Source organism: Phoca vitulina, unplaced genomic scaffold, assembly GCF_004348235.1.
Source record: "Phoca vitulina isolate PV1807 unplaced genomic scaffold, GSC_HSeal_1.0 scaffold7, whole genome shotgun sequence".
In the NCBI taxonomy this organism is placed as follows: Eukaryota; Metazoa; Chordata; class Mammalia; order Carnivora; family Phocidae; genus Phoca; species Phoca vitulina.
In genome coordinates, this window is record NW_022589710.1 from 61,582,752 (window position 1) to 61,722,975 (window position 140,224).

A 140,224-nucleotide genomic window follows, 5' to 3' on the forward strand; every position below is an offset into this window, starting at 1 on the left:
GCCGGATCAGGAGAGCCTTGTGAGTCATGCCAAGGGCTTGGACTTCATGGGGGACAGGGGAGAGACAAGGGCAAGTGGTGGTTTGGGATTTGGGTTTGGGGGGTTTTTTTGGCCTACAGAAGACGGACCTTCTCGCAGGCTCATATATCAGCCCAAGGTCAGCATGCCAGGGTGGCGGGTAGCTGCGCCTCTCAGTCAGTGACCGGGTTCCCAGGTTGCTAGCCGTTCCTTAACGCCTGTCACCGTCCGTCCATCCGTCCGTCCGCATGTCTGAGGTGGGGTTGCCGCAGGCTACAGAGTTCTGCAGGCTGGGAAGACCAAGATCCCGGGGCCGGCCGCCCCACGTCTATGCGGACCCCACTCCTAGCTTGTAGACGGCTGCCGCCTCGGTTTATCCTCCCTCGACAAGAGCAGCACGGGGAGGTTTTTAAGCAGTTCAGAATTAGTGTCTTTTCTTTCATTTCTACAGCCTAGTGCAAGGCGCAGGGGCTGGGCTGGGGCCCAAGGAGGGAGGGAGAGAGGGAGAGAGAGAGAGAGAGATGGGAGAGGGGGGAAAGGGGGAGGGAGCCAGCTGTCTTTGTTGAGAAATCCTTGGATAAAAGCGTGTGGTAGACATGACTCCCACCTCATCTGGGGGCCTTCAGAGGAGGTGGAGGACCTCTGCAGGACAGAGTGAAGAATTTGGGCCCAGGGAGGAGGGCAGCGGGAGCAGGCAGTGCGGAGGGCCAGCCCTGTGCAGGTGACCGCCCGCCCGCCTGCACTTCTCAGGGCGGCCAGCCGGGCTCCTGGACGGTGGCTGCTGTAGGGGTGGGGATAGCAGGGGGCTTGGACGGCGGGAGAGCACAGGCATCTTAGCGGAGGGTTTGGATGCAAGGGTCCCGAGAACCTGAGGAGCTTGCAGCCAATCACGGTGATGCCATGCCGGTGAGAAGCCCCCGTGGACATCTGGCCACCAGTGCTTGGCCTTCACTCTGCGCCTCTTGCTGGACTCTTAACAGAGCCTCTTAACGGAGGATTGGGGCCTGTGTGCAGTATCTGCGACTCTGTCCCTGTCCCCGCCCATCTTGGCAAGGAGTGTCCTCTGTACGCATCATCAAGGGGACAGAGCTCAAGGGAGATGAAGAAACCCCGGTTTCCTTTTCTAGACTGAGCTGGCTCCCTCCTTCGCTGTCAGGTCCTGCCTGGCAGGCTGACGGAGTTTTGCCCAAGTGTCCTCGCCCTCTGGCTTTTGACTGAGTCCAGCCAATGGGAGGCCAGGCGGGCAGGACCCAGAGAAAGGGGGCAGGGTATTTATTTCTCCAGTCCCTCCTCTGCTTGGCACCATGGTTCCGACGGGGACTCCATCTGCCATGGCCGTGGCACCTGTCGGGCCAGACTCCAGATGCCTCACTCTGTCTTGGCGCCCTTGACCCCGCCCCCACCTCTACCAGTTCATTACTTCTCTTTATTTACCTTACACGTGTGCCTGTGGTGTTTTGCAGCTGGGGTCGTCAGATAAAATATAGGATGCCCGGTTCCCTTTGAATTTCAGATAAGTAACACATACTTTTAGTATAAGTATATCCTAAATATGGCATGGGACGTGCTCAACATTAAACAATTCCTTGCTGTTTATCTGAAATTCATATCCAATTGTACAGCCTATCTTTTTCTTTCCAAATCTGACCAGTCCTACCTGCAGGGCCCTTGACTGATACACTAACGTGTCCCTCGGGTCATGGAGCATTTCCAGCTACCCAAGTAGAGGAATAGGTGGGTTTGAAACCCTAACACCCTGCCATGCAGAGACAGGATTAGGGGCTGCTTCTTTCTCAAGTTGGGACAGTGGGAGCCTGCCCTGGGGACCAGAAGGTCACCTAAAGATGAGACTGACCCAGATATCTCCCCACTTGTTGGCATCACCGCCTAAAATGTCCCCAGGAGGACAGGCGGAAGCATCCAGGTCCTTGGATGCTTTGAGACCACAGCAGAGCTCCTCCCCGGCTGGCAACCAGGACAAGGACATTTGGAGAGAGAGAGGGCATTAGAAAGATCTGGAGTCCTCCTGTGAACTTTAACTGGGTGTGGAGTCAGATTGAATGCCCTTTCTCTCACTCCTTAGCCATGTGATTCTGGGCCTCAGCTTCCTCATCCATAACATGGGACGGTGATTCCTAGAGGGCAATCTGCAGTGAGATTAAATTAAGGACTGCTCAGGGCACTCACACAGTAAGAAACAGGGTCAGGACTAAATCGAGGTCTGCCCCCTTTCCAACGCCCAGCCTCTCGTCCTCTGAATTAGGAAATAGTTTTTGCTGTAACAAATCCCAAAACATACCATGGCTCAAACACAATAGTGTGTTTCTCGCTCCTGAAAATCTACACACAGCTGCTATTCTTCATCAGCACAGGGCTCTCCACCCGGAGGTGACTCAGGGACCCAGGCTACGTCTGTGGGTGGCTCCACCATCATGTGTGGGCTCGGAGGTGCAAGCAGAGAGAGAGCGAGAAAGATGACACACAGAACATTCTGTCAGCCCGGCCTGGAAGTGCTAGACACTCCTCACGTTATATTGGCTAGCTCGTGGTCCCCTGGCCACTTGTAATTTCCGACAGGCTGGGAAATTCAGGGAAGGGCATGTTCTGGGGCCGATCAGCACTGTGGGCAGCGGAAGCTGAAGCCTGCAGGGGACTCCGGGAGCCAGTGTGGGACCAGAGCCTCAGAGTCGTCCCGTAACAGGAGGCTGAGTGGGGTGTGTATAGTCCTCGCATCGGTTGGTGGGTGAGGGCTGGTGATTCCCTGGCACTTCTGGCCTCTAACGTGGCAAAGGATGCTTGAGTGAGACATGCAGGTGCTCGCAGGTGCCATGCTGAAGGTGGGCACTGAGTAGTCAGGGTGGGGGACCCAAGAGGGGCACCCACCGTGTCTGCTACATGCAGCGAGGTTGCAAGGGATGCTCAATTTCCTCTCAAATGGCCCCTTGAAGGGACAGGCAGGGGTCAGCTCCCAACCTGCAGCGGTGTCCATCCCCTGCGCCCTGGTCCCATGGCTCCCAGAAGTGGGGCCAGATAGCCTGGAGGCAGCTGTATGACCAAAGGGTGAGCACTTGACTCGGAGTCCACTGACCCACTTTGGAACCCAGCTCTGCTGCTTACTGGCTCGAGACCTTGGGCAAGGATGTCCTCTCTTCTAATTCCAGTCCATTCTCTGGTCACTTAATGACACTGGGAGCCCACCGAGTATGTGACCTTGAGTGTGCTGGGCCCTGAGGACACAGGCAGCCCGGCCCTCCGGGGCTCACAGGCACTTACAGCTCTGTGCCGCAGCTGCTTTTCAGGAAAACAGGTGGGGGGCGGGGGGAGTCAGAAAAGCAGAGAGTACTCCCAGTCCCTCCTTGGAGAGCAAGTTCTGTTCCTCGGCAACAGAGCTTCTCCCCAGCCCCTTGCCTGCTCCTGGAAGGGCGTGCATTCCAGCGAGCTCCCTATGCCGGAGGCACCCACAGGTTCCCCCTGTAAAATGGGTGTGCTCACTGTTCCTTGGCTGAGACTCTGGCGAGGGGAGAGAGCGGGAGGCCTCCGTATTTTGCAGGGCCTGCTGCAAGATGAAAATGCAAGCCCCTTGTTCAGAGATCATCAAGACTTCCAAGGCGGCAACGGCAGAGCCCGAGACTCAGCTTTCCTGAGTATGGGACCCTGTGGGCCTGCACCTCCGTGAGATCTTGCTGCGAAAAAGATTTTGTAAACTGTGAAGGACAGAGCCCGTGGGAGAGGCGGTGATCAACTGAGGACAGAGGGAGTCTGAACGGGACAAATGGTACCCACCCTAAATCCAAGCCCGATCCTTTGGCCAGAGGCACTGAGTCAGACTGTCCGTCCTCAAAAAGGACCAGCTGGTCCTCTGACCTTGGCCAAGGCCCAGCCACCCTGTTCCCAGGTCAGAGGGGTTGGCAGCCTCAGGACCGGGAGGCACAGATTGTCCGAGAATTGCAGGCTGCGTTTGGTGATGCCCAAGGACGCCCAGTACTGGGAAGGCCTCTCAGGGCCTGAGGACCAGCTGCCCAGCCCCGCACCACGCCCCACCCAGGGAACATGCTGCTCACAGTGTGGTGCTCCCGCACATCCAGAAGCCACCGGTGCCCCCAGCCCCCAGCATGCTCAGCGGGGTTCATAGATGGCCCTCCTAGGAAGCCCGTGGGATTTCATCTGGAAACACTCTCCTGGCTTTGGGATGCTTAGAATCAGAAGGTCGAGTGATGGCCTTGAAATCCACATTGACCTTGCTCCTCACGCCTGGGAAGTCCCGAAAGCCTCTACAGTCCAGCCTCAAATTCTTAGCCTGTCTCTTACAGTGTTTCCTGTCCCTGTCCAGATGTCGGGGTTCTTGGGGTCCCCTAAGGCTGAACTCAAGGCCCAGGCTCTTCTCTGCAGCTGCTGGGGAAGAATCTGCTTCCAGGCTTGTTCAGATTGCTGGTGGAGTCAGTTCCTGGCAGACGCAGGACTGAGGTCCCCGTCTGCTCGTCGCCAGTCAGCTGGGGACTGTTTTGGGCTCCCCCGTCTTTGCTCCATGACCCCTCCATCTCAGCCAGTGAGAACCTCCCTCACCTTGAATCTCTCTCCCATGGGAAATCTCTCAGGATCGCTCTTCCCCTACCAGCGAGAGAAGATTTCCAGGGCTCCTGCCATTAGATCAGACCCCCCGAGGGGCCTCCCCTGTCTCAGGCCCACTGATCAAAGCCTTAGTTACATCTGCAAAATCATGGGTGGGCCTGCCCATCATAGTCCCCGGCACTGGGCTGGGGGGTCAGAGCAGGATCTGGTCTCCCCTCCCACTCCCCCTCACCCTGTCCCCCTTCTTCCTTGTTTTCAGGATGCAGCACTGTTCTGGTCCTCCTCCCCTCTCGCTGCTGCCCCTGCTTGGTCTCTTTCACCGTGTTCACCCAACACCATGAAGACTCCCTTAAAAAAGGATAATAAAAAAAGTGCTGGGTCCAGGCCACCCAGGGAGCTGGCAGAAGCCACCCCAGCCAGGGACACTCAGCCCCCCCACTCCAAGGCTGCTCGTGTCCCAGAGGCTTGGGGCCCCAACCTCCTCTGAGCTCGGCATATGGTCAGGTCACCCGCGGGGGGACTATGGAAAGTGCTGGGTCTTGTCCACGGGGAGGGTCAGCTCTCACAGCTAGGGGTGAAGATGGGGTGGGTGACCCAAACAGACTGGCCCTTTTGCCAGCTTGGCTGAGAGCATTCAAGAGAGGGCCTGGCCTTCACTAGAAATGTCTTCGGACCCGAAGGCTGTGGGCCGGGCACTGGGCAGAGTAATAGGAATAGGATCGGCTGATTTTTGAGCACTGTCCATGTGCCAGCTGTTAAGTCCACGTGTTTACCAGCTAACTTAGTTCCCACAGGTACTTATGAGGGAGGTACTATCATTAACCCCATTTTACAGAGGAAGAAACTGAGGCTCAACGAAGTTAAGGGACTCGCCCAAGGCCAGACAACTCATGTATAGAGCAGAGCTGCCAAGGGACATCACGTCTGCCTTCAGTGTCCCTGCCACACCAAAACAGGCTCAATCAATCTGTGCTCCTATGTTAATCACGTGGTGGTGAGAGCCAGAGACCGTGTGGGGGGCGGTTGAACCAGGACTAAAGGAAGGACATTGTGGGAGATACATCCGTACTCTGCGTAAGGAATGGCAGATGTTCTAGCGGTCAGAGTGACCCAGAGGTGGACGAGACTACTTTGGGAGGGGATGAGCCGCCTGTCATTGGATATATGCAAGCGAAGAGGCCACTCATTTTCTGAGACTCTGCTAATAACAGACCCTATATTGAGCACCTTACGCTCAGCCGTCTTTAGACCCTAATAGCTGCGTCACATAGGCATTGCTGTCCCCGTTTGCAGATGAGGAAAGCAAGGCTCGAGGACATTACGTGACTCCTTGAGGGCTCTGCAGAGGGTTAGTGGGGAGGGGTGACTCACACGCAGAGCCGTGTATCTCCAGAGCTCTGCCTGCCCCCACACGTCTCCTGAGTGCCCGCTGGGTGTCCAGTACTATTCTCCTAGACACTGAGACTCCAATGGGGGACACTTTCATACCAGGCCTGGCCGTCATGGAGATCACACTCCAGGAAGACGATCCAGAGTAATGAGAACTAAAATCAAACTCAACGAGAGTGAGGGGAGACCAGGGTTGTTCGACATGGTCAGGGAAGTTCACTCTCAGATGGTGGCATCTGAGCTAGCCTGAAAGGCAGGGAGGAGAAAGCACCATGAAGGGCTAGGAGAACAGTGCTCTGGGCAGAGGGAATCACAGGTGCAAAGGCCCTGGGGTGGGTCAGGGGAAAACTAAGACTAATGTGGGAGTAATGGCCACTGTGGACCATTTAGGATCTGGTCAGCCAGGGTTTGAACTTCATTTGTAGTTACTGGGGGATTTTTTTTTTTAAAGATGTATTTATTTATTTTAGAGAGAGTGGAGGGAGAGGGGCAGAGGGAGAGGGAAACCTTAGGCAGACTCCATGCTGAGCGTGGGGTCAAACTCGGGGCTTGATCCCACAACCCTGAGATCATGACCCGAGTCGAACCCAAGCAAGAGCCAGATGCTTAACCACCTGCGCCACCCAGGCACCCCTGGCGGATTTTATAAACAGTGGGGTGCTACAGCCAGCTCATGGCAGCTCATGAGAGTCACCTGTTAAATCTTCAGGACTCCTGCAAGCAGGACCATAAACTATTAGTAGCTTGAAATCAGCCATGGTGGAGTGGTTATGCCATGGAAATCCTGGCTTTGCCCCCTGGGCAGCTGATGGTCAAACTTTTACCTGCATAGCACTGGTTTGGGGCAGAGAAATGGGGAGGTTAGGTTTGCTTTCGAAGGAGAGCCCTCTGCGGGGTGGAGAATGGCCTGCTGGGGACAGAGCAGCAGGAGGGCCAGCAAGGAAGGCCGTTGTGTTGGCCCACGTTGGAGAGAGGAGGATTTGGACCAGGGTGGGCCAGTCAGTGGATTTGTGGGAGAGGTGTGATATGAGTCTAGGTCTGTGGGCCCCTAAGTCCATTCTGTCCCCTGCACCCCAGTGTTTCCCCATGTTGCCATGAAAACGCTTGCTGGGGACTGAGAGGAAAGGTTAATGCCGTCCCTGGCTGCCCCTCACTCAGCCCTAGGTGCCCCAGGTCAGGGCAGCCCCTTCCCACGCCTCTTCTCAGGAGGGCGGTTCCTCCCAGATGCAGCAGGTGGGAGTGAGGGGAGCCAAGCTGTTACCATCATAGACGTCGGAAGGTCCAGCCCCCACTGGATCCCCTGGGGCCACAGCCAATGTCTCTGCCCTCCCTCCCAGGAGGACCCAGTCTTCAGAGAGCTGCCCCAAAGGGTCTCAGAGAGTCTCAGGACCTGCTGGGGTAAATCCCCCGCTCTCGGACCTGAACCCTGTCCGGGTGCAGGGTAGGGAGGAGGGCAGAAGCTAGGCTGGGGGCCTCAGAAGAAGAGCCATCATCGAACTGCTTCCTGGGCCCTGGGCGACTCTGGTTCTCTGCCTTCTCAGTCCCTCGGGTGGGAGGCAGGGGATAGGAACAGAGCTCTGAGATCCTAGCTCAGTAAGGGGGTGGGACGCTAAGCAGTGCCGGGTCTTGGCAAAATTCAGGCAGAATTACTAGGCCCTGCTTGTCTTCCTTGCGCCCACCCCCACCCAGAGCCACACCCCCACCCCCCACCCCTGCTTACAGCCACACCCAGGCTTCACACACACTGCGCCCCTTCCCTTAAGTCACTTTGCCAGCCAACCCCCGCAGCGAGGCTCCTAACAAGGGTCCTGTGCTGGGGGGTCACCACCACTGTAACCCGAAGGGAGTGAGGACAGAGGGCCAGGAATCAAGACTAAGGCTGATTGAACACCTACGTGCCAGGTGCTTGCTGTTCTCAGAGTTACGGTGGTGGAAAAGTCTGCCCTCATCTCCTGCCCCTAAAATAAGGCCTACAAATTTCATTCATAGCCTTCTAGACTTTCTTCTATGCACGCACGCACACAGACACACACGCACACAGACACACAGACACACACACACAGATTTTTTTTTTTTACAAAAATGAGATGAAGCTAAGCGTTCTATGTAGATTATGTCATTTCATTCTAGGTACTGTAATTATCTCCACTTTACATTTATTTACTTTTTATTTATTTATTTATTTTTTTAAAAGATTTTATTTATTTATTTGAGAGAGAGAGAATGAGAGACAGAGAGCACGAGTGGGAAGAGGGTCAGAGGGAGAAGCAGACCCCCCGCTGAGCAGGGAGCCCGATGCGGGACTCGATCCCGGGACTCCAGGATCATGACCTGAGCCGAAGGCAGTCACTTAACCAACTGAGCCACCCAGGCACCCACATTTATTTACTTTTTAAAAAAGATTTTATTTATTTATTTTGAGAGAGAGAGTGAGTGCATGACACGGGCGGGGGGGGGGGGGGGATTGCGGGCGCGGGAGAAAGAGAATCTCAAGCAGGTTCCATGCTGAGTGCAGAGCCTGACATGAGGCTCAATCTCAGGACACTGAGATCACGACCTGAGCTGAAATCAAGAGTCAGATGCTCAACCGACTGAGCCGCCCAGGAGCCTGTTAGTTTCTGAGGCTCAGAGAGGTTATGTACTCTTCCGAAGGTCACACAGGCGGTGGCCCTGCTTAGCTGCACAGCCTCACTCTGCATCCTGAGCATCACTTCTGGCTGGCCAAGGGCTGGTCTTGTCCCTCTTGGGGACATTTGGGGCTGCAGGGCAGGCAGGGTTGGAATTCTGGGCCGAAGGCCTGATCTGGCCATCCCTTTGCTGCACTGGGAGACGCAAGCCCTGGGGTCAAATTCCAGCCCCAGGAGTCCTTGTTAAAGCTTAAAAAAATGGGGTTCTATTGCCATTTAATTGTGTCTCTGCCCTTGAAGCGTACCCCCAAGTCCCAAGGTTCCCAGCTCTCTGGAACAGACAGCCTTGTCTTGGATTTACCTCCCCCACAGCCCAGGGGAGAGAGGAGATCTGGGGGGTCTGAGCCCTGGCCCCTCACCAGGTGCATCCCTCTGCCTTTCTCCACCTGGATCTTCTTTTGTGGTCTAAAGTTCCTGGCAGCCTCCGATGCTTCCCCTAATCAGGAAAGGGTGGGGTCTACAGCCTGCTGGGTGAGGGTAGGGTTGGGAGGAGAAGAGGAAGAGTCAGAGCCCAACAGAGGCTCTGAGGCGGACTAGGGGGTGGAGTTTGGAAAGGAGCAGGGGTAGAGTTAACTAATAGGTTCTGGAATCTCTAGGCATGAGGTCAAATCCCTGCGGGGCAGCTATGCACCCGGCCCATGCTCAGAAGAGCCCATAACTGGTTTTGTGTCCCCCCACTGCTGTCTTGAAATTCTTAATTTTTTAAATCAGGAGCCCATCACTTTCAGGTCTCACTAGGCTCCACGAATTATGGAGCCCATCCTGCCACCAGTTATTAGCCAGGTGCCTTGGCAAGTTGCTTTGCCCCATAGACCCTCATTGTCCTCCTCTGCAAAATGGAGCCATGCTTCCACGACCTTGGAGGAGCTTTTTGAGAAGTAAATGAGAGACTCCAGGCAAAGCGCCAGGCAGCAGTAGATCCAAAATAGCTGTCAATCCCGGGTAATCATGGCAGAATCGCTCTTTAGGGCCTGGTAGGGAGAAATATTCCCAGAGCCGCCGCAGTCTGTCTCCCAGCCTTGTGTGGGTGTGGGACACTTGAGGCCAAAAATAAAATCCTTACTGGGAAGTAAATTGTTCCATCTTCCCCACACCCCCCTGCTGCCTGTGGCCACACTGGGTCCGGTCGTTTAGGGCCCTAAATGAGAGGGAGATGCGGTCCTAGGGTTTTTGAGCCCCGGGGAGAGAGGAGGTCTGGCCAGGCTGTTCCTGCATCTTTTTAGGGCCGGGGGGAGGGAGAGGCATCTGCCCTTGACAGGTGAAGATGCAACGCCCAGAGGCACTAATGGGGTCTCTCCGGGAGCAGTCCCCCTCACCCATTTAGAGTTGTAACTGTAAAGAATATCTGGGTGACATTTAAAATATGTCCTATGTCCTGGCTTGTGGGATCCCCACTGGATCAGTATCCAAGTCCCAGCAACCCAAACTCCCGGACTTTCTAGATTAACAGCTCAGCTCAGCAATTTCCCAACAGCGAGGACTTGGGCAAGTTTCTCTCTGGGCCTCAGTTTCCCCACTGTGAAAGAACAGCTCTGACCTCGTGGCATGCCACATGACATTAGAAGTGTCCTGACAAATGTTTGGCTCACCTCCACTCTGAGCCCGAGGGCACGCTCCAAAATGCCAGTCTGACCAGGCCACTCCTTCAGCTGGGACCCTCCAGCGGCTTGTTGTCTTCAGGATAAAGCCCAAGCTCCCCGGGCTTCCCTGAGCCTCCGTGTGCTGAGCCCTTGCTCAGCCTCCATTGCCCAGCCTCCAGCCAAAGGGCCTGGGATTTGCTCTGGGAAACTTCCAGCCCCCAAAGCAGCGCCTATGATGTGACTGTCAGTCTAAGCCAAGGGGCGGGCACGTGACCAGGCTCAGCCAATTGGGTGCCTTCTCTAAGGACCTTGATTCTTGGGGATGGAGGGGCTGATGGCAAGGTGTAGGGGAGGGCTCATTTGGGGAGGTATCCCCCTGAGTTCCTGCTGCCTGGATCTCCAGGGCTGCCCTGAGCCTTGGGTTCCCCAGGCCTGGGTCTTTAGCTCTTCTGATTCTGTGGCCTCCCTCCTACCTTCCGCAGATGCTGTTGTTGCCCAGAGCAGCCTGTTAGTTTCTGTTGCAGGCAGCTGGAGAGCCCGGCCCATACACCTGGTGCCTGCTGACGGCTTCTCCAGCCGCAGCCACACCACCCCTCCCCGGCCTTCACCTCTAAGCATCTGCCTATAGCTCCCACAGGCCACGGATGCTATTTTGTGGCTCTGAACCTTGGTCCCACCTGTTTCTTCCGCCGGGAATACGCTTCCCACCTTACTTCCTGGCCCCTTCTTATCCTCAGGAACCACCTCAGACATTGTTAACTCTGCGGGGGACTTCTTCCAGCCCTCCTCCCACCCTCCCAGCAACCCCCCAGGCCGGTTCTGACTCTCTGGGCAACCCTGAACCCCAGACATCTGTGTGTACCAGCATTCCCCATGCATGAACCCAAGGCCAGAACCTTCGTGTCTCAGTTGGTGCTCATCAGATGTTTGAGAGGCTCTAGAACCATGGAGGGCAGACAGAGACAGCTCCCTTGAGACCTGCTCAGGGACTCCTGGGCAGGCAGGGACTGACTCCATGGCCGTGCTGATGTGTGTGTCCCGGCATAGGCCCCAATCCCTGCCCCTGCCCAGGGGCTCTGACTGAATGGGGGCCTTTGTTGGGGAAGGCCTGGACAGCTAGTTGGGGTATCAGGGATGGGCACCGGGCCCAGCTCCCCCAAATGCCATAGGCCCAGCAGCTCCAACAGCAGGTACCAGGGCCAAGCCAGAAGGCAGGGGCAGGTCCCAGGTTGAGGACCTGAAGCCTCCTTCACCTTGCCCCCTCCCCTGCCCTGGGCCAGGTGTGGTTCTGAGCCACAAGCAGAGCTGAGCCTTATTGGGTTGTTGAGGGCCCTCGCTGGGGAAGGGCTCGAGCTACAGCCACCCACAATCAGGTAGAAGGAGGTAAAAGGGAGAGTCCTGGGACACGCCAGTGGGATCTCGGGAGCGCACAAAGTGGGGGCCTTAAGAATGACCTCTACCTTGCCTATAGTTGACCAGCCTGAGAGAAGGGACAAAAAATTGAGACCCCCCCCTTGGGGTCACCGATGCCTCTCCCCCTTGTCCTTGGGAACTGAACCAGGGAGGCAGGGGTAGGCCACGGAGAAGGTGGCCCTCCATTCACAGGTGGGTCCTGCAATGGACACATCATAGGACAGAGGCCAGCATTATGATGTCACGGCCCGGAGCCAGTGGTTTTGAGCTCCTGGAGCTGTGAATGAGTCACCTGGGTCCCCTCCTCCTTCCCTATGCTCATGTCCAGTGTCTGATGTTCAGGGCTGGAGAGACTGACCACGCAACCTCTCCCCTTCTCTCCCTGCTCCGCCCCTATGCTGTGGCTGGCCCAGCAGATGGCCAATGAATGGCAGGCTTAGGGAGACTTTCTTCTCCTTTGGGCCATAACCGGGAACCAGACTTAGGCAAATGGTCCAGAGCTCTTTGCCAGGCCGTGTGGAAACTACCTGTTAACTAGGCCACCTTCCCAGCCTGACCATGAGCTCATTCAAAGTGTCTGCCTCAGCCTCCATGCTCCTTTGATGAGCTCTCTACACGCTCAGAGTATGTGATGTCACTGAATGCAGAAATGGGTGGAGGGCTGGTGGGTAGGATAGGCCACCAAGGTGTCCCCACTGCTTTCTGAGCCAGCCCCTCGCCCTGACCCTGGGGCTCTCTCCTGAATGCTGTGAGAAACCAGCACCTCTTGGAAGACCCCAGACATTGGCTTCAGTGAGCCTCAAGTCCAGATCCAGTCCTGCTGTGTGTCCCTGAGCTGGTCACAGGCCCCCTCTGAGCCTCTGTTTCCTTTTCCACGAACTGGGAACGTGACCTGGCTTCCGGGGACTGTTGGGAAAGTCAGGAGAGAAAGTGCTGACCAGTTTTCCCGCCTGGCCCAAGTGGCCCTCGTCCTCCCGCTGGGGTGGTGAGGGGCGATGCTGGTGGCCGTGGACGCCAGCCAGGGGGCAGGCCGGAGCGTTAGCAGCGACAAGGACAGGGACCTGCAGGTGCTGTTACAGGAACTCTGCGAACTCCAGGCAAAGTACGAGAGGTCCCAGGCCCAGCTGTGGCCCTGCCCCAGGCCCAGTGGCGTCCTCACTGGACTAGGTGGCTGGGACTGAGCAAACATCCCTGAGGGCCAGGCAGGGAAGGGACAAGGAGGGAAGCAATCCCTGGAAGTAAACAGGAGGGGCAGCCGTGGGGAGGGGGTGGAGGGCTTGGCTCCTGCTCCCCGAGCTCAGACCTTGGGTCCTCCCAGGCCCTCTGTGGGCTTAGTCTCCTGTCCTGGAGGCAGGGCTGTGGGTGGCCATCCCCTGCACCTGTCAGCTCAGCCCCTCTAAAGTCAACCCACGAGGCTGTCCCCCCTCTCCCCGCCTCGGAGTGGAGACCTGGGTCCTCACCCTCCGGGCAGCCCGTCAGTTTCAGGCTGCCCATAAAAGCCTGAATCAGATGCAAAAGGATGTGTCTGTGAGCAACTTTGTGGAGAAAAGGTCCAACCCTTCCATCAGATTCTATTCGGGCTTCCCGACCCCACTAAGGTTGGATGCCATGGTGCGCAGGGTCCGCATGGTATTTGTGGGGAAAGGTGGTTTTTCCCTGCATTTTTCAGGACCTTATGAATGGAAGCGGGGCCTGAGAGGCAGAGAGACCTGCCCTGGGTCCCTGAGCAGTCACTCCCAGAGCCCACCACAGTCCCGCGGACCGGGGCGGGTCCCACTCTGCCTCTGCCCTTGACGGCTGACCTTGACTGGGCACAGAGCAGGCGACCGACTGGAGACTCTGCTTGCTCAGGGGCTCGCCTAAGAGTCAAGAATGGCTGGGCAGCAGCACGCAGTTGCCTCCCCTCCCGGGGGTGCTGGGGTCCCCAACCCCAGACTGAGTGCTCGCTATGTGCTGGGCGCCCCACGCATGATCCGGGCCAGCCTGTGAGGGAGGGGCTCTGGTTACTGTCGCTACACATGGGCTAGCAAGCACAGAGGTGAAGCACCTAGCCAGGTCACCAGCTGGTGGGCGGGGGTGGGGGGGGGCTCAGGCCAGCCTCTAAGGGGGCCTCCACAGACCCCCCACCCACCCCACACCAGAAGGACTGGACTCCCCTCTCCCTGGTGCTCCTTCCTCACGCCTGACCACGGCAGCTCTTTGAACTGTTTGTGGCTCAGTCTGCTCAGCAGGAAATGGGGTGGAGAGGCTTAAGTCAGCGGCCCGCTGATGGGGGGGTGCGCCCGCCCAGTGCAGGTCTGAGCCGGAGATCCACGGAGAGTGGCCTTGCAAGAGCTCACGACCTGGGGTCCTCCAAACCACGTCTTGCTGTCACTGAAATGTCTCTGCAGGCGGAGGAAGCTGAAGAGAGAGGTCGAGAAGCACAAGCTTTTTGAAGACTATCTGATAAAGGTCCTTGAGATAATCCCTAAGGGTATGTATGCCGCTTCGTCTCCACGGCCACCTCTCAGCCTTGGGACTAGGGCGCGGTGTGAGCCTTGACCTCATCTGCAGAATGAGGACCCACAAAGGCCGATGCCACAGTGGAGAGACAGGGCACAGGGACCGCGCGAGCCTGCCCGGTGAGCCCGGGCCCTGCCAGTGCCGCGAGTGTGGCCGGAGGCAAGTTCTCGAGGTGCTGGTGTCCGATCTGTAAAACGGGGACAAGACCGGTTATGCAGATCGGATGAACTCATCCTTCATGAGCCTGTGGCGCGGTGCCCGGCATTCAGCTAACACCCAGTACGTGTTAGCTATGATTGCCATTATTTTGTGTGTCTTTGGTTTTGGTTTTTTGTTTTGCGATGATCAGCTAAACTTACACAGACACCAGAAATGGGCTTTGTGTTTGTTTTACCCTGATGAGAACTGGAGCCCGCTGTTGTCAGTGCCAGAAGCTTGTTAGGAAAGGGAAGGGGGGTCAAGCGTGAATTTTTATCATCATTATCTCAACGTCATCAATAATAAGAATAACTATTACCATTTATTAAGTTACCATTTATTAACGACTATTAACTAACTTTGTGCTAACCTCTTTAGAAAATCTTTTTTACCCCTCTCTATGAGCTTCTGAGAATTGTGTTACCCAGGCTCAGAGAGGTTAAGGAACTTGCCCAAAATGCCCAGCCAGGAAGTGGTAGGGCTGGGTCTCAGACTCTGGTCGGACTTCAGAGCCGCTGCACTAAATGCTGTGGAGCGATGAGAGCCCCCCAAACTGTCCTGGATGTCAGGGAAGGCTTCACGGAAGAGGTGGCCTCTCATGGGGCTCAAATGAGGTCAGCAAAGGGGAACGGTATTTCAGGCAGAGGGAACAGCACCAACGTAGGCTGGAGCCAGAGCCCTGCATGGTGAATTTGAGGATGTTGAGTTCCAGTGGGCTGGAGCACCAGGACATGGCAGGGGTTGCTGGGAGATGGTGACTGGAAGGTTGAGCAGCACCAAAAACTTTGAGCACCAAGCCAAGGAGGGGTGAAGGCTCCGGGTCCTTGGGGACTGTCTCCTGTCTCACTGGGCCTCCTGGCTCCAGAATCTGGGTTCTCGGCTGCTAGGGGACCTTTCAAATGTTAATTGAAGAGGCCGGTGGTGGGTGAGGGGGCTGGGCACCTGCTGTCCTGGGCTAAGCCCCGCATGGGTTGGCTGGCGTCTCTCAACTGTGGGCTGGCAGCTGGAATTGCAGAGCCGCGGCAGAAGTCCCATCCACATCGTTGGCATCACCCCTGCAGGGGCAGGTGAGGGCTGGGCTCTCTGTGCCCACCCACTCCGTCATGGCACTGTCTTCCTAGGCCACAATGAAGGGGAGAAAACAGAGGAGCCAGAGGTGGTCCTGGTGGAGACCATGGTGGAGCACTATGGGCAGCTCTTCACAATCAGCCAGGACATCCAGAAGCATCTGGAGGCCTTCTCCGAGATGAACCAGGTCTTCCACCAGAGGCTGGAGTCTCTAGAGGAGAGCCACAGGGCTCTTATCCCGGTAACAGCTATCTGCAGCCTGGTCTCTTGCCCTTAGCCCATAGGACTGGGGGCAGAGGGGCCCCCCTTCCCTCTGCACCTCGGGGGGGAAGGCTCCGAGCAGCGGTGGGCTGCAGAGAGGGTCTGGGTGGGCCTGTCACTCCAGAGCCTTGTTCTGTATCCCCTTCTCTCCCTGTCTGCTGGTTGACTTGGGGTTTCTCCTGAAACTTATGCTTATGCTCAAAAGGTGTTCTTGGTGGTAGAAAAGCCATGAGTTCTAGATTCAAACAGACCGGGTTCCAATTGCACTTCACTCTCTGACTAGCTGCATGACCCTGGGCAAGGGTGACCCCTCTCTGAGCCTCAGTTTCTCTGTCAAATGGCAATGCAACCTAGCTCATAGGGTGTCATGAGACACGGAACAGTGCCAAAGTGCGTGCCCCAAGAAGTCACCTCTCTTTCCTCTTTGGTTAATCTTATAATACATAGAACTTTTGCCAGGAGGGCCGGGCATTCCAGCCAGGAGAAAGTGCCCAGGCAAAGGCATGGCAGGATGAATTTGCATGCTGCAGCTGGGGCCTGGGACCAAGGAGGGGAAGGGGACAAGGAGAGGAAGGCTGAGGATGGCTTGATTCTTGCAAAGGATCAGGGCGTGATATTTGCAGCGAGTCTCTGCCCCCTAGTGGCCGCACTGAAAACCTACATGACTTTGCACCTTTTTACCTCTGGAGAGCCAGACCCTCTATGATTGGGCAGGACAGAGCGAGACACAGTTTACCTGCTTTATCTTATTTAAATCTCACCCCAGCACCTGGAGCTAAGTGCTTTAATTCCTAGGCCTGAGACAAGGGGAGGTGAGTGAGGTGAGCATTCAAGTGCTCGTTGGACCCCATCTTTATTTAAAATTTTAATATTTTGTCCATCATGGATGCTTTGTATTAACTTTGATTTTTTTAAAAACATTGGATTAAGATACTATTTATCTTAATTAATTTATCTTCATTTTAAGCATACGCTGAGTTTTTCCACCCCATCTTAAATTTTGCACCTTAGACCCAGCTGTGCTCTTCTTCCCATTTTCCAGGGGAGGAGACTAAGAGACAGAGAAGTGAGGACACCTGTGTATGTCCCGTGTCCAAACTCACGCCCCATGGGGCCTCGCGGTGGGGTGTGGCCCACACAGCCCTGTGTGGAGCAGGCTGGGCCACGGGAGGCCGTCCACAAGGGCACAGACTCTTGGCTCTGGTTACGGGAGGAAGAGGGGCTCTGGGGGCCGTGAGCCAACATTCAAACCCCAGTCAGTCTGGACATGCCCTTTCGGGCCTTTCCTGGTGCCTTGAACAGCTAGAAGACCCAGAGCTTTCCCCTGCGCTCACCCCCATCATGGCACAGACCCCGCCCCCGCCCCGGGGCAGTGAGCTCCTCGGGACCAGGCCCAGGGCAGATGCCCCAGCAGACTTCGCTGCACCCCGGTGACGCAGCCTCTCCCATCGCAGAGCCTCAAGATTCGGCTGTGTCAGCTGCAAAAGCGATGTCATCACGAGCAGAAGCGGTGGGGGCAGTTGGGACACCGTGTCACCTCCCAGGACATGGACAGCTATAATGTGAGTCCGATCTGTGGGATGGGGGTAGGGTGGGGGCAGGGCTGGGGGCTGCTGTCTCCTCAGTAAGCATCACCCCCCACACACTCACACACACACCCCACTTACCTCGCCCTGCTGACTGTCTGCTTCCAAAGGGCTTCCCGAAGATGGGGCAGAAACTACTTTACAGATGGGAAAACTGAGGCCACAGAGGGGCAAGAGACAAGCTCTGCCAAGAACCAGAGCCGGGATCCCCAGCCCCGTCCCAGGGCTTGGCATAGCTGGGTGCTTACCCAGTCCTTCTGTGATGCTTGTGGTTAATAACAGAACAGTGGCATTTAAGTGAGTTATGCACTAGCTGCAGTAATTCATACGTCTCTGTGATCATCCCAGGCAGTGCTTAGCCCCCTAACCCAGGACAGGCACTTCTAAATGTTGGTGGACTCTTAACCTGTATCTATTTCACAGATGAGAAAAATAATATTCAGAAAGAATAAGTCATGGCCAAAGTCCATGACCAGGGGCCAGGATTTCTGGGCTTAAGCTCTCCAGCTGTTCCTTCCTGGCCTTTGGAATGGGGACTGGTTACCCTCTGGCCCCTGGGTCCTCACTAAAACCAGAGCCCGTGCCCTCCCAGCTGTAGGGGCTGCTGGGAAGACACCAGGAGCAAGGCCTGGGGCACACTCCACCTGGTCAGAGTGTGGTCAGCAAAGGCAGGGGCTTCTCAGTCCCCATGCAATCTTAATTTGGAAGACATGAGGATAGGGATCTACATGTTGCTGACCTCCAGCCAAGGGGCTTAGAGAGGGAGTGGATTGGCCACTATTTATAGAGCCCCTTCTGGATCTTTCTCTTCAAGATGGGAAGCAAGGCTGCCACCGCTGGCCACAGCCCTGAAGACCTGAAGTCTAGGACTCCAGTGCTGCCCAGAGTGAGGAGCTCCAGGTTCCTCCATGACCCTTCCCAGGCCCTGCCCCAGGTGTGGACCACAGGTGTCTCCAGCTAGGAGGACCCTCTGGGAAGTTAGTTCAATGTCCCTCATGGCAGGGGAGGATGCTCAGCCCTGGGGTGGGAGGGACTCAAACAAGGCCCTCTGGGATTGCAGCACAGAGCAGGATGAGAAGGTGGCTTCTCTGGCCTGAGTGAGCTGGGGATAGGGGGCAGGGGGATGCTGGGAGAGGACCAGAACCTCTTCTTCCTCCTCCTCCTCCTCCTCCTCCTCTTCTTCCTCTTACAGAACCAGCTGCTCGACTACCTGCAAATGGCCATCAACAACATGGTCCGGCAGTGCTCCCCCTCTGCCCACAGCACGCCCAAGAGCATGGGCCTCTTCTCTAAACTCGACCTGATTCAGGTGAGGCCTCCCTGCCACCCCAGGCTGGTCTCCAGCCTCAGCCTCTCCTGAGCCTCAGCTCATGGTGCATTCACATTTAGCCCCCATGAGCCTGCCCCTCCATGGCTACACAGACTCCTGGGGCAGTAGGTCTTGGGTCTCTATTAGTCACTCGACAAACTTGTAATGAGCTCCCATTTGGGGCAGGATCAGAAGCCGGTATAAAGAAACTCCCGCCCTACCTGGTCTTTGTGGCCCCACCCTGGTACATCACACACACACACACACACACACACACACACGCGTGCGCAGTGTACACACTCACGCGGACATTCATGTGCTTTCTACACACCTAACAATACACGTGAAACATACACAGAAGCACCTGCAAACACACGGAGATGCACACAGTGAGTGCATTTACACTCACGTGTGCACTCTGAGAGGACACATTTCAGTGACTAAGGGAGCCTCGTCAGTTGAAACCTCAGACTCTCGGTTGAGCCCCCTGAGCTTCCCCTTCTCACTGCCCCCCGGGACCAGCCCCCCACCTGCCATATGCTGATGCCGAGGTGCAGAGAACGTGTTTCTGACTTCTGACCTGCCTCTGACTTCTATTGACCGCAGAGCACGTCTTTTTTTCTTTTCAATAATACCTTTACTAGGCTGTAATTCACATGCCATAACATCTCCCCCCTTAAAGCATACACTTCGTGTTTTCAGTTCAGTCAGAACTGGGCAACCATCACTACTACCCAGAACATTTCTTCACCCCAAAAAGATAACATCTTGCATCTGGTTTCTCTCACTCAGCATAATGTTTTCAAGGTCGATCCGCGTCATAGTATCAATCACTACTTCATTCCTTTTTAGGGCTGAATAATGTTCCACTGTGTGGACCAGTGGATCAGTTGATGAACATCTGGGTTGTTTCCGGGGTTTTTGGCTGTTGTGAATAATGCTGCCATGAACATGCACGTACGGGTTTTAGTGCGGACATAAATGTTCAGTTATCTTGGCTAGATACCGCTGAGAGGAATTGCTGAATCCTATGGTAACTGTATATTTAACATTCTGAGGAACTGCCGAACTGTTTTCCAGAGTGGCTGCATGATTTCACAATCCCATGATCAATGTGTGAGGGTTCCAATTTCTCCACATCCTGTCCACACTTGGTATTGTCTGTCTTTCATAATTCAGCCATCCCAGGGGGTGTGAAGTCATATCTCACTATGGTTTCGCTCTGCGTTTCCCTGGTGACTAATGACATGGAGCATCTTTCATGTGCTTATTGGCTATTTGTATCTCTTCTTTGAAGAAATGTCTATTCAGATCCTTTGTCCACTTTTAAATTGGATTATTTGGCGTTTTTTTAATTGTTGCATTCTAAGATATATTCTAGATAGAAGTCCTTTATCAGACATATGTGTTTGCAAATATTTTCTCCCCTTCTGTGGGTTGTCTTTTCATTTGATTGTGTCCTTTAAAGAACAAGAGCTTTTAGTTTTGATGAAATCCAGTTAAGCTATTTTTTTCCTTTGGTTACTTGTCTTTAGGCATCACATCACATTGCAAAAACTATAATCCCAAGTCATGAGGATTTACACCTAAGCTTTCTAATAAGAAATTTATAGTTTTGCTCTAATATTTAGGTTTATGATCCATTTTTAGTTAACTTGTGTATATAGTATGGGATAGGGGTCCGATTTCATTCTTTTGCATAAAGATATTCAGTTGTCCTCATACCATCTTTTGAAAAAAACCTATCCTTTCCCCCTTGAATTGTCTCCTCTCCCTTGTCAAAAATCAATTGCCTACAGGGCGCCTGGGTGGCTCAGTTGGTTAAGCGACTGCCTTCGGCTCAGGTCATGATCCTGGAGTCCCGGGATCGAGTCCCGCATCGGGCTCCCTGCTCGGCAGGGAGTCTGCTTCTCCCTCTGATCCTCCTCCCTCTCATGCTCTCTGTCTCTCATTCTCTCTCTCAAATAAATAAATAAAAAAAATCTTTAAAAAAAAAAAATCAATTGCCTACAAATGTGAGGGTAAATTTCTGGACCTCAATTCTATCACATTGGTCTCGATGTCTATCCTATGCCAATACCACACTGTCTCGGTTACTGGAGCTTTGTAGTAAATTTTGAAATGGGGAGATGGGAGTCCTCCAACTCTGTTCTTTTTTTGAGGTGGTTTGACTCTTCTCATGGGGCATGTTTGTGTCATGACCTGAATGAAGCTCAGTGGCCGGGTGGGTTTCAGGCATGGTGTGACCCGAGGCGCCCTGGATTGGCCAGGACTCGTCCTTTCCATGCTCTGCTGTCAGCCATCCTCAGTACTGGCTTCGTTCTAGGTCACAACTTGCTCTCCTGACTTGAGGCAGGCTCAGTGGCGACGTTCAAACACAGGATGCTCAGTTCCTCGGGGAACACCAAAGGGGCGAGTCCCTGCCCCAGGGTTGCCGTGGCAACAGCCCACAGTCAGCAAGCCTGCCTCTCTATTGAGAAGGACTTCTCACAAGCTCTCAGACAGCATCAGGGCTGCTCCGCGGCCCAGCTCCAGGGACACCATTCACGTTGTTGGCATCCCCTGGGGCACAACTCATGTTATTCATATTCACATTGTGATATGAATGATGTCGTTTTCAATAAGGGCACATTTGTCTAAATAGTCACAGCGCATTAATTTCATCTTCCTCCCGAGAAAAAGGAAGAAATTACACGGTGATGTCAAGGGGTGCCAGGGGTCTCCTGCAACAATCACTCAACCAAGACTTATTGAGTCACCCACATGTGCTCAGCATTGTGCTAGGTAAAGAGCTGGAGGTAGAAGGTCCTTGGGAAATGAATGCCTCTCAGAGAGGGAGGCTGGGGGCAGTCAGGGTGGGCTTCCTGGAGGAAGCAGCGAAAAGAGGCAAGCAAGCACATTCAGGAAGCCACGCCAGGACTTGGACTCTGTCATCCAGCTTTGCCACCCCTGGGCTGTGCAGCTCCAGGCAAGTCGCTTAACCTCTCTGAGCTGCAGTTGGCACATTGGCCAAGTGTCATTGATACCACCTCCTTTGCAGGGCACTTGTGAGAGTTAATGGAAGTGTAGGTAACCTCCGATGGTGCTTTGGTCCTTGGGACGGGATGTCAAAGCACCGGGCAGGTGAGAGAGATTTCTTTTTCCTCCCAGGAATTTATGTTGGACAAAATGGAGACAGTGAGATATATCTCACTGCTCACGGAACCTCGAGTATGCTGGTCAGGGGATAGTCTCAAGAACCCCAGAAGATACCCCAGATACTTCAGGAAACGCCCAAGGGATCAAGATCCGGTCCCCAGAACTCCCCTTCCAGGCACCCAGACTTCAGAGTACCCCAGCTCGAACTGAGCCAGCCAGCGGCCATGCAGACCTGCCAGCATCATGACCATCTTCCTACCTGTCCAGCCTCCTTTTCTCGCCACAGCACCCCCGAAGTGGGCAGGAGCTAGCCTGGAGGTGGGGGCGCTGTTCTCTGTCCTGGGGGATCAGCAGGCGTGGAGGCTGGGACTGGGGAAGAGAGAGGGGGTTCCTGGGTTGCAAGCAGCGGGCAGGCGGGAGGTCCCAGGTTGGAGGCCGCAGACTCACAGCCAGGGGCGGGTTTGTCTAAGAAGAGCTCTGGATAGATGCCTAGCTTTTAGGAACATCTGAACCACAGGAACTCTCGTACAGAGACACCCAGAGCTATAGGATGCATGGGAGCTCGCCTACCCACAGCCGACTGGGGAGCACAGCAGACTGGGGGTACTGAACTTGTCTATCGGGGGCATCTCATCACTGGTTCTCAGAAGCTGAATACCGACTCAGTGCCTGCTGCCTTCCCGAGGGTCCCAGAGCTGCCTGGAGTGAATGCTGCTCTCAGAGAGACCTCGGCCAGGCAAAGCCCCTCTCCAGGCCGGTTTTCCATCTGCAAGATTGGGCAAGAGGGTGTCTAAGGGAGTCCCCTCCGAGTCTGACCTTCTTAGGCCAGGGTCGGGAGAGCTTGGTTAACCTGGAAGACACTGGTTTGGTTTTATTGTGTTGCGGTGTAAAATCCTCCTAGCAACCCTTCAGCCCTGGAAAGAATTCACCTCTGGAGGTCTGCATCGGTTTCTCGTTTGGGTAACATTTGCCAGCTAAGAACAATTGACAAGCTGTGAACAGCGGTCAGCACATTGACTCTCAAAGAAGAGTTTCAGAAAAGATGCCGCTATGCAGTCAACAAACACCGAGGGTCGCTGTTTTCCAGGTGCTGTTGGGAGAGGGGACAGGAGGCTCTGAGGGAGGGAAGGCGGGAGCATGAGAAGGATTTGGCTGCTGAATCAATGAAGGAAGCTACATAGAATCAGGCTGAGTGTGGTCAGGTCTCTACGAGCAGCTTAAACAAAGGGGAACCGAGGAGGGAACAGACCATGGTTTCAAGATCTGATCTCACAGGACTTTGGAGAAAAGAGGACGTCTCAGGTGGGGCTTGAGTCAGATTTGAGAAGGCCAGGGTCGTGGGAGGGCTCAGAAAGGGAGCGGAACAGGAGGGGAGGGGCTTCCAGTTTGGCTGGAGCACGAAGAACCTGATGGGCGGTTGAGAAGGTGGACTGCAGGACCGTTGTGGGGTCCACGGGCCAGGCTACGAGATTTATCCTTGGACCCGGAGGCCACACATAGGGGTGTCTTAGTCCACTTGAGTTGCTATCACAGAAGCCCAGACTGGGGGCTTAAACAACAGACATTTATTTCTCACACTTATGGAAACTGGAAGGGTCTGGTGAAGGTCCATTTCCTGTTCATAGACGACCATCTTCTTGTGCCTTTGAGTGGTGAGCAAGGCAGCTCTGTGGGGTCTTTCTTATCAGGGCACAAATCCCACTCATGGGGGGCTCCACCCTCATGACCTAACCCTCCCAGAGGCCTCACCTCCTAACACACTGGGGGTTAGGATTTTACCATGTGAATTTGGAGTGGGAGGACCCATTCAGTCCCTTGCAGGGAGACTCCCATTTTCTTAACCTTTCTCGGATCTCCTCCTCCCCATGACATCCGCTTTCCAGGGAGATCTAAAGTATCCCATCACTCTCCCTGTAATGTGGGCATGTGCCGGGCCAATGATTCTTAGATTCGAACCATCATCGGGAAGACCTGTGAAAACACGGAGTGTGGCCCCACTCCCGGAGCTTCTGATGGCACAACCTGGGGTCTTAGAGGCCTTAGAATTTGCATCTCTAACATGTTCCCAAGAGATACGGATGCTGCAGGTTCCAGGACCACACTTTGGGAACCGCTGCTTTAGAGTTATGGCAAATCCTAAATGCCTAAGCTGGCTCTGCTCCTCCTTGAGCACCAGCACCCCCTGGCTGGACTTCAGTGTCCCATCTGCATGACGGGGCTGCAAGACGGTCCCCACGCTGTCTAACCTCCCGGGAGGGACTGGACATACACCCCTTTATATGCCCAGGGCCTGGTTCTCTGGTTTCCTGGCTTTGCCTGTAAGGGCCTGGGGGTTGGGGGGGGGGGGAGACTGTTGTCCTCCTGTCCCCTGCCATCTGCACGCTGTGCACCGGTCACGCGTTTGTAGGTCTGCTCCAGATGTTCTGTCACACTCCTCAGGGAGGAGGACCCATCGGAACAGATGGCTGGGGCAGCAGTGGCCCGGCCATCGATCTGCATTTGCAATGGGCAGCCCGGTCTTTTAGGAGCTCCCAGCCTCCCCCACAAGGGGCATGGGCCACAAAATAGACAGACGGGGCGCTGGGCTTGGCCATGCTGTTGCAGGCATGTCCCAGAATGCCGGGCTTTATCCTTTGGCCTTTTTGTCAAATAGAAAGCTGTCTCAGCCCCGACCCTGTACGTTTAAAGTGCTTTTTCTTGGGTTTCGTGTTAGCTGCAAAGAGGCGTTCAAGTGCATTTGGAGAAAAAAGCAGGGGTTCGAGTACCTTATGAAATGTCACTTCATCTGACTGCCTGTTCAGACCCTGAGACCCCAAGATCTCAGGTGGTCCAGGGCTTGGACACTTGTGAGACTGTGAGCTCATTACCGGCCAACAGATTCCAGCTTTCAGTAACTCCACGTGTGAGAAAATTCTTCCTACAGACTGTTCTGGGGAAGTTGGGTTATTGGCAAGTGGCTGGTGCTGAAGAAACTGTCCTTTCGTCAGGAAAATAAAATTATGTCCTCTTTTTAGACCATACACGGTAGAACATTCTAGTTCCTTTGAGTGGTTGCCTTCCAACTTCCGTGTCCATTAAAACCACCGCGACACTTGCTAACTAGGGCGATACCGAGAGCCTGTTCTCAGAGATGCTGGTTCTGAGGTGGGGCCCAGAAATCTACATTCTTAGCAAGCTCCAGAGCAGTTCCAATGAGATGGCTCTCCCACTATAGGGTAATACTGGGTGTATAAATGCCAAAAAAGAAGAAAATCTGGTCTGTGTTGACCCGCTCTTCAGTCGGAAAGCACTTGGGAGGCATGACAGCCCCAGAAGTGATACCTGAAAATAATCTGGCTACATAAAAATTAAAACTGCATTTACCTCAGAACACATCAGCGTATCTGAAGACAATAAACTGGGGGGAAATGGTGCTAAGTTTGGAAAAGGATCAATGGTTTTGGTATGTAAAGAGCTCTCACAAAGTGAAAAAAGGCAATTGTTCATATTCAGAAAATCACAAAATAAATAAAAATGGCCTATAAAGATGAAACATATTTCACTCACTAAAAATAAGATTAAACCACATAATTTCTGCCTGTAAGAAAATTTAAGCTAATATGCTAATGCTTGTAAAATAGGCTGTCTAAACCGTGATACTGTTTGCATAAACTCTCTAGAAAGCAATTTGACTGGAGGTCTCAAGGGGCTTAAAAAAATGTTTGTGTCCTTTGGCTCAACAATTCCAAGCCAAGAAATTTAAGCTAAAAAAGCCAGAGCTATTTGGTTCAAAAATGACAGAGAGCCCAACTCAACTTCGCTTAAGCCAAAAAAGGGAATGCATTGGCTTATAAAACTAAAGCCCAGGGACTCAAGCTTCAGGCACAGCTTGATCAGGAGCTCAATGTCAACAGAATCCTGTCTCTGTCTCTGGGCTCGATGCTCTTCTACCTTTTGGCTTCCTTCTCCGGTTCCAGGTAAACAACCTCGGCTCTGCATCCAAAGTTGAGTTCAGAGGAAGAAAGAGAGAATGTCCCTTAGCATTAAGTCCCAGGGCAAGTCCCAGGGTTCACTCTGATTGGCTCGCCTTGGGTCAGGTGCCTCTCTTTAAACAAATCCCTGACTGGCCAGGCTTAGGCGATGCATCCAATCCTCAACTAATCTCTGTAACTAGGGGGAAATCCATCCTCTGATTGGCCAGGCCTGGGTCAAATTTTTGAGTTTAAGTGAGGTGGAATATCTTTTATGGCTAGAGTCCTTCCTCTGGAGCCGCTGCTGAATTTGGCATAAACTACATGGGCTGAAAGAAGGGGACATGTGGTTCCCCCGAAGGGACACCAGGCTACTGTGATCACCGGGGGGTGGGGGTGGGGGGGTGGCACCTGACGCCGGGCGTGCAAAACCCAGAAATGCCCGTTAAAGATGCCAGCAGAGCGTTTAGACAAAGATGTCCACCACATTGTTATAGTAACCAAACTGGAAACAACCTAAGTATCTTAGAGGAAGAGCTCAATGAATAGTGCCCAAACTTAATGATTTTATAATTCTGCAGCCATTAAGTTACAAGTTTTCAAAAATAGTATGAGGAAAAATATAGGATGTAAAGTTATGTGAAAAAAAGCAGGGATTGAAGAAATAGAATCTAAGCCCATTTGGTAAAAAAAAAAAAAAAATTATATAGGGATTTAAAAAATAGAATCTAAGCCAAATTTGGTTAAAATTCTATATATAAACAGTGGAAGGATATGTACTAACTAGTGCTTCTAAGTGGGAGGATCATGATCCTCGGGAGGATGGGGGTGTTAATAACCATCTAGTGCAACAGATCGAATCAGGGATCCCACGTGTCCATTCCCCCGTGGTGGTGTCTACTTCCACGGCTTGCCACAGGCTCATGCTGGGCAGAGTACTCATCTCCATCTCTTGATCCGGGGTTGGCCATGTGACTTGTTTTGGCCAATAGGATATTAGTGGATTATGACATAATCAGAGACTTAAAACATGATTCGCCACACCCCATGGGACTTATCACCGGTGAACTCTGCCATGGAGAGAATGTGCCTCTGGGAACCCCTTGATTCCAGAGGGATGGGAGCCACATGGAGCAGATATGGATCCAACACGCAGTTTGGCTCCACACAAATCATTCAATCCTCAACCAACCCTGAGCGAGAAATAAATGCTTATCATTGCAAACGTCATTCGTTATCCAATATTAAGGCAATAGCTGCTGGGTACAGCCGCACACTCTTTCAAATTCCACGGTCTCTCCAACCCAAGGATCACCAGCGTGTGGGGAGCCAGGCCACCTGATGGGCATGAATTGTGTGCCTAAGGAGTTGGGAGCTGGGATGCTCAGAAGTGGCTGAGCTCTCTTCTGCCATGTTAACCATGGTTAGCTTGGGATCGCAGGACTCTAATCTTTCCATTTTCTTCTTTATGCTTTTGTATATTTTCCGGAGTTTCTGCAATGAGCATGATTAACTTTTTTTTAAAAAAATTTATTTATTTGACAGAGAGAGAGAGATCATGAGCAGAGAGAGGGAGAGGGAGAAGTAGGCTCCCCTCAGAGCAGGGAGCCCGATGTGGGGCTCCATCCCAGGACCCTGGGATCATGACCTGAGCCGAAGGCAGACGCATAACCGACTGAGCCACCCAGGCGCCCCCATGGTTCACTTTTATAACCAGAAAAAGAAAGCTTTACTGAAAAATTGGGAAGATCAATTGGAAACTAACTCTTCCTGGCATCTCACTGATCCTCCCTTTGGTGTCCCTAAGAAAAAGCCTAGCTGTCCATTCATTCACCTGCAGGACCATCTTCAAGACTGAAGACACGGTTCTTGGCTCCCTGAATATTGTCTTTCCTCCAAGTCCAGGGACTCTGGCTCGACTCTGAATTAGTCCCCATTGGTCTCTAGCCATAAAACGTGGTGTCTTACGCTGAGTTCCGTTCCCCAGGTAAGGAAGTTGGCCAGATGGGGATGACCGGAAACATCTGGAAGAAGCTATCTTGCCATGGGCCGCACTGCAAAGGCAAAGGGGCTTCCAGCCTTCACTCCCAGCCCCCCACCCCAGGAGCGATGCCCTGCCCAGCCCTGCTCTTGGCCTAGGAATAGCTGGGCTACTTCGAGGCTCGTGCTTCTGGCCCCAGCATGTGCCCCATTGCTGTTAGGAGGCGTCTCCATGTCCGTTAGCACCGAAGCCCCCTTGTCCCTGGCCACCAGCTGCTTGGGTTCTCTGCACGGTGCAGTGCTGTGTGAGGTGCTGCATTCAGAGTCCAGACAGGTGGGAGCCCTGGGTCCCCTGCTGTTCTCCAGCACCGTGGAAGGGGACCTGTGAGGACCGGAGCTGCAGCTAGTAGCTGGGACTAGCTGGGCTTGGTGCAGAGCAAGTGTTCCGTGTTGGACAGGAGGGTGTGCGGGAGTGGATCAGGAGAGTCAGGCTCATGTGGTCTCCCTGCGGTCAGCGCCTGCCGATGTGGAACTGGAACGCTGCTTACAGGCCCCTGTCCCTCCCCGGGTCATCCCTACAAGCCAGGGGCTGGAAAGCATCAGTTTCCTGGCTCCATATTACAGATGATGTGGCTGGCTCAAGGTCACGCGGCCGCTTAGTGCTTGAGCGGGGCATGAGCCCCAGTCTATTGGCTCCAAATGGAAGAACTGTCTTTGTTACTGGAAACGGTTTGGTAACAAAAATAACATGAAGAATAGGAGCTAACATGCGCTGGATGCTTGCCGTGGGCAGGCACCTCGCTAAGCTCTGCTCAGCTCACGCGGTCTGCCTACCAACCCTGAGAGCGACAGTCCCCATTTTCCAGATGAGGAGACAGGCTCAGAGAGGTGAAAGGCTCGCCTAAGGTTGCACAGCCCAGGGGACAAGGCCCGTGGCTGTCTCCCTTCAGAGCTGGTGCTCCAGGCTGAAGGGCGCATAAGCGGGAATCAGGAACCAGAGCAGGAGTCCATGGCTCGAGTTCAAGTCTCTAACAGTTCCAGGTGGAATGGAGAGAGCGTGTGCGGACCCCTGCCACCCCAAGTGTGGTCCGAGGACCTGCATCAGGGGCATCCGCTGGGACTTGTGAGAAAGGCAGAGTCTGTATTTTAGCAAGATCCCGGGGGATCCCCATGCACAGTGCTGGTCTCATTTGCTCTGAGGGGAGCCTGGCATCGCCCTCAGGTGGCAATGTGACTCCGAGGTGGCTCTAGGTCTCAGCATCCAGGGGTTGTGACCTGGGAGGAGCCGTGCCTCTGGCCCGAGCAGCCCCATGCTCAAGCTGCGGGGCCCCAGGGGCGATGAGCTGCAGTCTGATGTGTGCTCTGAGGGAAGTCCCTTCTGCCCTGACTGTCCTTATCCCGCCCCTGCCACTTCCAGCCTCACCTCCTCCAAGAAGCCTCCCCAGCTGTTCCTGCCCCAGGCAGAGAGCAGAGCCCACCTCTGGGCTCCCAGATGCTCGTACCCGGTTCTTGGGCACCGGCCTCCTTGTAGGTGTCACTTAGTCTTTTACACTTACAGCTCCCCCACTGGAAGGAGAAGTTCTCAAGAGAAAAGACTCATCTTTGTTTGTTTCTATGATTTTTTTTTTTTATAAAGGTAGATGTGACATATAACATGATAGTAGTTTCAGGTCTACCAGGCAGGGCTTGATCTTTTTTTTTTTTTTTTTTTAATTGTTATGTTAATCCCCATACATTACATCATTAGTTTTAGATATAGTGTTCCATGATTCATTGTTTGTGCATAACACCCAGTGCTCCATGCAGAACGTGCCCTCCTCAATACCCATCACCAGGCTAACCCATCCTCCCACCCCCCTCCCCTCTACAACCCTCAGTTTGTTTTTCAGAGTCCATCATCTCTCATGGTTCTTCTCAGGCAGGGCTTGATCTTAACCACCTACCCCAGCACCAGTATGGAGCCTGGCACAGCACAAGCCCTCAGCAAACGTGCTGGATGAATGCCTCCTTCTAGACTCAGGGTAACGATGAATGAATGCATGTCTTAGGCAAAGGAGTAAATCTCTAAGTGAAACTTTTAAGGAACAGGTAGGAGACAAAAGTGAGGGGTTCAGAGGGGGCAGAGGAATCTTGGCTACGACTTGGCCCTCGGGGTCATCCATGACTTCTGCTCAGGGCCCACCACCTCCCAGGGGGAGCCCTAGTAAACCAGGCAAGAACTTAGGAGTTCTCCAGGGGAACTCTTCGGGGAAGAGCTCCCTCTCCCCACTCTCCACAGCATCACAAGTCACAGGGATGCTGCGGCCAGTCACCCTGGGATGTTACCAAGGAATGAGGGGGAAGGGGACCTTGGGGCAGCCAGCACCCCACCCAGGCCAGGGATGGCGCCCATCTCTAGGGAGCCAGCAGAGCCTTGCTCTTGTTTGAGCTTCCCGGGCCTTATGGCTCTTAACACATGGAATTGGGATGGATGGGATGGAAGGGAATAGAAAAATGGGATGGGCCCCGTGTGTGTGTGTGTGTGTGTGTGTGTGTGTGTATTTAAATTTAATATTTACATTTCTGTCCATTAATGTATTCACAAATGGCTGGAGAGATTATCTAGAGGATGGGTTTGGGAAGATCTGACTAAAAATAAGATCTCACACTCTCTAGAAAATTGGCTGATGGAGGTCAGGGGCTCTCAAATCCTCTTTTTTCACCTTCACATAGAATAGCACATCATTTAAAAAGGTTTCACAGGGGCGCCTGGGTGGCTCAATCGTTAAGCGTTTGCCTTTGGCTCCGGTCATGATCCCAGGGTCCTGGGATCGAGCCCCGCATCGGGCTCCCTGCTCCGCGGGAAGCCTGCTTCTCCCTCTCCCACTCCCCCTGCTTGTGTTCCTGCTCTCTCTGTGTCTCTCTCTCTCTGTCAAATAAATACATAAAATCTTAAAAAGAAAAAAGGTTTCACAAAGTTGATCTAAGACCTTTCTACGATTTGAATCTTAATCAAGTCCTGCGCGGGATACGGTGGGGGAAGGGAGTGCCCATATTCCTGTCATGGTTGGGTTTCGCCTTTTTCCTGTGATCTCATATAAGCAATTATTCTGGGCAAAATGCTGCCACCTAGAAGATGAACAAATTTTAATTCTCCTTCAGCAAGTGGTGAGAAGGCGAGAATCATGAGTCGGAAAGCCAATCTGAGAGGAACATGTGCTCAAAGTCCTTCTGGGTGGGACAGGGTTTTTCTAAGACAACTGAAATGGATACTTCAACTCAGAGAGGCGCAGTGACTCGCTCCAGGTCACAGAGGTGACAGAACCCAAGTCTGGCTGACCTCAGAGCTAGGGCACTTTTCCTGATTAATGTTTCTAGAACTTTCCCCCCAGAATGCCTCTGACAGCAGAGGAGAGTGAACCCAGACTTTTCGGGAGCCTGGTGCTCAGGCCTGAGGGGAACTGAATATCTTTGCACATTTGTGTTTCATCAGAAAATTTTATACAAGCTAATTCGCATTATGTTTCATAATATGTTATTCTTATACCAAAAAATAAATAAATAAATCATGTTTTCTCCCTGCAAAATATCTTTGAGGACAACAGATGATCCAGGAAAGCTGCTCTGTGTTTCTGCTGCGCTTCAAGTGCTGCCTGGCGGAGCTTGGGGGGGGGGGGGCGGTGAGGAGCCAGCCCTTAACCCACACAACCTCCCTTATCTGTAAACACACGCTCTCCAGGGGCCTAGACAGTTTCCAGGGACCACAGAGCCCTGAACGTTTCCATTTTTCATGTCCTGGGAGATGCGATTCACGGGATTCGCTCAGGCGCTGAGCTCTGCTCGGTCTAACTGAGGCTGTGCTGTCCTAAGCGGGCTCTCCCACCCCTCCCCTGGGCGGGCAGACCTTGGCGTCACCCCAGACCCTCTCTCCTGCCCCTCTACACCCGGTCCCCCGCTGCCAGGTCCTGTCTACATGGCCTTGTCCTGGCACTGCACACTCCCCTGCTCCGCGTGCTCCATCCCTGTCCCTGCACGCCCGTCCCTGGCCCGGATGACCACAGGAGCACCTACTATGTGCCCCCTACTCAGTGTCCTGTGCCCTCTGGGACCTTACCCGAGGCAGGCACACAGCAGTAGTCATGCCCTGTGAGCACTAAGTGCTGAGAAAGAGACTAATGCTAGGGGCAGGGAAGAGAAGGACAAATGCCACCTCCTCCAACCCATCTTTAGACTTCAGCTCAAAACTCACTTCCTCCGAGAAGCCTTCCCTCTTCCTCCAGACAAGGCCAGGGCCCGCGGTTACCTGCTCCCATCACACCCTGTCCTCTTTCTTTCCAGCACTTGCCAGAATTTACAGTTAGACATTCTCTTGTGTGACTAAAGCAGTACTGACAAGGGTGGGGTGGAACCCCCACTGTGCCTCCAGGGGGAGCCTGAGGAAGTGACGGGGGGGTCACCCACACAGTTACCCAGAGATACAAGTATCATTAACTGCATTTCACAGAGGAGCAGACTGTGGCTGAGAGCAAGACCGGCTGTCTTAGTCATCTGAGGCTGCGTAACAAATCACTCCAAAACTTCGCTGGAAATCATGGACCTTTATTACCTCCTTATTATTCCTGGGGTCGGGCATCTGGACAGGGCTGGGCAGGCATCTGGCTCTGGGTCTATCCACGAGGCTTCAGTGCAGCTGTCGGCCAGGCCTGTGGTTTCGTCTGAAGGCTCCCCCCAGAGAAGAGTCAGCTTCCAAGCTCAGGCTCCCCCCAGAGGAGAGTTAGCTTCCAAGCTCACGTACTTGGCTGTTGGCCTGGGGCTGTGGGTCCTGTTTAACCTGAGAAGTGAGCAGAGACGTGGGGTAACCTAGCCTTATAAAATTATTTCTCTTCCAGATTGCCTTGTCTCACACTTGGAAAGCCTGAGCAGCCTGTCGTGGGCCAGGCATCCTGGAGCCCTCTCCGAGAGTTCGAGAAAGACCACAGTCCTTTCTTTTTTCCCCGCAGTAAAGTTAACTCACACTGTGTATCCCCTCGCCCTGAGCTGGTGGAAAATTAAATCTCAAACGTTTCGGGGGGCTCCCTCCCCATCCTCCGCCAACCCTTTTGGGGTTGTGTGGTCCTGGGCAACGGGTTTAGAGGAGATGTCCCCATGAGAATGGAGGCTGAGTGAGGGCAGCGGGTTTCGTCGGTTTTGTGCGCAGATGTGCGTAGTCTGAGCCGCTCACGCATCTGCCTGTCAGACGAGCAGTCAGTCTTTGCTGAGTGTTGAATGGATGGCCTTTGGTCCTGTTGCTGCACCCCCTGACCTAATAGACACAGTGCCTTGAAGGGAGGGACAGAAGCGATCTTCGCCAGCCAGGTCCAGATCCCATGTTCCCCTGGGCGGTACCAGCAGGGGATGCGAGAGTGAGGCACACCCCTGTTCTGGGACACCTGCTTCTGCCCTTTCCCCCATTCCAGCATGTTCTCCCTGTTCAGCCAGACCTGCCTCCCCATTCTCAAATTTCCCAACTTCCATTGTTTTTCCTGGAAATATCTTTTCTGAAAAATAAAAGGCTCTTCCTCCACCCTGCCCCCCGGGGGTTGCGGGGTGGGGGGGGTGGGAACCAGGGCAGCCCACTGCCTCCAGGGCTGGCCCGCAGCTCCCAGGGGGCCAGCGTGGGAGAGGGGAGGGGGGGCACCTCCAGCCCTGAATCTTCCTGATCTTCCCCAGCAGGGCAACAACACACAGGTTTGTATCTCAACCAGCTTTCCAGCTCAAAGTTGCAGGCTCTGCATGAGGGGGGCGGGTGGTGCAGCCGGGAGGATGGCATCCACAGCTGCAGAGAGGTGAAGCAGTTTATGGCCCAGGGTCCTGGTCCTCCTGCAGAGTGTTCTCACCTTGCCCCCTTCAGGCTTAGTCACACAAGGATAAACAAGACTCAGGCAAAGCCCACATATATTGGGCACTTACTAGATACCAAGCACAGGGTCAAGTGCTTTTCAGGGCCATCTCATTTGATCTTCGCAACTGACCTTTGAGATAGGTACAAACAGCCCCACTTTAAAGACAGGGAAACTGAGGCGCAGGGAGGTGTGGTTCGCCCAAGAGCTATTACACGGGAATCACAACACGAATATTCTTGATGCCACTGTCCACACCTGTAATTATCATGTCCTATTGCCCCCGCCACGTCACAGCCACGAGGGATCCACACCATCGAAGGACAGGGACAGTGTGGAGGAAATTCAGAGGAATTCATGCCCAGCCCAGCAGTCTGGAAGAGCTTCACACGGAGCCTGGGAAACAGGCATCCGGGAGGAGCAATGGCTGAGAGGTGGGGAAACCCTGGGGAAGGTTCTGGGGCACTTGAAGCCATCCTCTCAAGTTCATGTGTTGAGGAAGCGGGGAAGTAAGGGAGCAAGGGGATGAGAAAGGTGTGCTGGGGCCACACTGTATGTAACGACGTGGGGCCAGCCTGGGAGCACTCTCGGGGCCTGGCCAGCCTGCGAAAGGTCAAACTGTGAGTCATGTGGGCCACAGAGCCTAACCCCAAACGTCAGGGGCGTCCAGCACCCATGTGCCCAGCTCCTTTGCTGGAGGCTGAGACCCTATTCTCCAAACCTGTGGCCTGGTAGCAGCCATCTCCTGAGCCCTCCACCAGGACAGCCCAGCCGGCCACCAGGTCAAAGCAGTGCAGGAAGAGGAGAGCCCATTCTGGACAGATTATGTTTATTTACACCCAGCCATGGGGCAGGCCCTAACAGGACTGTTCACATTTTCAACTCAGACCCAGCCTGAAAACCAGCTGGACTCTTTTTCTCTTCCAAGCAGCCCCGAGAGAGCTCAGGAAGAGGCCCAATTCATTAGGACCAAAGAATTGACAGTTTTCCCTGCTCATTCCAACTGCAGTTAAGGAAAGTGTCCATTACACATATACTGAGATTCTGGGTAAGATTTTTTTGTTTCAAAGGCTCACTTACTAAACATATTTTTTAAGTATCTTTTTTTTTTTTTTTAATTGCTCAGATTGTCCAACTCTCTCCATAAGTGAGAAATCAGAGGCGCAGAGAGGGCCTGGAATTCACCTGAGGCCACACAGCAGTGAGTGGCCGAGTCTAGAGCCCCTCTGGGGCCCAGCATTCCTTGTGAACTCCAGCCCAGTCCTCCTTTCAAACGCGGATGCCAGCTTGGTTTGGAGCTGCATGGCCTGGGGAGAGGGGAGGAAAGTGGGCCAAGGGCTCAGGGCTTACTATGGCTCAGCACAAGGGCTCCTAGAAGCCTCAGCTCACTCAGAGTCCTCCTCCTTGAGGCCCTAAATGCCTCAGATGTGAGCTTGATCAAGGCTAAGCCTGAGACAGGGACCTAGACCCTGCCCCACAGGCCCTTCCCTCCCTTCCTCAGCAAAGACTCCTCACCTGCACCCCACGGCCGCACACTTGGCTCAAGCATTCCTCCACTGAGTGAAGCCTAGCGCAGCTTGGAGAGAGCACTGGACGAGGAGTCAAAAGTCTGGGAATCGAGCCTGGCTGGACCACTTTGTAGCTGAGCAGCACTGGGCTGCATCTCTTACCCCTCTCACTCCCTTGGTTATCAAAAACAAAGAGCAGAACTCTCCAAAAGCAAACAGGGGTGTGGTAGTATGTCCCCACGATCACATGCACGGTTCCTCAGCAGAATGAATGCAAAACCAGCTCCAGAGTCAGGCTGCCTGCGATTGAATCCCAGCGCGTGCTGGGCGAATTTGGGCAAGTACCTTAATGTCCCCGTGCCTCAGTTTCCCCATCTGTAAAACAGGGATAATAGGGATGATAATAATAGGACCTATCCCCATAAATTAGTTGTGAGAGCATTAAGTAGGATAATATAGGTTGAGAGTTGAGGACAGTGCTCAGTACACAGTGAATGCTCAATAAAAATTAGTCTTTGTTGTTCTTGCTCCTTGAGCCACGATTAAACCCCAAATTCCCCACCTAGTAAATGATACGCACTTGGAAGACACAGATGTTTGTCTGTCCAAGAGTCCAGCCTGGTGCCCGGGGCAGGACAGTGAGCGTGGGAATGGGCAATTGCTTAATACCCGTACCTGGAAGTATTAGCACCTGTAAAATGGGCACATGCAATGCCCTGGAGCCCCCTTCCCCAGAAACCCTCCCTCCCCCACCCAAAGCATCTCCTCCAGGGGTGGAGGGCTGGTGAATGAATCTTTGAATGATACCTATTCCTGTGTTTGATGTTCAGTAATAATGAGCTTGTATGCAGGCTGAGTCACCAAACCTGATTCACGTCTGTGCCAAACATATAGCCATACAATTCCAGAGGCACAGCGTCACCGGTCCTGGAAATTCATTCATTCAACAACCATTAATTGGGTGCCTGGTAACCTACTGATTCATGAGTCGGAAGTGGGTAAAACATTATTTAGAAGCTACACAAGGGCAGGCAGGTAACTTAATGTTATTGGGCACGTGTTCCCTAAGCACCTGTCCTCTGATCTTGAACAAACTATACTTACGTGGCCTTGTTTAGGAATTAATGAGAGCCAACTAATCTTTCAGAAGACCTCAATTTGCAGTTTTGGTCAAAAGCCCATCAGTCTTTACAAATGAAGACCTGTCTTTCTGGGTTGGGCTAACTCCTTTGCTAGTTAAAAGCTTTCTGTGTCTTTAAAAGGGGGCGGCACCCTGTCAAATGAACCCTAAAGCATAGGCTGAAGGCGCGTGAAGTCCCACCCACTTTCTGTGACGTCCTGTGGCCCGGCTCCTGATTGCCCGCCTCGGACGTCAATCGCGGGGCGTGTGTCTTGCTGGGACACAGTGGTGGTCTAGCCTGTGGTTTGCGGAGCGGTCGGGTGTATTCTCCGCTCGCCCCCACGCCTTCGAGGCCCCCGCCGCCCGACCCAACGGCGGACCCAGCCAGTGGCTTCCGCGGCGCCCTCCCGCACCGGATCGCTCCTCGCTGGGGCGAGACCTGGCCCGACGGCTCCGGTCACTATGGTCAGTGGTCGTGGGGGGAAGCGGGGGAGGAGGAGGTGGAAGGGGGGCGCGGTAGGCGGGCTCGCCGCCGGGGCGCATGTGCGCTCGCGGGACGGGGGACGAGCGTGCGGCTCAGTCCCCAGCCCGGGTCCCGCGGCGTTCGGACCCCTGGGAATAGTGAGTCGGGACGGATGCCGGGGGCCCCGTCCTTCCTGGGAAGGCCCTGCAAGGCCCCGCCGTCCCCCGTGGACGCCCAGCGAAGGGGACCCAGCTCGGCCTCTAGGATCCCGACCCCTGGCGCTCTCGTCCCCGGTGTCCCCGAGGGTGCCGCCGCGACGGCGCAAGGTAGGCGCCCTCGACGGGAACGGGAACCGGGAGGCTCCAGGGCTAAGGGTCGCCCTCTTTGTTAAGTAGCCCCCCGCCCCCCCCCAGTGGGCAGCTCACGGCGCCACCCACGCAGGGGCTCGGGCATCGGAGACCTTCCCCTCCAAGCCCCACAAGTGACCTAGGAGGTGCAGGAGCGGCCGGTCGGGGGACATCCTGTCCATCCCGCAGATGAACAGACGGCGTGTGCATTAGGACACACATGCAGAGGCTGCCTCAAGTTGTGAGGCACGTGAATTAGGGGTCCAGGCAAAGCGAAGACTAGAGGAACCCCTGATTCAGAGCGGAAATGGCCCCAGAGACACTCTGAGCCAGGCCAAACCTGGAACTTGGGTAGTTGGGGAAACTGAGGCCCAGGTAAGGAAGGGGCTGGGACTGATTGTGGTGGACCTGGGACTTGAACACAAGCCTCTGGACTCCCAGTCCGGTGCTCCTTGGGTTACATCAGTCCATTTTCCAGGTTGTGGGGGGAGGGGTCAGGCACTCTGCGAGGGACTGGGTGTGATGACTGCCTAAAACCCTTTAATCCTCAGCCCCCAGCTCCAGGGAGCCTGTAGAGTGTAAGGGCTGGTGGCCCCTATGGTGGCTTGGGGTCACACAGCTCTGAGTTCAGATGCCACCTCCACCCCTTGGAAAGCCAAGAGGCTTTGGTTGGTCTTCCCCCGCCCCCCCCCCCCCCCGGCACTATTTTGTGCATCTGCACAACGGGCACTGCGAGGACCGGGTGAGGTGATGCCCGTGGGGCGCTTGGCCCAGGTAACGAGCTGTGGTTGTTCCTGTGATAACAGAGTCCTGGAAGTGGGTGGACACAGGTGTCTGGTTCTTCTTGGCCTTCTCCCTCCCATGTCTGCTCGGGGAGATGGTCACCCCTCCAGGATGCTGCTGGGCTGGGGCATGGGTCAAAGCATGGTCATGGCCTGGCACATTCTGAGTGTGGTGTGGGCAGCAGGTCATCCAAGTTGGGGGACCATCCTGGACAAAGCAGCCTACTGCTGGGGCATCTAGAAGCATCAGCTTCCTGCTTCTACCCAGTGCCCAAGCGTTTCCCCGGCTCTGCTGCTCCTGGAAGGGGGCCCAGGCATTTCTGCATCTGTCACCCACCAGGGAGTGGCAGGGGCTGAGGTAATAATGGCTTTAGCCACCCCGGAGCTGGAGCCTGGCATGCCTTCTGGCCACCACTGGGAAGCTGAGAGGAGGGCAGGGACGGTGGGGGGGCGAGGACCTGAACTTTTGGTCTTTGTGCTACACAGCGAGGCCTCTGACTCCACCTTCCCCGCTGCCCTGGACTCTCAAGACCGGAAATTAGAGGGCAGATGGGGTCAGAAGCACCAAGCCCTCACCCTGTCAGGGAAGGCTTGGGGGCCTTGGAGAGGGGTGAAGTGGTTAATCCACCGAATAGGATGTCCGCCAGGGAATCACAGGGTGGGAGAGGGCTGTGCAGTGTCTGTGTTCCTTTTTGTTTACCTGGCATTTATTGAGCACCTACTGTTAGCCACGCACCGTGCTATGCGGGCTCTGGGGTGATTGCTGTGTTTCTGCGTGGTGTGAATGGTGCTGTCTGTGCGGGGGCTGCAGGGGAGAGGAATGTCCTTGGGAAATACAGCATCTTCTTTCCTCTCCCACTTCAAAGTCACTGGGCTAGGCTGGAGGAAGGGTCCCACGTAGGAGACACAGGGCCCCTTAGGAAGGCAGGGGCCGGGATGAGGTCCAGGCCTGGGGCGGCCACTGGCTGGGGCTGTTAAGTAATAAGTGCTCACTCAAAATGCATTTAACATCTGGTGATTCAATGAGTGTGCGAGGTGAACAGTAAAACCACAGGGCCCTTCAGTGCTTTACTCTTTTATTTGTCAAACAAGCCCCCAGGAGGCAGGCACCCTAGTCATGCCCCATGATGGGCAGTGATGAGAAAGACGAGGGGCGTGACCTCTCTTAGGAGCTCACTGCCTGTTGGTCAAGACAGAGCTGGACACAAGCAATTCCTGAGCTACTGATCATGGCCCCAGAGGCCTGACTGAGGGCTTTGGGAGCACAGCAGAAAGCTGGTACACTCTGAGGGTGCAGGAAATATCAGGGAAGGCTTCACAAGGGAGTCTTTTGAATGGGGTTTTGAAGCATATATAGGAGTATTCAGGAAGGCTTTGAGGAATAGTACATTCCAGGCAGGGTGCGACAGTGTGCTTAAAGGCCTGGAAACATGGTTAAGATTGGGATATTCTGGGAAAGGTCTGTGTGGATGCATGGGGCTCAGAGGAGGGAGGGGAGATGAGTCAGGAAAGTAGGAAGGGTCAGGATGTGCTGAGAAGGGCTTCATATGCTGTGCTGTGGGCTTTGAGTTTTATTCTGCTGATGGGGAGGGAGCAAGAACCGTAACATACTTCGGGCAAGTACGAGGTGGTTGACTTGGATGAGCTCTCTGGCAGTGCGGTGGACACAGGGTTGGGAGGTGGCCAGGCTGGGTGAGACCCGCTCATGCATTTGTTCACCTGGCCACTCAGTGCGCATTTTTGGAGCATGACTGCGTGCCAAGCACTGGGGGATCTGGTCTTGACAGGTGCGCAAAATCCCTGCCCTCGTGTTGTTGACATTCTAGTGGAGGGACAGACAGATTGCAAGGAAATGAGTGAACCTACGTGGCAGCCAATGCACTGAAGAAATAAAGCAAGTCAAGGCGGTGGGGGGCGGGGGAGGGGCGACTTTACACAGGGCGCTCAGGGAGGACCTGTCTGAGGAGGTGATGCCACCTGAGTCTGAAGAAGAGGAGCAACCTAGGCAGCAGGAATAGCATGTGCAAAGGCCCTGAGGTGGAAACGGGCATGTCTTATTGGAGGAACTCAAAGAGGGTCATTGAGGCTGGAGCTCTGGGAGCAGAAGGTAGGCAAGGCCAGATGTTGTAGGACCTGGCAGGGTTGTCATCGAAATTCTTTTCCTACGGTGAGGGGAGCCCCGGGAGGGAACTGAGGAAAGTTGTGCCCTCCTCTGGCTCACATGGGCAGCAGCCTTTGCTGGCTGCTGTGGAGGATTGTGGGGAAGGGGGGCAGGAGCGGAAGCCGGAGGTCAGTTGGGCCGATGCTGTTGCAGCCTCCTTGAGGTGGCGACTCTGGCCTGACCCAGGAGCAGAGCCGATGGGGAAGAGAGGTGTGCAAGCGGGGTCCTAGGTTTGGCCTGAGCTCCGGCTGGATGGAGGGGCCTTTCGGGGAGCCGAGACCCCTGGAGGGGAGGCAGGGGTGGAGCGAGAGAGCAGTTGGGGCACGGTAGCTGGGGGATGCTGGTCAGACATCCTGCTGGCTGCTGGCTGTTGGAGGCCAGAGCTTCAGGGAGAGGTCAGGGCCAGAAATGAAAATCGGAGGGTCCTTTAGGAGATGTGTGAGTCCAGGCATCAAATGAGAGAGTGGCTGGGGTCTGAGTTCACGGTCTCTGCAAGGCTAGCCAATAATTGTGACCCAAGAGGGGTGGGAGCCCACATGCAGGGTCTTCCCTGTTTCCTTAGCTGAACAGCACAGAAGGGGCCTGTGGGGGGCAGGCTGAGTAACAGCCCCCCGAGGATGTCCACACCTAATCCCCAGAACCTGTGAATAAGGTCCCTCACATGGCAACAAGGGCCTCACAGGTGTGGTGAAGTTAGGGGTATTGAGATGGGAGAGGGCCCTGGATCACCCGGGCGGGCCCAATGATGTAATCACAAAGGTCCTTATCACAGGGGCGGGGCAGAGGCGAGGCGGGGGGGCGGGGGTGTTTTCAAGTGAGGAGTTGGGACAGTGGAAGGAGGGGGATCATGAACCAAGGAACACAGGTAGCTTCTAGAAAGTGAAAAAGGTAAGGAAATGGGTTTTCCTCTGGAGCCCCCAGAAATGCAAGGTAACAAACGAGTGTTGTTTTTAAGTCGCGGAGTTTGTGCTAACTTGTTATAAGCAGCAACAGGAAAGCGGTTCAGGGCACTAGGTCTTCCCTAGATCTTTTGCCTCCAAACATCATGATCACTCATCAATTAAAAAATTGATCATTCTGTGCATTCATGTATTATACATCCCGTCCTAAAGTAGACAATTCAAAGGGCGTTTCCTTCCAGCTCCGGCAGCAGCCCACTGTGGAGACCCCAGCCCCAGGCAGGCAAGACCAGGGCTGGGGCCCCGGGGAGCCTTGGGAAGTGACAGGGACCTTCTGAGAGGAGAGGGGAGGCTGGCCAGGTTCGGAGCCCTGTCCAGGTGACCCCTGGAAGCTCTAGCCTCTACTGTGAAGGAGCTGGTAGCTTGAGGTCAGGCCACACGGTGAGTCGTGGCTTCTGGGGCACGGGGCTGGTTAACGAGGCTGACTCAGCCTGTGGTCAGCCGTGCCCGTGGAGCAGCCTCAGAGGGAGGTCGGGCTGGCCGCGGGCTGGCCTTGCCTGCTGGGGCCCAGGGTGGGCCTGTGAGAGGCCCACCAGCACCTCAGAGCCTGGGTTCAGGGATGTGCACAGACGCAGTAAAGGGTACATTGAGGGGGGCTCTGTAGGCAGAGGTGTGAGCCCGAGGCCTGACTGTTGAGGAGCTGGCAGGAAGTAACAAGAGGACACACGCGAGGGCCAGATGGGTTCTGTTCCTGGAGGATGAAAAGGTGCTGGAAGGCACCCAGGTCTGTTGAATACTTTTTTTTTTTTTAAGTACGCTCCAAGCCCAGCACGGAGCCCAATGTGGGGCTTGAACTCACGACCCTGAGATCAAGACCTGAGCTGAGATCAAGAGTCAGATGCTTAATCAGCTGAGCCCCCCAGGTGCCCCCTGTTGAATACTTTTGATGTGCTGGGTGAGCAGGGTCCAAGTCCCTACCAAAGATTGCCTCACTGTGTGACCTCAGGCAGATGGCTTGACCTCTCTGTGCCTCCGTGTCCATTTGTAAAACACATACTTCAAGGCTTAAATGAGATAATCCACAGCACCTGCCCAGCAATGGTGGTTTCATTCATTCAGCAAGTGATCACTGAGCACCTGCTGGGTACCACCTGCTGGAATGCCCCAAGGACTTGGGGTACACCGTGAACAGAAGGGACCAAGGACCCTTATCTTTTGGAGCTTTATTGTCCTACTGTCTTGCTTCTCATGAAAGCCCAGGGAGACTGAATTCAGGCTTTGAGCTGTACCTATTCCAAGAGGAGCCTACTGAGAACTCATGGGAGGGCAGGGGTCTTGCTTGGGATCACATGTCATCTCATGAGACAGGCCTTTAGGACCGGTTGGACTGAGCTGCCAGAGCCCACTCCTTTTGGCTCTGCCCCTCCCTGTCCTGCAGCCTGTGTCAGCCCAGCCCATCATCTCCCAGGGGTACCTGGAGATCCTCGAACAAACCCAGGCACATGGGGTTCCCTCAGGCAGGGATGCAGAGCTGTGGGATCGAACTCCCCCATCACCCTGGTGGGGGGCCACTCCCTTTCCCCTCTTGGAGGCATCTTCAGAAGCTTTCAGGGCTTTGAACCAAAGTGGTTGGATGCACGGACCGGGCTGTGGGTGGAGAGCTGGGTGAGCCTGGCTTTTTGTTGGTCTGAGGCTGGTGGAGCAATGCTCGGGGCTAGTGGCCAGGTTTTCAGTCTGTAGAGAGAGGCTTTGGAGGGAAGACCAGAGGAAAATGGGGAACCTGAGTCTCCCTGCATTTGGAGGGGGTATGGCCTCGGGCTGGGATCAGCCACAGTAGATGCTTGGATTTCTGCCCAGGCTCTGGAGGCTGCGGGAGGAAAAGGCCAGGGAGACCGAGGCCAGGCTCCCAGCGAGGACTCACACCTGCTCTGAATGCCGAGCCCACCTGCGAGTGCATGGGGCTGGGTCCCAGGATTGCTGGGGAAGAGCCAGTGATGGAAGAAGTGTCCTTTGCTCACTCTGAAATATAGGCCTCGACTTAACCTGCTAAATGCTGTTTCCAAGCAGAGTTGCCAGCTACCTAATTAGCATATGTATCTGCAAAACAGCAATTAAAGGCTGAGATCCTTTCAGGTGTCCTGATTAGTCTGACGGGACATTGTCAGGCCTGGGCTTTCAACATAACATCCTGGAAAATTTCAGCCACGATTAGAATATAATAAAATAACACCAATTAGAGTCAGCCAACGTCAAACCCAGAGAGCATTGTACCAGATATATGGGCCAGTATTTGAGGCTATGCCCAGGTTCTCCCTGGCATTTGAGACTCTAGTTTTTCCCCAGAGCTGTGACCAGGGCCATGCTGCTGGGGAGGGGAAGAGGGAGGGGGATGGGGACCTCCTGGACCTGATTTGGGCCATTCTGGAAAGCCCGGTGCCCCTGGCGCCCCGATAAATGCACCTGTGACCACTAGGGGGCGCTGGAGCTAACCCGAGGCTCCATCACCTGTGGTGGAGGAAGCCCACCAGGGAACCATTTGTCAGGAGGGGTAAATCTTAAAATAGTATTGAGTGAAGCAAAATAAAAAGGTCACAATATCTGCAGAATAATCTGTATGCACATTTAAAACACACGCATACATAAAACAACTCTATAGTTTTAAGAAGACCAATAGATTCCACTTAAATGAGGTCCCTGGGATAGGCAGATTCACAGAAAGTCAGATGGTGGCTGCAGGGGCTGGGGCGGGGGGAGGCGGGAATGGGGAGTTAATGTTTAATGGGTAGAGGGTCAGGTGGGGATGATGAAAAAGTTCTGGGGATGGAAGGTGGTGATAGTTGCACAATCATGTGTGTATTAAATGCCACGGAACTGTAAACTTAAAAGTGGTTGTGGGGGTATATTTTATATACTTTCCCTCAATAAAAAGACAAGTACTTATTGAAACACGTGCCACAGTGACTACCTGCTGGGCGGGGGGGGGGGGGGGGGGGGGGGGGGGGGGGAAGGGTGCATGGGAACAGGGACAAAGGAGAAGCCAGTGTTGACAGTGGGGCTCTCGAACCCCGAGTATGATGAGCTCTGCCCTCAGTGGCCAAGAGGCGCCCCGAACTGCTATTTAATATTTTTCCTTTAAATTCAATAGCCTAAGGAAATTTGCCCCCCAGGCCAAGTTTATATTATGGCAAGTGGAAAACCTAGATCGGCTTTCCTGGTCCAAGGGGCGTGTCCCTTTCCCTGCTCTACTGCTAATATTCTCATTTTGACCCTTGATGGCGCTTTGCTACCATCTTCAGTACTTATCCTTACATAGTTCAGATTAATTCCTTAAACTCCTTTCCATGCCTCCATTACTATCCTCTCAGAAACGACTGAATACAATTAAGTACAGGCTCCCCCGCCCCGCTGTCTGCCTGGGTTTTGTTTGGGGCGGGCCAGGCAGGAGCAGCGTTAGATACCAGTGGTACTGCTTTTTAATCCGCGTTTAGAAAGGCCCGAGGGGCGCCTGGGTGGCTCAGTCGTTAAGCGTCTGCCTTCGGCTCAGGTCATGATCTCAGGTTCCTGGGATCGAGCCCCGCATCGGGCTCCCTGTTCCGCGGGAAGCCTGCTTCTCCCTCTCGCACTCCCCCTGCTTGTGTTCCCTCTCTCGCTGTGTCTCTCTGTCAAATACATAAAATAACATCTTTAAAAAAAAAAAAGACCCGAGCCAACATTTTAAGTCAGCGGCCTGTAAAAACAAGCCTTTTGTTAGTGAGGTGGGTAATGGGACTTTGGAATGAAGTGAGAGTGAGTGAGAGGGTGCCATCGGGCGGGCATGCTGGCTGTGTTGAAACATACCTGAGGGTCACCTTGCTTTTCCCTCAAAACCACAGAAGTGGATTTTTTATTCTGAAACTTACAGGGTCCTTTATTAGCACATAGTAGTAGGAGTGCAAGATGAACCGTACAGCAACCGTTGTTATGCCAATAATGGAACTCTTCCATGATTTAGAATAGATCCAAACACGTTCACTTCTCATAAAAATGCCAACCAAGTTAATAAAACAGGCTTGTTTTTTTTTTTTTTTGGTTTTGTTTTTAAGCTCTGTACCCAATGGAGGCTTGAACTCATGACCCAGAGATTAAGGTCGCAGCTCTACCTACTGAGCCAGCCGGGTGCCCCCCAAAGCTGGCTTTACGTTTAAAAAGAATTGCAAATGAAAATGGAACCCTTTGGGGCACCTGGCTGCCTCAGTCGGTAGAGCTGTGACTCTTGATCTCTGGGTCGTGAGTTCAAGTCCCACGTTGGGTGTAAAGCTTACTTAAAGAAAATGGAACACTTTAGGCTCCCTGCTTACTGGCCAAAAGACACCAGCAGAGTGGGAAGGAGTTAAAAGTATGTTGGAAACCAACTTTCTCATTGGCATGATTAGAAATTTTGAAGGAAACTGACAAGAGAATAACTTTCCCTCCTGATGTCCTGATGTCTTTTAATGTCATGTCCGGACATCACCTGTAAATCATCTCTTGTTCCCTCTGTGATGAGTGTCCTCAGACTGGGGGACACTGCTGGAGGCACTGAGCTGGGTAGAGAGGTAGGCTGTCTGCCCGGCTGGGGCCACGGGGGCAGGAGGTTGGGACCTGGCCTGATGGTGCAGAGGCCCTAGCCTGCCCTGCACACAGTGTTCCTTTAAGGTCTAGCAGCCTTGCTCCCGCAAGAGCTAGACTCTGAGCTCTGTTTGCCTAGCAGTTTGGCTTGGTAGAATTTCCATGGGTTTCAGAGTCAGACAAATCTGCATTAAATCACCTCCTGGCCCAAGGGACCTGACCTTGTCAGTGGAGTGGATATAATAACTGTTAGTGGGGAATTAATGAGATAATGGGGATATGTAAGCCTCTGTCCCAGAGCTTGGCACATAGTAGGTGCACAATCATGGCATCTGTTATTCTCTACATCTTGGACTTAGGATAGCAGATCATCCAACCATTTTCCACATAATTGGCTTTCGGCCTCATGGTCACAGAATGGCTATTGTAATGTAGACATTGCATCTGCACTGAAGGCAGGAAGGAAGAGGAAGGAATAGGACATGCCATCTCTGTTCCTTTTATCCAAAACCAAAAGCCTTCCCCGAGCCCCGCAGAATACTTGTCATGGATCCAGTTGACCAGCCCTGATCACCTGGATGCCCATAGATAAAAGGAAGGCTAGAAAAATCATTGAAGAAGAGGTTAGGGTTGTCATGACTTAGCCCAGACATTTTCTACCACATTGCCTGGAGTAAAACAGGGGCCCTGTTAGTAAGGAAGAAATGGGTAGTGGCTGATGGAAAAGCAGCCCACAGTATCTGCCCCAGCATGGTTATTTCACAACTCCTGATGGTTCCCCTGCCCCTGTCTGAGCTGAAGTGAGGACTTAATTTTGCAAAGAATGTGGGTATGGAATGGAAGCTTCCAGAAATAAAACCCAGAATCTCTTCCCCCACCCACCAAGCATTTGCATGCCCTGTTCCCTCTTTTAGAAAGCCTTTTCCTCCTGTGCTTCTTGGGACAACACATTCATCCTTCTTCACTCAGGTTTTCCTCTGGGAAGTTGGTCTGACCACCACCACCCCAATCCAGGAGAGGGCATGTTTGAGACCACCAGAAAGGGAGAAAAGGAATAAAGTGTGAGTTCAAGGGAGATCCCAAGCCTGACTTGGATGAGGTGGGGCAAGCCGGAAGGCTTCCTGGAGGCAGTGGCTTTTATTCGTTTAACAAACCTCTCATCCCCTGCTCTGTTCCAGCCCTGTGATGGGCCCTAGGGCATCAGGTAAATGAAAGGTCTCGGGTAGTGTGACAAGCTGTCCTGTGCTAAGGGAGGCTGTGTAGCTTTGGAGACCTTGATGGCAGGGAGCATCCAGGCTGCCAGAAATGCCCCTTCCCAGTCAAAGCAGCTCATTGTCACAAGTTTGAGTCTGTCCAGTGTGGAGATGGGTAGCCCCAGAAGTCACTCACAGCTCGTTGTATGATCCTGTGGCCCAGCTCTCTGCTTCCAGTGCTGAGCTCTGGCAAAATCTAATCATCAAAAATCTAGACATTTTTTCCAGGTGGAAAGGGGCTTGTAACATCTAGGCTCTTCTGTAAGCCTTCAGCCCTATAGGATTGAGGTCATTGTCAAGTCCGTGAGGAGGCAGAGAGGCTGCCCAGGAAAGGCCCGTGTGGTCGGAGGCATAAAGTGAAAGTGGTGAGCTCTGACAACACCTCTGTCCAAAATGATGGCAATAAATGGATGGAAAACTGGATTTCCAGTCACAAAAATCCCAAATAACATCAACCGTACAGCCGTGCGGTATTGCGTAACTGTCCCCTTGGGTTATGTGCAGGCACCGGGGCCACTTCTCTTAAACTAAATGACATGTGACTTTAATACCAATTCTTCGTACATTATTTTCACGCTGGAATCAGAGCCGCTCTAGGGATGGGTTGGAGGCAGGGGTGCATCTGCCACTTCTCCGGGCAGAGTCTGGGCAGGAACAGCTTGAGGCAGAGAGGAGGCTGGCAGGGAGTTGGCTACTAGAACAGAGACGTCTCCTGCACTTTCCCTGACCTCAAAGCCGCCTCCTGCCATTACCTGCTCCCTGTGGATTTCTCCTCAGCCCTCCAGAGCCCTGCCTCTGGGCCAGGAAGCTGACCTCTAGGTTGGAATTGACCCGGACTCCAGCTAGGCTGCAGTATGGACTTCCGCCAGTAGGTGGTGTGTCTGCTGGATGTTCCAACCTCTATTTCCAGCTTGTCACACAGTGCTTGGTGCAGGCTGGATGTTTAGGAATTGGTGGCGAATAAAATGAATGAGTGAGACAGGAAGGACAGGAGACAAGGAGACACCTCATACTCCAGCATGAAGGCTCACTAGGTTCAAGGGGTTATACTCTAAATGAATCCATTCAGAAGGTACAGGATGACACCCCTACATGATGGGGCCGACCCTGGCTCCCTGTCCAGGGAACTGACATCCAAGATAACTGGGAATGTGCCCTTTGTGGGAAGGTACCATTCCCTGTGTCATGGATCTACTTGGTAGAAACCCGTCAGTTGCTTTGAAATTGTCACAGCTCTGCTTTTTCTTTCAGAGTGAAACATCTTTCAACCTAATATCAGAAAAATGTGACATTCTATCAATTCTTCGGGATCATCCTGAAAACAGGATTTACCAGAGGAAAATCCAGGTGAGACAGGTTTGTGGGGGGAGAGGATCTTACAGCTAATGTGCTGGAGCTGGGATTGGAGTCAAAGGTGCCATTTTGAAAGCAGAAAGGCTTAGCATTGGGGCCAGGCTCCCGGGCAAATTAAAGGGCTCCCAGAATATTGATGTTGGGCATCTGCCTCTCAGAAATCTTCTAGTTGCTATATATATATATATATATAAATATATAGAAATTAATATATATTTATATATAGCTAGGTACTATCCAAGTGCTTTATTTACTCACTGAGACCTCATTACAGTGTTGCAAAGTCAGTACTTTTATTACCCACATTTTACAGCTGAGGAAACCGAGGCATAGATACTAAATGGCAGGCCCAGTCCTACAGCTAGTGAGTGGACAAGCTGGGATTTGGACCAGGAAGCCTGATCTCATAAGCTGCATGCATAACCACAATGCTAGGACATCTCTCAGCGGGGAATGGCCACTCCAGCTGGGCTTTGTAAAAGGGGAGTTTGCCAGGTTGCAGGGACAGCTCACAGAACCAGGGCAGGAGGAGGAGCCTGGGCTCTTATCTCTGGGGCAGCATGCCTCTGCTTCTTTCTGCTCATTGGCAGGACTGTCTCCTGCAGCCCCAGGGAACACTTCCTGGGGCAGGTGCACGGGCTGGGCCGCAGGGACTCGTGTACCCTGCAGCCCTCTCAGGAGATGAGATGGGGTTCCCAAGGAGCATGACCTTAACTGCTGCCATGCCTGAGATGGGCCCTGTTAGTTCCAAGCTGTCTCATTGCTGTGATGGGAGCAGGGACCCCCTGACGCCTTGAAGACCATGCTTTGCTATCAAAACCCTGACTGTAGCCCCATGAGGCAGCCAAGGAGACTTGAGCGCATTTCAGGGGGAAATTGGCAGCTCAGAGCAGAGCTGGAGGTGAGTGGCCTGGGGAGGGCCACACCTTTTGAGAAATGTTTGAAGGACTGGCCAGACCGCTTAGTTATGTCTGAGGAGGTCTTTCCTACCGACTCTGCAGACTCCTGGCCCGCTGCTCAGCCACACCCCACCTCACCCCTCAAGGCCTCTGCTCACCCATGCCTCCCGTGCCACGCACACCACTTCTGCTCCTCTCAGTGCTATTCCTCCAGAAGCCTTCCTAGACTTCTGATGCCACTGCTCCGAGGCCCCCCGTGCTTCTCCTATCCTGTTATTAGTTCTGTAACGATCCATTTCCCCAGACTGTAGGCTGCCTGAGGGTGGACCATGACCCGTTCATCACTCGGTGCCTGCCACAAGGGCAGGCTCAGCACGGTTTTACGTTTGTGTGATGAAGGTAGCTGGGAGACTGTGAAGGCTCTGAGAGGAGGCAGCAGGTGCTACCTGGGGGAGGTGGGGGCCCTGGCTCCCACAGGACATGACACGAGGGGTGATGGTGGTGCAGATGACATTTCCTTCTCTGCCCCACAGGAACTCAGCAAAAGGTTCACCGCGATCCGCAAGACCAAGGGGGATGGGAACTGCTTCTACCGGGCCTTGGGCTATTCCTACCTGGAGTCCCTGCTGGGGAAGAGCAGGGAGGTCCTCAAGTGAGTGGGTGCCAGGGACCGCTGGGCGGGCCCGGGGGCCCGGGGTCTCCCTAACGGGGTTTCCTAGGCACGGGCTTGCCAAACCTGGAGAGTGAGCTGCCATGGCGGGGGTGGGGGCAGCCAGGCAGTCTGGGATGGAACCAGTGACCCCATGGGTGCCGGCACTCTGGCTTGAGCTCGCCTAGCTGGGTTGCATTGGTTGCCTTTTTGAATACTCACTCCAAGAAGAAAACGAAGCTTTGCCCATTTTGAATAATTTCGGCCGCCCCTATTCTTACATGTGTGTAACCAGGCATCTCCCTAGTCAGGCCTGGGTCTTGACCTGATGCTGAGGAGGGTCTCTGTCCAGCAGCTGCTCCCTAGAGCGACCCTTTAGGCCTTTGTGTCTAGGCTTAGGTCAGGGCTTCGCTTGTGTTACCATTTGCTCAAACTGCCTGGATCTTGTTGAGTGTGGTCTCGATTCAGAATGGTCTCGGTCAGGCTTCTGTTTCTCCCCAGCTCCCGGGAGACGCTCCAGCTGCTGGGTCTCAGAACACACTCCGAGCAGCAAGGAGCTAAGAGACCTGCTTCTCGATCTTGGAGCTCTCACTGCCCTGAGGGTATCTGATGACACGTCCGCCCCCCCCCCCCCATACATTACAGGGTAGTTAGTAGCATGCCTCACATCTACCTGCTAGATGCCCGGAGGACCTTCCTCCCCAAGTCATGACCATCAAAAATGTCTCCAGACTCCATCAGGTACCTCTTTCGTCAGGGAACAAGTCAACCCTGGCTGAGAATGGCTAGGTTAAGACCATCATCGCCTGTTCAAAATATAGATTCCCTCAAAAGGGATCGAAATTAGCCTAGCTGTTCCTTATTTGGAACGAGTCATTCCTGAACGACAAACTGATGGAGTCCCTTTTGATGGAGAGTCCCCTATCTCCTTCCCCATCTCCCCGCAGCTCTGCAGGGTCGAGACCGTGCAGTCCAGTGCAGGGCTTCCCCCCCCCACTACCCGTGTCCCCGAGTTGTACCATGCCAAGGTCCAGGGCTCTGAGGCCAGACCTCACTCTTGCTTACTTGCTGTGTGACTTTGGGCAAGTAACTCCACCTCTCTGAGCCTCGGTTTCCACATCAGTGGAAGGTGGGTAATTTTGCATACTCAGGGTGCTGTTGTGAGGACTCAGCAAGGTGATGCTCGCAAAGCCCAGCCCATGTGTATCTGTACCAGCCCTGCATGCTGTTTGCCTTCACCCCTGCACTCCTTCCAGGGCACCCTCCCTCCCCTGCGGTCATCACCTAGCAGGACACCCACACACAGACCCTGTTGTAGGCTGTGGGGATGCAGCAGAGAACGAGAGACACAACTCCCTGCCTGTGGAGCAGGCAGGCTAGAGGGCGAAGGCCATATGTGATATGTCCGATGGCAAGAAGTGTAGGAAAAAAACAGATGGGGAAGGTGGCCAAGTTGTCCAGGACGGGGGCAGGAGGCGGGGGATGGGGGGGTAGGGGGTGGTGCTACAGTTTTAAGTAGGGGTTGGAGCTAAGGGGGAGCGGGGTGCCTCATGGGCCTCTATAAAGACCCTGAATTTCCGCCTGAATGAGATGGAGCCCGAGGGTCTGAGCAGAGCACTGCCTGGCCTGCTGGCTGCTATCCACAGGACAGAGTGGGAGGGCACAGCAGGGGACATGCTCTGGGGGGGGGGGGGGGGAGGAGAGGATAACGGCAGCATGAGCAGGTGGAGGGGATGGGTTGGATTCCAGATTCCTGTAGAGTTGGCATCAACAGGACTCGCTCACGGCTGGGTATGGTGCGTGAGCCGAGGGGAGTCCGGGATGACTGCCCAGTGTGTTGCCGGAGTGTTCTCCGGATGGAAAAGCCACTTGTTGCAAGCGGGGGGCTGGGGAAGATTGGGAGCTCCATTTTGGTGATGCTGAGTCCAAAATATCTGTGAGCCTTCCAGTGGGATATACTGGGCAGTGGGATATACAAGGGTGGTGGTACTCCATCTTACAGTCGAGTGCACTGAGCCTCGGGAAGGTTACAAGCCTTGCCCAAAGCCACACTAAAGCTGGCGTGCAGCAGAGAGAGCGTCGCCCAAGTCCCAGTGCCGCCCCCCGTCCCCCCACTCACCTTGTCAGGTGGGAGTCCCAGCCTGGTCTTGGCTGGGCCTGCGGGGCGCTCATCAGTGCTTGGTACAGGGGGTCAGCAGTCATTGGTGAGATGCAGCTGGGGTTCAGGGGGGCCAGGGAGTTTCGGAAAGGGGGGCCCAAGCCCAAGAGCAGCTGAACAGCACAGCGTGTTCCCCACAGCTGTGGCCAGCGCGAACCTCCCCTTCCTGGTTTAAATGTTCGTGCTCCACACACACACACACACACCCCCACCGCCCCCTCCCCCTCAACGAGGCACCTGAGCCTCCCCCTCGAGCCTCTAGACACTTGTGAAAACCCCCTTCCTGTCCCACTGGGAGTCTAGCCTCCCTTCCTAGGGGATGGACTGCAGCTCAGCCAGTGCCAGCTGCCCCCCCCCCCCCACTTGGTCCTCCTTGCACGGGCTGCTACCCTCCCTCCACGGACCAGTCGCTGGTTCTGTAGCTCATCTCTGCTGCTGAACGTGTCCTGGGGCCAGGGGCTGCTGGGGCTCCTCGCCATGCCCCCTAGCCCCAGGTCTCGGGAGGGGCTATACTGTGAGGGGCCTGCAGTGGGAGCACAGAGGGAGGGGCTGGCACTGACAGAGCAAGCGCCGCCGCACCAGTTTAAAGGGTGGCCTGTGCTGACGAAGGCTTCCCGGCTGTGGGGCAGGGGGGCCTGATCGGTGGTGGTAACCCTTTCTGGGGCATAAATACTTTCAGCACTGGTTTTCAAGCTACTGTCATGGGGTCACTGAGCAGGGAGCAGGGAAGAGATAAACATCCCACAGCCCAGTCCTATCTCCACCACCACACAACAGACAGACACAGCCTCAAGGGCAGAGACAATTAAGAAACTGAGTTCTGAATATTTATCTTTGTGTTGGAGTATAGTTCAAGTGGTGCTGTGTGTAACACCTGGCTGGTCAAATCTTGAAAACTGAACAATTAGCTCCTGTGAGTAGGTACAGGCCGCTGGTTGACGGGACAGGTGTTAAGGAGTGAAATGCAAATGGGGAGTGGCCCTGGGGCGGGAGGGAGGCTGCAAAGGGAGAGGAGGTTGGGGAGCTTGGCTGGGGTCCTCCATTAGACATTCGTGCTGAGGAGCTGTGTCCTGAGGGAAAAGGCTGTGCTGCGTCACTCCGGAGGTCCCCGTGGAGAAGGGACTGGGAGCACGGGAAGGTTGGGCATGGCCCTGGCCAGAGATGGTGGTCATATGGCAAGAACCATGGGGACAGGAAGGAGGGACAGAGTTCAGAAACCTTTGAAAGGTAGAATCAACATGTCTGGGAGTAGGTGGTGACTACCTCAGTCTCCTAATCTGTGAAATGGGTGTAACACCCCCGTCCTGGGATTGTATACACTGGGGAGGACAGAAGTCAGTCACCTGTTAGTGACACACCCCTCCTCAGGTGTTGGGGGCAGTGGGTGAGAGCGGGAGGACACTCACTGTACAGCAGTGCTCCATCAGCATTTCCCCGTGAGCCATCAGTCTATCCCCTTTAGGTTCAAAGAACGTGTCCTGCAGACCCCAAATGACCTTCTGGCTGCTGGTTTTGAGGAGCACAAGTTCCGAAACTTCTTTAATGCTGTAAGTTAACCTGGGCAGGACAGCTGACGGTCCAGGTCCTTCCATGCTGGCAGAGCGGGCAGGAATGGGCACTGGCTGGAGCCCCCGCACAGCCCATGGCTCTGCAGTTATGTCCTTGCTCCTCCCAGCTGGGGAAGGACAGTTGCTTCTTGTGTGTGGGGACAAGGAGCCCAGGGCCCTGCCCTCCCACAGGGAAGAGGCACCTCCTTTGGGGCAGTAGCTCTCAGGCCGGAAACATCCCCCAGCCTCCTTCAGATGTCCCCTCTCCACCCTACAACCCTGATCCCCTTAGTGAAGGGGGCGTGGGGTTGGGGGATTCAGTTCTGAATCTATAAATAAGAATCCCAATAACCACAGTGATGGGAGGAGATCCAACTGCCGTTCCCTAGACAGGACTCTGGGCTAAGGTACACACTGCAGAGCATTTCTAACCCTCTACTTAGCTTGGTCCCAGATTGACGTATTTTGGTAACTCAATTTGAGGATTTCAAAATGGAAATACACATGGAGGGGGAGGGTCCTGTGGAAAGAGTCCCTTGGGGGAGGGTAGGTCTTGCCTGTGCCTCCCGACTGACAGCCCGGGGGGTGCAGTTTTACAGTGTGGTAGAGCTGGTAGAGAAGGACGGGTCAGTGTCCAGCCTGCTGAAGGTGTTCAACGACCAGAGCGCCTCGGACCAAATCGTGCAGTTTTTGCGCCTGCTCACCTCAGCCTTCATCAAGAACCGCGCGGAATTCTTCCGACACTTCATTGATGAGGAGATGGACATCAAGGACTTCTGTACTCATGTAGGTCCTCAGGGTCTCAAGCTTTGGGGACTTAGCCCCCAGCCCTGGGACCTGCTGTGTTAATACCCAGCTCCTGGGATTGTACACACTGGGGAGGACAGGGCAGTCAGCATGTGGGCCATGGGGAAGTGCCGTGAAAGCCCCTCTCCCCTCGGGAGACTTGAGTGCCATCATCCCTAGCCAGGGGACCTGATGTCACACCTGCATTTGTAATTTGAAGAACAAGATTAGCAAGCCAGAAACAGATCCTACTTGAGCTGCCTCCTGAACATGTGGCTCTGGGCAAGTACTTCCCCCATCCAGGCCTCTGATTTCCCATCTGAGAAATGAGGGCCTTGGACTAGACTGTTTCCAAAATTGCAGAGTAGCAGCCCCAAAGTCACAGTTGTCCTTAGATGTGTTTTGTTTTATGATGTATGCTATTTATCTGAAACGGAGCTGCCAACATTTAAACCCTGGGCAGCTTTCTTGACTCTCTGGATTTCTCTTGGAAGATCCAGTTCCCAGGACCTTATTCCTGCATGGCTACGGTCAGCAGGAGCAGAGTGGCGGCCACCCTGGTTATGTGGGACATACTTGCCAGCCTACCACCATCTCTGCCTCTCTCGGTTGCCTCTTCAGCATTCGGACTCACTCACTCGCCTAGCCCTATGGGAAATCCCTTCATGACGGTCCTCATCTGCTCTGAGGTTCTTTGGTTCTGTGCATTAACAAGCCCAAGCTCAAAAATTCTGCCCACCCCCGCCCTGATTCTTGAAAGTAGTGTTCTCACATACCACTAGAGTCTGGAATCAGAAAGATCTAGATTCAAGCGTTGCAGTTCTAGTGGGTTTCTGGCTGCTCTTCCTCACGGGGCTTCAGTTTCCTCCTCTAGAAACCGGGATGGCAGTACCTACCTGATGAGCTATCGTGAAGATTATTTCCCAGCATAGATGCTTTGACCCAGGGCCGTGAAAGCCAGGGCTGGACTTCATTTGTCTTCTGCCAGGCTTCCTTCCTAAACTGGGTTTGTTTTTTCATTCTGGCCTTTGCAGGAAGTGGAGCCCATGGCCATGGAGTGTGACCACATCCAGATCACAGCCCTGTCTCAGGCACTGAACATCGCCCTGCAGGTGGAGTATGTGGATGAGATGGACACGGCCCTGAACCACCACGTGTTCCCCGAGGCTGCCACCCCTTCCGTTTACCTGCTCTATAAAACATCCCACTACAACATCCTTTATGCAGCCGATAAACGTTGATTAATTTTAGGCTATGCAGTGGAGCCTGTCACCTAAAGGGACTGCGTTTTAAATGGAAAATTCCGGCTTTTCAATTTTTTAAGCAACTTAAACTATAATTAGAAAATGTACAGTCTTTTGGGCAAAGTCACTGGGAAGGAGGCCTACCCATTATGGACTGTGGTAACTTAGTGATATTGTTAGTATTTATTTTCATGGAGGATCAAATGCTTTCTAACTCAGGGCTACAAAGCCAGAACCCCTGGCTCTGCTCCCAGTTCCCTGAGACCCTGGGCAGGTCACCTCCCCTCTCTGGGCCCGTTTCTTCATCTAGAGAAGGTTCCTGCCAGTGCTGACATTCTGTTGTCATATAAAAAATAGGGCCCTCTGGTTTCCTTTCTGTGCCTCTCTGCTGGGGAGGAAAAGCTCAAGGTCAGAGGTCTTCAGTGACTTCCCAGTTCTACAAAAAAAGAATCCAGTCCAATCAGCTGTTAGACTGGACTTTGGTAGATGGCTGACGGAAGCATTGGCCAGTTGGCCAATGTGAGGGCTTCAGCGTGGTTCCAAACATTCACCATGGGAGTGTTTTCTTACCCTAACCTGAGGAGGAAAAAGAGACTTTTATGCCGAAGTCTAAAAAGGGGCCTTCAGGATGAAGCTCGGGTTGTTGTGGCCCTCTCTCCCTCTCTCAGGGCCAGACGTGCTTGCCTTTGGGCAGGCGCTCCAGGATTCTGCTGCTAGCCCCACCTGCACAGAGGCTCAAGGAAGGCTGGGGTCTGGGACCAGGAAGCTGTCTCACCACCCCCAACGCAGCCTGGAATGATAATCTAGGTAATCCTCCAGGTGGAGACAGCAGTACGTGCAGCCACAGACTCCAGCTGCGCAGGGCAGACAAGTTTTGCAAGGCGGTGTGTGGCTGCTTTCCCTTTTTCCCCTTCTGCTCAGTTTTGTGGGCTGGCAGGAAGTTAGGTGGGAAAGAACAGAGACAAGCCCAGGAAACTGGCAGTGAAGGAGATCTCTGTTGCGAAAACTGCCTAGAAGCCAAGAGCCCTGGCTGGCAGCCTCCTCATTCATCCACCTGGACGTGCCCCTTAATAACCTTGTCACCTTGCTGTCCCCAGGACCTTGAAGAGCCTTGGTTGATCTCGGGTACTGCTAGCAAGCTCTCTTCCTCTGTGGGAGGAAATGGAGACCGCAGAAGTGTGGAACTGCCCATGGGTGACTTCCCTAACCCAAGGCGTTTTCTCACAGGTTCCATTCTGCGGGGATTTATGCGTGTCAGCTGCCAGCCAGGCTGTGCACAGGGACTGGGCAGCAGATTGCTGAGGCCTTGTATACAAACAGCAGATTTGTATCATTCTTCTGCCTTTGTGAAGACAGATGTTAGGGTGCTTTAATGCCAGGCAGGGACCCAGGTTCCCCTACTGCCTCAGCTCGAGCTTAAACCCAAGGGCTCATGCAAAGTGATGTCACTTTTCCACAGGACTGTAAACCTGACCTTGATCTCTGAACTGGTGATGTCCCACCCTGCTCTGGGTAGGAGTGCTAGGATCTGTGACAAATATACTGGAAGAACAGGGGAAATGTTATGTGACTTGTGACTATCTCAAACCAAAGGGTATGAACACAGCACTGGGCTGAATGCCCGTGGCCGCTCCGAGGGGCTGCGGGATGGCCTGCGCCTCCGGCTGGCTCTCACGGACGGCATAAGCGGCAGCTGCCACTTCTTGGCATGTCCACAAAAGCAGAGGTTTCACTTTGGCAGCCTGGCTGGAGAAATTCCCTCTCAAGACTTCCTATGCTGTGCTTCCAGGTCTGAGAGCCCACCAGTGCTCGTATGGGACCCTCTTCCGAGGACAGATCCTATCAGTTTAGAATCAGAATGCCACAGACAGGCAAATTATTCTCATGTTCTTACAATGTGCTTCCCCTTTCCTCCACAAAACCACTGGTCCATTCCATGCTCTCTGCCTTCTCATCTGCCCCCAGATGGTCTGAAAGCAAGCACCAATGCCGAAAAGGGAGTGGCAGAATTCAGGAACTTGTTTAAATCCAGCCATCTGGGGAGGTTAACTTTGCTTGTCTACGGCAGCCAGTAATGCCGGCATTCACACTTCCTGGATAATTCTCCACCCACCTCACCAAGGCATCTCTGCCCAGACCAAAAGGGGGCAGGAGAGTTGCTTTGAGAATCTGTCTTTATAACTGCACATTTATTATTTTCCTTCCAAAGGGAACTTTATAAATGGGAATGTTTGGCAACAAAAAGAACTGTCCTTGCTTTTGACTGGGTTCTATTTTAAGCACAAAGGGGTTCTGGAGCCAGACCCACCTGGGTTTGAATCCTCCCTTTTCACTTACTAGCTCTTGGCCAAGAACTTCACCTCTGAGCCCTAATTCCCGTATCAGTGAAATGAAGACAACACCTACGCAGCACAGGGTCACTGGTTAGAGTGGAACAAGATTATGTAGGAGATCTGACACCCAGTGCTCTACAAGCGGGGAAGCAGCAGAACACTTGCTGCAATGTGGGCAAATACCTCTTTGGCAGGGACTCTGGCTTCCCAAACGGGGAAGTGTCAGGAGCCATTAGACAAGTCTAAGAACCATTTTCACACTGTGCAAAATGGGGGCAGGAGCTGTGGCTCAGTGAGCAGCTGCCCAGGGTTGGGGGAGGGAGGGCAGGCCCTACAGCTTCTCCCGGCAGTCGGTGGAAACATTTTCCTAGCATTAAAATGGTTTCCATGACAACTTTTATCCTGGTTTCTTAGTATTTGGTATCTGACATGCACTGAAGATCAGCACTCTCCCATAGGGCTTATGTGTGTGAGTGGATTAGCAGGAGAGAGCGGGTTCTCCTTTAGTGGAAGATCCATATACTCAGCAAGTTCTACCCTTGGGCTGGAGGTGCCAAAGAAACTACAGGATTCACCAAAGCTTTACTGTCATCAAGTCAAAGAACAGAACTGCCTGGGATGCTAACCTTATCTTTGAAAACCGACTCCCCTTAACACACTACCCCGCGCAAAAAAAAAAAAAAAGCATTTGCTGTTAAGGGACAAGGGCAGCATGTCAACAGCCATCGGTGGGTCTGTTTGACCTGTGACCAGTAGCCTCAGGCCTCTCATGACTCAGGGGCCGCTAAGTCTCCTTAGGGCTGCTCAAACCACCACTGTATCATCTGGATAATGGTGAGTCCCCTGCCATCCTCCACCAACTGTCACCCAAGAACTGATCTCGCAGACTAGGATTGTTTCCTACTGCATTCTCCTCTCTGGGTCACTGGTGACCCTGGGGAGACATTCCTTAACAACACTGCTGTCCTTTTAAGACTGAAGCAGTTTTCTGTACATGCCCGCAAGGAAATATCCACGGTTTTAATCCCAGGTCTGCCATTTGGCCGCTCTGTGATCTGAGCAAGTTTAAACCACTCAGTGTCACCTTCTCAACTACAAAAAGGTATTAGGACTTGTATCTCAGATGCTTGTTAGACACCAAATGATAGGGACGCCTGGGTGGCTCAGTTGGCTAAGTGTCTGCCTTTGGCTCAGGTCATGATCCCAGGGTCCTGGGATTGAGTCCCTCATCGGGCTCCCTCCTCGGCAGGGAGCCTGCTTCTCCCTCTGCCTGCCCCTCCCTCTACTTGTACTCTCTAAAAAATAAAATCTTAAAAAAAACCCCAAATGATAAAGTAGATGACAGTGCCTAACAGTGCTTGGTACTTGATCAGCACTCAAGGATACCTGACTCTGAGTTCAGTCCAGCTCTCCTACTGTAGTTACCCAGAGGGGCTGAGGGAACACTGCTGCCATCCTGCCAACCTGTCAACCATGAAGCCGAGGGGACATGTGTTTAGAAGTCCAGACTTAGCTGTGAAGAAATCTATGCTTCTCTGGCAATTGTGGCTCCTCACCTAGACTAACCTAGAGAAAGCTGGGGGGGGTGCCCACACACACACTAAGAAGTCACTGGTTCCCTCAGCACGTATTAACATCATGCCCTGACCTAAGCCCAAGGGCTGCAAGGCGTAATAAAGCAGCCTATGCTGTCAAGGAGCTTAACAGAGACAATACAGTGTGCCAAGTGCTACTGAGAGGATAAGCACGGCTGCTATGGACACTATGCCCTCCTGGGGGCTCAGGGACCTAGAGAACACGTAGCCGTGCTCAAGGATAGGGAAAAAGGCAAGCAGGCGGAGGGAAAAGCTTGTATAAAGGCTCAGGACAAGAGAAAGGGCGCGTGGGACTGTGGGCAACAACCACTTCCGGACAGAGGAGGGGAGGGGAGACAAGGCTGGAGTGCCTCACAATGCCAGACTCTGCGTACCTGTTCTGGCTTCCCCACAAATGGCTGTGATGTTAAGGAAGCCTGTGTTCTCTTGGAACCCAAGGACGGCAACCTCTTCCCTGCCCGTCTTGCAGTGTGGCTCAGACAAGAGAAGGTGAATGGTAGAGAGCTAAAGAGCTATTAGGGTTCTGCTGTGGAGAAAAGCAGGAATACAAGCTAAGCCTACTGCTCCATCCACACTATCCAATGGGATGAGACGCACCCCACATGCATCCTGCAACCAGAGGATTAGGACAGCTATATTCCGGCTAAAAACTCAGGATAACATGCTGGTTCTGACTACTTTTAATTGACGAAAACAAGCTAAACATATAAGAAGCCTATACACACTGGAATACAGAAATATATAAGCTGCTGCATAGAATTCTTACTCCAAAACAACACAAATGTGCATGAGGTCTCTCTTGTGACGGGGGCTGGCATGGAAGAGGGAGATTTTTATAACCGGGGTTGACAGTGGAGTGAAAGGGAAAGTGGGAAGCTTTTCCACATAACCAGAGAACATAGAAACAATGTGCAGTCACTAACAGACTGACCTGGAGCGCAGTTAATTTGCACTTGTACTTGGCTGCGGTTGTTCCTGCTGCTGCCCTTTTGGCGGCTTCTTCTGCTGCTTCTTCTGTTTGGTGAGGCAGCTCAAGGCAGACTCACCGTTTCTTGGGGTAGACATGAGCGTGGGCAGCTTGCCAGACTGAGTTGGATACTTCGTTTTCAGGTCCTCTTTGAACAACGGCTGGGAGAGTAAATGGCGCAGCTCCTTCTTCAGGACCTTCATCTGTTTTTGTCTCCTACGCTCTTCTTGCTGGTCAGTTTTTCTTCCTTAAGAGACAATATAAAACAGACCATATTCACTATGATTTGTAGACACTTTCTGTTTCCCTTGATGGATACTTGTGACAAAAAATGTTTTGGTACTCTTGAGGAATCAAAGCTCAAAAGTCTCTATAGAAGCTAGTATTAGCTAACTTCTAACATAGTTGGGGAGGGATACTCAGGCATTATGTCCTTCATTCCTCAAAAAAAAAAAAAGCCTCTAAGACAGGAATTACCTCCATTTTACTCGAGGGCACTTGTTGAAGGTCACAGAGCTAGCTAGCTAGTTGTCAAACTGAGATTTGAACCCAAGGTTCCTGACTTGAAGATCAGTTTCTTCCTACGACCCACCCACTTGCTACTTGCTAGCTGGGGTATGGTGAGTCGACAAGTACAAAGACCCAGGAGACTGTGAACACCATCTGGCAGCCCAGCTCTTCTAAACCTCCCCACCAGCACTGTGACTGCACCTGTGGAGGTGGGCACAGCCACAGGGCCCCACACCAGCCCCAAGTCTGAGCTACCAGGAACAGCTCATTGTCACCAAGCCCACTGGTTTGGTTCCCAGCTTCCATGTTGAGCAGACAGCTTGTCAGCCTCTGAATTTGTTGGCTCTGGCACTGAGATGCCAACACCTCAGCTAGGCTGCCCACTTTGGGATGGAAAGAACACCGGATCAACTCTGGTGTCATCGGTTCTAGATTTGGTTCTACCACTTCTTAAGACTCAAGAGCATTCCTAGAGCAGGGACCACACAGATCCAGGTTCAGAGTAGGGGCTCAGGAAAGGCCTGGTAATGGACCTATTTCCCTGCACAAACAGCTTCTCTTCCATGAGCCTCTAATTTCCATATGTAAAAGGATGATAATTCCTGCTCTGTTTATGGGGCTCCTGGATGGCTCAGTTGGTTAAGCGTCTGCCTTCGGCTCAGGTCATGATCCCAGGGTTCTGGGATCGAGCCCCACATCGGGCTCCCTGCTTGGCGGGAAGCCTGCTTCTCCCTCTCCCACTCCCCCTGCTTGTGTTCCCTCTCTCGCTGTGTCTCTCTCTGACAAATAAATAAATAAAATCTTAAAAAAAAAAAAAAATTCCTGCTGTTTGTCATGTGACCACGGAAGTCAGATGAGATGATGACTGGTGTAGGAGTAACAATAATCATAAATAATAACTTAAAATGTATGAAATCCTTTCTATTTGCCAGGCACTGATAAAGGCACTTTATATTCATCAATTCAACCCATCTTTTGCAATAACCCCATGAGGTAGGAACATTATGACCTGCATCTTATAAATGATGACAGCCTAGTACAAAAGAGAAATTAAAGACCTTGACCTGGTCATACAGCCAGCTAAGGGAATGGACCAGCATGGCCCCTGGCTGCAAAGCCTACCCCTGATGTCACATGAGGGAGGCAGCCGAGACAAGTAAGACAGAGGGAACAAAGGCCAAGGACTGTCGGCTCATCTGGGACTAAGGCCTCTTGCAAAGAAGGAAATCTTTGCTGATTTTAACAGGACCCATGGTAGTGGTGAAGTTCCAACAAGACAAAAGTTGAAGGAAAAAACAAATGAAAAATGCTGAATGTATTCAAGTCCCATCCAGTCCACTCACCCTTATACATCTCTTCTTCCAGCTCAATCTCAAGGGCAGCTGCTGCCTGTTCAATCCAAGAATTGTGCAGACAAGCCTGGAAGTTCCGATACTCCGCTTTCTCAATCTGTCGAGCTAAATGGATTCGTTCCTGGGGGAAAGGAATAGTGTTCATTTGACAGCATTCAGGCCTCTGGGAAGCAAAGGCTCATATAAGTTGTGTCTTTAAAAAAGCTCTTGAGGGGCGCCTGGGTGGCTCAGTCGTTGGGCGTCTGCCTTCGGCTCAGGTCATGATCCCGGGGTCCCGGGATCGAGTCCCACATCGGGCTCCCTGCTCGGTGGGAAGCCTGCTTCTCCCTCTCCCACTCCCCCTGCTTGTGTTCCTGCTCTCGCTATCTCTCTCTGTCAAATAAATAAAATTTTTAAAGAAAAAAAAAAAAAAAAAGCTCTTGAGGGGCGTCTGGGTGGCTCAGTCATTGCGCGTCTGCCTTCAGCTCAGGTCATGATCCCAGGGTCCTGGGATCGAATCCCTCATTGGGCTCCCTGCTCAGTGGGTAGCCTGCTTCTCCCTCTCCCACTCCCCCTGCTTGTGTTCCCTCTCTGGCTGTCTCTCTCTGTCAAATAAATATATAAAATCTTAAAAATAAATAAATAAAATAAAATAAAACCCCAAAGATAGAACTACTGGCATTTGCTTCAGGAATGTGAAAAAGGTTTAGTATCTGCCTCAGCAAGACAAGTTGACCTCACTTCCCTACAACCACTGCATGTCCAGGAAGCCACACTCACTGTCCTTGTCCAGTGGAGGGAGAAAGTGGTAGTGAAGGCTCCAGGGGCAGGCAGTGAAGAAAGGGCTCAAGAAGAAAATTCCTGTTTTTGACGACTCACCGTTCTACCTTCTACCACGTACAGTGCCCCCACATTCCTTTTTTTTCTTTTTCTTTCTTTTTTTTTTTTTAACGAATCTTCCTATTTAAATAGCTATTGGCAGAACCAGAGCCTCACAGCAAGGTGAAGGTACAGCACAATCCCTTCCCTCCTTAGTACTAGATTTTTAACTTTTCTTTTTACCTTGACTGCGTCCATGTACTTTGTCTGCACAGGAAACAGTGGAATGTCCTCATCTTTCTTGAGGGTTTTGTAAATCTTCTTAAAGTTGATCACATCCTCAGGCCCAATCAGCATCAGGCTGAGACCTTCATTAGTGGCACGAGCCGTTCGACCACTTCGGTGGACATAGATCTCCGAGGTGCGAGGGACCTGCCAGAGGAACCAAGAAGTCAACGCGTGGTTATCACCCAACAGTGTTCTTCCCCTCAGGGCCAGCTTCCCCGAGCCAGGCAGTTAGAAACCTCTCCAGCACTGTGGACAGATCCAGCCCATTCTCCCTTAGTCCTAATTCTTTAGCCCATTCACTGTGCAGCGTCTGCCCTCCCATGCCCCCTGCCCTGGTTTCAGGCCCTCATGACCACTCAACAGAACGACAGTCACTTACTTCGTCTCTGGTCTCTCCCACTCCCCTTGACCCAGCCCAAAGCTGCCATTGCAATCTTCCTGAGTCAAAGCTCTGACCATAATTCCCACTCTAACTACAGAAACTCCACTGATTCTTCATTAACTCTATATGAATGACTGAACATGATAATTATAACCAACATTTACTGAGTGATTACAATGGGCCAGGCAATTCCAAGCACTCTGCATGTAGTATCCCACTTATTCCTCACAAACAATAACATGAAGTGCTTTCATGATTACCCATATTATAGACAAGGAAACTGACACACAGAATGTTAAGCAATTCCCTCTAGGTGGAGGAACTAAATAGTGGAGCCAAGATTCGAACTGAAGCAGTCAAGCTGCAAAGACCACACTAACCCCCCCAGGCTCCATTGCTTCTACTCTAATACATACTGGATATATTATCCATAGGTGTGGCATGGGTGCTAACAATCCCTCCCTCCCCTGCACCCATGGCACTCACCACTAATCCAGAACAGTCTTCTCCACTGAGCCCAGGTTAATACTACCACTTCCAATGCAGCTCTAAGTACTTAACTGTTCATAATGGTGCTAGAAATGTGGTCTATTGGCCATTTTTCACTTTCTTCTCCCAACATAACCCCCCACTCGTAGCCAACTTGCCACTTCCACACATTCTCTCCTCCTTCCCTTCCACCTCTACATGCCCAGATCCTCCCCCCATCCTTAAATGCAAAGCATCTTTTAAAAGAAAGCCCTTTCCTACCTCCCAAACTAGAAGTTACCACTCTCTCCCATTATATTTTGCAACTTTCTAATATCTTCTGCCTTAAATTATGGCTTTTGGTCTCATCTCCTTTAGTTGGTCTGATACTTCTCAGGGGCTAGGACTACATTTTGTTCATCTGGATCTCTCCCACAAAAACTGGCCCAGCCTCTTCCCCAAAAAGAGGAAGAAGAAAGATTTGCTAAACTGAACTGGCACCCTGAAAGATTTTTTTAAAGATTTATTTATTTGAGAGACAGAAAGAGACAGTGCACGTGGGGGTTGGGGCAAAAGGAGAGAATCCTCAAGCAAACTCCCCACTGAGCTCAGGCCCCACACTGGGCTTGATCTCATGACCCACAAGATCATGACCTGAGCTGAAACCAAGAGCTGGACGCTCAACCGACTGAGCCACCCAGGCGCCCCTACACCCTGAAAGATTTTTTAAAGCATGAGGGATTAGAAAGGAGAAATAATAACGCCAGAATAGCTACCACTTTATACTTAATGCTGTGCTGTGTTAGGGGTTTCATCAACAGGAGCTCATTTAATTCTCATGGTAACCCTAAGGGTTAGGCAGCATCATCACTCCCAGTTTACAATGACACAGAAACCAGAGATGTTAAGTAACATGCCCAAAGCTAACCAACTATGAAGCAGGCCACAAGCATCTGAACCCTGCAAGGGTGGCTCTGAAGCCTAAGCTCCTAACCACCACTCTATGCTAGGATTTACCAGGTGTGTGCACTAATATTAATGTCAGTATCAACAGCAGCTCACATTTAGTAAGTGCTCAGGATATGCCCTGTGTCTTTCTAAACTCTTCACACATAAGAACTTATTTTACCTTAATAAAAACTTGAAGAAGTAGATACTGTGCTAACTGCCATCTAACAAAAACACTGAGGCAGAAAGAGATTAAACAGCTTGCTCAAGGTTACACAGCTGGGATTTAAGCCCAGGCAGGTCCTAACCACCACACTCTTCTACTTCTCTACACCAGGGTAACCAGTTTACATGCTACTATGCCTATTCCATGGAAGAAAACAGGACTCTAACCTGCCAACATCAATGAGTTTGCCCAAATCAAAGAGGGAAGGGCTAAGTGGTATCAGAAGTGCCAATATGTTTTCTGCGAGTAAATCTCATGAGTGTTCCAAACATGGCAGCAGCTAGTCAGTCACTAGATGCCAGTGGTACTCTGCTGCATGAGGCCTTGGGACTAGTAATTCTTCCCCCTTTCTTTCCTCCCTCCCCAAACCTTTGCTGAAAAAATTCCCCATTCGATGCAACAAATTCCCTAATTCCCCTACCTGGTAATGGATGACATGTTGGACTTTGGGAACATCCAGGCCCCGCGCCGCCACATCAGTTGCCAGGAGAACACAGCTGCAGGAGAGAGACAGAGAAGCCCGTCAAGAACAACCTACAGCTGTCCGTGAGCAACTCCTTGCTGCCTGCTGAATGCGCTCGGAGAGATTAACTTCCCAAGGCACCGACATGGCTCTTCACTTGTGGAGCTGGGATCCAAAGCTTGGGTCTCACTGACCACAGTCAACAAGCCACACTCTGCAATCATAAAAGACCACCTCCAGTAAAATAAATGAGGCCATATTCTAGGTCAGTGACCTCATCATCTATCACCCTCCCACTCACTTCCCTCTGGTCCCACAGACATCCTAGATTTCTTTCCAATTTGCCAAACATGGTCTGGCCTCCAAGCCTCTGCACTTGCTATACCATAGGCCTTACAAAGTCTTCCTCAGACATTCAGGTTTCCTTGCTTTGCCCACACTCTGCTGTAACCCCTCCCTCTCAGGGAAACCTCCCTGACCCCACTTTAGTACAACTCCCTGCACAACTTTACTCCTCAGCACTCAGCACCACTTGACGAACTACATAATTGCTTTTCAATTTATGATCTCCCTCCACTGGAATGTAAACCCTGTAACAAGGGCTTTGTGTTACTCAGTGTTCTATTACCTAGAACAGTGACTGGCTCCCAGTAAGCACTCAGTAATTTCATTGGGTAATGTTTCTTAATGTATGTGTAGTTCAAGGAAAGTCAAAAGCACCTGATCTATGTCTTAAAAACTTAAGATTCTGGGCTCTTCAGAATCCCTGCTCCCTGTAGTTCTGAGGTAGGGCTGGGGAATATGATACAAATTCAACCACTGCTTTAAGTCAAAGGCAGTAACTTTTTCTACAAAGGGCCAGACCATAAATTATTTTGGGCTTTGCAGGTGATAGTGTCTGTTGAAACTACTCAACTCTGCTACTGCCAAAGTAGCCAGAGACAATACATAAATGGGCCTTGCTGCCTTCCAATAAAACTAGCTGATTTAGCCCATGGGCCATAGTTTCCCAATCCCTGATCGAATAAGATGTAGAGGCCACTTTTAGGCAAACAGACTTGAGGAATGTAGAAAGAAAGGACACACAGCTACCATCTGGCCGAATATAGACAGGCCCATCAGGCCACCCACCTCAAAATACCCATAGGCCCTAACTGACCCATAGGCTACTTACAACTAGGCACAGTTACCAAAAAAGGCAGAATTCCATACATGGCCATACCCCCTCATCTTCCCCCTTTAAAAACAGCCCCATCCACTGCCTCATTGCAGACAGCCTCTCCTCTGCTGTCCCGCTTGCCCACTCCCTTGTGGCTCCTTTGTTCTGCCTCAGGTGTATTCTTTCAACGCCAGCGCCTTGGCTTCCACCTGATTGTTGCCCCACATTTAGGGGACCCCATCCAATCAGACAGACACCCCACTCAGACACCATATAAACTGCTAACTTCTACCTAGCAATATTTTAAAGGAGGTAAACCAGACACTTGTTCTAGAAACTAATCACTCTGTAACCTGACAAAACACTGGGCAAAAGTCAATCTAGACTTGACCTCAACTTCTCAGGCCCATAACCTGACAATATGCACACTGCTGCCTGAGCATCAGTCTGGCCCAAAAGGAGATGCACAGTGACAGCATGGTAAGGATGAGCTCTGGGTCTGACCGGTTTGTCTGAGGCCCAGCTTTGTCACTTTCAGGATGAGAAACCTTGGGCAAGCTGATTAGCTTCTCTAGATCTTACTTTTATCAATCTATAAAATGAGAATAATGACAATAAATGAAAAGCGGTATTAAAACTAACATTTAGCAAGTACATACCACGGGCTAAGCATTTGTTCTAAATGCTTTATACGTATAAACTCCCTTAATCTTCCTAACAACCCTCTCCATTAGCTTCTATTATTCTACTATTATGCTAATTACGAGAAAACTGCAACACACTGAAGTAATCTGGCCAGCTAGAAGTGGCACAGCCAAGGTCTTAATCTCAAGCAGTCTGGTTCCAGTCTGTGTTCTTAACCATGAATCCATTCTGCTGCTTCTCAAGGATGTTAGAATTGAATGAATGTGATAATGTATCTAAAATGCCAACATGATACTTACTCTATTGTTAAGTGATCCACAACAATAGGTATTATCATCACCGTTACTCATTATTAAGAAAGTTTCTGTTGGGCATTATCAGCAACCAAATGCATCAGATGAGAGTAAGCCTGCTTCATGATACGCAAAAAAGGGCTACCTTCTACCGATAAGGCTTCCATGTCAGAAGGTAGCTTCCCACCATCTCCCCACCATCCTGGCAACCTTGACCTAATGACCAGAACGTGGGCTCTGGGTACAGGCCTGACTTACTCTTCCAGACGGGCAAACTGCTCCAGGTTCCTGAGCCTCTGCTTCTGGTGCATGCAGGCGTGCAGGGTCAGCGGCATGATATCCAGGACTTTGAGGAGCCCAGAGAGGCGTTTGACGCAGGAGATACTGTTGGCGAACACTAAGGTGCGGCCGGGATACTGCATTAGGAAGTAATACAGATACAAGTCTTTCTCATCAGCCTCACAATGAATCTTGGTCTCTGTCAGTGTCTCCACTGTGGCCTCATTTCTGGTCAGGTCAATGACCTTGGGCTTGCCCCTCATGCCAATCTTCTGCACGAGGAGGTCAAGTTTGGCAGTTTTGTCAATTTTCTTAGTGTGCTTCTTGTGAAGGATTCGAGCAGGCGCTTGATGTACCAGGGTCAGTGTCGCAGAAAAAATAAGCGTCTGTCTCTTTGGGTTGTACTGGGAGTCACTGAGCATCTCTAGCAGCTGTGAGAGCTCAGCAAAGTGGCCTTTCTCAACCATCCGATCAGCCTCATCGACCACCAGGCACCTGCAGATACAGAGAGACCCACATAACCTGAGGAGTCATTTATACAGCACACTCAACTACCATCTCCACCCTCAACACAGACATACGTACACACCACCACCACCAGGGACTCAATCCCCTCATGCATGGTTTTCTAAAGGCCAAAGTCTGACTGGTACCACACCATGGAGAAGGTAATACATACGCTACCATGCTCTCTCAGGCCCACGACAGAAAAGGGCGTGAAAGGGAAAGGGGAGGTATGTCACTTACCTGAGCTGCCTAAGGTTGCTCAAATGAGGGTGCTTTTCTTTAATTAGCTCCCACAGCCGGCCCGGAGTGGCGACCACAATCTCTGGCTGGCGGTTTAGCATCCTCTGCTGTTTCTGCGCAGACATTCCACCAACCAAAATAGCAGTTTTAATTCCTACAGTACACAAAATATAAAAGACCTGTTATTCAGTTGGCTGCATGTTTTCTGCCACGAATGACACAGGTGCCCCGAGATCAGCAGAGGAAATCAATCACCAGGACAGCTCCCCTCTCTTTTTGGGGGGGGGGGGCACTAAAAGAGTGGGCCTGGCCTGACTCTTAGTGCCACTCCTAGAAGGCACATTAAGTCTTCTATGATCTGGGCCCTGTCTACTTCCCCAACCTCATTTCTTTCTACTCCCTCCCCTTTATCAACAACAGAAGAGCTGGATTTGAACCCAGGCATGTTTACATCCAAAGTTCCAGGAAAAGTGAGCAGTGGTGCACCACAATGCTGGGAAGGAGGTCACTCTGCAGCTGTGACACACCTCCCAAGAAAGTCCTGCCCATCCCCCTCAATTAGAATTAATGCCTCTAATGCCTACTGTCTGTTCTGTTCTCTGGTGGAGGACTTCTCAAGGTATCCAATGTGGAAAGAAAATACAGGATCATGTAGGCAAAGTGCTTAGCAAAGTGCCCGGCACACAGTAGGAGCTTGGTAACTGTTGCTTTTATTATAAAGTTAAAATTCTCACTGCGCAGCCCTTCCCGAAAGGAATTCCCTGAGAGAGTAAGTTCTTGTGCCCTAAGGCAGAGGTTGGCAAACATTTTCTTAAAGGGTCAATAGTAAGCATTTTGGCCTTGTGAGCTAAATCTGTCACAACTACTAACTTTACTTCATTCTACCTTAGTAGTGCAAAAGCAGCCATAGACACTATGTAAACAAATGGGTGTGGCTGCATTTTATTTACAAAAAGAGGTACTTTTGACAACCCCTGCCTTAAGCATCCACCATATCCAATAAATTGACTAATTTCCTATGCATCTAGAGTGGCATTAGCTATGCGTTATCCTTGGGAGAACTGAGACAGTGTCACTCAAACAATTTTCTGTAAGGCTTAATTCTCTGGCAGGTTGAGAGAGATTTCCCCTAAAGGGTAGGAGCTATAGCTTGTTCACCTCTGCCACCCCAGCACCCAGGATCCTCTCAGGAAGTTATTTATTAAACAGAATTAAACCTCACCTGTAAACTTGGCCACAGCATCAATGTGTTGTTTGACCTGGACAGCGAGCTCTCTAGTGGGAGTCAGAACCAGCCCAAGCAGAGGGCGCTTTGGATGTGCTTTACAGATGGCGATTTTGCCACCCAACTCTTGCTTCAACCTTCCAGTCTCCTCTTCATCAAGCTTTTCCTCTTTGTCTTCATCCTGTTTGGGGATGGCCTTCTCCCTGATCAGAGAAGAAGGTCCTTCACCAGCATCATCATCACAGAAGGGCAGCACCTGGTCTGAGACAGCAGCTCCAGTCTTGACCTTGCTGGGTGGTGCTCCAGCCTTCACTTCAGCTTCACTGGGCAGGACTTCACCCTCAATTCCAATCTCATCAGGCAAAACTCCAGACTCAGTTCCAGCCTCGGTTCTGGTCTCACCAGGTAATGCTCCTGTGTTACTTGGAGCTGGAGTAGGCTTCTTCTTCACCTGCCACTGCAGTACTGCATGGATCATTGGAATGGCAAAGGCAAGAGTTTTTCCACTTCCTTAGAAGTAAAACAAAAAAGAAACAGTGTGAATCAATAAATACACATACTTTTTGTCTGGGCTTCTTTCTTTTACACAGAATAAGGGACCCTGATAGCCACGTGCTACCCTGAACAACCCAAAGCTCCTCCACTCAGCACAGGTTGCCCAACAGCAAGCACTGCAACCAGAGGGTATCTGTAATTAAAAGCCTGAGAAAAAGTCTAGCAGACTAGCACTGAGGCCTGAGGTCACCAATGTGAACTACACACAAAGTCCAAGCACTGAAACTCTAAACAGACAAGTTTTGTGTGTTTTGTCGTTGTTGTGAAGAAACACCATCACATTAGGGTATGGGGAATGGAAATCTATATACAGTTTCCTAAGACCTTTGCTGGAGAAGATGGCAGTAGAAGACAATTTTCTTAGTTTTTCTGAAAACTTAAAATTAGCATACTTTTATCTATGCTTGAACATTTTCAAACTGATCTTTGAATGTGTAAGAAGCCCAAATTCATATCTTCTGGGTGGTTAATACAAACAAACAAGACAGCTCAAGTTGAGAATTTAAAGTAGTTCCAAAGTTATAAAGTCCCCAGCAAAAGCAAATAAATTATCTCTGGAGGAAGAAACCTTTATCATAGGCCTCAAAGAATTCTCACAAGGGGCACCTGGGTAGCTCAGTCGAATGAGCATCCGACTCTTGGTTTCAGCCTGGGTCATGGGTTTGAGCCCCAAATCAGGCTCTGCGCTCAGAACAGGGTCAGCTTAAGGGGTTCTCCCTCTCCCTCTGCTTCTCCCCCAACTTGATCTCTCGCTCTCTCTCAAATAAATAAAATCTTAAAAAAAAAAAAAAACTATTTAAAAAATGCTCACAAATCATTTTCAAAGGAAAATGAGCAGCTCTCAGTAAAAAAAATAACCCATAAGAAAACAAGGCACTGTAAGCAAGAATTGTAAGAAAAAAAGAGAGCAAACAGACCCTTAACACTAGATAAACAGCACTTTTCATCAGAAACCATCAAAGCTGGAAGACAGTATTACATCTTTATTTGAAGACCTGAAAAAAAAATCCAACAACCTAGAACTCTCTTAGCAAAAATTCCTTTCAAAAAAATGCAAAGTAAAGACGTTTAGGCACACAAAAGCTGAATAATTTATCATCAGCAAACTTGAACTACAAGAAGTACTAAAGGGAGTCTTCCATGTAGAAGATGCTACTGGATGAAATTCTGGATCTGTACAAAGGAAGAGTACCAGAAACAGTAATGGTAACATAGATAAATATGAAAGATTTCTTAAGTTTAAACTTAAAATTATTAAACATAAAAATGTATTTTGGATTTCTAACACATATAAAGTGTAAAAAAGCACAATGTAAAGGAAAAAAGGAAATACAGTCTTGTAAGATTCTTGTACTATATAAAAAATAGTAATTATTACTTAAAGACAGACTATGACATACTAAAGATATATACTATGAACCCAAAAGCAACCACTAAAACAGTTACAGCTAATAAGATCAATAAGGGATATAAAATGCCATTACAAGAAATAATCAGTCCAAAAGTTAAAAGGAAAGAGTGTAGCAAATAGCAAAATAACAGATTACAACTTAACCATTATCAATAATCACATTAAATGTAAAAGATCTCAACAAATAAAAGACAGATTGTCACAATGATTAAACAGCAAGACCCAACACATGCTCTCTACAAGAATGCCATTTTATTTTTTTTTCTTACAAGTTTCAGTTTAATACAAAGCATATGATAAAGGATATAGATGAAAAACCAGATGAAGAGGTACATAAGGCAAAGTCTGGAAGGGTTCCAAGGGCTTCTGTCCCTGTGGAACTGGGGGTGCACCACCCTCCCAGAACAAGGAAGGGTTCCCCAACTTAGAAGCTCCAAGAAACCCACTTTAAATACAATGACGTCAATAGATTAAAAGTACGAGGGGCACCTGGCTAGCTCAGTTGTTAAGAGCATGTGACTCTTGATCTTGGGGTTGTAAATTTAAGCCCCACATTGGGTGTAGAGATTACTTAAAAAAATCTTTAAAAAAATACAAGTATGCAAAACACACCATGTTAACATTAATCAAAATAAAGCTAGAAAGGTACATTAATATCAGATTGAGAAGATTTTAGAAAAAACAATACTTTGGGGAAAAAGGGGGCCATTTCATTATGAAAGGAATAAATTCATTTAGAGGATATAACATTCCTAAACATTTACACACCTAAATATAACAGAGCTTCAAAACACAGGGAACAAAAACTAATGGAACTGCAAAAAAAAACCTACCACTTAAGAAAAAATAAGTAACACAAATATTTCTAATACATTAAAGCAATTAAATCTGTAGTTAAAATCCATCCTACAAAGTAAAGTGCAGGCACAGATGAAGTCTACCAAATATTTAAGGAAGAAAAAAAATACCAATTCTATACAAACTTTCAGAAAACTGAAGAGAATACTTCAAAAGTCATTCCAAGGCCTGCATTACTCTGATTCCAAAACCAAAGATATTACTAGAAAACTATAACCCAATATCCCATGAACAGAAATTCAAAAATTATCAACAAAATTTTAGCAAATCAAATCCAATATATAAATGGAATAACACTGTGACCAAATTTGGCTTACCCCAGGAATGTAAGTTTGGTTTAGCATTTGAAAATCAAGTGTAATTCACCATTATCAACAGACTCAAAATGAAAAACCACTTATCTTAATAAATGCAGAAAGAGCATTTCTTTCTTTCTTTTTTTTTTTTTTAAAGATTTTATTTATTTACTTGACGAGAGAGACACAGTGAGAGAGGTAACACAAGCAGGGGGAGCGGAGAGGGAGAAGCAGGCTTCCTGCAGAGCAGGGAGCCCGATGCGGGGCTCGATCCCAGGACCCTGGGATCATGACCTGAGCTGAAGGCAGACGCTGAACGACTGAGCCACCCAGGTGCCCCTGAAATATTTAAGGACAAATCTAATTACAGATGTGCACACACTAAAAACTACATAACACTGCTAAAAAAATTAAAGAGCTAAAAAAAAATGGAGATATACTACCTTCATGGGAAGATTCTATATTGTCCAGATGTCATTTGTCCTCAGTTTGCTTTATAATCAATGCAATCTCAATCCAAATACCAGCTGGCTTTTTGTAGAAACTGACAAGTTGAGTTTAAAATTCAAATGGAAATGCAAGGGGCCTAGAACAGCCAAAATAACTTTTAAAAAGAACAAAGAGAACTTATACTACCTGATTTAAAACTTGTTCTAAAGCTGCTGTATCCAAGACAGTGAAGTTTTCTTTTTATTTTATTTTATTTTATTTATTTAACAGAGAGAGACACAGTGAGAGAGGGAACACAAGCAGGGGGAGTAGGAGAGGGAGAAGCAGGCTTCCCGCCAAGCAGGGAGCCCGATGTGGGGCTCGACCCCAGGACCCTGGGATCACGACCCGAGCCGAAGGCAGCTGCCCAACTGACTGAGCCACCCAGGCGCCCCGATAGTGAAGTTTTGATGTAAAAAGATAGATAAGTAGATCAATGGGGGGGGGGGGAGACTCCAGAAATAGACCCACACCTATACAGTCACTGATTTTCAAAAAAGATGCAAAGGCAAAATTCAGTGGAGGAAGGATAGTTTTTCAACAAACGGTGCTGGATATCCACATGCAGGGGAAAAAAAGGAACTCTGATCCACACTTCTCACTGTAAACAAAAATTAACCCAATAAAGATCACAGACTGAAACATACAACCTAAAACTAGTAACACTTCTAGAAGAAAACACTGGAGAAAATCTCTGTGATCTTGGGTTAGGCAAAGGATTTGTAGATAAGCACATTTGTAAAAAGGAAAGTGATCATTTGATCTTCATCAAAATAAAGAACTTCTGATCTTTCGAAAGACACTGTAAAGAGAATGAAAAGACAAGCCACAGACTGGGAGAAAAAAATCATAAACCAAGTATCTGATAAAGGGGGTATATCCAGAATATATAATGAATTCAGTAGTAGGAAAACAACTACCCAGTTAAAAAATGGGCAAGAGGACTGAAAAGACACCACCAAAGAATATACAAATAGGCACTTGAAAAGATGCTCAACGAGTCACTAAGGGGATATCAATTAAAGCCACAAGGAAACCATGCTAAAATTATTAAAGTCTAAAATGAAATTAAAGACTGAACACACCAAGTATTGGCAGGGACAGAGACCAATTTAAACTCTAACTGGGTGGGTATGTAAAATGGTATAATCACTTTGGAAAACTAAAAGGTTACTTTTACCTTAAGACCTAGCTATTCCACACGTATTTACCCAACAGAAATTAAAGCATATACCCATACAAAGACTAACACACCAATATTTATGATAGTTGTGGTTTTTTTTAAGATTTTATTTATTTATTTAGGAGGGAGAGGGGGTGGGAGGGAGGGAGGGGAGAGGGTGGGAGAAAGCGAGGGGGGGAGAGGGAGAGAGAGAGAGAGGTGCGAGAGAACATGCACACACACGGGGGGAGGGAGAGGGAAAGGGAGAGAGAATCTTAAGCAGACTCCATGCTGAGCGTGGAACCCGACATGGGGATAAATCTCAGGACCCTGAGATTATGATCTGAGCTAAAACCAAGAGTTAGAGGCTTAACTGACTGAGCCACCAGGTGCCCCTATAAATAGTTTTATTTGTATAGCCAAAAACTATAGAGAACAAAAATATTCACCAACAGATGGATAAACAAATTGTGCTATATCCATATACTGGAATATTACTCGTCAATAAAAAGGAACGAACTATTGGTACTTGCAATAACACGGTTGAATCTCAAAGTATGCTGAGTAAAAGAGCCGAACACCCACCCCCTCTCAAAAGTACATAGTGTATGATTCCGTTATATAAAATTCTGGAAAATGCAAATTAATCCAAAGTGATAGAAAGCATATTAGAGGTTACCTTGGGGATGAACAAGGAGTGGGGGCCCAGGAGAGATTTCAAAAGGGGCCCAAAGCATCTTTGGGGGGTGATGGAAATATTCATTATCTGTATGGGCAGCAGTTTGTCCATAGCCCCGAAAATCTTTGTGAGTCTTGGACCTGCAGATTCACAGCATTCCACAGGGACAGCCTGATAGGAGCTGTGGTATGAATCCAAATGTCAGGCTCTAGCCACAGTGGCTCATACAACCTTGCCTCTGCTTCCAGAAACCCATTTCCAGGCCTCTGCACAAACCAAAGCAATGTAGTAGAATGCTTAATAGCACACAGACCTAGTCTAGAATCTAGGCACTACTACTTTTCAGCTGTGGTTTTATGGATACTGTCTTCTGTGAGGCTGTGTTTCATCAGTAAGATGAGAATAATGCAACCTATCTCAGGGTGATTTTGAGAACTGAGTTCATCAGTGTGATGTACTTAACACAGTCCATGATACATTTTAAATGCTAAGAAAATGTTCTAACTTACCATTATTACTTCCATTCCCCTGAGCCTTCCTCACTTTTCCATCTACATGACTCTTCTATAGCACCTCACCCATACTTTCCTGACCACCCTTTCCAGAAACCCAAGGCACAAAGTGTCTAGATGGTCTAGTTCTATACCATACAACCTAACAGTCACTCGCCATGTATGGATGGCTATTGAGCACTTAAAATGTGGTTACTCTAAATTGAGGTGCTGCAAATTCAAAATACACGTCAGATTTTGAAAACTTAGTATAAAAATAAGAACGTAAAGTATCTCAAAGATTTTACCTTAATTATATACTGAAATTTTTATAAACTAATTAAATACATTGTTAAAATTAACTTTTACCTGTTCTTTTTACCTTTTTAAAATATGGCTCCTAGAAAATTTTAAATCCCTATGTGGCTCACATTATATATGTATTTCTATCAGTTATTGCTGATCTAGTTGGATTTTAGTACCAGGCAGTACAAGCACCTCCCTCCAGTCAGTAACTTAAACTACTGAGGTCAAGTCATTGACCTGTCATTGCTTCGCAAAGTCTTAAGATGGCCCAGGGAATAAGGGAACTTTAAATAATGCCTAGTCCCAACAGTCACCTCATGCCAAATCTACATACAAAATCCACCTAATGGTTACACACTCAAATCCTTCCAATAATGATAAACTCACCAATTCCCAAAGCAGCCCTTTTATCTTTGGACAACTCTTGAGAATTAGACACTTACTCCTTATACTAATGAAGATCTACCTCTCCAGAGGGCCGCTCTTAGTCCTACTTTACCCCTCTGAGCCATTTAGGAAAGCTCAAGAATAGGAAAAAACTACCATTTGCAAATCACTTGCAGTGTACTGCATAAACTTTACTGTAGCACTTACATTTAACCCACAAAGCAATAAAAAAAAAAAAAAAAAGGGTAGTAGGTACCGGTGTTACCTCCATTTTATAATAGGACCTACAGGGCGTCAGAGAGATAAAGCGACCTGTCCAGGGTACCAATCAGAAAGTGGCAGATTTCAACCCAGAGCTGGGTGACTTCTAAACACCTTCACTCAACACTGCTTTTGTGATTATATCCCCAAATTCCCCTCTCCCCAAGCCATCCAACCTGTTAGCAGCCACAAGGTCAACCCAAAAGCAATCTTACCCTGGCCAGCTAAGGATGCCCTTACCTGTCTCAGCAGCCCCAAGGATGTCCAATTTGTCACGGATGGCAGGTGCCAAGGTCAGAGCTTGGATTGGTGTGGGTGCAGAGAAGCCTAGAAAGCTGAGTGCTCGGAGAACTGGCTTGGGTACAAACAGATCTTTCCAAGCTGTTACATCTGCCTTCTGGTCGTGCATTTCAGGCATCCATGTCTTTGCTTTTTTGGGCACCTTTGGAGTAGTACCCTGGGAAGGCTCCAAGTTTTTTTTCCCTTTCTTTTTTTTCTTTTTTGGAACAGTCTGGGCTGAGCTTTCTGATACCATCTCCTCTACCTGTGGATCAGGACAAACCGTGTCATCTCCCTGGGGCTCTGGCTCAGCATCTTTGACTTCAAACTCCTTCTGGACACTGATTCCTTCAGTTTCCATGTCTTTATTCTTCTTGAACTTCATCTTTTTCTTTGAGGAGCTGGACTCTCCTTCTTCCTTTCCTGAAACAGCTTGTGACTTTCTCTTCTTGGGCTCCTCCTTTGAGAAGAGACTGGAGGAATTCTTGGCAGGGGAGACCAACTGGTAATCTGTCAGTTCCTCAAAGCACACCAAGTCATCCATCTGTCCACCTGCAAACATATTTGGGTCAATCTCCACCTGCTTCCATTTTCCCACAACTCTGATTCCCTTTGTCTGGAATTTGCCATAGCTTGGTGGCTTTGGCCTTGATTTTGTCTCCTTCAACTTCATGGTTGCTGAAAAGAAAAGGAGAGAAGTGTTCCATTAGGTTGGCAACTGAAGAGCGTGGGGTTCTGAGGCAACAAATATCTTCTAAGCAGCCTACAGAGTATCAGGCCCTGCAAAGAAGCGAGGACATAGAGGTAGAGAAGATCAAAGAGGAGAAGAAATATACCAACAGAGTAGGCAGGCTGGCCTGGAACAGAGGGTACACAGGAGATGGAGGAGCACAGACACATGAGCTAGATCTGGTTTGGATTCCAGACCCAGTACTTACTGCTTGTGTGTCACTGGACAGTGGTGTTTAATCCTCCCCGAACCTCAGTGCTCTCATGTTTTAAAATAAGGGAGAGGGACCCAATAATATCTAAGTCACAAAACGTTTTATGCGAACAAATAAGATTATGTAAAGCACGGGGTTCTAAAGAAGCCTGACACACCCAAGTCATTTTGAAGGCCGAATTAAGAAGGTGGAGGGTTTTTCTTGGGGGGGGGGCGTGTAGGACCCCAGCTTTATTGTAAGGGCTCAAGCCTTGCCCCAAGAAGGCAAATGCCTATTCCACCATTCTGGCCTTTGCCCATCCAGCTTTTTCGTTACATTTTAAGTGATTTAAAACACATTTCAACAGAGGCCGCTTGAGTGACTCTCCATCCACGGTCTCCCTTTCCAGAAAGACCAAGAAAAATCACAGGTCCTGGAGGGAAGCACAAAGGTAAACCATAATTCAAATCCGGACGGGCTCCGGGTCTGTGGCGGACGTCTCAATCTCTGTGAAGCTCAGTCTCCTCGCCTGTAAAATGGGGATGATGAAGGATCTGCTTCAGGGGGTCGTTACACCGACACAAAAAGGTGACGCACGTCAGAACCCGCCAGGCATGGCGCCCGGCCGGCTCAGCACGTCAGCGCGCAGGCAGGCTTCACCCACCGCCCCAGCTCCGCCACGACCGCAAACCACCCGGCTTCCACCGCGGCGGGGGTGGTCAGGCACGGGGGGCGAGGGCTCCGGCCGCGCGCCCCGCCTCAGGCACAGCGGGCGTTCGACGCGGAGAGGCCGACGCCACCGGGCCTGGACGCCCACACCAGGGGTCCCCGACGCGGGGCCAGCGGCCGCCCTCAGTGGACCCGAGAATTCAGGCCAGTGGCCTGGACAAGCCCACCACGCGAGCCCCGGGGGCCGGCCCCAGCCCTGCTCGGGCTCTGGTACTCACCGCGTGGAGACGCCGTCGCGGTTCCCTCACACGCCGGCCAAACGCCGCGCACACCTCCACCGTGGTTGCTCAGCTGCAGCGTCGACCGCAGTTCCGGGGCGGGGCTTGCACTCACGCACGCGCGCGCCCTGCGACAGGAAGTCCCGCCCCCATCTAGACGCCGCCGCGTGATTCGCTGCCGCCGCGGCGGATCGCAGATATCCGCAGTGCAGGCGCAGAGAGTGGTGAGAGGTAGTAAAGGTGAGGTTGGGCCGGCGGTTCTCCTCCCGGGCTTAGGTAGCAGATGGAGCGGGTGATTCGGCGGTTCAGCATCCGGCTCAGTGCCAGCTCGTGCACCGGTACGCGTTTTCTTCTATTCTTGGTCTAGTTTTAGTGCAGTGGCTGTCCACGAATGAAGTACCTACTGTGTGCCTGGAGCCTTACAAACGTTTTAGCATCTAATTTACAATCCAACCAGCCTGTATCAGAGGTGCTGTTTTCTCTGTTTTTTTTTTCATGCCTCACCTATTGTTCATTGCTGGTTAGGCTAGGTCCGCCTGACTCCAAAGCTCATGCTTTCATTGCCAAGCTCAACTGGCTCCTTTGTTATATGCAGAGAAATCAGCTTCACAGTAGACAGTCACCTTTTCGATGTGGGCGTCACCACGCCATCTGGGAAACCTTTCCCATATGCTGTCTCTGGCTGGTGACCTTGAGAAGTCCTAAAGGAATTCATAAAGTTTAGGTCAAGTGAGCCTCCTCACCCTGCCTTGGAGCCACCATGGGACAGAACTTAACTAATTTCTTGAGGGAACTTGCCAGTGTGTCCCCAAGGGCCTGGGTGCATAAAGCCTGTGCCCAGGTAGTGTCTGAAGAAGTCTGATGACTAGAGACTGAAGCTGTCCACATGGCAGAGTGAGGAGGAAGGGCTGCATGTCCCTACATGGCAGGACAGGGGTTCCTGTCCCCTCTGGGCTAGTTACACACCTTGGAGGATTGCAGCGTTGTCCTGACAGAACCTTACCTAACAGGGCTGTTCGGTGGCAAAAGGGTCCTCAGCAGAAACAGGCTAGAAATAGGGCCCCTGAAGTGGGACTTGCGGTCAAAATGGGGCATGGTGGAGATTCTCAGTGGAGGTCTCTGAAAAACTGGCAAAAGCATCTGTATTAGTCAGGGTTCTCCAGAGAAACAGAGACAACAGAATATGTATATACAGAATACAGAGAGAGAAATTTGTCTTAAGAAATTGGCCCAGAGTGATTGCAGAGGCTTGACATAACCAAACTTGGATGAGGTAGGCCAGCAGGGTGAAGACTCAGGGAAGAGTCCAAAGACAGTCAACTGGCAGAATCCCTTCTCGCTCAGAGGATGTCAGTCTTTGTTTTATTAAAGCCTTCAACTGGTTGGATGGGGCCCACCCACACTGTGGAAGGTAATCTGCTTTACTCAGAGTCCACAGATTTAAATGTTAATCTCGTCCCAAAAACACCTTCACAGAAACATCTAGAATAACGTTTGACCAAATTTCCAGGCACAGTGGACACAGAAAGTTAACCATCACAGCATTCTAGGAGAGAAAAGAGTAGCTTTTGTTTGGACATCCTCCATGTTGGAGGAGACAACTCTATTGGACAGGCAAGAAAGATTTGCAAACAGCACCAGCTAAGTTAAAATAGCTTTTCGCCCCTTTATCTCTTATGGCTTTGGGCAGTTGAAAGCAGCCGTATGGAGAGGAAGTAGCCAAAAGGAGAGGAAGTAGACGAAAGAGGGATGAGGAGCAGATTACCTCCCCTTTTCCCAGCTCTATGTCTCAGAGCCTGGATCAGACCTAAGCTGGGGAAAAGGGAGAAGTTAGAAATTTGCATGTGAGATGGAAATTTTGACATCAGATTAGATGGTGTTTTTGTTTATTCATTATTTTTTCACGATATGAGGGGGTGTTTCCCCCCGATTATTATGGATGATATTTTAAAATGGCATTCTTCCGGGGCGCCTGGGTGGCTCAGTCATTAAGAGTCTGCCTTCGGCTCAGGTCATGATCCCAGGGTCCTGGGATCAAGCCCCGCATCGGGCTCCCTCCTCGGGGGGAAGCCTGCTTCTCCCTCTCCTGCTCTCCCTGCTTGTGATCCTGCTCTCGCTATCTCTCTCTCTGTCAAATAAATATAAAAAAAAAAAACAACTTTAAAATGGCATTCTTTCTGAGTCAGTTTTAGTGGAGGCACAAAGAGGGAGAAGAAAATGGTAAGTGCACAGTTTCCTTGCTCTCCAAAGCAGGTTCCTTAGAGAGTGTTAGACCTGACAAGGAAATTGTCTCCAAACGAGTTTCATGACACTTAGCTCAATATCTAGTTCTAAGTGTGAAAGGATTGAAATTGAAGAGGCCGAGAGAGAAAGAATTTCCTTGCAGAACATTGCTTACAACTTGTGGCTGAAGTTAAATAAAGTATCACAATAATTTATTTCAACAAGCATCTCCTTCAGGACTCCCAGCTTGTTCTCTATGGAGTGTAGCACTTTCAGCTCTGCGTTAGATTGGGAGATTTACTTTCTTGTCTTAGTTCTCCTAGATTACAAGTACCTCAAAGAATTTCCTTCAGATTCATCTTGGTATTCCCTAACATGCCTAGTCAGTGTCTGGCTGACGTAGTGAGTCATGGGTGTTTGTTGAATGAATGAATGAGAAAGCCATTGACCTTAGCTTGAGGGCTGGTTCCCCGTGCCCACTTTCATAGTTAAACCCAGCACCAGAAGTGACGAGTACTGACTTTGTCATATAGCTCCTGTTCATAGTTCATAGCAGCTTTTTTTGTTACAGCCCAAACTGGAAACAACCAAAATGTCCTATGATAGATGGATGGTTAAACTGTGGTGTGTGGTTATCATTTTGTAATATATACATATATTAAGTCATTATGTTGTACACCTTAAACCTACAAAATTTGTATGCCAATTATATCTCAATAAAGCTGGGGGGAAAACCTATGGTACATCTCTTCAACAATAGAAAAGAGTGAACTAGTGGCACACACAACTTGGATAGATTTAAAGGGTATTATTTTGAGTGAAGAAAGTCCTTGTCTACAGGGCATGTAACCGTCTTGAAAGGACAAAATTACAGGATGGAGAACAGATTAATGGTTTCCAGAGATTAGGAAGGAGGGCGTGATTAGAGGTTGAGTATGTGGAGTATCTTACACAGAGCTCCTAAATCCTTTGGAATTTCCTGGGTGACAGGAACATCTTTTGTTCTAATGGGATGATTCTTAGTGGGCCCCTGGGTGGGGGCTGGTCACCAGAAATCCCAAGCCATGATTAGAAGCTTGGAACTTTAAGCCCCAACCTCCAAGGAGGGGAACGGGAGAGAAAACTGAGTTGATCATGCTTACGTGAGGAAGCATAAAGTCCCTAAAATGTGGGGTTCTCAGAACTTCCGGGGTAGTAAACAAGAACACATCCATCCATGGGCTGGAAGGGTGGCACACCCAAACCATGGGACAGAAAGAAGTTCCTGTGTTCAGGACCTCACCCTATATAATTTTTCATCCGACTGCTCATTTGTACCCTTTAATAAACTTTGTAATCAATCAGTAATAGTAAGTCAAGCATTTTCCCAAGTTCTGTGAGCCTTTCTAGCAAATTGTCCAACCCAAGGAGGGGGTCATGGGAACTCCCAATGTGCAGCCAAGGTGGACAGAACTTGTGGGTAACCTGGGACCCATTTCTTAGGATTAGCATCTAAGGGAGGCAGTCTTATGACCCTGAGCCCTTAACCTGTGGGGTTAACTGCAGTTAGTGTCAGAATTGCGTTGAATTGCAGGACACTGAACTGCTGTCCATAGAGAAATGGAGCATTGTTTGGTACAGAACAGCCCACACATCTGGTGTCAGACGTGGTTGCATGGCAGTGCAGAAACTGTTCCCAAATGCCCAACATCCTCGGCATCAGGGAAATCCAAATCAAAACCTCAATGAGATACCACCTCACGCCAGTTGGAATCGCTAAAATTAACAAGTCAGGAAACGGCAGATGTTGGCGAGGATGCGGAGAAAGGGGAACCCTCCTACACTGTTGGTGGGAATGCAAGCTGGTGCAGCCACTCTGGAAAACAGTATGGACTCAAAAAGTCAAAAATAGAGCTACCCTATGACCCAGCAATTGCACTACTAGGTATTTACCCCATAGATACAAATGTAGTGATCTGAAGGGGTATGTGCACCCCAATGTTTATAGCAGCAATGTCCACAATAGCCAAACTGTGGAAAGAGCCTAGATGTCCATCAACAGATGAATGGATAAAGAAAATGTGGTATATATATATGCAATGGAATATTACTCAGCCATCAAAAAAATGAGATCTTGCCATTTGCAGCGATGTGGATGGAACTAGAGGGTATTATGCTAAGCGAAATAAATCAATCAGAGAAAGACAATTATCATATGATCTCACTGATACGAGGAATTTGAGAAACAAGACAGAGGATCATAGGGGAAGGGAGGGAAAAATGAAACAAGACGAAACCAGAGAGGGAGACAAACCATAAGAGACTCTTAATCTCAGGAAACAAACTGAGGGTTGCTGGAGTGGAGGGGGTTGGGGGGATGGGTAACCGGGTGATGGGCATTAAGGAGGGCAGGTGATGTAATGAGCACTGGGTGTTATATGCAACTGATGAATCACTGAACTCTACCTCTGAAATTAATACACTATGTTAATTAGTTGAATTTAAATTAAAAAAATAATAAAAAACCTGTTTCCCACTCAGATGGTAAAAATAACTTACACCTGAGTCATCATAATTCACCTAACGCCTTGCCCAGACCTCTGAAGAAGCTCCAAGCACCATGCATTAAAACATAAAAACCACAGAGTACGTACATATAAACGCAGTAATTTGGTGTTTCTTTACCACCATTTGATAAGGTGCCTCTTTTTCTCAACAGTACCTAATGAACAATTCCCCATGTCAATAAATCTAAATCTATAAATGGGGACAGATCCAAGTTTTAGAGGCCTGAAGCTTACATAATTGGGGAGGGAGAACTCTTTAAAAAATTATCATTACAATACAACATCCCAGTGGCACTATAATATCCAAAACTGGGGAAGTATGGCAGAGGGAAGTCAGATTGGGAAGAGACAGCAGTTTTAACCAATTACTCTTAGAATATCCTACCTTTGCAAATAATGAGAATAGTGATGTGAACACATGGCAAGAATCGCTCTCGGGATCTTAGAAGGAGCCAGCGCAGGAAAGGGTCCCTGAGCTCAGGCTTCTTTCACATTGTGGCAAACCTGCCTTTGCCTCCATGATCAGTGGCTGCGTAGAATTGTATTATGTGGAGGTACAACATTTTATTGACTTGATTTCCTGTTTCAAACATTTGCTGTCATCAGTAACACCATGATAACCATTCATGTGCTGACATTTTTGTGTGCGTGTCTGATTCTTTTCTTAAAAAGAATTCCAAAAAGCAAAATTTCTGAGCCAAATGGAATGGAAGCTTTTACTACACGTTTCCATGTCGTTAACCAGAACGTCATGCTGTTCACCACCAGCCCATGCTGCCGTGTAGGACTAGGGCTAAATTCCTTTCAGTTCTGAGCTCTGCTCTCTTTGCATCGAGCTCCCCATCAGATTCGCTCTCCAGTCCTGGGTTTAGCAGGTCAGCTTCAGCTGGCAGACAGTTCTGCCCAGAACCTGAGTCCCCAGTCCCTTGTGTTCAGTTCACAATTCCCTGGTTGTTGGGGATTCCTTCCCCAGCTCTAGTGTGCAGTCCCCATTTACTAGTCTTCTGGGTTAGTCCACGCTGAGAATTGCTGGTGGTGTGCACAACAATTTCTCTTGGCCAGTCACAGTAACATTTCTTGGGTACCGTTGGTGTGCCGAGATGCATATGTTTGTCTTATTTTATGTAGATAAAGGCTATTGCTAACGGGGATTTCCAAAGCCAAAAAGCCACAAAAATTGGTGGGCACGGGTCGAGAACCTAAGCGCTATTAGAGCAATCGCCCCCAAACCCAAAGACTCCTGTGTTAGGATAAGTTGGTCATCAAACAGGTTAAATTGAACTACGTCACCCACCAGCCTCAAGAAAATTTCCATGAAACAAGGTACACTATAAAACACTGCACAACCCCAACCCAGCAGCACATCCCATTTAGGTATTAGTTTGGCCCCGAGAAACCCAAGGACTTAACCAAAAAGATCCTTAAACTCCGAAGAGTCAAATGTTCCACTTTCCAGCACACCTTTTCAATCTGTTCTCAATGCAACAGCTATCGTGAACCCGATGGTGCCATTTCTCTGTCCGCCTCTGCAAGACCTTCCCATTTTGCTCAGAGACTAAGACCAAGTCCTTGCAATGGCTTATGAGGCCCCACATGGCCTGGCTCCCTGTCAGCTTCTGACTTTAGCTCCTACCTCTCTCTCTCAACCACCTGCTGTAGCCACACTGGCCTCCTCCCTGTTCCTCTCATACCTGGCTCTTTGCCATCTCTGTTCCTTCTACCGGGAAGGACTTCCGCCCATAATTCTGCCTGGCTCATACCTCCACCTCCTTTTGCCTTGCTACTTCTTCAAATAATAGACTGTGTGACTTTACAGTTGTTTATCTGGTTTCATCCCCCCTCCCTCCTGCTGGCTTGTAAACTGTGAGGACAGGTACTTTGATCTCGTTTGGGTCTTGTGCTGTCTCAGTGCCTGGATCGGTGTCTGGCGTGATGGGCCAGCCTTCAGTAGAGGCTTTCTGAATAACTGAACGTTGGCCACTGCAAGGATTAATATTATTCTGAAAACCACCTTCTTGTCTTTATTAGAAATCAGTATTTATCCTTTTGTTCTAGAACTTCGATCAGATTTGTTATGAACTGTATTATGCAGACAGTACATCCTGTCCCTGAATTAAATGACAAAGCACTTTATATTAGCTGATGGCGGTGGATACAGTGACCAGATCCTCTCTATAATAACTTCATGTTTCCCTTGGCTGGTGTAGGGACCAAAGGCAGGCTGCCGCAAAATGTGCCATGTGGGTATATTGACTATTTTAAATAAAAGTTACTTAAGAAACAACCTCTGCAGGGACACTAAGACCCTCCTCTGTACCCCTGACAGGGTTACTGAACCTGCGATCGAGCTGCTCACCTCAGGACCGTCCAATAAGTTGAGTGACAAGTTGTTGAAGCAAAGTATACAATTTATTTGAGAAAGCCCACTAGCCAAGAAGATGGCAGGCTAATGTCCCAGACAACCAACCATCTTACTACCTCCATGCAGGGGAGGAATTTTAAAGGTGAAAGGAAGGAGAAATCAGCCTCAAAGTTTAAGCACATAAAATCAAAGGTTGATTATAATTCTTGAGAGAAGATTTTAGGCTCTAATTGCGGGGTTATCTGTCTGCCTTGACCAAGTCCTTGGTTGCAGTCACTGGGTTGCCACCTGCTTTTGGGTTGGTATCAGTTGCATTTTTTAAGTTCCTTTTAGAGCTTTAAACAATATCGATTATTACCTTGGGTACAGTTTAAGCTCTAGATTGTGTTTGAGAGTTACAGGCAGGAATGTTAACGTAGTTTGCTCTGTGTTGTAGGTAAAGGTTTCTTATGTAGAGATTACCTTACTTTCAAACAATTCAAGGCAAGAAGAGAAGGGAGGCCTTCAAAGTGGCAATGGTTTTGAGACACAGCAGGGACTGGATTTGGGTCCCCTCAATCCTGACGCCCAGCGTTCCTGGATAGCAGAAACCCTATGCCCCTTGAGCAGCATATCTTGCAGGAATGTGGAAGCAGGATGCCTACCAAAGAGGGGACTCGACTAGGAAGCCTGGCGAAGACCCAACCAAACCAGTCTGCACTGAGGTTGACCCCAACGCTGACTTTCCACCAACTTTTTCCCTCATTATAATACTAAAAATCACACCCAGGGGTGGAGATTTAACATGCTCATGAGACACCCGATGCATGACAAAGCATGCTCTGTCCAGTGCACCTGCATACTCAACTTCTTGTATCTCTCCCCGCTATATGCTTAGATGTCACTCCTTTCCCACCTTGGCCTCTTTAAAAACTTTCCCTGGCCTTTGTTTAGCCTGAAGGATCCTTTCTTTCGTGCTGTCTCCTTGTTGCTCGAGCATAAGCCCCAATAAATCCCTTGCCTGGGGCACCTGGGTGGCTCAGTGGGTTAAGCGTCTGCCTTCGGCTCCGGTCATGATCTCAGGGTCCGGGGATTGAGTCCCGCATTGGGCTCCCTGCTCAGCGGGGAGTCTGCTTCTCCCTCTCCCTCTGGTGCTCCCCCTGCTTGTGTTCCCTCTCTTGCTGTCTCTCTCTCTCTGTCAAATAAATAAATGAAATTTTTAAAAAATAAATAAAATAAAACCCTTGCCTAGAACTTCCATGTCATAAGTACACTATGAAAGCACACACATGAGTGTGTCTTTCCACAATGCCAACTTTATTCAATTACAAAGCAAAGTTAATGCAATTATGAAGTAGGTTCAGGATTCCAAACTCAATGACATTTAACTATGTGGTTACTTTGGCTTCTTAACACGGCACACAAAGCAAAGTATAAGATACAACAAACAAGATAGAACAAGAGGTAAAAAGTTAATGAACAAGAGGCACCTGGGTGGCTCAGTGGGTTGAGCCTCCAACTCTTGGTTTTGGTTTAGGTCACGATCTCAGGGCTATGTGATCAAACCCCACATCAAGCCCCACATGGAGCCCTGTGTTGGGCTCCATGCTCAGCTGGGTGTCTGCTTGAGAATTCTTTCTCTGTCTCCCTCTGCCCTTCCCTGCATTTGCCCTCTCGTGCTCTTGTGCTCTCTTTCTCTCAAATAAATATTCTTTCAAAAAAAAAAAAAAAAGAGGGTGTACCCAGTTTGCTACAAAAATCCTCCCCTTTTTGGGGCGCCTGAGTGGCTCAGTCGTTAAGCATCTGCCTTCGGCTCAGGTCATGATCCCAGGGTCCTAAGATCGAGCCCCGCGTCGGGCTCCCTGCTTGGCTTCTCCCTCTCCCACTCCCCCTGCTTGTGTTCCCTCTTTCGCTGTGTCTCTCTCTGTCAAATAAATAAATAAAATCTTAAAAAAAAAATCCTCCCCTTTTCAAGGGATTTAATCAATCTTGGACCCTGGCAGACTTCTGGCTCTGCTAGTTCTCAGTTCCGGATGTGTCATCAGCCTGTACTGGTTTTTGGTGATGTCTGGTCTTAGAGGCAACACCCTTGGCTGCTGACATTACTGCTTGACATGAGTGGCTCATCTTGCTCTCTACATCCAATCCCCCCCCCCCCCCCCCCCCCCCCCCAGGTCAATTTCCTTTTTTTTTTTTTTAAGATTTTATTTTTTGACAGAGAGAGACATCAAGAGAGGGAACACAAGCAGGGGGAGTGGGAGAGGGAGAGCAGGCTTCCCTCAGAGCAGGGAGCCCGATGCGGGGCTCGATCCCAGAACCCTGGGATCATGACCTGAGCCGAAGGCAGATGCTTAACCAACTGAGCCACCCAGGCGCCCCACCTGGTCAATTTCTATTACTTGGCCAGCCCCAAAACCCGAGTAACAATTCTTGTTTCGGTTTCCAGTTCCGGTTTCCAGTTTCGGTTTCCAGTTTCCAGTAAACAAAACCTATCTCATTGGCTGTGCTCCAGTCAAAGAGGGAGTTGTTATAAATATCCAGAGTCAGATCTTCTGGAAAACATATCCAAGCTGAGACCTTGGAGTCTATTACATAGAAAATCTGCTTCTGGGTAAGACAGGGAGGGGTGGACAGAGGCTGCTCTCTCTTCCGTGGCCTCCAGCCTCTGGTGGGTGGTGGGCTCAGTGCATGCAAGGGAAGCCCATGTGAATCTGCTCCCAGAAGGCTCTTTTGTTTTTCATGAGGTCGGTCAGGAGGGAGGGAAGGGAACTCTAGCCCATACCTGCCCTTTGGCCGTGGGACTCTGGGATGATAAGCCTTGTTCAAGCTCCCAGAAGGCTCTTTCGTTTTTCATGAGGTCGGTCAGGAGGGAGGGAAGGGAATTCTAGCCCACACCTGCCCTTTGGCCGTGGGACTCTGGGATGATAAACCTTGTTCAAGCCTGGGTGGAAGTGGGCTAAGCAGAGGAAAAAGACAAGTGTCAGGAGGAACCAAATCGGAGACATTCCAAGCCCAGGCTTTGGAAGCAGCTGGACTTGGGGCAAATCACTTGCCCCCTCTGTGCCAGAGGCCTTTCCTCATCTATAAAATGGGGATAGTAATCTCTTTGTTCTCATTGTCTTAAGTGAGGATGATGGGGGATCGTTGAGCCCACCAGTCGAGAAAGAAGTCTTGAGACGTTTTACGGTGCAAAAAGGTGTTATTATAGCACGGGGACAGGACCCATAGGCAGGAAGAGCTGCACGGGACTGGGAGGAGTGACTGATTATTATATACTTTTTAATAAGTGGGGGTAGGGATAGTGTAAGTCTCTAAGGAGTTTGGAAACAAGGCTTTCAGGACCTCGAGGGACTAGCTGCTGTTAAGCTAGGGTTACTTTTAGTCTGTAATAAAACAAACATGAAGGCATTGAGGCAGATATGAATTCCTGGGGTCATGTCATGCTGCACATTTCAGGTATCTATCAGTGAGCTACAAGCTGTAAGGAGATTGAATTTAAGCTACGTTTTTCTTGCCTTTGTTTCCCTCGTCGGGGGGATGGCATGAGAACAGGAACCCAGAGAAACCTGATGACAGTGTGTGCCTTAAAACATAATTGGTTCTTATTTCCTAATTCTGGTGCCTTTTAAACAGCTCTCTGGAGGGACACCTGCGTGGCTCAGTGGGTTAAGCATCTGCCTTCGGTTCAGGTCATGATCCCAGGGTCCTGGGATCGAGCCCCGCATCGGGCTCCCTGCTCAGCGGGGAGCGTGCTTCTCCCTCTCCCTCTGCCGCTCCCCCTGCTTGTGCTCTCTCTCTCTCTGCCAAATAAATAAAAATCTTAAAAAAAAAAAAAAATAAACTGCTCTGTGGAAACTTAAGAAAGTCCCAGAAAGAGTTAAGAAGTTGGCGCTGCAGTTTGGGAGGTGGGAGGAAGGAAGCAGCCTGCCTGGAGAAAGAAAGGCCACTTCCTACCCTCCCTTAATCCTTTCCAGGACCCTTTCCAGACCTGCTGCCCTGACAAGCTCAGAGCAGTCTCTCTGTCCCCATTGGAGCCCCTCGAGTTTTTCAAAGTTGTGGGCATGACCCCCACTTCGGGTGTCCCCTTTCCCCATCAAAGCTCCACCCCGTTCAAAAAGAAATAAGCCCGCATTGGAGTCATTTGCCCCCCCACCACAGCACACCAAGACTTCATCACAATGTCAACCTCTCCCAGGAAGGTGACCTTTTGAAAGTCCACCTGACATGTCCGGCTCAGCAGTAGTGAGGTCGTCTGCCACCTGCGTGATACAAACCGTTTCTCCCTGATGTCCTGGCCTGAAACAATCCTTTCTTTTCTTTTGCTGTTGACACCGTACCTCACCTTTTCCTTCTTAGGAAAGCCTTCATTTTTGCGTAGCTTCTCAGAGCATCTCTCTGCTTGCTGCATGGACTGCTGCATGGACTGCTGCCCTGTAACCAGGGGGCAGGGGGCAGGGTGCAAGAGCACCAGGCTCAGCCACTCGCCGCTGACAAAATCCAAAGGCAGAGAGAGAGAGAGCAGGGGTGACACAAGAAAGGGATTTATTTTAGTGAGGCCAGTGCAGGGAAGACAGTGGACCAGTGTCCCAAAGACTGTCTCCAAAGTGCTGAAAATATTGCCAGGTTTACATAAGGAAAATGTGGGACAAAATCAGTGAATACTGCAGATGGGCAGTGAAGGTCATTGCCTTGGGTCTTTATTGCTGGGGAGTGGGGGGGTAGTTTCGGTTCCCACCGTGGGAGGCTTGGCCCGCCCAGGCTCCTGCCTGAGTTAAAAAATAAGCTATAAGAGGAACCTAGTCAATTAGAAAGGAAAACTGAGGTCGAAATGGAGGTGTTGAAATCCTTTCAGCCCAATACATGCATGATTCGCTGAATAAAGCCAATCAGATCCTCACATTTTCTTGGATTGAATTTTGTCCTCTCTGCAGATTAGACTCGGCTGGGTGCTTGTCACTTTCTGCGCCATGGAATTCTTCCCGGTAGCCACTTCAGTGTCTTCCCTGGCTTCTAAGGTAATGGCGTCCAAAGTAATGTCAGTGAGCCTGGCCAAAGCCACAGAGGTGGTGTCCATAGGTGAGTGCTCCCAGGGGGGCTGGTGGGGGGGCGAGGAGATGGATGGGGAGGGACAGAGTCCATTTCTAGCTTCACCTCCTTGGTTTTCACTGACGTGTCCTGATTTTAACAAAATTCTTCGGTTTGGGCCCATTTTCTTCATTAGTTTGTGTGAGCGCCCTCTCCAGTCTTAGCTATTTATTCTCGCTGTTTATCTTCCCTTTTGCCTCTGTTATATAACAAGAATTCAACTGAGTACATTTTAAAGATCTAACTGGCTTTATCAGTAGTCAGTTCATGAATTTGGCCAGCTTCCCAGTTAGCAAGGAGAGGGGAGTTCCAGAGGGCTACAGAAAATTCAAGTTTTTAAAAGGTAGAGAGCAGAAAAAAAGAAATTATTAGGAGAGAAACCATTGTTTTAGGCAAGGTCACCCTCCTAAGGGGAATGGAAGGGACCCCTCAGTAAATTCCCTAGTGCTCTCTGGGAAATCCCATGTTGACTGGTTAAGGGTTATATTCCTGGGGGACTGAAACTGCTGTCAGGTTAGGTATTAAGTCTTGGTTTACACTTGGGGCCTTAACGGAAGTGACGCCATTTTGGGCCTGTGGTTTTCTTTTTTAACCGCCCCACCCCCCCCAGCCCGCATTAACTCCCTCCCTCAAAGTCAACCTTTCTGATATGCTTAATGTGTACCTGTTTTTCATATGTATTTTTGCAAAATGGGTGTTGGCTTTCTGTTTGCAGGTGTTTTAATTTATGTATAGAATAGTGTGCTGCCGACCTCATTGTATTGCTTTTTCCACCCTGAGAACTATGTTTTTGAAATTGTCAGGGTCACTAGGTGAGTATTTAGTACTGGCTTCCAATTGTTGCAAACACTGCCACTTAGCTGTCGCTCTCCTGGTGCAGACACCCAGGGCCCTCCCTCCTTCCCCAGCACAAACAGCAGCATAGTATGGAATGGGGAGGACGGGGCCTCCGACCCTGTGCACTCACCCTCTGTTCTTTCTCAGGACTCACCCTGTCATCCACAGCTGCTCTGAGCCAGGCCACAACTTCCCTGGGATCCCTGCTGGGGACACTGAAAGCCTCCTGCCTGCTGGGATCCCCTGTGGTAAACTTGACTGTTTCCAAGGTCGGAGGTAACTGGCCCTGGGTAACCCAATACATGCAAGTTTGACAAGGAAGTCAGGGCCTGGGCTGCAGCCAGCAGTCCTTCCTGTTTACCAGAAATACAAGGATTCCTGAGCTTATGATAAGCAATCCTTAAAATAATCAGGACAGCTGGATTTTATCCAGTGCTCTGCTGTCCTAGTCACTATGCTCAGCACTTAACATTTATCAGTTGCCTTAATCCCATAACAACCCCGGAAGAAGGAGGGACCGTTGGCCAAGGGCCTTGGGCAGGGAGGTGGGGTTTCTCCCAAGCCTGGGACTGGAAGTAGAACTCAAATGCAGGGAACCTGGGGTAGGGAGGAGGCCTCAGGGCAGGGCAGGTTCTGAATAGCCCAGAAAGACCAGACCACCCTCCCATGGATGACAACTGGGGAAGCCCCACAGCAGGCTAGCAAGGGAATAGCACCCCTTTCCCATGAGCCTTCTGTGCACATCGGGACCCAGATAGGCCAAGCTGCCGGCCAGCCTGGCATCACCTTTCCTGCCAAACCATAATGTCCAGCAGCAAATACCTTCTAACCGGGCTCTTGATTCTTAAGTCTCTGACTCCATCACCCTACCTAGGTGGCCCCTCTGATCACTCAGGTTTGGCTTTCACCTTTTAACTTCCTTTCCTATCACCCCAAGGCTCTCTTCCTGGGGAGCTGGCAGAGTTCATTCCTGCACTCTTTTGTAGGCCTGGCCCCTATGGCTACAGCGGATCAAGACCTGTGCCTGCCCCCTAGGGACCCACCGGGTTGGAGAGCCAGGCCCATGAACACCTACAGGGTCTTAGCGTCTTAGCGCTCTGAGGGGCTGCGGCCACAGGGGAGGCAATGCTGAGTTCTGATTGGATGCCTCTGGGGCAGCTTCCCAGAGGAGGGGGCAACAGGTCTGACCTTGACTCATCTCAAGCACTGTTCAGGTGTTCAACAGTGCTTGCCCTGATTTGCCAGGCAGTGTGAAATGAAGCACATCTCTCTCCATGAAGGCTTATTGCAGTCTGAAAAGATTTGCTGGACAATATGAGAAAGTTATATAATCTCCCACTAAGAAAACATTGACCCTGAACTGAGGTCAGGGGTGCTGTTCCCTTGTTCAGAGAGCGTGGCATCCTGTTCCTTCGCCTCGACCAACACCAAGCCCTAAACCACTCTGCCAAGTATCCCTCGTTCACCCAAGAAGGGATGCGGGGCAGCATGCCTGCTTTGCCACATCTGTAAGGGTGTGTTTGTTTTTGTTTTGTTTTGTTTTGTTTATTTTAAACAAATCAGGCTTGGATGGCAGAGAGAAAGATTCATTTCTGCTCTCCCCACAAACAGCCCCCCCATCGACCAAGCCACACACAGATTGAAAAAAAACACTCTATGTGATAACTGGGTTTTCTGGAACGAGGACCTCAAACCCTGTCTCCAGATAGCTCCAGGTTAAAAAAGCATGCAAATCCATTTGGGACAAGTCATTTGAGTCTGGAATCAGACTCCCTAGCAATCCTTGCCAAGCTCAAGGCTGCAGGGTCCCCTTCCCCAGAAATCCCCCTTGTCTGAATGAAGCAGGGAAGCCTCAGGTGAGGTCATTTCTTCCCGTCTCTCAACATGGGCAGCGCCATCCCCCTAGGTGGGCTGTAGGTTCAGGGAGCCAGGGGGAGGCCAGTGTGGATCCACTCACAGAATGTTCTTTGGTTTCTAGCCAAGGCTGCAGCAGCTGTGATAGGAGGAGGTGAGTCTCTGCAGGGAAGGGGTTCAAGTCCTTATCTGGCCCCCCCGAGCCTGGGAGCAACCATCCTTGTCCAGGCCTTGTGCAGATGTTGGGGAGGAGGTGAATCCATGGAGATGGGCAGGAAGCCAGGAACAGGAAACAGGAAGCAAGGAGCTTGGACCCACAGGTGTCATGGAAACTGTACAATGGACGCAGTCCCAGCAGGGTCCCCATCTCCTCTCACACAGGACATTCACTGTGTGACCTTGGGTGTGACTTTGAACTCTTCCGAACTCCTGTTTCCTCTCTGAGAAATGGGCCATGCCCGTAGTCTCTCCTGAGCTCAGAGTTCACCCCCTTGCCTGGCCCCCCTCCCCCGCTGAAGCCCCCTGAGCCTGATTGAGTGTGTGTGGGGGGGTCCCTTCCCCTGAGCCCTCCTCTTAACCCAGCTCCTCTCCCCACAGCCCTGTCCACGGTGGCCGTGCCCGCCGTGCTGGGCGCCGTGGGCTTCACCGGGGCCGGGATCGCCGCCTCCTCGCTAGCAGCCAAGATGATGTCCGTGGCTGCAGTCGCCAACGGGGGCGGGGTCGCCGCCGGCAGCCTGGTGGCCATGCTGCAGTCTGTGGGTAAGTGTCCCCGGCGGGGCTTGCTGTGCAGCGTGAGGAGGACAAGAGCCTCAGGACCCAGGCCAGATCTTAGCCTCACCCACCCTCAGTCTCTGTCCCTAAGTGTCACCCTCCAGGTTCCCTCTGGGAGGTGCAGGAGGGAGGGATGGAACCCTGGCCTGGGGTGTGCAGACTTCAGGCTGGCTACCCGCAGTGGGTTGGCTGGGTGCCTCAGGGATGTGCGCCTCACCTGGGCTCAGCCTCTTTCCCTGGAGAGTGACAGCTCCCGGTTCTGGCTTTCTCCATTGGAGTGCATGCCCCAGGGCTGCAGGCCCCTGCCCTCCCACGGCAGAGATCCTGAGGGCTGTGGGAAACAGGAGGGTGTTGACTGGGGTTCCGGGGCCTCAGACCCTCCCGAGGGGCCCTGGAGTCTTTGACCTCACGGTTTTGTCCCACGGAGCTGGCCCAGTTCTGCAGCTCTGAAGAGCTTGGCTCCTTCCCACTCTGCTCACCCTCTGCTTCTCCCCCAGGAGCAGCTGGACTCTCACTGTCATCCAAAATCATCCTGGGCTCCGCGGGGACAGTGCTCGTGTCCCGCATGGTGGGCCTGTAATAGTTTCCCGCCTCTCCGCCTGCGGAGAAGAGCCCTGCCGCCACCGGCCCGCCCGATGCAGGGAGGGACCAACCCTGGGTGACAACTGTACCCTGAGGAAAATAAGGAATAAAAATTGTTGTTGCAGCCCCTCCTGAATCCCTTCCTTCCGGCTTGAAGTCAGGGGGTCGGGTCACTCCTCTTTCCCAGTCTTATGGTCAGAGTGACATGGCGTAGGGGTGCAGTCGGCTGGGATGGGCCAAAATGTGCAGACCGGTGGCTGCCCCTGCCCAGCTTGTGACTCTGTGTGTGACTTGGGACAGGCCACCTCCTCTGTGGCCTTCATTTGTCCCTCTCAGCATGGGGAGTTGGTCCAAATGACCTCAAAGATCTCAGCCAGGGTGGGTGTTTGGCTCAGTTCCCGGGTGGGAGCCAGGGGCCGGCGGGCGAGGACATCCCTCCAAGCTGCAGGTCTAATGGCTCTGTCCTAAGTGGCCTGGCTCAGAAGGCCCAGGCCCCATGAGTCACTGCTCCATTCTCAAGTTAAAGTCCACCGTCCAGCCCTTGCTGTTCTCCTCAGCAGCTAGAAGGGAAATCTAGTTTGCCGGGGACTCTGACCTTTCTAATTCATGGCCCTAGTCCCTAAATGTCGTCCTCCCAGAACAAGATCTTAGAGAAACTTCTCTTCACTAGGATGGCTTCCAACTTGGAGCATCGGAAAATTGGCTTATATACTGATTTGCTCCTCCTTTCCACAACTCTTGGGGCACATGCTGTGGGTCAGGCCTAGCCAGGTGCTAGGGAACTTGCTGGGGAACTTGGACTTTTTCTAGACAGCTGGGAGAGTCTGCTGGGGGGATGGACCAACAGGTAGACAGCCATCGATGCTGTGCTCTGGTTAAGTGCCATGCCAGAGGCCAGCCCAGGGCTCTGGGGCCCAGCAGAAGGCACAGAAAGTCTTAGTCTGCTATAACAAAAAGCCTATAAACTGGGTGGTTTATAAGTAACAGAAATGTATTTTTCACAGTTCCAGAAGCTGGGAAGTCAGAGATCAAGGCACTGGCAGCCCTAGGTTGCTGGTGAGAAGTTGTTTCTTCGAGGGCCCCTTTTTGCTGTGCCCTCACGTCATGGAAGGGCAAGAGCTCCCTCTGGCCTCCTTTGTAAGGGCACTAATCCCACCCAGGAAGGCTCCACCCTCATGATCTCAGCATCTCCCAAAGGTCCCACCTCCTGATACCATCATCTTGGGAGTTAGGACTGCACCGTGAATTTTGGGGTACACAAACATTCATACCATAGCAGGCATATTGGGGAAGAGAAGCTTGGGGTCTATCCTGAGGGTTATGGAGAGACAAGGGTTTCCAACATGATATCGACCCAGTCGCAGACCTGCACCCCTGCACACTCTGTTCTCGGTGCTGTCAGCAGCCTGACAAGATCTTGGTTTCCAACAAGAACCAAACTTAGGAGTGTAGAACTATGGACAATTGAAAAAAGGTAAGCGACTCATCCATGTCCACCAGTGGTGTCTAGTTGGGTCACTGAAGCATGGTTGCTACCTAGCCATAGGAATCACCCCTTAGGGTAGTAATTCAATATTTGGTTCTTTTTCTTTCTTTTCTTTCTTCGATGCCTCGGAGAATCTGATAAAGGCTGTGAATCCTCTCCCCACCAAAACACACACATTCCCAAAATAATGCCGCCAACTTCAAGGCCTTCATTAGAACTTCTGAAGGCCTCCTTGGAGCTGAAGGTAAATGCCCCTGCTTTAACTGGAGGTCCGGGTCTCTACCAGGGCATGTGGGTCTGCCCTGGATCTGGAAGGTTGGACAGGTTGGCTCACTCCCTGCCGAGGCCCAGCAGACCACTATGCAAGACCACCCATTGTTCTGGACTCTGCCCTGACCTCCTTCGCTCCACTCCCAGGTCCCAGGGGACCTGTTTTATGCTGACCTGCTTCTTCCCCTCTGGCTGTCAGGTTTGGCCTCTGGAGTAGGTGGATTTCTTTTTTTTTTTTTTTTTAATTTTTTTACTGTGATGTTAATCACCATACATTACATCATTAGTTTTTGATGTAGTGTTCCATGATTCATTGTTTGTGCATAACACCCAGTGCTCCATGCAGAACGTGCCCTCTTTAGTACCCATCACCAGGCTAACCCATCCTCCCACCCCCCTCCCCTCTAGAACCCTCAGTTTGTTTCTCAGAGTCCATCGTCTCTCATAGTTCATCTCCCCCTCCGATTTCCCCCCCTTTCATTCTTCCCCTCCTGCTACATTCTTCTTCTTTTTTTTTTCTTAACATATATTGCATTATTTGTTTCAGAGGTACAGATCTGTGATTCAACAGTCTTGCACAATTCACAGCGCTCACCAATAGCACATACCCTCCCCGATGTCCATCACCCAGTCACCCCATCCCTCCCCCCCCCCCCCCCACTCCAGCAACCCTCAGTTTGTTTCCTGAGATTAAGAATTCCTCATATCAGTGAGGTCATATGATACATGTCTTTCTCTGATTGACTTATTTCGCTCAGCATAACATGGAGTAGGTGGATTTCTAAGCACGGTGCCCAGTGACCCTCAACATCATATACTGTCCCGCCCTCAGAGTGTGGTGGGTCCTGTGAACATGATAAGATACCACTTCCATAATTATGTTCAGTTATATGACAGAGGGAGATAATACAGGTGTGTCAAAGCTCATCATATGAGCCCTTTAAAGGCAGAGAATGTTCTCTGCTCATCACAGAGGAGGAATCAGAGATTAGAATCGGGAGGGGGATTTGAAGATTCTTACCATGGGCTCCGAATGCAAGCCACATTTGGCTGAACACTTGATTTTGGTCTTGTAAAACCCTAAGCAGGGGCGCCTGGGTGGCTCAGTTGTTAAGCGTCTGCCTTCGGCTCAGGTCATGGTCCCAGGGTCCTGGGATCGAGCCCCACATCGGTCTCCCTGCTCTGCAGGAAGCCTGCTTCTCCCTCTCTCACTCCCCCTGCTTGTGTTCCCTTACTGTGTCTCTCTCTGTCAAATAAATAAATAAAATCTTTAAAAAAAAAAAAAAACAACCCGAAGCAGACAACTCGGTGAAGCCTGCCTGGACTTCTGCCCTACACTATAACATAATAAATGGGCCCTGATTTTTGGCTAGGTGCATGCTCCCCACGGAAGGACTGCATTTCCAGTATATCTGGACAGGGTTCTGGCCAGTGGAAGATGAATAGAATGAAGGATGCCATTCTCTGGGCATGCAGTTAAAGGGAGCGGGTGGGCTCACCTTTCCCCCTGGTCTCCTTCCCATGAGTTCTTCTGCAGGCAGGGGAATGACCATCTTGAACCTGCAGATGAGAGCAGCACATTAAGGAAGACAGAACAAGGGGGCGCCTGGGTGGTTCACATGGTTAAGTGTCTGCCTTCGGCTCAGGTCCTGGGATCGAGTCCCACATTGGGCTCCCTGCTCAGTGGGGAGCCTGCTTCTCCCTCTCCTTCTACTGTTCCCCCTGCTCGTGCTCTCTCACTCTCTCTGTCAAATAAATAAATAAAATCTTAAAAAAAAAAAAAAAAGGACGGCAGAACAAGACTTTGGCAGCCTGGGCCTCCGGGAGCCGAGCCACCCCTACCCCACCCCCCCACCCCCAGCTGAGACTCATCTGACTGACTAACAGAAAGAAATTTCTCTTGTTTAAGCCAAGAGGGTCTCTTTCACAGCAAGCTGACATATTCTAATGAACACAGTAGGGGATCTTGATGTCGAGCAATAGAGGAATCGGTCCAACAGAGGGTTGCATTTACCTGTCCTTTTCCATACATCACTACAATAATAGTAATGGACTAAAGAGGCTTAGCACCACGTGAGCAAAGAGAAGGAGAGAGAAGATGACAGGAACACAACTTTGGGAGCCAGAAGTCACATGGACACATGGTTCCACTGAGCAGTCCCAAGAAAGCTGAATCTTAAGTTGTCAGTGGAGAAGGGGAGAAAGAGACAGCTCTCCTCTGGAGGACCCCCAAGGGCTCCACTCCTGGAGGGAGGCATTGGGGTGGACCAGCACAAGTCTGTTGGATATCTGTTTAGGAACGAGGCAGATCCCCAGGGGTACCCTCCAGCAGACAACTGGCACTTTATTTTTGGAAGGTTTGGGTCTCTGGGACAAGGGGCACCTGATGCAGCTGAGAGCGGGAGCTTCATACTAAAAAATGGGAAGAGTTCCCATCCAAGTGTAGAGACCCCCGTTCTTCATCAATAGGCGCCCAGAGCGCTGGCAGCCAGGTTACAACAGCCAGAACAAAAGGAGGAGGATTCTTCTCGGGAATCTTACCTGCCCAAGAGATGTTCCCATTCTGACACCTGGGGGAGGGGTGCTCATTGAAAGGCTCAGCCAGGTGCGCCTGGGTGGTTCACTCAGTTAAGCAGTTGACTCTTGATTTCAGCTCAGGTCATGATCTCAGGGTTGTGAGATCAAGGCTTAAGATTTGCTCTTTGCCTCTACCCCACCCTTAAGAAAATTAAAAAAAAAAAAAAAAAAGGCTCAGCCAGATCCCAGTACAGTCCCAAGTCGACAAGAGCCACTCCTGCCGCAGAGCCGGACAGGAGACATCAATGAAGGCTCAGACACAAAAGGGAAATGATGTCTCTGGCCCTCTCTCTCCTTTCACCCCCAGCCCGGAGATACTCACCTTCTGATGGAAATGCAGCGCCGTCACTGGTTTCCCCACCCGAGAGCAGAGGGACCCAAGGGGGACCACAGTGGCTGGTCTGAGAGTGTGGAAAACAGTAGGTACAGAAAGGGGTCCTGAGGTGAGGGGAGGGTGGCTGGCCCAGGAGGGATGCTCCGCTCTATGGCTTCCATCAGCACCCCGTCTGGGTCAGAGAAGAAAGGGAGCCCTGCCACAGTCCTCCTGAATCCCCACAGAAACTTCTGAGATGCCGCTAAGGCACCCTGAATACCCACAGAGCAAAGCTAAAAGTGCCGGAACAGGGGGATCAAAGCAAGTAACATCAACAGCAGATCTCCTAGGGTCAAGACATTGCCCATGCCGCATCCTATAAAATCTACACACCATTCCAGGAAAGGCGATGCTGCTGCCCCGGTTTCATAGATCTCGTTGCAAGAACCTATTAAGAGGCACCGGTGACCTGGGTGGCTCAGTTGGTTGGGCAACTGCCTCCGGCTCAGGTCATGATCCTGGAGTCCCGGGATCGAGTCCCAGATCGGGGTCCCTGCTCAGCGGGGAGTCTGTTCTCCCTCTGACCCTCCCTCTCTCATGTGCTCTCTCATTCTCTCTCTCTCAAATAAACAAATAAATAAATCTTAAAAAAAAAAAAAAAGAGGCGTCGGCATGGCTCAGTCAGTTAAGTGTCTGCCGCTGGCCCAGGTCACGATCCCGGGGTCCTCCGAGGGCAGTCTGCTTTTCTCTCTCCCTCTGCCCCTCCCCACCCCACTCATGTGCTTGCTCACTCTCTTTCTCTGTCTCTTAAATAAATAAATAAAATCTTGAAAAAAAAAAAAGAACCTGTTAAGAAAAGACCCAAAGTCCCTAACTCTTGCTGCTATTGAAGATAGGCATGTTTGCCCAGGCTGAGAATGGCTGGCTTTGTGGTTTATTTCCAGATTCGGAGGCTTCAACTGGCTCCTTGCCCACCAGCTCCCTCCCAGCTGCCTCCTTGAACAGCTGGCCTATATTCAGGGAGATAAAATTATTTTCATAATGAACCAATTGATGAAGAGGTTCAGGGTAGGGGGTGAGGAGCTAGAAGAGTTCAACAGTTTTAGCCATCTTTGGGCCAGCCCCAGCCAGACTCTCTCGAGTGTCTTTGGTAAAAGGGATTTTTCTGGAGGAAAAGGTCATCGAAAAGGAACATTTTTCAAACAGAAATTGTGCCAGGCTTTTTCCTGACGATTGCAAAGACTTAGGGACTGTTTTGAGTGATTTACCCTAGAGTCCTTAACCAGCCTCAAAGCTGAGCTGTGCTCTCTGCTGGAATGCCCACAGGTCTGGACCTGGCTGGCGTCCGGACCAGGGGGAGTGTGAGACAGACCTTAGAGCCTCATTCTGAGAGGAGAGAAGGATAAGGCCTGAACACAGCCAAGTTTCAGAAACTATCTAATATGGTGCTGCAGTTGTCGAGGGCTCAGCCTTGTGGGCTCCTGGGTGGGCCTGAGGAAAGGGCAGGAAGTTGTCTTGGGCTGAGGCTCCAAGATGAGGACTTGAGTCCAAGGGGTTTGTTTGGGAGGTGACCCCAGGGGGCACCAACAGGGAATGAAAGATGAGGTGGGGAAAGACGCAGCCAAGAAAGGATCCATTCAGGAGTGAGTTTGCCCTGTGGGCAACTGAGGCTTGATCCTCCAGAGAGATTCCTGGGAGTCTGGGGCAGGTCTGAGTCATTCCACCTGATGGGTGTTTATGCCCAACTATAATCCATCATTGGCTGAGGTCTCTTCTGGGGGGTGGGGACCAACACCCTGACGCCTCCGGCCTGTCCTGCGGGCTGGGATGGGGTCACGGGTGCTGGCGGTAAGGGGCAGGCGGTGTTGGAGAGTGAGTGCCGGGGTCGGGGTGGGGCGATGGGCAAGGCGAGGCTCCGTTGGTGTGCTGCGCAAGCCCAGTGGAGACAAGGAAGCGAACAGTGTTTATGTCAAGAAACGGGTCTGCACGTGGGAGCTCAGTCTTACCCGGGAGTCGAGCTGGGTTTGGATTTAGGGGTTGCTATGGCTCCATCAATGTTCCATCAGCTTCTGACTAACGTTACCTTGCGCTTCCGGTGGAAGCTGGTTTCTCTGTATCTGCTCCACCTTCAGCTTTAGGCTTCCGTTTGGTGTGTGCATCTTGGAGAAGGTCTCCGCACACTTGCTCCACCCAACAGTGTAGACGTCTGTTGGTTGTTACTTACTAGCCAGGTGGTGGTGGTGGGGGGGGGTGGCAATGGAGTTCTCCGTGGTCCCATCCAGCCTCAGTCTGGGCAGGCACTGTGGGCCCAGGCCTGGGGATGGGGTTTTCTCAATAGCCCCGCCCCTCCCCCAGTGGTGGGCGGATTCTCTCTGGGCCCAGGAAGGTTTTGGGTTTCTTCTTTCTTCTCCCTCATCTACAGTGATTGTCATCTGTGCTCTGGGACGCTTACTGCCCTACCCCTGGCAGTGTGAAGCTTCTGTTCGCTAGGGGAGAAGGAAGGTGGGGCTGTAGTTCCCCTCCCTATCTCCTCTCAGCAAGGGAAGTTTTCTCGGGGTTTCCACCTGCCTCAGTCTTTCTCAGTGGAGCACCCAGCAGGCCTGCCACTTCAGCTCTTAGGGGTTCAGGAAAAGTTATTTGTTTTTATTTTATATTCATTTTTAAAATCACTTTTTGTAGGTTGTCTGGATTTTTCTTGTTGCAGGTTGGGAGTAATGATGCTCTCTCCAGCTTTCTGCATCCACAGGGGTCTACAAGATGCAGATGGTGCCCCTAGAGGCCTCAAGACTGTCTACTGGGGTGGAAGCAGAAGTTTTTTTTTTATTATTAACATATCATGTATTATTTGGTTCAGGGGTACAGGTCTGATTCATCAGTCTTACACAATTCACAGCGCTCACCATAGCACATACCCTCCCCAGTGTCCATCACCCAGCCACCCCATCCCTCCCACCCCCCACCACTCCAGCAACCCTCAGTTTGTTTCCTGAGATTAAGAGTCTCTTATGGTTTGTCTCCCTCTCTGGTTTCGTCTTGTTTCATTTTTCCCTTCCTTCCCCTATGATCCTCTGTCATGTTTCTCAAATTCCTCATATCAGTGAGATCATATGATAATTGTCTTTCTCTGATTGACTTATTTCGCTTGGCATAATACCCTCTAGTTCCATCCATATCGTTGCAAATGGCAAGATCTCATTTTTTTGATGGCTGCATAATATTCCATTGTATATATATACCACATCTTCTTTATGCATTCATCTGTTGATGGACATCTAGTGTAAGCAGAAGTTTTAGAATTTCTATTTCTGTGATATCTCATCCTTAAAAGCAAAAACAAGACAAAACAACAAACAAAGAACTCCAGAGAATGAGACCTCTCTGGCAGGAAATAAGCCCTCACCTTGGACATGAGTGGAGAGATAGGGAACACCAAGAGCCCTTATTACCAGAGTAAGATGTGGAGGATTTTTCCAGACACAGTGGAGTGATCATCCCTGATTCAGTCTCCCTGACCGGAAGTGCCCAGAGCTCCACTGTGACATTCAGGATACTATGTTGTCCTGGTGGTTTGCTTGTCAGCCCCCACCCTCCCACCAGACTTGAGGTCAGGCAGGGAAAGGCCAGTGTGTGACTTGTCTCGGGATGCCTAGTGTCCATGCACGAGGAAGAGCGACATGCTCCAGGGTCAGTGGCTCAATATGTATCCTGGCTACCCCTCTCCCCGGCTGCCCAATGGGAACCTCTGTCAACCCCATCACTGAATGAGGCGGCAAACTGAGGCCCACAGAAGGCCCAGGAATGACCCTGGGTGTATACAGCCCATCCCTTGTAAGGACCAACCAAAGCCTCCTGCCAACTGAGTCTGTGCTCTGTCAGCCTGCCCCCCCTCCTGCCCCCCTCCACAAGGCAGGTTGGGAGGGTGGGGGATTTGGAAAACCCCAGTCCCCCCCTCTTACCCCTCCCCCCCCAACAGGGCTGCAAGGAGCAAAGACAGGAGGTGTGTCTGCACATGATCTTTATTTCTCATGCTTCTCTGACCCCACTGGGGGTTTTGGAGGTTCAACTTGGGATTCGTTTTCTTCTGCCTCTTTCTCTTCAGCCTCGGGTTCTTCTGGGGGAGGGGAAGAAGTTGACTTTTTTGAACTTCCAAGCCAGCCTCCAAAAGCTGCCCCAACAGAGCCCAGGAGGATGTTGGATGACATGGAGAGTCCAGCTGCCCCTGAAGAAGAGACAGAGGGTGAGCACGGGCTCATGCAGTGGCCAGTGGCCCCCACCCCCCTGGAGGTCTGAGGCCTGGGGACCTGGATCCCTCCTCTAGGTTCTGGAAAACCCCAGGGCTCCACTTTAGGCAGAAGAAGCTGGAGGAATGAGAGACAGAGGACAGTCCGCCACAGACCCTGAGAGTGACAGGTCCCCTCACCTTACCCAGGAGGCCACTGAGGCCCAGAGGGGAAGGGACCCTCCTAGGCCACCCAGGTGTCAGATCTGGGCAGGGCTGTACCCAGAGCCCTGGGCTCCTTCCCTTCTTCTCCCTCCCAGAGCTCCCTTAGCCGTCCACTCCCACCAGACCTCACTCAGAAGGAGCCAGAAAGAGGACAGTCAGGGAGAGTCAAAGGACCGGGAATGCGGAGGGAGAGGATAGGCTGTCCCTCAGGCTTAGCCTCTGCGCTGAATCCGCTCTTGGCTCTTCTCCCCCTCCCCACTCCTCTCCCGCCCCTCCCCCCACCTGTCCCCCAACAAACCCACGGACTGCAGCGTGGCCACCAGGCTGCCGGCGGCGACCCCGCCCCCGTTGGCGACTGCAGCCGCGGACATCATCTTGGCCGCTAGCGAGGAGGCGGCGATTCCGGCCCCGGTGAAGCCCACGGCGCCCAGCACGACGGGCACGGCCGCCACGGCCGCCGCTGCGGGGAAGAGGAGCTGGGTTGCGGCGTGGGCCCAGGGCAAGGGACCGCTCCGGAGCCCCTCGGCAGTTTCGGGGGCCTGTCTGCGCTGAGCATCCGGGAGACCGCTCGGAGGGGGTCCCAAGGCAAAGAGAAAAGTGGGGGATGTGGAGCCAGGTGGGGGCGAAGGTGTCACAGGAGGCCCAGGCAGGCCCCTTTTGGGGTCTCTAACTTGCTGCGCGACCTGCGCGACCGCGGGGACGTCACTGCCCCTCACTGGGCTTCTGTGTGTGTGTGTGTGTGTGTGTAAATGTGGGGGGGTGAGATACACCATTGCAGTTTCCAGTATTCACCCCACCCCTCCACCCCGGTCAAAAGAAATCTCTACATGCTCCTTATACAGAAGGACTAGGGGAGCAGCCAGGTCCCCGATCAGGTGTCCTCTTAACGGCGAGGACTGTGAGCGGGGCTCTCCGCCCCTGAGGTCCACCCGGGCAGTCCCGGGAGCGGAAAGATGGCGGGCCGCCCTCCCAGCCGGAGCAGCGCCACACCTCCGAAGTCCCCTCCCCGGCGACGGAGAGGATCGGGGCAACTCACCTCCTCCCAAGACAGCACCCACCGCCACCCGTTCTGGGGAACCGAAAAGGGGAGAGAGAGAATGAGTCAACTAGTTAGTAGGTGGAGGGAGTGAGGGAAAGAAGCGACCCCTCTGGCCCGCCCTGGGTTGGGGACCGGGAGGCCTACCAGCCACCCCCCCCCGCCCCCCCCCCCCCAAACGAAGCTAGACTCACGCATCACGGAAACGTCTTCGTCCTCCCAGCTCAGCTCAGGAAACGTCCAAGCTCCACCGGGTGTTATATCCTGGGCGAACCAATGGGGACACCGCCCTTCCCTGCTTGTCAGCCCAAGCAAAACCGGGGACCGTCCTGCCACCCCGCCCTCCACCCCGCCCGCACCCCTCCACCCACCTCTCCTTGTCTCCGCTGGTCTGTCCCTCCAGCTCCCGACCCCACCCCTCTGCTGGCTCTCGGGCCCAGTGGCGATTTCCCTCTTGCTTGGGGGCTCCATCAAAGACCAAAGAGAAAGGCGCCCCAGAGCATCTGAAAAACAGAATTGTTTCCAGCAAAAAACAAAACGTGAAGAAACAAACCAATACAGAAGACCGCTGAACAACATGGGTTTGAACTCCGTGGGTCCACTTACCTGCGGAAGTTTTTTTAAATAGTACAGCACTGTAGGGCGCCTGGGTGGCTCAGTTGGTTAAGCGACTGCCTTCGGCTCAGGTCATGATCCTGGAGTCCCTGAATCGAGTCCCACATCGGCCTCCCTGCTCGGCAGGGAGTCTGCTTCTCCCTCTGACCCTCCTCCCTCTCATGTGCTGTCTCTCTCATTCTCTCTCTCAAATAAATAAATAAAATCTTAAAAAAAAAAAAATAGTACAGCACTGTAAATATATTTTCTCTTCTTAGGATTTTTTGAACAGCACTTTCTTTTCTCCAGCTTACTTTATTGTAAGAATACAGTGTATATATAATACATATAACACAAAATATGTGTGAATCGACTGTTTATGTGATTGGTAAGGCTTCTGGTCAACAGGAGGCTAGTTTGGGGGGAGTCAGAAGTTGTAGGCAGATTTTCCACTGCGCAGGGGTTGGTACCCCTAACCTCCCCCCCCCCCCACGTTCAAGGGTCAACCACATTTAATTTCATTTCCAGAGGGAGATACTGATACATTTTGGCATAGTTCCTTCCAGTCTACCTCACCACGGCCACCCCATTTCTGTCACTCTCTGAAGATGTAACCCCCCTACCAAGTTCCAATCACATTGTGCACACTACCTTGCAAATTCCTCATTTAACTGGTCATTTAAATTTCCCCAGGCTGCTTAATATTCTTCAACATTTTCTTTAAAGTCAAGTTTATTGAGATATAATTTACACATGGTAAAACTCAACCTTTCAGCGTACACATCTGTCAGTTTGGACAAATTTTACAGTCGTGGAACCACCAGCTCAGACATGGGACATTTTCAACACCATCCCAGCCCCCCCCCCCCCCCCCCCCCCCCCCCCCCCAGCCCCAGATTCTCGCAGGCTCCTTTGTAGTCTTCCCAGACCTCAGCCCCTGGCACCCGCTCATCTGGTTTCCATCCCTACACATTTGTCTTTTCCAGAACTTGAATGTGTTTTGTACTTGTCATCAAATGGCTGTCCTTTGTATCAGCTCCCCTTTTAAGGGTTTAAATTCTTTCTAATTTTTGTTCTCATAAATTATCCTGGCTTGAAGTGCTTAGGTCACCATGCATAAGTATTTTCTGATAATATGTTCCTAGAGGTGGAGTTGTTGGGTCAGAAACTATGCATTTCTTATGGCATTGATATTTATTATTAAGGTGCTTTCCAAAAGTATTGTATCCGTCTATACATCCCTCAAAAGTATGTGGGAAGATCTATTTTTTTCTACTCCTCACCAATGGTTAACTTTGTCATAAAAAAAGAAAAAAAATCTTTGCTGAAGGAAGGGGAAAAATGGTGACTTATTTTAATTTATATTTCTTTTACCAGTAATGAGGGGTGAAAATAAAAGGAAACCTCACTAAAATGGAGTGGGGAGGCCAGGAGGGGGAGCTCTCCCACCCTACCATTCCTCAGTTGCAAACCCCCAACAAAGACCTACTTTCCAAGTGGACACTGCTTTAGCTACTACTTTGCTACTCCTGGAGAAGGAAGATTCCCCCCCCCCCCCCCCCACCCCCCCCCTCCCCCCCCTCTCCCCCCCCCCGGGAAAGAAAAATCCCCCCCCCCCCCCCCCCCCCGCGGCAATAGCTCAGCCAATGAGAGACTGTCACAACTCAGCCAATGAAGAGCCCACTGTACTTTGAACTCCCAGTTTACTCCAGTGGACTTTTTATTTCTATAACAGCCCTCCCAAGTTCCGGTTCCCTCTGTAAGAGAGCTTACTTCGCCTTTGTTCTCCAGATTTGCTTATGCTTTCTCCAAAGTTCTGTGTTGTGGATTGTAATTTTCTGCTATTCCTGAATAAACCAATTTTTGCTGGTAAAATATCTGGCAGTTTATTTTTAAAGTTAACAGAGGCTAATTATTTGGGGGTTTATTAGTCTTATGCAATCCTTATGTTGTGAATTATCGTCCCACATTCTGGATTTTTTTTTTTCATTGAGGTGTCTTTTTTTTCCTTACAGATATATAGGAATAATATATTAACTCTCTTAATCCGTTCTCACAGATGTTGCAGAATTTTGTGTCCAGTTCATCCCTTTTTTTTGACACAAAAACTTTAAAAAAAAAAGATTCTATTTATTTATTTGAGAGAGAGAGCATGAGCAAGAGAGCACAAGCAGGGGGAGCTGCAGGTAGAGGGAAAGGGAGAAGCAGACTCCCCACTGAGCAGGGAGCCGGATGTGGGGCTCGATCCCAGGACCCTGGGATCATGACCTAAGCTGAAGGCAGACGCTTAACCAACTGAGCCACCCAGGCAGCCCGACACGAGGACTTTTTAATACTCTTATAAATTTGCCAATATTTTACTTTATTTTTTTGTCTTTGTGTTCCTATAAAGGTTGTTCCCATCAGCTATCAGAAACATCATCACCTGCATTTTCTTTAAGTTTTTCTGGGGTTTCACTTTTTAAGATTAACTCTTTAGGGGCGCCTAGCTGGCTCACCCAGTTAAAGTGACTGACTTTTCGTTTCAGCTCAGGTGGTGATCTCAGAGTCATGAAATTGAGCCCCATGTCAGACTGTGCTTACAGCAAAGTCCGCTTGGGACTCTCTCTCCCTCTCTTTCTGCCTCTCCCCCCTGCTTCTCTCTCTCTCTCTCTTGCTTTCAAATAAATAAATAAATCTTTAAAAAAATAAAATTAACTTTTTAGTCAGTCTAGAATTCAGTTTGGTACTTATAGGGTGCTTTGCATACCTATATATGTTTTAGTTATTCCAACATCATTTATTAAATCATCTTTCTTTTCCTCTTTGATTTGAAATTCTATCTTTATATTCAAAATGCACGTACTGACATGCATACCAGTATCAGTGTTTTGGAGCTTCTCTTCTCTTCTAATGAACTATCTCTTTTGGCAACACGATCACACTGTTTTAATGTTTATGTATTTATGTTCGATTTAATATCTGCTCATTTTGATTTAGGTTTTAAAAAATATTCTGGCTCTTCCTATAATTCTTCAGATGAACCTTAAAAATACTTTTTTCAATTTCCAAAAAAATCTTTCCTATTGATTGAAACTGAGCTAAGTTTTTAAATAAATATCCAGGGAGAAAAGCTTTACAGAAACTCTTCTTTACACCCAGGAACATGATAAATCTTTTCACTTATTCAAGTTTAAAAAAAAATATTCCTTAATAAAATTTTGTAGTTGTTTTTATATAAGGACTAGATATTTCTAAATAAGCTTTATTTATTTTTTTAAAGATTTTATTTATTTATTTGACAGAGAGAGAGAGAGAGAGAGAACACAGCAGGGGGAGCAGCAGACTCCCTGCTGAGCAGGGAGCCCAGCTCTGCTCGGGGCTCTCGATCCCAGGACCCTGGGATCGTGACCTGGGGTGAAGGCAGCCGCTTAACCAACTGAGCCACCCAGGCGCCCCAAAATAAGCTTTATTTTTAAAGGAAGTTTTAGATTTACAGAAAATTTGCAGAGATAGTACAGAGAGTTCAAACATACCCCACACTCAGTGTCCCCGTCATTGATAACTTATATTAGTAGGGTACCTTTGTTAGAATTAATGAGCCCATGTTGGCACATTATTGTGAATTAAAGTCCATACTTTATTCAGATTTCCTTAGTCTTAACCTAATGTCCTTATGTTCCAGGATCCCATCCAGCTCTTCTTGGCTGTGACAGTTTCTCAGACTTTCCTTTTTTTTTTTTGATGACCGATGTGGGGCTTAATCCCAGGACCCTGGGACCATGACCTGAGCCGAAGGCGGATGCTTAACCAAGTTTTGAGGAGTTTTGAGGAGTACCGGTCAGGTGTTTTGGAGAATGTTCCTTCGCTAGGATTTGTCTGAATTTTCCCCCTTGTGATCAGATTAGAGTCAGCGGTTTGGGGGAGGAAGACCACAGAGGTGAAGCGCAATCCTCATCACATCATGTCAAAAGTACATGCTAGCAACACGACTTACCATGGTTAAGGTTGACCTTGAGCGCCTGGCTGAGGAAGTGTGTGTCAGGTTTCTTCACTGTGAAATCACTGCTACCCATTCCTTTCCATACCGTCCTCGTGGGAAGAAAGTCAGGGCACCACACACTTAAAGACTGGGGAGTTACACTCCACCTCTTTGAGGCAGGAGTATCTTCATAAATTATTTGTAGTTCTTCTGCACAGAAGATTTGTCTCTTCTTCCCATTTTATTAATTTAATCATTTGTTTATATCAGTATGAACCCATTGATATTTATTTTATACTTTGTTGCATAATACATAATACTTCTGCATAATGCACTGTTTAATTATTTTCTTGCTCACGGTTTTCCAGCTTTGGCCACTGGCAGTCTTCCCACTGGCTCCTGTGTCTCTTTGACACACTCCATCATTGTGGAGTGCATGCACGTGTGTGTGTGTGCGCACGCGCACATAAGTGTGTGTGTGTTTAGTGCCTCATTACTTTCTGGCACTACAAGATGCTCCAGGCTCATTTTTTATATTTCTTGTCTCAATTCTAGTATTGGAGTCCTGGGTTTTTTGTGTTTTTTTTTATAAATTTTTTTTTAAAGATTTTTTTTTTTTTTAATTTATTTATTTGACAGAGAGACAGCGAGAGAGGGATCACAAGCAGGGGGAGTAGAGGAGGGAGAAGCAGGCTTCCCGCTGAGCAGGGAGCCCAATGCGGGGCTTGATCCCAGGACCCCAGGATCATGACCCGAGCGGAAGGCAGACGCTTAACGACTGAGCCACCCAGGCGCCCCTGGTTTTTTTTTTTTTTTTATTGGAGCATGGTATTAGCAACATGTCTAAGTTAGGTGTGCTCATTGCTGCTGGGGTATCATTACTTTTGGGCCCTCTTAGTTACAGAGCGAAGAAGCAAAGAGATGTATGTGTGTATATTAATCCACGTGTGTACACATACCTATTCATATTTCATATTTCTGTTTGTAACCACCTGTATCTATGTAAACGTGAGTTCATACTGATACCTCAAACCCCAGTGCATTACCACATGGATCATTCTTGCCTTCTCTCCTTTCTTATCTGTTAACTCCCACTCCAGTAGGGATAAACATTGCTCCTTCCTTCCATCATCCACTTACTTAATTGCTCAGTTCCACTATACAATAGCAGTATCAGAGCTGTTGATCCCGGACTACGTATTTTTTATGAAATTTAAAAATACTTTGTAATGCTTGCTACTATCCTGAAATGAAACTCATAGATCATATCACCTGGTTGCATGCAATATATTGCCCACACTGCAATATGCAAGAGAAATAAAAGGAAGTTACTTATAACAAAATAGTGTATATTTCAAATATCTATGTGCTCAAGTGTTACGGAACCTGGACTGGATCGCCTGACGGAAGAACCAAGCGGCACCTGGAGATCTTGGAGGATAAGGAGATTTATTTAACGCCAGCAGGCTCAGAGGAGAGTGGTCTCCAAAGGTCTGAGCCCTGAGCACAAACAATGGGGCAATTTATACACTTCTACTTCCGCATACTGGGCACTTTTGGCGCCTGCGCGAAGCGGGGCAGGGAGAAGGACCCGGAAGAGCCCCCGGGCCAGGGACTGGGTCTCTCTCGCTGCCTTGGTGGCCCATCTTAGGACACAGATTTTCCTTATCCCAAGCACTCTTATAACAGAAAATACAATGAATAAGGTGCTTGCATCTATTTAAGTTTTGATTGGACATAATATTCAGCTGACCATTATGAACACTTTTGTATAATTGATAATTTGAAACAAATGCTTAAGAAATACATCTACATATCTTTATCCATTGATCTATATCTAATCACGCATGTGACAGCTGCAAATACAGACTGATTGAAGTAACATTGCTACCAGCAACATGCTTTTCTGAAATGGTATCATTCTGGCACCAATGATAATGTGTGGGAGATTTGCCCCCACAGCACCAAGTAATTCTCTAACACCAGCTGGGTGGCCTACAATTCAACCCCATTCTGACACTATCTACCCAGAGATAGTGTCAGATCCCACAGGTTCAGGGCTCAGTCCCACAAGACAGCCCCCCCACTTCAGATGCCATTCACAAGTCCAGGTTGTTACTTTGTGTAATTGACCAAATGGCTTATAAATCAGAGGTTCCCATGACCCCCCTCCTTGGGTTCCAATTAATTTTCTAGAGTAGCTTACAGGACTCTGGAAACCAGTTTACTCACTAAATTGCCAGTTTATTACAAAAGAGATTCGAAGATATGACTCAACTGCCAGGTCAAGAGATTACATTGGCCAAGGTCCCCACCCAAGGAGCTTCTGTCCTCATGGAGTTTGGGGCTGACTCGGTGGCAGGTGAAAGCATTCTGGCCCATCAATCTGGAAGCTCTCTGAACCTTCTCCTTTCGGGTTTTTATAAAGGCTTCATTACTTAGGCACGATTGATTAAGTCATTGACCACTGGTAATTGATTGAACTTCCAGCCCATCACCATTCCCTGGAAAAGAGGGTGTGGGGCTGAAAGTTCCAATCTTGTATTCCATTGTTGGTTCCTTTGGTCCCACTGTCCCCACCTTCAGGGGGTTTCCAAAAGTCACCATGTTAACAAAAGCTTAGTAGTGTTTGAAAGGGGTTTTTTTATGAATAACAAGACACACACTTCACCTTCATGGCTCTGAAGTGACTTCAGGAACTGAGGACAAGAGACCAAATATTATGACAAAGGATGTTCCCATCACGCTTATTGCTCAGGAAATTCCAGGAGTTTGGGGAAATGTGAGTCAGGAAACTTATTCAAAGACCAAAATATATATTTAGTATAAATCACAAATGTCACAAATGGTGAATAACTCTAGGTAAAGTTCAGAACAAATCAAAGTACAATCTCTCAGATAATTGCAATTACTGGAAAGTTCAAACTATGTTAAAACTATGCAAAAAATACTTACATGTAAAATTTGGTGACATTCTAGGCCCAGATACTTATGAGTTTTTTGCTTACATGAAGGGACTTTTGAAAATTCTACAGGGTAACTTTCAAGTGTGTGAGACAATACACTGCATGTTTCAGGATGTCAGGCATCCCTGGCCCCTATATACTAAATATTGGTAACATACCTCTGTCATTGGGACTACTTAAAAAAAAAAAAAAAAAAAATCAAATTTCCAAAATGTCCCCTAGGGGGCAGTACCATCCCGTTAAAAACTGTCCTCTTAGGCGGTAACTTAACCTAGGGATTTAGGGATGTTTATAATTAAAGAAAAAAATAAAATAAAGCAAACAAAAAATTTTATTTTTGGCATTAATTTTAAGAATAATTGGTGCAAGTTAAGTATTTAACATGTGCACAAGAACTTGGTATATGTGACAGATTAGAATTACGATTCCAATTTTAATGGTATACTTCAGTAAGAACTTAATCTTGTGATTATAAAGTTGAAAAAGATTCTATTTTTCAACCAATTTTGAAAATAAGTATCGTTTAAGAATACCGGAAATTAAAAATTGTATAAGCTTATTTTATTAGATTTATACGATTCACCGATGTTCACGGGAAGGTTTTGCTTGTTAAAACAAAGTTTCTTTTAAAAGGAAATTGACCATATATGCTAAAAAACAAGACAACAGGCCCCAAATGGAGTCACTTATGCTAAGCCCCACAACACCCAACTGAGATTTAACTTAATTATAGTTTTGTTCTCCCAGAAATGGAATCTTAAATCAGTCAGTCGGGAAGTGCCTGTGAACACTAGTTGAGTCATCTGCTTGATAGACCCATGCTATTTCCTAAAGCAAACTAACTTTGTGGTAACCAACCTGCTTTTTTGCCTAGTATAACTTCCTTGTTCCCGTACCCCTCTGCCTATAAAAGTCTATCATTTTTGTACAGCTCCCTAGAGCTCCTTTCTATCTCCTAGATTGGGTGCTGCACAGTTTGAATCAATTCTTGCTCAAATAAACACTTACAATTTTTAATATGCCTCAGTTTGTCTTTATACACACACATATAAACTTAGAAAGAAAATTGGTTATGTTAAAATATATGCAGCCTAAAAGTATTTAGGGGAATTTGATTAAGTTGCAAAGTCCTCTTAGATTTATAAGTAGAATATTAAGTTTTTAATTAAACCTAAATACTTAAGGAATGTTAGCTTTTAATTTGTTTTTCAATAAATTGAATATTAACTTAAAAACTCAAGCCACAAATAGCCTTTATTGTTCCTTGAACCTGCTTCCAAAGAAAACCTAAAACTCACATGTGTAGCAGCTACCTTCTCTGGCTTCCCTGAGCCTTTACTGATTTCCTCCAAATTGCAGATAAAGACTGTAAGCTTAAACCAAACACAAGCAAGCATTTAATCATTAAGGGAAAAGATGACTAATTTGAATACTTTTTTTTTTTTAAGAGAGAGTGCGCACATGCGAGTGGGGAGGGGCAGAGGGAGACGGAGAGAGAGAAACAGAGCAGGCTCCATGCTTAGTGTGGAGCCTGAGGCAGGGTTTGATCTCATGACCCTGAGATCATGACCTGACCCGAAATCAAGAGTCAGATGCTCAACTGACTGAGCCACCCAGGCACCTATTAACTTGAATACATTAAAATTAAGAAGCGCTATTCAACAAAAAGCACCAAGAAAAGAAAGAAAAGCCAAGCCACACAATGGGAGAAAATATTTGCCATACATATAAGAAACAGACAGTTGATAACCAGAATATATAAATTATTCCTACAAAAGAATAGAAAGACTTCGATTAAAAATTCTAAGTAATTTAGGAATAAAAGGAAACTTCCACAATCTTACAAAAGTTTTCCATGAAGAAAATCAACAACAAATATAATTCTTCATGCTTATATTTTGAGTGCATTCCCCCTTTAGATTGGGAGGAGTCAGGGATGTGGATTTCCACCACTTCCTTCCAGTATTGTGCTGGAGGTCTACCCTGCACAAGGAAGAAAGTGGGGGTGCGTGGGGAGAAAGGAAGATTGGAAAGGAATCGGTAAAATTTTCTTCACGTACAACATTGTTGTTTATGTAGAAAGTACTAAGGAATCCACAAAAAAACCCTGCGAAACTAACAAGTGAACTCAACAATATTGCCAAATCGATTGTATTTAAAAATGTTAGCAACATAAGTCAAAATGACACTTTGTAACATCAAAGGGGTTTCAAATGACATGATAGCATTGAAACTGGAAAACACAGGAATGTATTATCAAAGATGCACAAGCCAAGTACATCGAAACCAGAAAATATTGAAGAGAGAAATTAAAGGGGACCTCCACTCCCCAAAAATGGAGAGATTAACCATACCCGTGGGTTGGAAGACTGAATTTTAAGTTGCCAATATTTCACACACTGACCTATAGATTCCATGCCCCATCCATCAACTCCACTCCCAGGTGTTTACTCAAGAGAAAAGCAGACATCTGTCCCCACTTACAGACTTGCACACAATGTCCCAAACAGCTTAATTCAGAATAGCACCCCCCCCAAAAAAAAACCCAAAATGTACATTAACAAGTGAATTATACAAGCCATACACGGTCATTAGAACATTTAGACGTTCTAGATATGCAAAGTGGGGGAAAAAAATCAAAGCTCTCTGGTTTCCTACCACTAACCCCTGTTCCTGTTTCTGATGCAGAGCTTTCTCCCCACTTTGCTGCCTGCAATGTAGTCCTTAGGCCGGCCTCTGCCTGAGGCCTCCTGCCTCCACTCTTCTGGAAATTAGATTGGGTTTGAGTCAATCATCCAACCCATAATCAAGTGAATGAATTTGCCTGGGAGGTGTCATCCTTCCAGAGATGTGGCAGTGCTGAGCTGAGATGGGTTGGAGGACTTCTGAGGTCCTGGGTCCTCGCCTCCAACAGGTACCTGCAGCCACCCCAATCGGGCCTGCTGTCACTGCTGAGGAGGGGATTTGGGGAGAGCGGTCATTTCTGAGGCGTTGGTTTGGAGCGCCCTCTCGTGGCAGCGCGTCGAACTGAAGCCCAGCGGCCGGTGGGCAGGGAAGCATACCTAGGACATCCCCTGGGCTGGGGTGGAGACTTGTTTTGAGGGCTGGAGCAGACCTGTCACGAATCTCAAGCTGAACGGGCTGCAAAGGTAGCTCCCTTTCTTGGAGCAAACATTTGTACCGGGCGAGCAGAAATCTCCCAGTGACAAGTTTTCCAATACCTTCTTTTTAGGATGTCTCAACTCCCAGCCATGCCATGAAATGCTGTTTCTTCCTCATTCACAGGGTGGGCTCCTGGAATCCACGTTTGTGAACATGGCGTCACATCCTAGACCACAGCCATAGGACCTGAGTAGGCTCTTGGCAGATCTGGACCGAGCGGGGTTGTTTCCCTGGAAACTTGGAAGGAGAGCAATACAGAGACACTAACTGGATAGCTGGGTCTATAATAACGTGAGGAATGTGGGGCAGCTGTTTAGTTCTACTTTGATATCTCCATGTGGGTTGAGTAAGAGAGAGAGCTGGAGAAACGGAGCAAATGTGCAGAAAGAAGCCAGAGAGAGAGAGAGAGAGCGAGCCCTCCCTGTGTTCTCCTTTCTAGAAGCCCCTGAGGTCTGGCTGCAGCTAGCTTTTGGGCCCTAAGATGTTTCTAGAACTTATTGGGTATGCTTCCTTATGTCTTAAGCTACCTGAAGTCCTACCACATCTGGTCTTGGTGCCTGTCTCTAGTGCTACTCATTCAATCACTCATTCATTTCTTCATTCAGCAAGTAATTATTGACCATGTCTACATATCAAATAATACTGCTATAGAAACTGGGGAAAGAGCAGTGAACAAAAAAAAATTCTTTTTTTACTGTCATGTAGGAGAGATGAACATAAAAAAACAAACCCATAAGTACACAACACATCAGATGGTGTTAAGGCTATGAAGAAAAGTGAAGGAGCGTAAGAGGAACAGTGAATGTAGACAGAGCAGTCAATAAAGGCTTCTCTGCTTAGGTGGGACTTAAGCAAAGACCTAAAGGAATTGAAGAAGTAGAGGGAGCCATGTAGCTCCTTAAGGAAAAGCACTGGGTAGAGAGAACAGTAAGTGCAAAGGTCCTGGGGCAGGAGGTGTTTGAAGAACACCAAGGCAGTGACTTTGACTAATGGAGTGAATGAGGGTTGAAGATGAGGTCAGAGGGGTGGAGGAATCTTGAGGGGATAGGCTGTTTGGGTGTTGCGGGGTGGCGGCATGGGGTCTTGTAGGCATTTGGAAGGACTTTGGCTCTTGCTCTCAGTTAGAAGGGAACAATTGGAGTGTTTTCAGTACATGTTATGATCCTACTACATTTTTTTTAAGTTAATAATCAGACATTGGTGTTTATTTTGGGAGTCCGGGGAGATCCATTCAAGATTCTGGAACTGCAAAAGCACCCATAGGCCTGGTGGGTAACACCCCCTGATAGGTGCAGGTCTGGGTCCTTGGCGGCAAATTGGGATGTATTTGTAGGAAGAATGAGGGCTCACCCCTAAATGGGCTGGATTTGGGTCTTGGCCATGTGATATCTCTATGCTTTTGCCCATTTGATTTGTTCTCTTTTAGGGGCTTCCATCTTTCTTCTCCCATGAGACAGAGCTGAAGGATGGGCCAGCTCTGATCTCCTCTTGCTTAGGAGAAGAGACCCCTCCCCCTGCCCAGCCCTCCCTCGATGGCTTAGGGGGGCTGAGGGGCTATAGGGAGGGGAGCCTGTGTCGAAGTGGAGTTCATTTACTTACTCAGCAACTCTTTATTTACCAATTCTACATGTCAAACCCTGTCCCCAAAGTGACATTAATGGAGACTTTATCGAGAGCCTTTCCCAGGCGCCTGGATGGCTCAGTCAGTTAAGCGACTGCCTTCGGCTCAGGTCATGATCCTGGAGTCCCTGGATCGAGTCCCGCATTGGGCTCCCTGCTCAGCAGGGAGTCTGCTTCTCCCTCTGACCCTCCCCCCTCTCATGTGCTCTCTCTCTCTCATTCTCTCTCTCTCAAATAAATAAATAAAATCTTAAAAAAAAAAAAAAAAAGAGCCTTTCCCTGAGCAGCGGGGCAAAATACCATACACGCTGGATATAATGGGGCCCTGAATCCTCCCATCTTCACTCATGCCCCACTCCCCCCCCCCCGCCCCGCCTCCACTCTATGAAAGATGCTGTCACGGGAAGATGAATGCCAAGACCACAAGTCCTCATTTGCACAATGTTGGAACGGTTCCTTTTGAAGTATCTGTAATCTCACTATATAACCCCTCACCTCGGGACCTCAAAGAAGTCTTTCAAAGTCTTGTTACCTGATACCTAGGACTTGCATGGTGAGACCACGCCTCCGGGAAAAATTTTGAAACCCCTTTTAACAATTCTGCTAGGTCATCTTTACAGGAAACCAGGCACCCTAAACCAGCTTTGACTGGGGGAGTCCCCCAGTGCTCTGTTGTACGTGAAAAACAAGGCCATCCGTTGGGATGAGCCGCTTTTCATGCACTCAAGCACCAAGGGTCCCCTCAGTGCTGATCCTGTGCTGTTATTCAGCCGGGGGGGGGGGGGGGGGGGGGGGGGGCAGTGGATTCGTCTCCTAGGGCTGCCTTTACAAGTGGCTACAAACTGCCCAGCTTTAAAAAGAAATCTATTTTCTGATTGACTTATTTCGCTCAGCCTAATAACCTCTCGTTCCATCCACATCATTGCAAATGGCAAGATTTCATTTTTCTGACGGCTGAGTAATATTCCATTGTGTATATACACCACATCTTCTTTATCCATTCGTCTGTCGATGGACATCTGGGCTCTTTCCATAGTTTGGCTATTGTGGACATTGCTGCTATAAACATTGGGGTGCAGGTGCCCCTCAAATCACTATGTTTGTATCCTTTGAGTAAATACCTAGTAGTGCAATTGCTGAGTGGTAGGGTCGCTCTATTTATGGTTTCACTCATAGGTGGAGTTTAAGAAACAAAACAGAGGATCATAGGGGAAGGGAAGGCAAAATAAAATATGACGAAATCAGAGAGGGGACAAACCATAAGAGACTCTTAACCATAGGAAACAAACCGAGGGTTGCTGGAGGGGAGGGGGTGGGGGGGATGGGGTAACTGAGGAGGGCACGTGATGTGATGAGCACTGGGTGTTGTATGCAACTGATGAATCACTGAACTCTACCTCTGAAATTAATAATACACTATATGGTAATTAATTGAATTTAAATTTTAAAAAAAGCTATTTTCTTACAGTCCCAGGAGCTAAAAGCCTGAAATCGTGGTGTCGGCAGGGCCACGCTCCTTCCAAAGGCTCCAGGGAAGGACCTTCCTTCTTCTTCCAGCTTATGGTGGCTCCAGATTTCCTTGGCTGGTGGCTTCATCCCTGATGTCTGCTTTCATCTTCCCATGGTCTCCTCTGTGTCTGTTTGCTCTGCTCTGTCTTTTATAAGGACACTTATTATTGCATTTAGGACCCACCTGGATTATCCAGGATGATCTCATCTGGAGATCCTTAACTCAACTACTTTGGAGGTAGTTTTGTGTTTTTGTTTTTACGAAATGAGGTTAGAGCCACAGATTCGGTGGGCAAGTACCCCACGCCCTAAGGTTCCCTAATGCAACCACTGGGGGTTACGGTGTGATGCTCAATTTTATGTGTCAACTTGACTGGTCTAAGGGATGCCCAGGTAGCTGGTAAAGCACTATTTCTGGGTGTGTCTGTGAAGGTGTCTCTGGGAGAGATTGGCGTTTAAATCAGGAGACCGAGGAGAGAAGGTGGCTCTCACCCGTGTGGGTGGGCATCATGCAATCTGCCGAGGTCTTGAATAGAGCAAAGCTGAGACCTCCACCTACTCATGCCCCTGGACCTGGGTGGTCCCGGGTCTCGGGCCTTTGGAATCAGACTAAATCATACCACCTCCTGGATCTCCAGCTTGTAGACGGTAGATCCTGGGACTTCATGGCCTCCATCATCATGTGAGTCAATTCCTATCATACATCTTCTCATCTATATATTTATGGATGTATCCTATTGGTTCTGTCTCTCTGGAAAAGCCTGACTAATACACTCTGTCTAGTTATTTGACTTCTTCCTGCTCTCTCAAGCTCCTGCCTCCTAAAAGCTGGCACCTGTCTTGTTCCTGCCATAGGAAATGGGCTCAGTTCTGACTCTCCCTTGCTGCTTTGGCCCCGTCCAGCCTTCCAAAGCTGGGCTGGTGTCTCAGTACGGTGTAACTTCTGATCCCTGATCCTTTCTCACCTCCAGCGCAGCTTGGGTCCTTGCGGATCCCTGCAGTCCTGCGTGCTCCCAGCTCTGCGGTTCCTTTCCTGCATCCCTGAGACTCCACTCCTTTTGGGCTTGGTCTGACCCTGGTTCTCGGGATCCCATGTAGCTGTTCCGACCGGGCTATGTGACACCCAAGTACGTTCTCACTATGTGCACCCCACGGGCCACGCCAGTCTTTAGCCGCAAAGTGTGCACACGGTAGATGGAATTCTCACCTCTTCTCTCTCCTTTTCTTCCTCCTTATATCTTTTCCTGCCGTTCTAGTTTTTCGATCCTATCACATGCTGGATTGGTTCGCTACGGCCTCCAGAATGCTGCAGAATAAGCCGTCCCTGACTACGGGGGCTTAAAACAACAATCTTTTTTTTTTCCCCCTTGTAGGCAGGCTAGGCAGTTCTGTTAATTTAGGCTTGGCTGGGCTGGGTGACTGCTTCACCGATGGCCTGCAGGTTAGCAGGGACAGCTCTGATGCACGTGCATCCTTTCTGGAGTCCAGTCTGATGGGGCGGCAGCTACCCAAAGGAAGTTCTTTGTAGGGGAATGGCAGAAACACGTGAGGGCCCATAAGACCTGTGCTTGCAACTGCTTGCGGGCACTTCTATGCCCTTCCATTGGCTGAAGCAAGTCACGTGGTCAAGCCCCAACTCAAGGAGTATGGAATTACTCTGCCCAAAATGAGGCCATGGCGAGGCTGTGGATACAGGGCCGGGTGAAGAATCGGGGCCAGTAATTCAATCTCACACCTGGTCAGTGCTCCTCAATACGAACTGCTCATCCCATGCGTTGACTTGTACATTCTCCAGGTTTTGAATGTGTACCCAGGAGAATGTGAAACTAGCGTCTGCGAGGACTTTAACTTGATTTCCTCGAGGGATTGCTGTTGGCTGCAGAAAGCACGGGGGCCGATCTGCCTGTGGTACTTGAGGAAGATAGAAGAGCTCTTCCTGAAAAATAACAAAAACTGGAAAACCTCCACCAGACATGACGTGGGGCTTTTAAGATCCAGGTCTGGGGCTCCATCACTGGGGACCCGAAACATCCATTAGCAGGGCCATTAGCATGCGGCGGCCAGGGCTGAGGCCAAGGACGAGGTCTCCGGGCCAGAGCGAAGCTTTCGATTCCTCTGTAAGACTGCAGGGAAAGGACTAATAGGAGGCCTGTGCCAAGAGCGGGCCACACATTATCTCATTTAATGCTGGCCGCGGCCCTGGAAAGTGGTATTTTTAAACCCACGAAATGGAGCACTTACATCTGTGCAATTATAATGCCTCTCCCTGGGTAATCACTTGAATGGAATTTTGTTGAGTGTGATGCAGTCCATTTCCCAGCATTGCTGGAAAATTTTGAAACACAGGTCAAGTACCCTCACCTTCAAGTTATATCAGGAAGCTTGCTCAATAGAAAATCCGGTGTCAGAAGAACATCTCCCTTACGTGAGCGGGCAAATGCCTCAGAGACAGCCTGCAAGACCTCCTCATCTGCCCCCTTTGCAGCCTGGAGGATGGGGCTGCTTTGTGCTTCCCCCATTCATTTGCTGACACCAGGCTTGGGTCTCTAGGTACCATGCATGGGACGCTCTCTGGTCTGGAAGCAGGCTGAACACCGGCCCCTGTCCCCAGACCTCCTGGAGGAACGGGAGACCCTCATGGCCCCGAGGCTTGGGACATCTCTTTCCATTGGTGTAGGTTGTCACCTTTGGTCATCTGCAAGCCAAGCGAGGGCTGTCCACTCTTCAGCTGCCTTTGGTCAACAGCTCACTTGAGAGTCCATGTCAAGAGGCTTTGGTGGCTGGGGTGGAGGTGACAGAGGGCAGGCAGAAGGAAGCACCGAGCTATTTCCTGCTCTTCTCCATCTTTTATTTTCTTCTCCGATTCTCGTCCGAGTCCCTCCCTGGCTCCTTACTTTCCTGTCACCGCACCTGGAAAGTTCTCCCTGCCATCCCGCCCTCTTCGTGCTCCCTTCTTTGCTCCACATTCTCCTACAACAGCAGTGTGGTCCTACTGTCCACGTGAATCAGATTCTGATTCAGCAGCTCTAGAGAGGGGCCTGGGTTTCTCTCAAGCTTCCAGGAGATGCCGACGCTGCTGGTCCACGGACCACACTCTGAGTAGCCAGAGTATCGTGTTCTACAAAGGACTACTACATATATGATTCCCTTGTTCCTTGCCACAACCGAGAAGGGGTTGTTTACAGGTGAGGGGGCTAAAGATCAGAGAGCTGGCAGGACCGTGTTGGGAGCCACCTGGGTAACATCAAGGACTCAGAACCCGGGTTTCTGATCAGCAACTCGATGCCGGGTTTACGCTGCTCGACTAGGAGGACGCAAGGGCATGAAGCCGTGGGCTCCACCTATGTGTTTGAAGTCACCCATGCCCCTGCCTCAACATTGCGGTGACTGTCCTATTATTCCGAGGGCCCATTGTTCCTGGCCTACCAAGGTGCCCCAGTAAAATGAAAGACTTCAGAGAAGGGGTGTGTGGCCGTAGGCGGAGAGCACGCACATCTCAGAGGGCAGAGCTCCCGGTGTCCCCGTGTGAGATCAGGTGTGCTCTGTGGGTTGTCCTTGGCTGTGGAAATGGGCCGTATAAATTATACACAGAAATAATATACATTCTGCTGCAAGCTGCCAGAAGGTCTTGTGATGGCAGAGATGATGGATTGCCTTGCTGGGGAATGGCAGGCTGTTCCGGGAGACGAGAGAGAAAGAGAGAGAGAAAGAGAACTCGAGAAGGGGACGGAGGTTGGAGCCAGGCGTCCAACTTCTGCATTTCCTGTCAGCAGGGACGTGTGCTTTTCTCTCTGGCCAAAGCTTGCTGCCCTTTGGCAAAGGACCTACATTCTCAGAGTTGCAGATCGTGGGCAAGAAAGAAGGTTGAAAAGGGTCTAATCCGTGAGTGATGATTTCGGGCCCGGTGAACCTGAGGATGTCGGGTAGGAGGTGAGAGAGGCTGAGAGCCCAGCCCAGCCACTGCGCAGCTGGGGAAACAGAGGCCCCTCGACAGGGACACCTGCCCGAGGCCTCCTGGCTTCTTGAGGGCAGCGTGCTGGCTTCCCAACCGTGGCCTCAAGTTTCTCCTCTCACTTCATCTCTTTGGCTGTCCATGGACCAAGCTCTTGTCTGACTTTTCTTTTCTTTTCTTTTCTTTTAAAGATTTTATTTATTTGACAGAGAGAGAGAGAGAGAGCAAGAGAGGGAACACAAGCAGGGGGAGTGGGAGAGGGAGAAGCAGACTCTCGGCTGAGCAGGGAGCTCGATGTGGGGCTCGATCCCAGGACCCTGGGATCATGGCCTGAGCCGAAGGCGGACACTTAACGACTGAGCCACTGAGGTGCCCCTCGTCTGACTTTTCTCTAAGCAGGAGAAAGGGCTCCGGATTCAAGACGGGTGGCAGTGGGGAGCAGCCTGCAGGGTCTTGGAGAGAAGTGCTCATTCACGGGGTGCACCCGGAAAAAGGCAAAATCTCTTGGCATCAGGGAAAGACACCAGTTCAACAAGTTGTCACCCCCTTGGATCTCTTTTCTTGGGCCACTGTTCAGCTGACATTTCAGCGTGCCTCCCATTACAGTATGTCATTTATTCGCCTGCCCCTCAGTAAACGCCGCCTGTCCGAGGAGTGGATGAACTGTGTGCTCAGGCCATTCCTCCCTTCAAGTCCTCTCTTTCTTCACTGAGAAACCACACATGACATCCCCCCTCCGCTAGCCAGTCCTGTGCGTCAAGCTGACCACCCAGAGGTCAAGGCCATGCTCTCTGCCCCCGGTGACCATTGTTGCAATGCTCCCATGTAAATAACATGCGTGTGACCCCCTTCTAGAATGATGCTACTCAGAGCACCTGTCTGCTTCCACAAAAGGAGCTTGCACCAGACTGTAAACCAACACACCCATCACGCCACCGAGAAAGTCTTACTATGAGAAAGGAAAGTCTGTGACAGCCCTAAGGCCTGTGCTTAGCGAAATAGCTGATGTGTGTTCTAGCACCAGGTTCTGTCTCCTCACTGACCCAGCGATAATTGTGGGCTGCTGATCTGTGGGCCACACGCCGGGAGCCCTGTTCTAGAGCACTTTCTGTGCATGGGGCACACTGCTAAACACTGCGTGTGTATATGTACAGTGCACACACACACGCATATAGACATATATATATGTGTGTGTGTTAATTACGTTCCTTAAATTAGGCCATAAAATAAACTTTTTTCTCCTTTTTGGTGTATAGTTCTATTTTAATTTTAACACTTGTATATGCTCGTGTAACCCCCACCATAATCAAGATACAGAAGAGATCCATCAGTCCAATGAACTCCCTCCTCCTATCCCTTTGTGGTCACCTTCCTGCCCCATCCAGAACCCCTGACTACCCCTGGAAGGCAGACATAAGTGGGGGGCCAACTCGGACGGTGCAGAGAGGGGCACCATCCTAGGGAAAGAAGGAGCATGGGCACCCGAGACTCCATAGAGCAGAACTCAGTGAGAATCAGCTCCTGTGATCATGTCCCTTTCCTTAAGGGCAGGACCTCGAAACTCTGCTCACATCCAACTGCGAAGGATCGGGGAAATAGGACCTTTGTTCTGGATGGCCATTGTGTCCAACCTCTCCCTACAAAATAGGAGGGGTGACGGTTATAGTCTCTGCCACAACAATGAAATTCAAGAACTGTCTCGTTTCTTTATTTTTTCTTGAAACAAATCAAGTGTGGGGCTCCCTCCAGCACACCCCGGCTCTGCTGTCCAGAGCAAGGTGGGGAGCGACCCCCAGTGTTTTCCGTTATTCCCTCGCTGCTCAGTGCAGCTGACAAGGGTGGCTCTTCATTCTCTGGGGGACACTGTGGCTCTGAGGAGGGGACAGAAGATACTCCCTCCTGAAGGCCAGGCCGAGGGACTCTGCCCCTGCCGTGAAGGCCGTGGCCTTCATAGAATGGCCTGTTCAGCATCTCCTCAGCCACCCTCATCTGGGGCCGTAGCTTTAGGGCATTCCATGGCATTCTTGAGGAACACTCCGAATCCCAGGGGTCCCTGACATAGTCTCGGGAGTCTCAAGATTAAATATTCAAAATTAGTATGAATTCTTGGGGCACCTGGGTGGCTCAGTCAGATAGGCGTCTGCCTTCAGCTCAGGTCTTGATCTTACTTCAGCTCAGGTCTTGATCTTAGGGTCCTGGGATGGAGCCCCATGTTGAGTTGGGGCTCCCTGCTCAGCGGGGAGTCTGCTTCTCCCTCTGCCCTTCTCCCCCCTGCTCATGCGTGTGTGCGCACTCTCTCTCAAATAAATAAAATCTTTAAAAAATTAAAATAAATAAGATTAGTATGAATTCTTAAGTTCACACTAATAATAATCTTAAAAATACATATATATTTAAAATAGCCTTTAAAAAGATAAATTCAACAGCACCTCAGGGGAACTGACCAACCTATGACATTCGACTGAACCATTCGACTGAATATTGGTTACATCCAATATTTACAAAGTCGATGTCTCAGTCAGGAGCCTGGCAAGAAAGAGAGTCAATTTGGGTAATTTCAGGAGAATTTAATAAAGGGACCATGCTGTACTTTGGAGCTAGTAACATCCAGGGGGGCCTGAGAGGGTGAGGGATGGGGGCTCTTATCAGCCCACAGAATTGTCCTGAGGGCTTTTCACAGGGTAACTGATTTAATCCTTGCAGGGCCATGAGCACAAGGCCAGTAAAAGCGAGGTGAGGATGAGGAGGGATTCCAAGCCACTTTTAATTAAAGAGACAAGGGAGAGGAAGTGGACCCGAGCCAGTCCCTGCAGTGTAGATTTGCTTGAAGAGGACACATTTATGTGAGACGCCCAGATGGAGACACAAGGCGGCCAGGGTGGGGGGGTGGGCAAATAACACTCCTGGATCAAAGTGCACAATTTATCAGAGGAGCCAACAATGGTGAGAGGCATTTCCTGTGTGCGCAGGAGGGAGGGCAGGGGGGGAGGGAGGGGTTTGCATGCTCAGACAGGACTGGGATGAGGAAGAAGCCCGCCTTCCTGCCCCTGCTGCAGCCAGCCAGCTCTCTCTCTCTTAGAGGATTTATTTATTTATTTTAGAGAGAGAGAGCGAGTGAGCAGAGGGGAGGGGCAGAGGGAGAGGGAGAGTCTTAAGCAGACTCCACGCTCAGTGCAGAGCCCGACAAGGAACTCAATCTCACGACCCCGAGATCATGACCTGAGCCAAAACCGAGAGTCGGACACTCAACCCTGACGGAGCCAACCAGGCGCCCCAGCCAGCTCTCTTCAATCACGTCCTTTGAGAAAGGCCAGAAGAGGGAGGCCTCGGAGGTCATTAACGCCAATGGTGGCCACCATTCTGAAGCTCCCTGTTTGCCAGGTCCGTCAATGCCCATTATCTCCAGTAATCGCCACAATCCTGCAAAGTAGACGTCATTGTCCCTTTTTTATAGACGAGGAAACTGAGGTCCAGAGAGGTGAAGTAACTTGCCCAAGGTCACACAGCTGATAGTGGCAGAGCCGAGGCTCAATTTCAAACCCAATAAGCTTCTTGTTATACTAGGTTGTCTTCCACATCCATAACAGAGACACAAAGCACACGGAGTAGGAGACTGGAACAGACCATGTGCATACATAATGGGGGGGACCCAGACTGAGGAGGGGAGGAGCATTAAGGTCATCGGAGATGGCTGCAGGAGGAAAGCAGGTGTAAATTGAACTCTGAAGGGCAAGGTGAGTTGCTATGAGTGGAGCAAAGGGAAAAGCATTCATGGTGGGGGAACAGCATAACCAAGTGCATGGACGTGGGGATGAGCACCATGTCTAGCACAAGCAGAGACAACAATCCTGGTGAGAGCAGGAGGCTCCATTGGGAGGGACTTGCAATAAAAAATAGGGGGGCCAAGACAGTGGACTGGCCTCGTGGGACTTAGGCATCAGCTTAAGTTCTTAACAGAAAAGCAAAGGGATGGAAGCAGAGATTAAGAAAGATTGAAATCCGAGGTACATAGTTGACCCCCCCAGATGGGACTCTGAGGAGTGCAGGCACTACAGCTCTATAAATTAGGTATTAATATCAAACCCAGTCATCGTGTGTTTTGCCTCTAGCCCCAGGTATATCTTATAAAGGGCTGTCATTCAAAATGTAGCTAACACATAAAGTAGGTGTTTTTCCCTTTTTCTGACTTAATGAGTTTTAACCGACACTTGTATTGCTTTTCTGGAAAACTCCTCCCCCCCCCCCACCATAAAACCTACAAGCGTGTGCATTCCCACACAGCTGTGAGAAGAGCCCTGTCGCTTTGACAATGGACATGGTGGACACCTGTAGCCAGCACCCTGCCCTCTGCCCCCTGCTTGGCCTGAACCCCCAGCAGGGGCTGAAAAGGAGGGTTTGGACTGAGAAGCCTCAGGGCATTGATGCCTACAATGGGCCCTGGGTGCCAGGCTCTGCTTAGACCCACAGTGGAAGAGCTCCTCTTCCAAGACCTGGTGAGAGCCTGGAAGCTGCTTCATTTGGTTTTTATAAGATTGTCAAATCAAAGTTAAACAAGCATAAATGAACCTCCCCCGGGGCTCTGGAAATGAGCAGGCTAGAGAGGGGTGGAGGCAGTGGCTGAGATGGTGAGGGGTCCTCTGAGATGCCTGAGTGGGTGATAGTCCAAGGCCATGACAATGCCATGTCCACCCAGAGTGAGGCTCTGTGCTAGGTAGGGGCTGGATGCAAAGGTCAGTGAGGCCAGGTCTGCTCTCGAGTGGAGACACTACAGTTTGAGTCCTTAGTTGCCATCTCTTCAAGGACCCCTTCTCTGCCACACACATAGCTGTCCCTTTCAGAAATAGGTGCCTTATCTGGGGGCCCCACAACCCCGTGTGTCATACTGATCACGTTGTTCCCCATACTGGACTGTCCTTTGCTAAATTCCCTGTCTTCTGTGCTCTCGCCAGTGCTGTGCGCCATTGCTTGAGTCAACGTTTTACAAAATTGATGGACCAGTGAAATGGGGTAAGGGAATTTAAATCCAATGGAGGCAGTGAGTGAATGATGTTGAGTTATCTTAAGACCATTTGCTTTCCTAAGAGAAGTGATTTAGGAAATATCCTCTAGAAGCTCAGAAAGAAACCATCTCGTGTATTTTGGGGCTCGGGATGATTGTGGAATTCTGGGAAACTGCAGCCACCGACAGGCTAATGGGTGCCCGGCCACCTGGGGCGGGCTGGACTGTGGCGCAGAGCCACTAGGAGGAAACACCAATCACCTTTGACCCTCTCACTGCTGGGGAGGAGAAACACAGCCACGTAACCATCAGGCTTCATTCTCCTATGAGCAGGAGAGGGGAGTGGCTTAGGGTGACATGACCACAGTCATGGGAATGTTGCCCCTCACTCTTCTGCTCTACTGACATAATGGTGTCCAGCCATAGGTGTCCATGTTTAACCAACACGACAGCACGGTATTGGAAAGGGAGAGAGAGATGACCTGCTGCCACCCAGTTGGTAGACCTTTGTGGATTGTCATGTGAAGAATCTTTCGTCCTTCCTCCACATGATCTCAATTCTTCCTTGACCTCTCTGTTCTTTCACTAGTTCTGGAAAAGATTTCTCAGGCCTTGGGACAATAGTAGACTCACTGTGTAGGTGGTGAAAATGCATTGCCATGTTCCATTCTCCCATGCGAAGTTCTCTCCAATCACGTGGGCCATAATGAGTTGACACAAGACACAGAGTGGTCATACACCCATACCAGGCAGTCATGGTTTCTTAGCAACAAACTGGAAACTGTTAAGTAGGTCTTGTTTGTGTCTGGGCTCCTGGGTATCAGTAGTTGTGTAGTCACCGCTGAGTGTAGATGGACGTTTTGTGCGTGTGTTGATTTCTTCTCTCGATTCCGTTGCAATGTAGTCACCTAACAAAGAGTTTGAAGGGTGGTAGTATTTCTGAAATTGTTTCATGGGTCTGGAGCTAATTTTAAGAGAAGCTAATCTTATCTGTTTCTGTTTACCATTTAATGCGTGCTATGCTTTGAGTTTTAAGAATTTGCTTGGAGTAGCATAGAATAACTATTCTGAAGACCTGCCTTAGTTTCTAAATCCATCAATCCCTCCTATTTTCTGTTGCTTGAACGATCTTCGAGGACATGCTTTATTTCCATTTTACCTCCTGCACTAGAGGCTCGGAGAGGAGCAGTCCCAGGTTCCTTGGCCAGGACTGGGACTCAGACCCAGATCAGCCCACGTGCCATGACAGTGGGGTATGTAGGAGGTTTCTGGCTTGAAACTTGAACCCCTATATATAGTGTGACTCCTCAAACACAGTGGCCAGAATGTTCTTGGGGGTCTGTGCTGCATGGTGTCACTCCCCTAGAGCCCAGCATCAGATGGTCATTGTTCTGGCAGACCCTACCTCTGGGTCAAAATGTGGGAGGGAATAAAGCCAGACTCCAGACTCCAGATGCCACGGGGTACACCGCTGGCCACGTCACTGGAAATCTATTGGTGTTGCTGAATGAATGAATGCAAAATGAACGAATGAGTGAGGGATTCCAATTCCATTCACAGCCAAGGTTCACACTTGCCCTGCGCCCTGAAGCAGCACATAATGGTTTCCATTACCCAACACTAGGGAGATTATTTTGCTGTAAACAATGGTACTTTTGCATGTTACGGGGGAATTATAAGTTCTCATTGTTCAAATTATTGTTCTCGATAATTATTGTGGTGACACAGGGAGAGAAACGGAGCTGCCCCCTCTTATGAAACAGTGAGCCAGCATGAGTCAGGAATGAGCATTAGTGAGTATTGTTGCAAACAGGTGGCAACGGTCGGCCTCGCTCTGTTTGCCAAGACAAATGCAATCACAGTGCACAGCGTTAGAGATCCTTGCACGGTCTTGCTGAGAAATTGTGTAGAAGCATTTGCTATCAGCCGAATCCATTTCATCCTGAATGTGAGCCATTCTCACCTAGGCTTACTTTCGAGGTGCTTTGAGTCTTTTGGGCCACAGCATGTATTTATAGCTGGGTCTCCAAGTAGAAACGAACCAAAGCTCAGCTTCACCTCCCCATCCAACCCATACCCTCTGGAAGCACCTCCTTGTGCACTCTGTGTCTCCAGCTTGCACCCGGATGTGAGATCTGGCGTGGTAGTGGACCATTATTCACTCTCTCGTTTGTGTCCATTCATTAAACGGGTCTATTTGCTCTCTCTTGTAATAAATACTCAATTTTTTGCCAAGTGCCAGACACACTAGATGCTAAAATGAATGTCCTTCATGGGGAAGAAGCCCCATTAGTGCAACACAGTGCCTTTGTCACTGGGGCAGATTTTATTTAAGATTTATTGGCAGAGGAGGGGCCTTTACAACTCAGCAATGCCAACAACTCAACATTGAATATTGGACATCACTGTCTTTAAAAGTCTCGCTACTACCATGCCTCGTGTTTTGGCTATTCCCACCCTCCCTTTCTCTCAGCCTGGGAGACTTTCACTCCTGTTCCTGCCCCCCCCCCAAAAAAAATAATTCAAGGAATACATTAGATGGCTAAAGATTCGCTGATGCAATCTCCTTGAACAGCAAGCCCCTCCCTTGGGTCTTACTCCCTCTCCTCCCTGTCTTTTTAAGGGGAAGGAGTGAGTAGTGTAAAGATTTGATTTGCCCATGGATCTAAGTCATACCACCCACTCCCCACCTTTGCCTTAGAAATAGCTCTTGAGTAACTTCAATCAGTTTTTGTTTTAAAGCACTGTCAGGGTCATTATATGAACCTGTACTTGTTAACAGTTTACATATCTTCTTTCTCCTCTTAAAGATTTTATTTATTTATTTACTTATTTATTTGTGAGAGAGAGTGAGCAAAAGAGAGAGCACAAGTGGGGGTGGAGGGAAGGGTAGAGGGAGAAGCAGACTCCCTGCTGAGCAGAGAGCAGGGGAGGGGGCGTGGGCCTCCATCCCAGGACCCTGGGATCATGACCTGAGCTGAAGGCAGATGCTTAACCAACTGAGACACCCAGGCCACCCCTCTTTCTCCTCTTAGACCATAAGCTCATACAGGCAGAGGTTTCATTGTTTTGTAACCCCTTTTTTTCTCTTAGCTCCAAACATGGTGCTAGACAAGTATAGTGATGCTTTATCCATGTTCTTGTTAGATCAAACAAGTTTTCCATATTGGGCTTGAATAAAGGAGTCACTTCCTTTATGCAACAGAGCTGAGCATGCGGGACAGGAACCAAAACCAGTTTTCAACTCTGTCATTGAAAGGATTGATGAATAAATCCAAGGTAAAAGTAGCCCAGTCACAAAGATGTAAGGCGGCCAGGTATACGCCAACAGGGAGTGGTGAGGCTGGACGCAACTGGCTGGTCCTGCTTCCCATCAGAGCTTTGACATCCATATTACACAACAAAACAAAATATTGTGCTGGCCGACAAACGCAGAACCCCAGCCTCAGACACTGATGAAAGAGGGAAGCCTGCCTTCACACCCGTATTGCGCTCAACTGCTCTGCTTGTGCTTGAGGTCTGGTTTCCCATTGGACTTGGCTTACAAAACACCAGTTCAAAGATAAAGTTGTTAAGGACTTCACGAAGGTGACAAGAGAGTGTCCAACCTCGAGTGGGGGGCCCTTCTGAGTGCCGGGCCCTCCCGGTGAGACTGTCCAGGCTACAGGCCCATGAAGCTGGCCCTGCCTGGCCCATAGTAAGTACTCAATAAATATTTGGTGAATGAATGAATGAATGAATGAATGAATATCATCCTAAGCACAGGCTTCATTAACCAAGCCTCAATTACCAAAATTATTCTAGGACCCAGTTACAACGATGGGGGGTGAGGGGTTTCCCCTTACACATTCCACCAAGCAATTCCCCATGACACCAGCTGGATGTCCTATAATTTAACTCAATTCTTTTTTTTTTTAAATTATTTATTTATTTATTTGACAGACAGAGAGAGAGAGAGAGACAGCGAGAGAGGGAACACAAGCAGGGGGAGTGGGAGAGGGAGAAGCAGGCTTCCCGCGGAGCAGGGAGCCTGACACGGGGCTCCATCCCAGGACCCTGGGATCATGACCTGAGTCAAAGACAGATGCTCAACGACTGAGCCACCCAGGGGCCCCTAATTTAAGTGAATTGTGAGTTAAATTCTATCTACCTGGAGGCAGCAACAGATCCTGCTGGTTAGGGGCTCAGGCCCACGAGATTGCCCCCTCACTTCAGATGGTAAATTCAGTCCAGGACGGGTCACTGTGATTCTGATGGATCAGCTACAAATCAGAGGTTCCCACAAGCCCCTCTTTGGGTTCAATTAATTTGCTAGAGAGATTCACAGAGCTCAGGAAAAATAGTTTATTTCTGTTTACGGGTTTCTCGTAAAAGCATGGGATAAAGGATACAGACGAACAGGCAGGTGGAAGAGATGAGGAGAGCCAGGTATATGGACAGGGACGTAGATCTTCCACGCTCTGTCTGCCTGTGTTTTTCCCACACCTCCACCTGTGCACCAAGCTGGACGATCTCCGAAGCCCCTGCTGTTGGGATCTTAGGGACGTTTTCTTACTTAGGCACGATCAATTATAAACTCCTCTCTATCCCTCTTCCCTCTCTGAAGGATGAGGGGTGGGGCTGAAAATCCCAAGCTTCTAACCATGGCTTGGTCTTTCTGGGGACCAGCTCCCCTCTAGGAGCTTTGCAGGGGCCCACCCAGAGCTGCCTCCATAGAACAAAAGAGGCTCCTCGTGCTCTTATCAGTTAGGAATTTACAAGGCTTTTAGGAGCTCTGTGCCAGGAGCCAGGGGCAGAGAGACCAAGGCATATATTCTCTATTATCTCACAATTGTCGCTTCATGGCAGACGGAATAGAAATATTGGTCTCTTGGATGATTTTTAAAAAGAACTTCTGAGCCAAGAGTTTTAATCTCTTTTTCTTATATGAGTTTTGTTAATCAGCTGCAATACTGAGCAGATTTGTTCAATCAATTCTGTCCTTTGCTAGAGAGAAGAGGGCCTCAAGAGAGAGAAGGACAGAAACTGATGGAACATGAAAAATTCATGGTTGGGGGGAAGAAAGTCCCTGCAACGGAAAGATGAATTTTCGCGGTGTATAGAATTTGATCTATTAATAATCACAGCTCATCCCAGCTGATTCTCACACCGCTGCGAACAAATTTGTTGAGGCAATGCTACTTCCAAACTTTGAGGGGCTGGTGAGTTGTACCTGCATGCCCTGGGCTTTGCTGCATATTCACGTATTGATGCCATGGAGAGAGGCGGGAAGCAGTTTTCCCAAAGGGAAGAGGTGGGAAGACAAGACCCCAAAAGGCAGATGCCTGGAGTCCTCATTTTATTTTGCCTCTCTCTTAAAAGAAACTCATTGTTGATGAAGAGATTTAAGAGAATCAGATTTATATCACATTTATTTATTCATTCAACCACTATTTGTCGAGCGCCTACTGTATGCCAGGCATTTTGTGAATTGGCTTTGTGAATGTGGGCTTTGGAGTGAAATTCGGCTAAGTCCTCATCCTGGGAGAAGCCTTCAGTTTATCCTGAAATGACAATGTGGTGGTCTGGATGGGGGTGGGCGTGGGGACCTCCCATCTCCTGGTGCCTTGGTGAAATGACCATTCTCAGCCAGAGCCCCCCAGATGCCGGAGGAAACCATGGCACCCCACAGAGGTTGGTAAGCTATGGGTCGTCATGGCAACAGATGAGCTGGAACTAGGTGTGAGCACCCCAGCTGGGAGCTTACTGTCTCCTCCTCGTCCTCTGCCTGGGTCCTCGCCTGACGAGTCCTTGCTTACTGTTGGATTGGTTTCCTGGATGTGGGATTTGGCTGGAGGAGAACAAGCCGATGGAAGGGGGCTGCCGGGCAGGGGAGAGGGTAGTAGAGACACTACAGATTCGGATAGAATGAGAAGCTAAAAAGCCGACCACTCATTGGCCCCTCATTGTGCGCCAGGCACTGTGCCATACGTGATTGCCGCTTCTCAGCCGATTCTCACGATACCACCGTGTCCTCCCCCATCAAAGAGGCAAGGAAACAGGTTCAGAGGGGCCGAGCTAAGGTGAGAATCTGGGTCTGTCCGATTCCCACGCCTGGGGGAGAAATTCCCACGCCTGGGGGAGAAATGCCCACGTTGAGAAACGCCAAGTAGAAGTGGTTCTGAACAGCAGGTGCAGTGTACCTGGGGGTGTGGCCACAATCCAGATTCCTAGGCATGGCCCCAGACTTGCTGAATCAAAATGTCTGGGGGTGTGGTCCGGGAATCAGAGCACCAAGAGGTCTTGGAGGTTGCCTCGTCTGAGAGAGGCTTAGGGAGGAAGTGACTTGCCCTCCATCCCAGGGCTAGTTAGGACCAGGATCTGGGAACCAGAAGACGGGACAGTCGGCCCAACCACTGAAAGTTGCCCTTCACTTATGATGACAAGTCTCCATCTAACTGGTGCTCCAATCATGAAAAAGAGGAGAGAAAGAGAGAAGCCCTAACTGGTGCTTATTATATTTTCTTTCCAGCGTTTCTGCCTGCAAGGCCAACCCACTTCCTCGCCCGATCACCAGGGTAACCATCACTCCCATCTTGACAGTCAAGTGCGTACACAGCTTCTTGCACCCACATCCAGGGCCACGGGACCCAGCCCTATAATCAGCCTCCCGCTGCCTCTGTAGACAGCCAGCAGCAGCGGCTCCCTGCTCTCTGGGCCCCTCACCCCTTCGCAGTTCTGCAGACACCCCTCCCCACGCTCACACGCTGAGCTCTCTGCTTCCCTCGCCCACTGCCTCCCAGGAGACAAATGTGCAATCTGCTCTCAGCGTGTATCATCACCTCTGGAGGGAGGAATCTGCCCTCGAGTTGGGACACAGCCCAACACACACGGCCCACACAGGAGGAAAAACACCCCCTCCAAGGAGAAAGGGAGCGGTGGCAGTGAACAAACACCCCCTCTCCCTCCAGAGACAGCTGAGGGGGCAGCTGGAGTTTGGGAACGGTTTGCGAAGTGATGATCAGGAGAGGGCCCTGCGGTGGCTAGGGGGGGAGGGTTGGGGGGAGGGGGGAGGCTGGGGGCAAGATCCTGTTGCTAAGGAAGTGGCTCCCTGCCTAGGACATCAGAGACCCTCTGTCACCACAGACACCTGGAGTCTGCCCTGCAAGCGATGCGTTTGCGTGCCCTCCAAAACCCCATCAGAACAGTTCCATGAGGCCGGGCTGCTGGGGTCCTGGGGTCCCCATCAGGACTTTACAGGGACCAGCTCTCTCCCTCCTCACTTATTCCTTCCCTTGGCCCCCCTGTCCCCCCTGTCTCCTAGGTCCTGAGCCATTTACTGAGCCCTAGGGACCAAGGATTCCTATCCTGATTACTCTCCTTTCTCGTTTCCCTGCAGCCTGAGGCCAACCCCTTCAGACACCTGCCCCATTTCCTGGCTGGGCCAAAGCCTTCTTCCTGAGAGCTTGGGCTCTGGCAATCCCAGAGGCTGCTCGAAAGAGCCCGCTGAAACAATTAAAGTGCAAGAGAGTTAACTCCTCAATGAGCCAACTTTGACCTGTGGGAAGCAAAAGGCAGGAGGAAGATTTACTGCCTCCTTCCTATGGACGGTTCCCAAGCCTGGGCTTCTTCATAGCCTGTCTGGAGATGCCCTGTATGGGACCTGGCTGGGCCTCTCCCTGAACTGGGGGGGGTCTGCCTGGTAGCACGGTGCTGTTCGTGTATTTGCTTCCCATCCTGCCCCACCTCACCTCACTGTCTCTCACCCTGGCTGCCCTGGGATTGTACCTCTTAAGGAAGTGTTAGCGCTTAAGCGTTTCCTCAGACTTTTCTAGGGAATCTGGACTAAGTTGGCACTAAGATTCACATAGAGCAACATTCTCGTTCTAGGTCAGCTAGCCTAATTCCCTCATTTGTCAGAAGGAGCTAAGGCCCAGAGAAGTTAAATGATTCCATCAAGGGTACAGCCAGTTAGTGGAGATTCATGATGTCATTATTCATTCCTTTATGCCTACTCATTACTTTAGCAAATAATTAACAAGCACCTACTATGTACCAGGCATTATTCTAGGCACTGGGAATGTGGGGGTGGATAAAATAGACAAAATCTCTGCTTTTATGGAACACAACATTTGAATGGAGGATTGGAGAAGAAGAAGACTATAAATGAGATGAATAGGTAAAGTATTCAGAATGTTAGACTAATCAATGCCAGTGGTGGGGCTGGTGGGTGTTATAGGATGAATGGTGTCCCCCCCCCCACCAAATTCATAAGTTGAAGCCCTGACCCCCAGGACCTCACAATGTGACTGTATTTGGAGATAGGACCATTAGAGGTGCTGAAGTTAAAATGAGGCCATCAGAACAGGGCTCTAATCCAAGATGACTGGTGTCCATATAAAAAGAGGAAATTCAGACAGACAGAGACCCCAGGGATAGGCGCATAGGGGAAAGACCATGTGAGGACAGAGCAGGAGGGCCGCCATGTACAAGCCTCAGGAGAAACCAACCCTGCCTACACCTTGATCTTGGAATTCCAGCCTCCAGAACTGTGAGAGAGTACATTTCTGTTGTCTAAGTCACTGAATCTGTGGTATTTTGTGATGGCCGCCCTAGCGGATTAACACCGTGGGATTTTAATTTCATAAAAGGCATCCCGAGCTGGCCTCATCGAGGAGGTGATGTTTGAGTAATATCCTGAAGGATGTGATAGAGGGAGTTCGCTGACAATCCAATGGAAGAACATTCCAGGCAGAGGGAAGGGCAGGTTCCTTGGCTCTGACTGGGATCAGACCTCGAGTGTTTGAGGAATAGTAGGGAGGCCAGCGGGCCTGGAGAGAGCAGAGTGGGCGGGGGGAGGAAACGGGAGCATGAAGTGGGAGAGGTGAGGTGTGTGGGAGGACATCCTCTGTGCCAGGTGGGGAGTTACCACAGAGTTTAGAGCAGTGGTCTCAATGGTGGGGGGGGAGGGCATTTTGCTCCCAGTGGACATTTGGCAACGTCTGAAGACATTTCCATTTTCAACTGGATGGGGGTAGGTGAGGAGAGGTCAGGATAGGATACGGGCATCTAGTGAGGAGAGGCCAGGGGTGTTGCTAAATAGCCTACCAGGCACAGGACAGCATTTCTCTCCCCTTCCCCCACAGAGAATTTCCAGGGCCCATGGAGTAACTAGGTTGAAAAGCCCTGTTTTAGAGCATGAGGTGACTGAGTCTGACTTTCGTGTTAATACGATCACTCTGGCTGTGTTGGTAAGGCTTTTAAAAGTAGAAGGGCAGAAGCCGAGGCTCTGTTATCCAGGTGAGAAATAAGGGTGGCTTGGACCACAGTGGTTGACCTCCTCCCATGCCAGTTTAGTGCCCCTGTTCCAGCCTCCCTGCCTCCCGCCTCTTTCTGTCTCTTGACCAACATTAACAGAGCCCTTAGTGGGTGCTAGCCATCACGTCAGGTACTGGGGAGATTGCGGCAGATGTGGCCCACTAGGAACCTCACGTAGCTCACCCAGAACCAAGCTGAAGAGGAGGGAGTTATAGGGAGCCGCTGCCGACTTGGGGGGCAGACGTTGGCCAGTCTGCTTGGTGCTGCCGGTGGAGCTCTGCTCTGCGGTGGTCGTCGGAAGCTGCTTTCTACCCAGACACTGAAGAAGGCACAGGGCGAGCACTGGGTGGGTGATGTCTCCATCCATCCAGCTGCACAAGCCAAACATGTGGAAATCATCCTTACTGCCTCAGCCTCCCTGACCTCCACCCATACTCCAGTACATCAAGGGTGGAGCAGCCCCTGAAGATGTGAACCTGTTCACATCACTCCAAGGTGGTCCTTCTCCATCAGTATCCCAGCTCCTGTATTTTTTTCCATAGCAGTTATCCCAGCTTGTAGTCAGATATTTAATCACAGTAGATGATTATTGGATCAATTTCCATTGTTCTCCTTAGGATGTGAGCTCTGTGGTGGGAGGGCCTGTACCTGGCTTGCTTCATATCTGTAGACCTAGCCTAGAACAATGCTTATCATATAGCCAGAATTCTTGAAATATGTTTTGAATGAATGGATGGATAGCAGTACTAAATTCAGAACTAGAAACCACATAATCTCCCTGATGTAAAAACTTCTAAAATATTTCATGCATAAAACATACGGAATGCATATGTATATTTGAAGCATAACAATAAAACAAATATGTATTACTATCTAGTTCAAAAAAGAACACATCCCCTATGACTTCTGTGTGCCCCTCCCCGGTCACATCTTGGTCCTAGAGATTAACAATATGTTTTGTTTTGTTTTTAGAGATTTTACTTATTTATTTGAGAGAGAGAGGGAGATCACAGAGGGAGAGGGAGAGGGAGAAGCAGACTTGCTGCTGAGCAGAGAGCCTAACGCGGGGCTCAATCTCATGACCCTGAGATCATGACCTGAGCTGAAATCAAGAGCGGGAGGCTTAACTGACTGAGCCACCCAGGCATCCCAACAATATATTACGTTTTAGTGTTTATCGTCTCCTTTTCTTCTCTTGGCCATTTTAACCACATAGGGATATTATATACATATTATTGTTTTTGAACATTATGTAAGCGTTTCATACTGCAGATAATCTTGGGCGATTCGCATTTATTGCTCAATATGTTCATGAGATTTATCTTTATTGAATTATGTACTTGTGGTTCATTTTCACCGTCATGGTTTTCCATTGATTTGAGTATGCAACAACTAATGTATCTATTCTCTGGTAGAGAGGCATTTGAGTTGCTACCAGGATTTTGCTGCTGTGAACCTTCTCACGCGGGTCTCTTTGTGCAGGTGTGCTAGAGTATATGCCTTGAAGAGATTTATTCCATTAGGCAAGTTAATGCCAAATTATTTTCCAAAGTGGTTGCACCAATTTGCACCAGCACCACTTGCTGGGTGTGTCCATTTACCATTCCCTGATTATTAAAATAAGGTTGAGCTTCTTTTCATAGGTTTATTGGAAATTCCCCTTCTGTAAGGTGGTGGTTTGTATATTTTGCCCATTTTTCTACTTAGTTGTCTTCCTACTGATTTTTTGGGAGTTCTTAATTCTGGACAGCAATCCTTCTTTGATTAATTTGTTATGAATATCTTTTCCCAGTCGATTGTTTGTCTTGTCACACTGTCTTTGTGGTGTCTCTTCTGATGAATACCAGTTCTAAATTTTCATTTAGTTAGATTTATCAATCTTGTATTTTATAGCCCGTGCTTCTTGTTCTCCGTCTTCGGATGTCATAAAGCTATCCTCGTGTATTTTCTTGGAAAAGTTTGGAAGATCTGACTTACACATTTGGGTTTTGCTGTTGCTGTTGTGATGACATAATGAACTCACTTAGGCTGGTGGTGGAGCTTCAACTGGTCTTGCAACTGATCATGTCTCTGTGATGGCAGAAGAGGTGAGGTAGGTCCAGGAGCCATTTTCATGCAGGAACCACAGTGCCAGATCCCCACAGCTCGTTTCTCCGTCTTGGTTTTGCCACAGAAGGAAGAAATGCACTTGGTGTGCTAGTTCATTTCTGTTTTCTTCACCATTTTCCTAAGAGCGTCGCCCTCATGGGTCCTGTATATTTTACTGACAGTTCTGACCTTCTTGGTGCATTTAGCCGAGTTGCTACCTATAGGTTCAAGCCCAGAGAGCCACGTTTAGGTTTTTAATTCACATGATTTAATAATCATGTGATGTATGGTCTGAGGTAGTAATCTAATTTAAACATTTTCCTCATATAGATAATGGCTTAGTTTTAGTTTTGCTGTTGTAGAAAATTACCACCCATGTAGTGGCTTAAAAGCACACAAATTTATTATCTTATGGTTCTGGAAGTTAGATCTGGGTTTCAGTGGGCTAAAATCAAGGTGTCATCGGGGCTACATTTCCATTGAAGGGCCCTAGGAGAGTTTATTTATTTCTTGTATTCCTTTCCCTGCTTCTAATGGCTGTCTTCTTGTGGGCCCCTTCTGTTTTCAAAGCTCGCAATGGCTGGTCAAGTTTTCTCAAAGTCTGATGATGACTTTCCTGCCTCCCTCTTTTGCTCATGAGGACCCTTATGATTACATTGGGTTTACCCAGATAATCTAATACGTATTAGATACATAAGATAATCTCCTCATCTCAAGATCCTCAAAT

At 50.1% G+C, this 140,224-nt stretch overlaps 5 protein-coding genes across 7 annotated transcripts; 3 read left to right on the forward strand and 2 right to left on the reverse strand.

The window, feature by feature from the left end:
- Nucleotides 1-12,651: 12,651 nt before the first annotated feature.
- CCDC197 (coiled-coil domain containing 197) lies at nt 12,652-21,928 on the forward strand. The gene is made up of 6 exons (XM_032404693.1): nt 12,652-12,758; nt 14,047-14,129; nt 15,478-15,665; nt 17,140-17,247; nt 18,464-18,580; nt 21,731-21,928. Exons 1-6 carry the CDS (start codon nt 12,652-12,654, stop codon nt 21,926-21,928), a joined length of 801 nt encoding a protein of 266 aa, XP_032260584.1.
- A 14,476-nt stretch (nt 21,929-36,404) lies between these two features.
- OTUB2 (OTU deubiquitinase, ubiquitin aldehyde binding 2) lies at nt 36,405-58,804 on the forward strand. 2 transcript variants are annotated; one of them, XM_032405854.1, is made up of 6 exons: nt 36,405-36,599; nt 47,878-47,973; nt 49,412-49,530; nt 53,148-53,232; nt 53,824-54,018; nt 55,053-58,804. In XM_032405854.1, the coding sequence occupies exons 1-6, from the start codon at nt 36,597-36,599 to the stop codon at nt 55,257-55,259; spliced, it is 705 nt and encodes a 234-aa protein (XP_032261745.1). In that variant the 5' UTR covers nt 36,405-36,596; the 3' UTR covers nt 55,260-58,804. The 2 variants fall into 2 exon arrangements, with proteins under 2 accessions (XP_032261745.1, XP_032261744.1); XM_032405853.1 differs by lacking the exon at nt 36,405-36,599 and having other exon boundaries at nt 45,013-47,973.
- A 1,051-nt stretch (nt 58,805-59,855) lies between these two features.
- Nucleotides 59,856-79,090, reverse strand: DDX24 (DEAD-box helicase 24). The gene is made up of 9 exons (XM_032405855.1): nt 78,985-79,090; nt 77,076-77,792; nt 69,938-70,450; nt 68,716-68,869; nt 67,948-68,463; nt 65,551-65,626; nt 63,061-63,249; nt 62,011-62,140; nt 59,856-60,404 (listed from the first exon to the last, which is right to left on the reverse strand). Exons 2-9 carry the CDS (start codon nt 77,785-77,787, stop codon nt 60,133-60,135), a joined length of 2,562 nt encoding a protein of 853 aa, XP_032261746.1. The 5' UTR covers nt 77,788-77,792; nt 78,985-79,090; the 3' UTR covers nt 59,856-60,132.
- A 68-nt stretch (nt 79,091-79,158) lies between these two features.
- On the forward strand, nt 79,159-95,347 carry LOC116633263 (interferon alpha-inducible protein 27-like protein 2). Of its 2 annotated transcripts, none has more exons than XM_032405856.1 (6): nt 79,159-79,322; nt 91,026-91,170; nt 92,164-92,292; nt 93,995-94,024; nt 94,468-94,629; nt 95,139-95,347. In XM_032405856.1, exons 2-6 carry the CDS (start codon nt 91,062-91,064, stop codon nt 95,219-95,221), a joined length of 513 nt encoding a protein of 170 aa, XP_032261747.1. In that variant the 5' UTR covers nt 79,159-79,322; nt 91,026-91,061; the 3' UTR covers nt 95,222-95,347. The 2 variants fall into 2 exon arrangements, with proteins under 2 accessions (XP_032261747.1, XP_032261748.1); XM_032405857.1 differs by lacking the exon at nt 79,159-79,322 and adding an exon at nt 88,543-88,705.
- An 8,520-nt stretch (nt 95,348-103,867) lies between these two features.
- On the reverse strand, nt 103,868-105,685 carry LOC116632715 (interferon alpha-inducible protein 27-like protein 2). Its single transcript, XM_032404645.1, has 4 exons — nt 105,544-105,685; nt 105,350-105,382; nt 104,612-104,773; nt 103,868-104,088 (listed from the first exon to the last, which is right to left on the reverse strand). The coding sequence occupies exons 1-4, from the start codon at nt 105,545-105,547 to the stop codon at nt 103,886-103,888; spliced, it is 402 nt and encodes a 133-aa protein (XP_032260536.1). The 5' UTR covers nt 105,548-105,685; the 3' UTR covers nt 103,868-103,885.
- Between the last annotated feature and the right edge of the window lie 34,539 nt (nt 105,686-140,224).

Excerpts from the sequence above, each read along its gene's own strand:
- CCDC197 (XM_032404693.1), top strand. The coding sequence starts at position 12,652 with ATGCTGGTGGCCGTGGACGCCAGCCAGGGGGCAGGCCGGAGCGTTAGC. Across the intron at positions 12,759-14,046 it reads CTCTGCGAACTCCAGGCAAA|GCGGAGGAAGCTGAAGAGAG; the intron begins GTACGAGAGGTC and ends ATGTCTCTGCAG. Across the intron at positions 17,248-18,463 it reads AGGACATGGACAGCTATAAT|AACCAGCTGCTCGACTACCT; the intron begins GTGAGTCCGATC and ends TTCCTCTTACAG.
- OTUB2 (XM_032405853.1), top strand. The coding sequence starts at position 47,776 with ATGTGCCCTTTGTGGGAAGGTACCATTCCCTGTGTCATGGATCTACTT. Across the intron at positions 49,531-53,147 it reads AAGAGCAGGGAGGTCCTCAA|GTTCAAAGAACGTGTCCTGC; the intron begins GTGAGTGGGTGC and ends TATCCCCTTTAG. Across the intron at positions 54,019-55,052 it reads TCAAGGACTTCTGTACTCAT|GAAGTGGAGCCCATGGCCAT; the intron begins GTAGGTCCTCAG and ends TGGCCTTTGCAG.
- DDX24 (XM_032405855.1), bottom strand. The coding sequence starts at position 77,787 with ATGAAGTTGAAGGAGACAAAATCAAGGCCAAAGCCACCAAGCTATGGC. Across the intron at positions 65,627-67,947 it reads CAGTTTGCCCGTCTGGAAGA|CTGTGTTCTCCTGGCAACTG; the intron begins GTAAGTCAGGCC and ends TCTCTCCTGCAG. Across the intron at positions 63,250-65,550 it reads AACATGTCATCCATTACCAG|GTCCCTCGCACCTCGGAGAT; the intron begins GTAGGGGAATTA and ends TTCCTCTGGCAG.
- LOC116633263 (XM_032405856.1), top strand. The coding sequence starts at position 91,062 with ATGGAATTCTTCCCGGTAGCCACTTCAGTGTCTTCCCTGGCTTCTAAG. Across the intron at positions 92,293-93,994 it reads GACTGTTTCCAAGGTCGGAG|CCAAGGCTGCAGCAGCTGTG; the intron begins GTAACTGGCCCT and ends TTTGGTTTCTAG. Across the intron at positions 94,630-95,138 it reads GGCCATGCTGCAGTCTGTGG|GAGCAGCTGGACTCTCACTG; the intron begins GTAAGTGTCCCC and ends CTTCTCCCCCAG.
- LOC116632715 (XM_032404645.1), bottom strand. Across the intron at positions 104,774-105,349 it reads GGGTGCTGTCTTGGGAGGAG|CGGCGGCCGTGGCGGCCGTG; the intron begins GTGAGTTGCCCC and ends TCTTCCCCGCAG. Across the intron at positions 104,089-104,611 it reads GGCCACGCTGCAGTCCGTGG|GGGCAGCTGGACTCTCCATG; the intron begins GTTTGTTGGGGG and ends TCTCTTCTTCAG.